At 36.1% G+C, this 144,179-nt stretch overlaps 13 protein-coding genes and 1 non-coding gene across 16 annotated transcripts in view; 7 read left to right on the forward strand and 7 right to left on the reverse strand.

Moving 5' to 3' along the window:
- Nucleotides 1-3,111: 3,111 nt before the first annotated feature.
- On the forward strand, nucleotides 3,112-21,613 carry LOC144448973 (short-chain specific acyl-CoA dehydrogenase, mitochondrial-like). The gene is made up of 10 exons (XM_078139362.1): nucleotides 3,112-3,171; nucleotides 10,940-11,068; nucleotides 11,929-12,078; nucleotides 13,035-13,146; nucleotides 16,090-16,241; nucleotides 17,057-17,227; nucleotides 17,871-17,927; nucleotides 18,325-18,501; nucleotides 19,459-19,515; nucleotides 20,238-21,613. Exons 1-10 carry the CDS (start codon nucleotides 3,112-3,114, stop codon nucleotides 20,397-20,399), a joined length of 1,227 nt encoding a protein of 408 aa, XP_077995488.1. The 3' UTR covers nucleotides 20,400-21,613.
- Nucleotides 21,614-27,776: 6,163 nt separating this feature from the next.
- LOC144449662 (galactosylceramide sulfotransferase-like) lies at nucleotides 27,777-32,496 on the reverse strand. The gene is made up of 3 exons (XM_078140235.1): nucleotides 32,489-32,496; nucleotides 30,902-31,594; nucleotides 27,777-28,170 (listed from the first exon to the last, which is right to left on the reverse strand). Exons 1-3 carry the CDS (start codon nucleotides 32,494-32,496, stop codon nucleotides 27,777-27,779), a joined length of 1,095 nt encoding a protein of 364 aa, XP_077996361.1.
- Nucleotides 32,497-33,823: 1,327 nt separating this feature from the next.
- On the reverse strand, nucleotides 33,824-35,822 carry LOC144449663 (galactosylceramide sulfotransferase-like). The gene is made up of 2 exons (XM_078140236.1): nucleotides 35,815-35,822; nucleotides 33,824-34,904 (listed from the first exon to the last, which is right to left on the reverse strand). The coding sequence occupies exons 1-2, from the start codon at nucleotides 35,820-35,822 to the stop codon at nucleotides 33,824-33,826; spliced, it is 1,089 nt and encodes a 362-aa protein (XP_077996362.1).
- A 1,328-nt stretch (nucleotides 35,823-37,150) lies between these two features.
- On the reverse strand, nucleotides 37,151-43,240 carry LOC144449664 (galactosylceramide sulfotransferase-like). Its single transcript, XM_078140237.1, has 3 exons — nucleotides 43,152-43,240; nucleotides 42,551-42,697; nucleotides 37,151-38,234 (listed from the first exon to the last, which is right to left on the reverse strand). Exons 1-3 carry the CDS (start codon nucleotides 43,238-43,240, stop codon nucleotides 37,151-37,153), a joined length of 1,320 nt encoding a protein of 439 aa, XP_077996363.1.
- A 6,374-nt stretch (nucleotides 43,241-49,614) lies between these two features.
- On the forward strand, nucleotides 49,615-65,250 carry LOC144449382 (SEC14-like protein 2). The gene is made up of 12 exons (XM_078139910.1): nucleotides 49,615-49,754; nucleotides 55,785-55,857; nucleotides 56,771-56,814; nucleotides 57,643-57,705; nucleotides 58,542-58,635; nucleotides 59,237-59,334; nucleotides 59,623-59,718; nucleotides 60,532-60,676; nucleotides 61,060-61,169; nucleotides 61,749-61,894; nucleotides 62,120-62,271; nucleotides 64,164-65,250. The coding sequence occupies exons 1-12, from the start codon at nucleotides 49,701-49,703 to the stop codon at nucleotides 64,271-64,273; spliced, it is 1,185 nt and encodes a 394-aa protein (XP_077996036.1). The 5' UTR covers nucleotides 49,615-49,700; the 3' UTR covers nucleotides 64,274-65,250.
- A 595-nt stretch (nucleotides 65,251-65,845) lies between these two features.
- LOC144449665 (carbonic anhydrase 13-like) lies at nucleotides 65,846-71,966 on the reverse strand. Its single transcript, XM_078140239.1, has 8 exons — nucleotides 71,945-71,966; nucleotides 69,268-69,456; nucleotides 68,938-69,083; nucleotides 68,527-68,622; nucleotides 67,777-67,843; nucleotides 67,234-67,394; nucleotides 66,086-66,232; nucleotides 65,846-65,980 (listed from the first exon to the last, which is right to left on the reverse strand). The coding sequence occupies exons 1-8, from the start codon at nucleotides 71,964-71,966 to the stop codon at nucleotides 65,846-65,848; spliced, it is 963 nt and encodes a 320-aa protein (XP_077996365.1).
- A 995-nt stretch (nucleotides 71,967-72,961) lies between these two features.
- LOC144449379 (serine/threonine-protein phosphatase PGAM5, mitochondrial-like) lies at nucleotides 72,962-79,186 on the forward strand. Of its 2 annotated transcripts, none has more exons than XM_078139907.1 (5): nucleotides 72,962-73,194; nucleotides 74,623-74,804; nucleotides 75,462-75,676; nucleotides 76,932-77,065; nucleotides 77,941-79,186. In XM_078139907.1, the coding sequence occupies exons 1-5, from the start codon at nucleotides 73,025-73,027 to the stop codon at nucleotides 78,089-78,091; spliced, it is 852 nt and encodes a 283-aa protein (XP_077996033.1). In that variant the 5' UTR covers nucleotides 72,962-73,024; the 3' UTR covers nucleotides 78,092-79,186. The 2 variants fall into 2 exon arrangements, with proteins under 2 accessions (XP_077996033.1, XP_077996034.1); XM_078139908.1 differs by having other exon boundaries at nucleotides 76,935-77,065.
- Nucleotides 79,187-80,354: 1,168 nt separating this feature from the next.
- On the reverse strand, nucleotides 80,355-87,266 carry LOC144449166 (mediator of RNA polymerase II transcription subunit 19-B-like). Of its 2 annotated transcripts, none has more exons than XM_078139653.1 (6): nucleotides 87,096-87,266; nucleotides 85,703-85,825; nucleotides 84,162-84,295; nucleotides 83,505-83,607; nucleotides 82,879-82,985; nucleotides 80,355-81,292 (listed from the first exon to the last, which is right to left on the reverse strand). In XM_078139653.1, the coding sequence occupies exons 1-6, from the start codon at nucleotides 87,253-87,255 to the stop codon at nucleotides 81,221-81,223; spliced, it is 699 nt and encodes a 232-aa protein (XP_077995779.1). In that variant the 5' UTR covers nucleotides 87,256-87,266; the 3' UTR covers nucleotides 80,355-81,220. The 2 variants fall into 2 exon arrangements, with proteins under 2 accessions (XP_077995779.1, XP_077995778.1); XM_078139652.1 differs by having other exon boundaries at nucleotides 82,879-82,988.
- Nucleotides 87,267-88,836: 1,570 nt separating this feature from the next.
- LOC144449666 (ultra-long-chain fatty acid omega-hydroxylase-like) lies at nucleotides 88,837-95,016 on the forward strand. Its single transcript, XM_078140240.1, has 10 exons — nucleotides 88,837-89,058; nucleotides 90,105-90,252; nucleotides 90,673-90,848; nucleotides 91,154-91,281; nucleotides 91,590-91,652; nucleotides 91,904-92,027; nucleotides 92,206-92,474; nucleotides 93,119-93,314; nucleotides 94,206-94,288; nucleotides 94,848-95,016. The coding sequence occupies exons 1-10, from the start codon at nucleotides 88,885-88,887 to the stop codon at nucleotides 95,014-95,016; spliced, it is 1,530 nt and encodes a 509-aa protein (XP_077996366.1). The 5' UTR covers nucleotides 88,837-88,884.
- A 4,051-nt stretch (nucleotides 95,017-99,067) lies between these two features.
- On the forward strand, nucleotides 99,068-99,184 carry Trnai-uau (transfer RNA isoleucine (anticodon UAU)). Its single transcript has 2 exons — nucleotides 99,068-99,105; nucleotides 99,149-99,184. It is a non-coding gene; the product is annotated as a tRNA-Ile (tRNA).
- A 6,131-nt stretch (nucleotides 99,185-105,315) lies between these two features.
- LOC144449667 (neuropeptides B/W receptor type 2-like) lies at nucleotides 105,316-106,512 on the forward strand. Its single transcript, XM_078140241.1, has one exon. The coding sequence runs from the start codon at nucleotides 105,316-105,318 to the stop codon at nucleotides 106,510-106,512; it is 1,197 nt and encodes a 398-aa protein (XP_077996367.1).
- A 3,964-nt stretch (nucleotides 106,513-110,476) lies between these two features.
- On the reverse strand, nucleotides 110,477-124,916 carry LOC144449432 (GPI-anchor transamidase component PIGS-like). The gene is made up of 14 exons (XM_078139964.1): nucleotides 124,886-124,916; nucleotides 123,544-123,686; nucleotides 123,045-123,147; nucleotides 122,089-122,193; nucleotides 121,138-121,281; nucleotides 120,744-120,853; nucleotides 119,932-120,052; nucleotides 119,392-119,568; nucleotides 118,930-119,019; nucleotides 114,142-114,317; nucleotides 113,657-113,713; nucleotides 113,001-113,129; nucleotides 112,441-112,601; nucleotides 110,477-111,074 (listed from the first exon to the last, which is right to left on the reverse strand). Exons 1-14 carry the CDS (start codon nucleotides 124,914-124,916, stop codon nucleotides 110,960-110,962), a joined length of 1,662 nt encoding a protein of 553 aa, XP_077996090.1. The 3' UTR covers nucleotides 110,477-110,959.
- A 427-nt stretch (nucleotides 124,917-125,343) lies between these two features.
- LOC144449516 (carbohydrate deacetylase-like) lies at nucleotides 125,344-134,492 on the forward strand. The gene is made up of 6 exons (XM_078140061.1): nucleotides 125,344-125,436; nucleotides 129,048-129,319; nucleotides 130,763-130,905; nucleotides 132,649-132,748; nucleotides 133,666-133,843; nucleotides 134,129-134,492. Exons 2-6 carry the CDS (start codon nucleotides 129,088-129,090, stop codon nucleotides 134,457-134,459), a joined length of 984 nt encoding a protein of 327 aa, XP_077996187.1. The 5' UTR covers nucleotides 125,344-125,436; nucleotides 129,048-129,087; the 3' UTR covers nucleotides 134,460-134,492.
- Nucleotides 134,493-141,632: 7,140 nt separating this feature from the next.
- The window catches only part of LOC144448823 (cilia- and flagella-associated protein 251-like), a 13,276-nt gene continuing 10,729 nt past the window's right edge, over nucleotides 141,633-144,179 (reverse strand). The window contains exons 19-22 of the mRNA XM_078139131.1: nucleotides 144,033-144,161; nucleotides 143,340-143,536; nucleotides 142,581-142,718; nucleotides 141,633-142,300 (exon numbers count right to left, since the gene is read on the reverse strand). Coding sequence (XP_077995257.1) covers nucleotides 142,044-142,300; nucleotides 142,581-142,718; nucleotides 143,340-143,536; nucleotides 144,033-144,161 — 721 coding nt within the window. The 3' untranslated portion in view covers nucleotides 141,633-142,043. The remainder of the gene's footprint in view (nucleotides 142,301-142,580; nucleotides 142,719-143,339; nucleotides 143,537-144,032; nucleotides 144,162-144,179) is intronic.

Raw genomic sequence — 144,179 nt, forward strand, 5'->3', positions numbered from 1 at the left:
GCTTACTGTATAGGAACTAGAGTGTGTGTGAGTGGAGGTGTTGATATTATATCACTCTCCTTTTTACACGCCAATGTACCGAGGGGGGGGGGGGAGATAGCGGCTCGCACGAAGTATTCAATCAACGATACTTTATTTCAAAACTGGACCATAAATCGTGCCCTTCAGATAGACTGGTCGTTCTGTCTATCAGCCTGTAAAATGTTGTTGTGCTTAGCCCGTTAGATCAACTCTTTTTATCCCTAACCACTAAGAAGGACCACTATCTCCTAGGGCACATACATAACAAACGTACAAAATTAAAACTCCTGTGTTACGTGTACTGACAGATATCTAATAAATACATGTAATTGAAAGACTTCTGTGATACGTATAGTGACAGATATATGTATTAGACTACGTAGGGTGTTGAATGACAACCTCCTTCATAACAGTGTAAATGGTAACGATACTGTATAGGAACTAGACTGTGTGTGTAGAGGTGTAAATGGTAACGATACTGTATAGGAACTAGACTGTGTGAGTGGAGGTGTAAATGGTAACGATACTGTATAGGAACTAGACTGTGTGAGTGGAGGTGTAAATATATTGAGAAGAGCTCTATCTGTCTGTCTGTCTGTCTGTCTGTCTGTCTGTCTGTCTGTCTGTCTGTCTATCTGTCTGTCTGTCTATCTATCCATCTATCTATCTATCTATCTATCTATCTATCTATCTATCTACCTACCTACCTACCTACCTACCTACCTACCTACCTACCTACTAACCCAACCAACCACCGACCTACCTACCTATGTTTTCGTTCATGAAGAGACACCGTGCACCCATAAGCTACACATTTTTTTACACATTTATTTTTATATTTTACGTTGTGATGCATTTAGATCGCCGATTCTTATGATCTACTTGCATTTATTCAAAACTCGCCCACGACTATACAAAACAACAAATATTAATAACGAAAATAATAACAATTTACGACAAAACAATATTTTAATGATTGGTGTAACCGCCGAGACTGCTTTGCATTTGACAAACGCTCTGTAGACACGTTTACTGATGAGTTATTGCGCCCCAACCTCCCCCTCCATTGTCACACTAACGTTTATTAATATCAATAAAGTATAGCTAGCAATATGGTATTATTTCAGTTGTTGAAAACCAAATTATTACAGATTATGGCTCATCTTCAGTGTAAAGGCTATATCAGTACATGGAATACAGAACCACATAACCAGTATAGAACACACTACTCGCACCAATAAAACACGCGCTCACAGGCAAGAAGGTTATAGTATAACTAGGTGGAGAATGATTGTGTGTTGATTCCATAGTATCCCGAGGCAGAAAATGACTTCCTCCTCTCTCAACCTAAGATGGCGTTCATTAAAGGATATTCTGCAAATGCCTGAAGTAGCTATACATACCAGAGAGACTATGAACATTAATGACCACTATAACTATAGACTATAAGTGTTGAAATTGCTCAAACACAGGTCCAAAGTTCGTCAAGGTAATTCTTAATTTCGCTCTTTCAGTTCACCGTTGTATCGTGGACTAACCATGCCATGTTATTTAAGTGCAAAATCAAGAGTGATAAATTTACACATTCCAACTTCGATTGAAGTGACTAATATAACATAATTGATTTTATGAAATTATGGATTACATCTTTGAGCGATCATGCATATTCACAGTCGAGTCAGGAGCAAAATGTAATAATTTCTTTACATTCCCCCCCCCCTTACCTACCCCCTTCCCCCAACATTCCTTGATTCTAAAGCATACCTGTATGTACTTCCTTTGATAACGAACCATAGATGAACTCATCTTGATTTTTTCCATCCAAATGACAGTTTTGAAGACAATTACCATTGCTAGGGATGGCGTCAAACAAGAAGATGTTGGCTATCATACTGGTTATGGCATTCTCCTATGTTATATTATACGGGTTCGTTATAAAAGGAAAGTTAGATATAAAGACTTTGGTTCCAAGGCAAGTATCGTTATTCAAAGTATAGCATTGTTGGTAGTGTTACTACTAGGTCAAAAATGATGTGATCAATCCAATAAGCACCAGTACTCGGAATTGTGTAAAGGTTGCAGTTGGGGGGGGGGGGGGCAGTTGGCTGTGTACGTATAGGCTTTGGCGTACTCTGGCGAAATCGAATTACAAACATAAATGCTACAAAAAAATCAAAAACTAATAACACGTCTAAAATGTAACAGTAGCCGCATCTACACGTAGGTCGTCCTACCTGAGGCAGTCCCAAATCCTACCTGAGGTAGGATAAATTTGTGTCTACACGTAGGAAGGTTACAGCGGAGATGTCGCGCCTTCCGTCCTGACAGTACATAGGACGAATTCAGGAGGGTTTCAGGAAACCTCTCAAAGGTGTTCTAAGTCAGGACGGTTTCAGGACAGGTTCAGGACGCGTTTGCGTCTACACGGGCTTCAAACTATCCTGAATAGTAGGTAGGATTTTTAGTGCCGTGTAGACGGGGCTACTGTTAGCGACGTCCTCTCGCGCAATGCATATTGGAACCTGAAAATAGCGGACTTGCAACCGGATCTTTCTGATTTTTCAGACTGAAATGTACAAGTTGTATAACACATTCCAGTATACAGTTTCTCTGTTTTTCGTCTATTTGTTCGCCTTTTTGTTTTCTTACTGTATATATATTGATTGCTTCCTACCACATGAATAACACGAATAATGATTTTAAATTATTGCTTTCATCTTAGACATGCCATTTCAAAACCAAGTGTGACAGAAAGGGATATTTTGCCAACTCGTAGCCAAGATTTAAAGGTGACGAAAATCGACCAGGAAGGTATATTGTCTAATGTGACACAGTCAAATAGAAGACAACGAACCGACGCGGAACTTGAACGACATGGTTTGGTAAACGAAACGGGACGAGATGTTTTGTTAACTAACACAACATTAAAATCAAATGTAGTTCCAGATTCACCATCTTGTAAACCTTCTACGCAAATTATCTTCATTAAAACCCACAAGACAGCAAGTACCACTACAAATACTGTTATACAGGGATATGGACTAAAACATGAGTTAACCTTTGCGCTGCCAAGGGGAAACCATATTTTCAATGAAAAAGCGTACTTCTCGCGTGATATGTTATTCAAGACGAAACCTCCAAGGAAAAGAGGAAAAGTCTTCAATATTTTAGCCAACCACTTAATATATAATCGAGCTGAACTTGAAAAGGTTGTACCAAATGCTAACTACATAACGATTATTCGAGAACCAGTAAGCAAATTCGAGTCTACTTTCGGCTACTATAACGTTCCAAAATTTCTGCATCTCACATCCACAAGGAATCAGAATCCTCTTGAACTCTTCATGGCGAATCCAGACTCATACTTCAGGAGATACAGAGTCGCTATGAGAAACCAACTGAGAAATGGCATGATGTTCACTTTGGGATTCAACCACAAATATGACAACGATAAGGAAATGATTGATAGAACAATACAGAAATTGGATAACGAATTAGATTTGGTTATGTTGACCGAATACTACGATGAATCTTTACTTCTGATGAAAAAATTATTGTGCTGGGATTTTGACGATATTTTGTATATCCCCAAAGGTCATCGAAGTTTTAATAGACGTTATAAAGTATCAAAGACTCTGGCTGAGCGTATCTCCAAGTGGAATGATGCTGACGTACAACTGTATAAACATTTTAATGAAACGTTTTGGAAGAAAGTGGAAGACTATGGTCCAGATTTTGACAAAGATCTGAAGAAATTTCGTGAACTGCAAAAGAAATTTTATAACGAATGTGTTGATCAAACCAAAACGAGACGTTATCAAGGTCGTGAAGATGCTCTGATCATGAGAAAAAACGCGCCAATACAGTGTGAACTAGCTTTCTTTAGAGTTTCCAATTTTCACTATATGTTACATAAAGTCTACGATGGTCGAAAGAAGTACCCAACCAAGTTTCTTGTGGGCTCGTCTAAGCCAACAAATACCGGTACCACCGTTGGCGGCGTACATTGACTGAGTGATGAGAACTTGAAGATTGATAACGTTAGTTGATTATTTGAAGAAAGACATCCTATAAACCGGAAAAAAAGAAACAACAAAGAGAATACACAACTTTATGAAACTGCCTGGGATTCCATGCCAAGGAGTTATTACTTCGTTTTCGCGAGACACTGAATAGAGAATGGCTCTAAACAAAGCAGCTCTAGAAATTGTATATAAAGGGTGCAACGGGGTTATATGTCTATGGAATGCTAAACATATATCTCGAGGTAATAGACTGTTCCACTCTCACATAACAACGATGTGTGCCAATATATTGACAATATGCAGATAAATTCTGAGAACCTAAATTGGCCATTGCAAACGTCATTTGTGTGTGTGTGTGTGTGTGTGTGTGTGTGTGTGTGTGTTTATGTATGTGTGTATGTGTTTGTTTGTGTGTGAGTGAGTGAGTGAGTGAGTGAGTGAGTGAGTGAATGAATGAATGAATGAATGAATGAATGAATGAATGAATGAATGAATGAATGAATGAATGAATGAATGAATGAATTTACCATAATTTCAAAAGCATGTCAGAACCAGAAAAATATCTGAATGAAATTACGAGTTGAAATATAGGCATGTATTGGTAAAAATGATATGTTCATGTCTAGAGGCTTGGTCTTGATTATGCTAATAAGTTTATAAGTCAGTATTTTGCAGCCTTTCAGATTGTATTCTGTATTCTTTTAAATTATGTAAAGTCACATTTGCCTATGGCCTCAGATGACAATAAACTATTCTACTAAAGTATTTTGAAGTTGTTATAAATTTGTCATTTTTAAAGTATGCATAGCTTTGTTGGTATGTCTAATTTGAAAATCTTACACAACATGGAAGTACAGCGCTATACATGGCCGTGATACTCACTATATGGGAAAGGGGAATTAATGAAAGAACTATGTTAAATAAATAAATAAATAAATAAATAAATAATTAAATAAATAAATAAATAAATAAATAAATAAATAAATAAACAGACGGACGGACGGACGGACGGACGGACGGACGGACGGACGGACGGACAGACAGACAGACAGACAGACAGACAGACAGACAGACAGACAGACAGACAGACAGACAGACAGACAGACAGACAGATTTACTAGGCTTGCCTAGGTAATGTACATGTATTTTGTTTGACATATATGCCCGATATTTATCAATAATATTTGCATGTTCATTCTATTTTATTCCCGTTGGACGATTCACCTTTAAAATACCAGTCAACCATATCTCTGAGTCAAATCAAACAAAAATCATTTGCTAATCTTGTGCGATAATTTTTTTGCAAAAGGGAAAAAAGGATAGGGTATAGTAGCACTCTGTTGTCTCTTTTCTCTGTATTCTATGCCATGATGTCCATCCCCGTTGTCTACTATACCATGGAGGTATACCCCATTCCATACATCACACAAATCGTGATAATGTATAAACATTGCAAACAGAGTAAATTTATTCGAATATTTTGTCTTGGTGGGGGAGTAATCAATGACATCGATACATATGCCCGTTTTGTCAGCATTCTGATACTTCAAGGTTTTTTTTACATGTATTTGGTACTTCCCTGACTATACCACTGCATTCACTACCGGAATAATTTCACCTTTTCATTATCGTTACAAAAAAATTCAGGTTCCAAGAGCCATCTTATAAATTTCATATAACTTATCTCCCAATACAAAGTTTAGTAATGATGCTATTTAATTTTTTCAAGTCGTATTTTACGACTTTACGCCGGCCTTTACTCATTCGTTCGTAACTTCAAACGTTTCAAAGGCTACAGTCTGCAAAGGCTAGCTTCGGGTTTCACGACAGCGCCACCTTGCAGCAGGCACTGGTCATGATACGTAACTCCCCAAAAAATCAATCCCAAGTCAGAGATATTGGGCGTATGACAACTGATTGAAATCGTGGCTGTGGAATATTGTAATTGCCCCTTTGATTATCACAAAGATATAATACTTTACACTTTAATATAACTATTTTGATATCGTTTAATATCGTGTTATCATTCTTTGAACTTTGAACTTTGACTCCAACGTTACGCAAATTCACAATGGCGGCCCTCTGGAGAAAAACGGGATCTCTGTACCGGTGCCTTGCTTCGGTAGCTAGACGCAGTGCAGGTAAGGGAGACAGTTTAATATAGACACAGACGTTAAGTTTATTCTGAGAACATTAACATTACGTAAATGTAATGCACTAATTTATATGACCATCTATACAAATAAATCATACTCGTCGCGTCGTACACGTCGCCACCCGCACCGGTGATTCCAATCACTCCATGTTTACACGTTGTCGTCAACTTAAGGTAGGAGGTGTCAAATTCGAATTACGTCAACGACGCAACTTTCGGCGCAGACTGAAACGGGCGCTGTTGTCAACATTCGAACGCGAAACAAACCCGTGTCTGGAAGTGAAGTGAAGTGTTATAATTATGTTTTCCGATCGCTGTACGTACTCTTGAATTGAAGATTTAGGGTGAACGGAAGGTAATTTCGTATGAGTTTCAGAAGTCCTTATGAAGAAAATCAGCTTTACTACCATGACTTAAAGAGGAACTGTCTTATAAAATTATACTTGATGAAATGTATGAACAACCACGCTCCCTATATTGCCGGTCAAGCAAAACATTGACGTGCGAAACAGAAAAGTTGGAGTCGGCCATATTAAAAAGATAACACCACGCCCGGTGTCTGACGCTAGAATTACACGAGTTCGCGAACTATTGCACGATTAACCGTAACGTCTGAATACATCCAAGATATTTTACGTGAGATACCCCCAGGTCATAAATGTTTGCTTCTACACAAGTCATCCAAGTTGACTCTGAGTACCCCCCCCCCCCGTACAAACAAGCAAAAACATTTTCTTTTAATCTTCTCCTTATTAGTTGCTTTGATTTCGACTGCTCGAAATGAAATTAACATGACATGACACTTGGAAACTTAAATTGCATTATTCCAAAACAATGACTTGTATGGTATTCACATGAAATTTACATACTGGCCATAATTCCATATCGCCATTAAATGGAGTACTTTGTTTGGGTTTTGCTTTGTTACTATGGTAACCAGATTTGCTATACAGATTGATTCTATGTCGTTTTGGAAGTATATCGCTCGATAGGTCAGCAGTGTCACCAGAGCTAGAAGGCGATTGATGGGGTCAAAGTAGCCCTAGGTCAATCATTTGATTGTTTGTGCGCGTTTTCTCAAACCATTGATGTCCCATCGGTGCTAAAACCATATTTGTCATTACAAGAAAAACAACAATGATAATTATTAGAAACCGTACGACCGATCGTGGAGAAAAAAAAGTGAAAAAGCTACTTCTCGTATGACCAATTGTTGACAATCGACAGTGAAAACAAAAATACTTCTTCTTCACTGGGCCATGACCGTGCGACCGGTCGTGGACAGCAATGGAACCCCCGGCCATTACACATCCCTGTATCAGTATAGTAACGTCCTGCCAATTTAAAATTACTGAATTTATAGTTTGTTTTTCAGTAGATGTATTCGACCAAATATAGATTATTTTTCAGTTGTCTCGCCAACTATAGTATGTCACTAGTCACACTAACTCTATTGAGTGTTTACATATCATACATAAAGCCTACAGTTCAAATTGCAACAAATCATACAAGTTGTATAAAAACTATCTACATTTCTACATTGTCTCCCCATGAAAGAAGTACCCATGGTAAAATTAATAAGATTTCAATGAGGGGTTCTACCCAAAATCAATAAATACATCTAGTAGTGTAGCTTTTGGGCCTCACAGTGTGTGCAATGCCACTTTATCATGTGACTAGGTACGTATACTGCATGCCGGGTTCAGTGGATCAACAGGTACTGATGTGGTTATTTCTATTTCATAGTGACCACACTCCGGAATATAACACTAGCAATTTCCTTACATGAAATCAACATTTAACTGTTTCAACAATGTGAGAATGAGATATATGGTGCAAGATCAATATATATTTCAAATCAATGTAGGATGAAAAATTAAATTCTTTTACTTTTGGGGTGTTTTTTTTTAGTTGTCTAGTTCTCATCCTACAGAAACGATTTTACTTTTTAATGGGTCTGTTTGTACCCCTAAACATGCAATTATTTCTTTTTTAAAAATATCCCCTAAATTGAGAAATGGAAGAATTTTCACTATAGCACAGCACTAAAATGAAGTGTCAACAAAAGATCTATTTTTCCTCACTACATACAGGCTTTGTATTCATAGTACGTGTATTACTACATACTGATTTGAAATTGGATGGACATTTTTAATTTTGGCCAATTAAGTTGGGGGGGACTAAATGTTTTTAGCTTTTTATCCTACATTGAACTATTGACACCCCTAATGTGTTGATTTATCATACATAATTATGTACTGACAGAACTTTCCCTTGGCACCCATGTGTTCCAGTATTATGAAATTTCATGTGAATTGTGTCCAAAAATGTTGAAATTTGGAAGGGGGAGGGGTCATAATTATGAATATTATGGCCACTTTGGCTTTGGGAGAAATACCTAAACTCTACACATGAATAGTTCAGTTGATTTATCATACATATGAACTGACAGAAATATACCTTGGTGCTTGTGTGTTCCAATATTATACAATGTCAAGTGATTTTTGTTCAAAATGTTGAAATTTTGATGGGGTGGGGGTTAACATCTTTTACTGGCATTTTAAAGTTAGCATACACACAATGATTTTTGTTGTATAATTATGAAGAGGCATTGGTACATTATACACATGTGCAAAGTTAAACAAGCTCATTTTAATTTTTGTCAAAATTCAACAATATTTCATTAAAAAATTCTGTCAAAAATGTCTAAATTTAGATGGGGTGTGGGGTTACAATTTCAATTCTAGAATTTAAACGGATGTGGTGACCCACTATTATTTTGTCATTGATAAATAGCTGGAATAATACATTGTACACATACAGCATATAAAAATAATCTATCACAGACTTTTATCCTTTTTTGCAGTTTTCTTACATTTTTCTTTAAAAATCGTAAAGCAGCTGGGGATAAAATAACATAGCATTTTATGAAATAATGAAAAGAAATTACAAACAAATATGTCTGGACATAATACACATTGCACTAAAATATGTAAGTTCATTAAGTGCTCCAGGGATAATCTTTAATGGTCAAAAATTGTGATGTAGTTAATTGTTGTATATCTACTTATTTTGACCCAAAACAATATGTGTAGATACAAGAAACGGTCATTATCTTGAAAACAAAGGTGGTGACATAGTATTTTCTTTGCATTTTTTACATATTCAGATATCACTGCTTAGGTATGCAAAGTATAAGAAAAATCTATCGACTTTTTGAATTTGACACCTCCCCCCTTAACTCGGCATCATTTTTTTACGTAACGTTTCTGTTGGCTTGTTCTTAAAATTTGCTCCACAAGTTGGAAATCATTATATCCATATCAGTTTAATAAATATTGGAATAATGACGAACTGACGGAACTCACTACACAGTTAGGGCGTAACATGTCTACAAGTTCGTCACAAGTCGTTCACTGTTCAGACAGTTGGCCGAGTTGCAGGTTTTCCACCCGTTACATGCATTTAGACAATAGAAATGATTTGCGGTTTTATTTTCTTTTTGCCACAACTGGTCGACATGGTCATCCCACTTAAATGGGTTTTTTTCTGGTCACAACTCCAACCAGCAGACTACCAACATAACATATCAATATCTTCATCTTTTTTGAATTATCATCAGTGTCAAGAAGTGTCAAGAAGACAGCTCTTTCTTGTTAAACAATGTGTAAAATGTTGTTATTGTACGTACAATAACAAACTTTTTAATCCTTTTGCATCTTTTTGCAGTGTATTGAGTTATGAACATGGACTTAGTATATGTTCTTTTGCATTATTTTTTCAAGTAGAAAAACATAGTGAAGCAGTTTTATCAAATAAAAATCCAAAATAAATACAAAATTCTCATCCATATGGCCACTTTAATACCACTTGATATGAATTGTGTTGGTAGTGACTCAAGGAACCAAAAAGAAAAACAAAGGCTAACAAACAACATTTTAAGTATCAAAACATTAATATGACAACTTTAATTAAAGTGTCCCATGTATACTATAGTCAGAAAGAATACATTTTAAGTTTTTACCATGTCAAGCTATCAAATGATACTAATTTTTTTATTTACCAAATTTTGTAATACTTTAAATTTAACAGTTATAGAGTAAATGAGGTGAATATTATTTTTAACTGTTGATCCCTTCTATGTATTGATTGTTGCAATAAGGAATTAAACTAATTCTTTCATATGCCATCTTTGATTGTTCACAGGTGGATCTACATGTGTGTAGATGTAATTTTTGTTCACAAAATACCATTCTATATCACACAAGCATGACTTTACAATGTAGGTTCATATGGATGTTTGTAACATCTGTAACTTTACACACCCTGTAAGAGTATGCCTCCAAATGGAAATTTTTCATTTTGTCAATATACAGCAGTGACAATTCTCGGTACCTGCAATAGTATTTTAACCCATGCCAATAGGTCAAAATAGAACAGGAAGGTTGACTAATTCTCAGTGCGCCTATAGTAATGTATGTGAAGCGCTTGGAGGATATGGTATGGTGTCGACCAAGAAATCGAATGTTCATTATTTTTATGATGCACCTAGGCAGTAATATTCTATTTCAGGTACTGAGAATTAAAAACTAAAACATAAATAAACCGTACAGTTATAAATAGTTACAAACAAATTTCATGATCACTTTTTCATGATCATAGTCTCACTGATATACCATAGGATGTTACGACACCTTTTTTTTTCTTTTTTTCCGCAGTATGTCAGACTCAGTGCTCTGTGCATTCACTGATAGATCTTCCAGAAACACATGATATGCTTCGGAAGACATGCCGAGACTTTGCAGACAATGAATTGAAGCCAATTGCAGGAATGTTGGACAAGGAACACAAATATCCAGTTGAACAAGTAAGATATACTCGCTATAAGAACACAATTATCCAGTTGAACAAGTATGTTTTACTCTCTATAAGAACACAAATATCCAGTTGAACAAGTACGTTTTACTCTTAATAAGAACAAAGATATCCAGTTGAACAAGTACGTTTTACTCTCTATAAGAACACAAATATCCAGTTGAACAAGTACGTTTTACTCTCTATAAGAACACAAATATCCAGTTGAACAAGTACGTTTTACTCTATAAGAATACAAATATCCAGTTGAACAAGTACGTTTTACTCTCTATAAGAACACAAATATCCCGTTGAACAAGTACGTTTTACTCTCTATAAGAACACAAATATCCAGTTGAACAAGTACGTTTTACTCTCTATAAGAACACAAATATCCAGTTGAACAAGTACGTTTTACTCTCTATAAGAACACAAATATCCAGTTGAACAAGTAAGATATACTCTCTATAAGAACACAAATATCCAGTTGAACAAGTACGTTTTACTCTCTATAAGAACAAAGATATCCAGTTGAACAAGTACGTTTTACTCTCTATAAGAACACAAATATCCCGTTGAACAAGTACGTTTTACTCTCTATAAGAACAAAGATATCCTGCTGAACAAGTTTTATTCTCTATAAGAAATATCCATGCCTTTACATGTAAGTGACCACAACTTGAAAGATGGACATTTTGTGGACTTCAACCTTTACTAGTCTATATGGTGTGTGTTCAGTGTCACTCTGGTTTTCCTATGCAAAACACATACTATACTAGTACAGTTGTACACTTATAAGTTTTGTCTGGCAGCCCAAATTGCTGGTAATAGAACTAACACCACTATTTTTCTCTCTCTTTATTTTTTTCACAGGTGAAGAAAATGGGAGAGCTTGGTTTAATGTCAATCATTGTACCTGAGAAGTATGGTGGTACTGGACTGGATTACTTAGCCTATGCTATAGCAATGGAAGAAATCAGTAGAGGTTGTGCTTCATGTGGATGTATCATGAGTGTAAATAATGTAAGGTTAACTGTTATGTGGTTTACTCTGTAAAATAATAGGTCATATCAAGGTGGTTAAACAGTGTGTATAGTATAGTGTCTTCCGTCGCTATGGTTTCCGATCTCAAGTACTGTACTAGAAGGTGGGGGGGGACATCTGGTAACATTGACATACTTCAGAAACACTGGTATACACTGAGACACACACACACACACACACACACACACACACACACACACACACACACACACACATATGCATGCATGCATGCGCACACACACACAAACGTACAAACAAAGACACAAACACTGTCACATGTGCGTGTGCGTGTGTGCGCATGTGTGTGTGTGTGTGTGTGTGTGTGTGTGTGTGTGTGTGTGTGTGTGTGTGTGCGTGTGTCTATACTGTACGTGATGTTTTTTTATTTAATTTCGAATAATTGGAAGATTAGCCAGTCTGGCTGAAATTATCTCAAATAAAAATAAAGTGAATAATGATAATAATAATGATAACATAATTTGTATTGTAAGACTAAAACCCTTCAGATTGGACAACACAGCCATTACTCAAACTAAATATAGCATGTAAACATTGTAACAGCCCTCATTAAAGAGTAAATTAATGTGGAATATGGTAATGTTACATAAAAATGTCAGTATTTCCCAGTTTCATAATATCCAATTATATATCTGTACATGTAGTGTTACAATCTGATATCATAACTAGGCAAAGCCTGTAAGCTCGCGCAGGGTAGATTCATTTGTGACCGGCTGCCACACAGTGATATTGAAGATAGTGCCCTCCGCCTGAAGAATGCGCATAGCATATAGAATGCACATGCGCAGTCATTGTAAAACCACCAAAAAACTTTGCATAGTATATAGGACATACATGTGTACTAGTCACTGAGTGAATCTGCTGCATGAGCTGTCAAAGCTTCCTGCTGTAATTTGAGGTTACTTTTGATTTTACAGAGTCTTTATCTAGCTCCTATCCTACAGTTTGGTAATGAAGCACAGAAGGAGCAGTATATCACACCATTTGTAAACGGAGACAGAGTAGGTTGTTTTGGACTCAGTGAACCCGGTATGTCAACTGTTCTTCATATGTTTAAAATAAGGCAAATATAAAATAAATTGTGTGTTTCCAATAACCTGACCGACCCTAGTTTAAGCTGCTGACTCTAAAAACTTTTTTCGTGTGTATACTGGTATCAAAATGATTATGTGACTAATCATAATGCAAAGCTTTTATTACTACTGTCGAGGTACACAAAACATTTTAAACATTCAGAACAAAAAGAAAAGAAATTCTTTGTCTTTTTGACCTTTATGCAAGTGTTTTCTTACCCCAGTGATGTCTGTATATATTTCATCAAACTATCAGTATCACAGAAGGGTATTCTTAGACTAAGATACGTCGTGACATTTCACCCTCACCGGCCTCCTCTCACTAGGGCCTGATGTGTGAGGGCACCCCATAACGGCGTACCTTACAGACTAGGGTATTCTAACCAACATTTCATTTGGTTTTTGGGTTGAAACAATATTTTTCAAAACTAAAAACATTTAAAAAGAACCTACCTACCGTATTTTCTGAGGCCATGTTATCAGGAACACAAAAATTATTTTTTTATGCCCATTATGATGAAAATGTTTCTTTGAGCCATCAGTAGATATTATTGTTCTCCAAAAGTTTTTTTTTCTTTTTTAGCTGAGGAAAATATGGGTTTTGTTGCTATAAGTCAAAGATGTGTAATGACAAAAAAAACCTTAGGTTACAAGTATTTGTGAATGAATGAAGAAAAACTTTAGGGAATAGCAAAGTTATACTTGTACAAGCATAATACTAGTCTGGAATCCAATGTGATCTCTAACAAAACCACAAGTCCCTCAATCAGCACAAAAAGTTGTTCATACAATCAACTATTGTAATGACATAAACAGTGTATAAGTAGCATCCTGAGCTGACAAATATACCATATTTGGATATTACATATTACTGCCCCAATAAACACTAACTTTATGAGGGACTGTGTTATTGGTTCAAAATTTGTGATTGATTTAACAAAGACATGATGTTAATGACTGTGTGGGTGGCTGTGGATGAATTTTAAATTGCATCTCATGCATCTCAGGACTTGTAGAGTAAGGACTTTGGCTATACTGTGAATGAAGGTGTAACTAGACTAGGAACTAGACTAGCATAATACATACACTGAGTTGGCTTATGTCTATCTTATCAGCAGCAAGTCAAAAAGATGTTATATAATCAAGCATGTATATTTGGTTTTAAAAATGATTCACCTTCTTGATAACATCAGGCACTGATTCAATACCTGCACATCACGTATGATATATACACTGGAAAATAAAGTTTGTATGCTGACATAAAATTAAGCAAGTATGATTCAATACTGATATTTTGTATTGCTTAAAGAGACAAAAGTGGATTATGACCACAAGACAGAACAAACAAGATTTTTACCAGTATTTGTATTTGTAAACCAACCCCAGACCTCAAGTTGTGTGCGAGTCCCTTTCTGTCTTCATGCTATCCATAGCATACATACTGAAGTAGTCTAGTTCCTATACGATATCCTTACGATTTACTCCGCTACTACATGATTTAATCACACTCTACTCGAGACCACATTGGCATCCAAACTAAATACATGTACTGAAGATACATTATGCTGTTACATTACATGTCACATTTAATGCCTTTAAACTCCAAAATTCGAGGCCTTACAGAATTCACATTTTTGAATCCTTATGGTATATCATCAGATATGTAGAAATCTATTTTCAAGTTCATGAGTTCCTCAAACATGACCATTTAAATTTTGGAAGGTTTGGTATTACATAATGTTATTGCCGTTTGATCTTCGGTCATTTGTACTCACTTGCCTTCCTTAACATTGACTTGTTGATTAAGACTAACATCCAATTGCTGTCATCCAACATGTACTATTTACTTCAATTACTATAAAATGAATTGCATATACTGGTAGGTATTAAGCCAAACTAAGCCACATTATGTAAACGATGCTCACTCTTACGATATGATAAGCACACAGAGTTCACTCTCAGGTTAGAACTCGCACCCTTAAAAGCAACCTTCTGTCACTTGTTGTATCAGAAGAACACCCGAGGTCGAGCAGCTAGACTAGAGCAGTGTCTACTACAGTTAGTTTGAATGCTAACAATGTGGTTCTTATATTCTAGGTAACAGTAGTGATGCAGGAGCTGTGTCTACTACAGTTAGTTTGAATGCTAACAATTTGGTTCTTATATTCTAGGTAACGGTAGTGATGCAGGAGCTGTGTCTACTACAGTTAGTATGAAGGCTAACAATGTGGTTTTTATTAGTCCCTGCCGGACGGGGACATGTGGATTGGGTTCCGTCTGTCCGTGCGTGCGTGCGTGCGTCCGTCCGTCCAGAGCTGTTTCTTGGAGATGCTGAGATCGATTTTTTTCAAACTTGGTACAGGGGCAACATACTATGGCATACATATGCATGTCGATTTGTTTCGTGATACGATCCAATATGGCTGCCTTGCAGCCATTTTGTTTGCGAATTTTCCCTGTCTAAAGCCATAACTCAGACATGCTTGAACAGATCTCACTCAAAGTTGGTATTAGGACAGTGTTCTATCACATACATGTGCATATTCATTGTTGTCATGATACAATCCAATATAGCTGCCTGGCAGCCATTTTGTTTGCAAATTTTCCATGTCCAAAGCCAAAAAAAAAAACTCAGACATGCTTGAACAGATCTCATTCAAAGTTGGTATTAGGACAGTGTTTTATGACATACATGTGCATATCCATTTTCCTCATGTTACAATCTGATATGGCTGCCTGGCAGCCATTTTGTTTGCGCAGTTTTCATGTTCCTTAAAACCCAATCATAGCGGGTACTATGTCATTCTCAATGACTTGTATTCTAGGTAACGGTAGTGATGCAGGAGCAGCATCTACTACAGGTAGTTTGAATGCTAATAATTTGGTTTTTATATTGTAGGTAACGGTAGTGATGCAGGAGCAGCATCTACTACAGCTAATTTGAATGGAAGTAGTTGGATACTGAATGGAACCAAAGCTTGGATTACCAATGGTTATGAGTCAGAAGCAGCTGTAGTCTTTGCCACTACAGACAAGTCATTAAAACACAAGGTAATAGATAAAGCCCTCTCACTTTTCAGTCAGTGTTTGCTAAATTTTGAAAAAAAAAGTATGTACACAAAATTTTGACTGGTAACATTTCTATTCATCTTATTAGTTGAATAATGACTAACCCCTTCACTCATTTTTAACACCAGTTTTATGTCCATATGTATGTTATGATTCATTTCTGGACCTGTTTACTTGTCTTTCAACAAAAATGTTTGATTTATGGGATATTGATAGGAGTTGGTCTTTAGATGGTCAGCAAGTAATAACTAAGATAAGTTGAAGAATGACTACCTTGTAAGGATGTACCACTACCATATAAGGATGAACTCCTATTATGTAAAGATAAAGTACTACCATATAAGGATATACCACTACCATATTAGGATATACCATACCATATAAAGTTATACAACTCATATAATGAACTGCTATAATAATATATAAAGATATATCACTACCATATAAAGATATACCACTACCATATTAGGATATACCACTACCATATTAGGATATACCTCTACCATATTAGGATATACCACTACCATATTAGGAGATACCTCTACCATATAAAGTTATGCCACTCGTATTAGGATTAACTACTATTATGTAAAGATATATCACTACCATATAAAGATATACCACTACCATATTAGGATATACCACTACCATATTAGGATATACCACTATCATATAAGGATATACTGGTAATCTACAGCATCCATAAACATCATCATCATCATCATCATCATCATCATCATCATTGTACCAAATCCTACTAAGGGGCTTAGACTATCTCTTGTTATTTTTCGTTATAGGGTATAAGTTCATTTATCATACCAAAGCCTACAGAAGGACTATCTCTCGGCAAGAAAGAAGATAAACTTGGAATTAGAGCTACCTCAACTACATATCTGATATTTGAAGATGCAGAAATCCCCAGGGAAAACTTACTTGGTCAACCAGGATTTGGATTCAAAATTGCAATGGTGAGTTACAGTGATGACTGTGGGTAAGCACAAGATGTAGCAGAAATTATTAACCAATAGGGAATACAAAATGGTGTGATGTGATGTATGTGACTTGACCTGACTTTGACCTGACCTGACCTGACCTGACCTGACCTGACCTGACGTGATGTGATATAATGTAAGGTAACAAGCATGATACAATGTTGTCTGATTCAATTTTGTTTTCAATGTATATGCATGTGCCGTCAGTATGTCATCTGTGTGATATGAATAATATTTTACAAACTAAATTTGTCATCAGTGGTGATGTTACTGTGGTGGTGGTGGTGGTGGTGGTGGTGGTGGTAGTGGTGGTGGTGGTGGTGGTGGTGGTGGTGGTGGTGGTGGTGGTGGTGGTACTGGTGGTGGTGGTGGTGGTGGTGGTGGTACTGGTTGTGTTGGTATTGGGGTTGTTTTGGTGGTACTGGTGGTGGTGGTAGGGGTGGTTGTGATAGCATTGGCAGTGGCGGCAAAGATGATGATGATGATGATGATGATGATGATGATGATGATGATGATGATGATGATGATGATGATGATAACTACATGTATACTATGGTAAATTCTTTATCACAAAACATAACTAAAATCTAAATAAATTTCCTCTGTATTTACCCACTAGATGACTTTAGATGCTGGCAGGATAGGAATTGCAGGTCAGGCTCTAGGTATTGCACAGGTAAGTAGATATTGTATATATAGAAGTCACAATATTATTTGCACTTTCTGCAACTGTTTTGCTAGATGTAATGATTCTTTATTTATATTCACATACACCCTGAACAGTATTGAATTCCCCTTTGGAATAAACATACTTGTATAGTAGCACAGTATGTTGCAATATATCCGATCAAATTGATTTCTGTGTCAGAACCCAAAAAAATGATGCGCCCAAAAAATCACAATTTCCACTTAATACTACTTCTATAATAGCTAAAATAGACCTCCAATTCACATTTACAATGTCTAATTATTGGTATTTTAACAATTTTCGGTAAATATCTTGTTCGTTGTCAAGTTTGAAAAAAGTAAGATTTCACCAAAGCATATTATCTGTTTGGTTTGACACTGTACAGGCAGCTCTAGATTGTGCAGCAGAGTATTCATTGAAACGAGAGGCATTTGGTAGACCCATCGCTAAGTTACAAGCAATACAGTTGAAACTAGCTGAGATGGAAGTCCAAATAGAAAGTGCCAGATTACTAACATGGAAATCAGCTATGCTGAAAGATGCGGATAGACCCTTTAGTAAGGTATGTATTCCTGATGGCCAACATCTAGGCTTTACGCCTTCAGTGTTATTAGTTGTTTGTGAGGCAGAAGTGGGGCAGAAGTCAATCACCATCAATTCTTGGTGACTGGTGCTTGTTTGAGGCTTGTCGTTTGCTCATAGGCAAGGTATGCTTGTGACATCAAAGCAGAATGATGAAGGCTTGAATTCCACTCTTGAGTTTTCCTCTAGATTTGCCATCATTTTCTATTTTCTCAGCCATAATGACTCTGGCATGTTTGCCAGTGAAAGTGCACATAACAAAGTCAATAGGTAGTATATACATTTGTAAATGACTACAGACCAATATAGTAAGCTATGAGTGGTATATACATACTATGTAACATATGAAGGGGACTGACTACCATAGATATAAATTTGTATTCAGGTTAGAGTTAGGTCTATTGTGTTAGGGTGAGAAATAAGGATGGCCCACTACCTTGAACCTAATTTCAAGCATCTGCAATATAGGCCTCCCAAGGGCATGATTTATTAGCTTAGAAATCACTCAAAAGCCAATGCTCAACAGGACAGTATGGATCACATCTTTCAATAACAGTGTCTAATTAGTTGTATCAGTGTCAGATTCTAGTATTAATTAATAGTTATAAAGACTGCATTTCACAATAATTTCAGGAACAAGTCCTCAGATATCCTTATTTTCCGTCTGTTTGATTCTATTTAGAGATTACGATTTCCCCAAACATAATTAATAACCTAAATTTAATAGAACTAAGAGAAAATAGGAAAGAATCAGACAGTCGACTCAATATATATTTTGTGTGATAAGGTGTAAGGCACAGGAGCCAAAGGTATCTCTAGAGGGCGCCATTTTAATAACCTAGATGCATAGATGGATATATAGATTGTGGAGGAAGCAGCCCACACCTCCATGTGTATAGATATCCTGTTTTATCAATGTATACATCTTTCTTAACAGGAAGCTGCCATGGCTAAGTTAGCAGCATCAGAAGCAGCAACAAGAGTTGCTCATCAGGTAAGCGACATGTGTTGTGTTGTGTTGGGTTGTGTTGTGTAGTGTTGTGTTGGGTTGGGTTGGGTTGGGTTTTGTTGGGTTGGGTTGAGTTGGGTTGAGTTGGGTTGTGTTGTATTGAGTTGAGTTGGGTTTCGTTGGGTTGTGTTGGGCTGTGTAGTGTTGGGCTGTGCTGTGTTGTGTCATGTTGTGTCATTTCATGTCGTGTCGTGTCATATTGTGTTGTGTTGTGTCGTTCGTGTTTTCACTAGTGTATAAATATTAAGTGTACACTTACAAACACTAGAACTAGTAGAAGTACCATAGTGAAGGACATGACACATAGCTCTAATAGTAAATCATACCCCACCTCTTGAATAAACATTACCTCCATACAGTTGTAAGTTCAAATGTCGTATACAATTTTAACAAAAAGAAATAGTCTATATATCTGTTGTCAACCAGTTCTGTTGTCTTTCATTGTATACAATTGTATGCAGTTTTTAAAACAATCTGACCAGTCTGTACATAGACTTGTAAGAGAAGTCAATCACACATAATTTGTTCCCGTTGGAGTATATCAGAAAATATGTTGTTTTAGGTATCAACCTCTGGAAGTGGACACTCACAGTTGTTACTGGTATATTGTCCTTGACCACATGTGTTGTCTTAAACTAAGTGTAACACAGAAAACATAACATAGGAATAAGGAACCTTGATTATAAGTGTTTGGTTTATCCCTCTAGGCCATGCAGGTCCTTGGTGGAATGGGATATGTAACTGACATGCCAGCTGAAAGGCACTATAGGGATGCAAGGATAACTGAAATCTATGAAGGAACAAGTGAAATACAGAAATTGGTCATCGCTGGACAAACTATCAAAGAATATCAACAAATGATGCACTAGATTGAGACAGGCAGACAGACAGGTAGACAGACAGGCAGATGGACAGACAGGTGAGGCAGGCAGGCAGATGAGACAGACAAGCAGACAGACAGACAGACGGACAGATATACAAACAAACAGACACTGACAGGTAGAGACAGACATATTGATATTAAATGGTGCATAAACACACATGGTGACTTTCATAACTGCTGTATTTGACAAAATATTGAAAGAACAGCATTCATAGAAATAGCATTCCATAGAAATAAGAAAGTTTTGATCTAAGGCCAACTTCACAAGCAACAAACCAAGACAACATTTGGTGTAAACAAACTTAACAAAACCAATGTGAGCAAATATCTCTATTTCCAAAATACATTTGAGAGAAAGACTACTCACTAAGTACAACTATTTACCTCAATATGATGGTAACAACAGCCTTGCTATGCTTGGTTTCATTTTTTTTTGTCCAGACAAGATTTATATGTACAACCATAAACCCTCCACCAACCTAAGCTATGGTACAGCAAGTGACAGGCAAGCATTTACAAGCAAAACTTGTTACGAACAGGGAAAGTAAATAAACTGGTTGCCCGTCGCTGGTTGTATTATGTGTATGACAACAGTGAAAGATATTCCTGCCTAGTATTTAGTCATTGACTTTTGTTCCCATCATAACTAGTATTTCCCGTAACGATATGTATTCAAACTTAAAATTAGATTACAATTTCTCTCAGTATCATTTAACCCACCACCACAGATAGGTTTAAGTCCATCATGATATCTTTGATGAATGAATTAATTTTTAAGTTTTGATTTTTTTATAATTTGGTAAGGGTCTGTCTAATGGGATATACAAGGTGTATACTACTATTCACCATATAATCTGGTAATATGGATTTCCTGTCTTCAATGTCAGTATTCAGAATTCACCATATGCATATACCCCCCTAATTAGTGTGCCCTCTAAGCCAATTTGACTCACCACAGATGCACACAATTTCTAGTGATGCACCGAAATTCGGTGTTCCCCTATCTCTTATACTATGTGGTGACTCACAAGAAATGCCATTTTCTCATTTTGACTCACAACAACAAAATTTGGCTGTCATTAGAGGGCACACTGGCCCAAATAAAATATACATAGTGTATTATAGAATCGTCATCTATATACCATGCGATGCAATGTACTATTAACTTGAGACAGATTGTACAATATTTTATCATTTTATCCTGCAATAATCAATGCAAGGTTTGCAGTTTACTGACATTATTTTCTGGTGTTATTGTGATTTGTTTATTTCAAAAGAAAATAAAGTTTTAAGTATACTGTAGTCTTGCTGTGATAAAATCAGGGGAGAGAGAGAGAGAGAGAGAGAGAGAGAGAGAGAGAGAGAGAGAGAGAGAGAGAGAGAGAGAGAGAGAGAGAGAGAGAGAGAGAGAGAGAGAGAGAGAGAGAGAGAGAGAGAGAGAGAGAGAGAGAGAGAGAGAGAGAGAGAGAGGGGGGGGGAAGGGAGGGAGGGAGAGGGGGGAGGGAGAGAGGGCGAGAGAGCACAGGAGGGCAAAAGATCAACTCATCTAGAATATCAAGATGTAGATTATATATCAGTCAGTAAAAGCATACCAGATACTGGGATAATATGGTGAAAATCTCTGGAAGGTGTCATTGCATAGATATTTATAACTGGTAAATGCTAATTATAAATATTAAATACATTTTAAAAACAAAGAATATGGTAATATATAACTAACTTTTCATTACACAGATACTAGTACTTGGCGTTCTGTTACATGAAATGAATATATAAGAATACTGTAATTCTTCCTAAATTTAAATGGTAAAGCATGCAACTATGCTTTGAGAATTTTTCTAGTGTTGGCTATTATTCTGAATTAAAATTACAATTGTGATCAGGAGAGGGTATTGTTATCACCTTCATGTGTTAAAATAACACCAGATAGCTCTCTTAGTTTTAACCCCCTCCCAAAATTCAGGGTTTTTTTTTGTTTCTTTGTTTCTTTGTGTGTGTGTGTGTATGTATGTATGTATGTATGTATGTATGTATGTATGTATGTACCGGGGTATGTATGTACGTACGGATGGATGGATGGATGGATGTCTCAATGGAACACTCAACCTCAATTTGTGTATTTGTTGTGGAATGCCATGACTGTAAAATGGTGGGGGGGGGGGGTTTACGGTAAAAATTTGAGTCAGGAGGGGGGGGGGGGTTATGAAAAATTTTCAAGCCAAGCAGAGGGGTTTCTCAAATTTTCTGGATTTTCGAAGCAATTCCTCCGAAACCCCCCCCCCCCCCGGTCATAAATAATAGTCTAACACTATCGTGGTGAAGCATAGCTGAATCACATCGACGTCACACAAACCTACTGCTCAGTATTTCTCTTTTTTTTCACTTATTGATTTCACCAGGAAATTAAAAAAAAACATACATAACAAATAAATAAAAAGTCAAAGAATATTCAATCAAATACATCAGTAATTCCATGGACCTGGTGGGGGTTGTAGAAATAGTTCAACAGAACTAGTCTAGCCCACAAAATACTGAGTGTAACTCGGGTAGTGGAAAAATAAAAAAAAATGTGATAACAATAATTGTCAAAATATCGCTTTGCATGAACGAATAAATAAGATTTACAACAACAACAACAACAACAACAACAACAACAACATCATCATCATCATCATCATCATCCGCCATATTGGAAGGACGTGTGTTGGTGACGCTCCGCCAGTGCTCTGGTTTACGCCTTTCAAGAAGCCGTAAGTTTTACAGAGAGACACAAGCTGTCGTGAGTACATTTCTGTAACGCCACTCAGCTAAGTTTTAATCTCGTTCTGTGGTCGCTACAGTGTATTTTGTCAGTTCTCGTTTCGTTCCCTGCCACGGCCGGAACCCGTAGGTGGACAAGATGGCCACCTGCGGAAACCCCCGGTTCCGTGGCTTGACCCGAAAACATGCAATACGATGCAGTAACATTGATGGTATACCCGTTGAACGCTATGTTCAGGAAGTAGCAAGCATCATAGGTGGTGGAAACATTGCTGCTGCCTCTAGAATGAACAAGGCCGTAGTAGTTTTTCTTTCAAAACTAGAGGATGTTGAACAAATGGTCTCAAGCAGCTTCGCCATTGACGACGAAATGGTCGAGGTGGAGCACATGATAAAACCGGCAGTGAAACTCGTTCTTTCAAATGTACCCCCATTTATACCAAACGAATCTATAGAACAAGAATTGAGAAGGTTTGACAGAGTTGTCGGTGAAACTAAAGCCATTCCTCTAGGGTGTAAAGATGCTTCCCTCAAGCATGTCATGTCTTTTAGACGACAAGTCTACATTTTATTGAATAATGATGTCCCCATTAACGGAGTTATACATGTAAAATATGAAGAACGAGTATATCCTATTTACGTATCCATGGACGAATTACGGTGCTTTGGGTGCGGCAACAAAGGTCACATACGAAAAAATTGTCCGTACAAAACAAATTCGTCAAATAAAGAAAATAACGATAATACTGATAAATATACTGTAACAGAAAACATGCAACTTGTCAATGAATCAATAGATGCTGAACTTGAACATGCAAATAACGATAAAACAGTCCCAGATAAAACAAACGAATCAACAAGAAACAACAATGAAAATGCAAATACCGATGACACCGAAGCAATGCAAGGCGTCACTGAAATACCTAAGCCAAATAGTTATGTAAATGAAAATAGCACATATGTAAATTCTGAATTACAAACAAATGCTACATCGCACACCAATACCACAACCAAAAGAAAACGAGTCAGACAACACAGTGAACCAACAACGACAGATGACGTGGACACAATTCAACGAAACAATGACAAAATAAATGAAAATAACGAACTTTCTGTAAGTCGAAATGAAGACATTGTTACGAACAGCACAAAACATTCAAACGAACAAACAGACAATATACAAGATCCCAAAGACAGCAACGACGAAGAGAGGGTACGAACCCCTCCTTCCCCATCCCTCTCTTCTATACCTAAAGTCTCCTTTGACTATCCTTCATCCTCTTCCTCCTCCTCTGCCTCCCCTCTCTCCCTTGTTATTTCCGAGACGCCTTTCTCGAAACTAGGCTCGTCGCAAGACATTTTCTTTGATACGCAAACTTCAATGGAAGACATTCAAGTGCAAACACAAAATTCGTTTGAAATTCTAAGCTACAATTCTGATGATCAAGACAGCGAATCAATAGCATCAAAGCTGTCAGACATATCAGAAATATCAGAATACAAACTAATAAAACCAACCGCCCTTGTAGAATTTCTTGAGGAAATAAAAGGGTCCAAAAAAGTTATAGAAAGATGCCAAGAATACTGCGAAGATACAAAACTTCTTGCGAAATCATTTCAAAATTTACGCCGATCCTCACTCCTCTCCAATCAACAAAAAATGCGTGTTCAAAGAGTTCTTGTAAAACTTCATATGTTCTTAAAGACTCAACGGTCAACCCAAGTCAAACCATAGTTAATGGATCACAAACTCAATAGAACACTTCTTAACCTAGCTGTTACACTACTCGTGATGAGCTCTATATCTGCAATCACATGGAATGTTAACGGCTGTCTTGATCCACTGAAACGCTACAATATCTTCTCACACCTGAAATCAAATCACAACAACGTCGACTTTTACTTTCTTCAAGAAACACATTCAACTTTAGTAAATCAAGCTCAGTGGCAACTCGTTTGGCGCGCACCGATTTACTTCTCACATGGAACAAGTAGCTCTGCTGGTGTGGCAATAATGCTAGCACCAAATAAACAGTACAATTTGATCGCTTGTAATAACGTAATCGATGGTCGCCTACTACACTTACACTTAAACATCAATAATCAGACTTGTCATCTTATCAATGTCTACGCTCCAAACGATGGAGAGGAACGTTTACACTTTTTCACACCTTAAAAAACTCGTTAGTAGCATTGAAAACGACACAATCATCATTGGTGGAGACTTTAATTGCACTCTGAAACCAGACTTAGACAGAACCTCAGAAACCGAAACTCACCTAAAATCATCACACTTGCTATCATCAATAAATCACCGCTTCAAATTGTCCGACGCCTGGCGTTACTTTCATAAAAACAAACGCAACTACACTTGGAAACGGGGGGAACACAAATCTCGAATCGACACCTTCTATATAAACAAAGCCTTGACAACAAAAATAAAAAATGTGTCCATAGCTACATTAAACAACCTCTCAGATCACTGTATAGTTACACTCAACCTCTCCTCACAACATGTATGCAACAAAAACCCCGTGTGGTGCCTCAATACAAGCATACTTGATGACGAAGACATATCTTAAAAAGATATCAATTCATTCTACCAGAATACTCGAACAATACATAAATACTTTAAAGTCTTCAATTCCAGCTAAATGGACAGAAAAAATAAAAATGTCTTTCCAACAAGACGTTGACCTTAACGTAAAACAAAACGTATCTCCAGACTACTTCGAAATAGTGTTCGACAATCCTGAACAAGACATCCTTCTAAACTGCCCGTTATATAAAACTGCAAAAGGATCAATATACAAATGTCTCATTATGATTAACTTCTACACTAAGAACCGAAGTCGCATTGACACGGTCTGGAGAGACATCCTCTCCATACCAAAAAACGTTAAACCAGATTTCAAATCCTGCTATACAAATCTTACGACGAAACGTGAAGGCGATCTACAATGGAGAGTGTTACATGGGGCGTATGCAACAGGTAGTTTCATGCATAGATTAGGCGTCACCAATACTGCAAACTGCGTATTCTGTAATGATAAAGACGATCTTCTTCACATATTCCTCGAGTGCCCTTGTCTGATACCTCTTTTCAAACTTCTCCGTAACATCTGGCACAAACTTATGGGAAGTGAAGGCAAAAATATTCACTGGTGGTTCGTTTTAGGCCCACCCTTTCACAAAGGTCGCACTGATAAAAACACTCATGCATTACTGAGCTACATCCTCACTACAGCTAAAACCAGCATTCATATCTCGAGAAGGAGGGTAATCAATGAAGAAACCAAAGCTTCGAATATCGACGTAAACAAACTATTCAAAACACGCGTGAAACACCGAATTTCAAATGACTACGTGTACCACAAAATTTACACCAGTATCAATACCTTTGAAACTAATTGGTGCATAAATAATGCAATCGTTTCGATCGAAGACGAAACACTTGTATTCGCCGATATCATTAAATAATATCACTATGTTCGTTATTTCTCTGCTCGTCAGTACTGCTTCCCGGCAACCGTGTACGTGTACCTCCGTGTATTTTGTTTACTTTTATGCCTTGTTTATTATTATTACTTTTATTCAGAGAACATTCACACACACTCTGCGCAATTGCGTGAGTGGCCTGTACATTTGCATTTTAACCTACTCTTCTGGTAAAAAACAAGCTATCACAACCAACTCAGCTGTTGTCTCGAATCAACACAACAAATGTATAACTTTCACCTGCTGTCAAGTACAGGCCACTCGCTATTGCGGCCTTGACCAGAAAAAGCTCTGGGCATCGTACTCCTCACGAGGCTGTGCCGACACGTTGAGATTTGTTCCCCCCTCCCACCTCGCCCTACCCATGGAACTAATCGTAACTGTCACTGCAGTCAGCCTAATGGTCGGCAGGGACACACATACTTACCATTCTGCTTTCTTACAGCTCAAGTCAAATATTTGGTTGTATATATATATAGAAGAATCGTTGGATGTACATTGGAATACACAATGCCGACAACTACAATAAACCTGTCCTTTTTCAACACGACATGACTTGAAGTCATGCCCCCATATAATTAAAAGCTGAAGATTACAGAGCCAGCTGTATATACAAGAAGATTCCTTAGATGTACATTCGAAATAATGACAAGTTTCATGAACACTTTCTTCACAATTGTCAATTTGTTTTGACTTGAACCCAAGACTTTGAACATTTCTTTCCATGCCATTGAAACGGGCACTTTGTTTATTCTTTTGTAAAGTATTTTTAACCAAGTAAATAAAGGTTTTTGTGAAAAGTCAAAGTCATCATCATCATCATCATCATCATCATCATCATCATCACCATCATCATCATCAACAACAACAGCAAGATAAACACACACACACACACACACACACACTATTTCTAGGCAGTAAGTAATGTATGTATTCCATTTTAAGCAGGGAGGGATAATTATCAGAATCGAATCCCGAATTATTCCGTCTGCAAGCAGGACTATCTCACATCCATGCTCGGGCCTAGGTGCAGTGTTGATTCGGAGATCTCGGACAGACCATGGATGTGATTGGACCTTCGTTTTAGGCACACATACATTTAAATTTAATTAACAGGAGCATGAGTTGTTGTTGTTGTTGTCTCGCTAGACGAACCCAAAAGGAACTCGCCTGGAATGGTCGTTTTACCAAGTGAAGCCTTCTTTAGCATTGTGTGAAACTTATCAACTCTAAAGAAAGCTAGTTCACATCGCACTGTTACATTTTTTCTCATGATCAGAGCATCTTCACGATTTTGATAACGTCTCGTTTCGGTTGGATCAACACATTCGTTATAAAATTTATTTTGCCGTTCACGAAATTTCTTCAGATCTTTGTCAAAATCTGGACCATAGTCTTCCATTTTCTTCCAAAACGTTTCATTAAAATGTTTATACAGTTGTACGTCAGCATTATTCCACTTGGAGATACGCTCAGCCAGAGTCTTTGATACTTTATAAGGGTGAGGTTTTGTTTTTTTTTGTTTCTCATCTCCAATGGAATAGTCAGGCGGGTCGGGCGGGCGAAATAAAAAAAAAGGGGGGGCAAGAAAAAAAAATGTATTTTTTCAGTTCTATTCTCTGTCCTTTCTGTCCTGTTAGTCTCTATACAACTTCATTTCTCTTCTCTTTATTGAATTCCTTGTTACAAGTCTCTTTCCTTCATTTTAGCAAGGTTGACAAGTCTGTAGAACAACTTTGTAAGAAGATGATTAAATACTTATCATCCTGATGGGTGTATATCTGTAGCCATGAACTATTGTGTGATTTTATCAGGAGTACTAATACATTCGTCCTATTAATCAAAGTGGCATTGCCATCGCTAACAATGTTTTCAAGTTATCCAATTTGAACTTTAGTATGTAACTTTTTGAAACACGTACGTGATTTTCATCAGTGTGCTAGATGAATTTTCATTTATATAAACCATTACTTCTATGAAACATTTTTCTTCAGTGTGAACTTGTCAAAATAATCCACCAGATAACATTTCAAACATTTCTAGAACTCAGAACCCCTTTGGGATTTACTGTTTAAAAGTAATTAAAAGTAATAATGTAAACATCGGAATGTCTTCAAAGGTCATGCATGTCATGGGTCATGAAACGCTATGGAGTCGGTCATTTCCCTGATAATACAACTGATTTAAAGCTAAAAACTGGTCAAGAAATTAGGAATGCAGTATGACTTTTACCAATTTTAAGCATAATTTTGAAAATGATGGAAATATTCTGAGCTATTATTGCATTGCAGCAAAATGTACCGCGTGACAGTATTAATTTTGAGCCCTGTCCCTCATCAAACCTCAACGGCTTCTGCCATGATGAAAGACACATGCTGCTCTGACGTAACAAAGGGGTTGGGTGGGTGGGTGGGTGAGAGGGGGGGGGGGTTAGACGGCGGTGTTCTGCCAAGGTTTCCAACAAGTGGGGACACAGGCCCCTTGGTTCCAAAAAGTGGTGTCATTTGACAGGGAGTGGGGTCAATTATTATTGTTTATGAAATATTCATATAAATTATCTCAGACCACTATAGAGATACTGTGGTCTGAGATATTCCATTACGTATAGACCATTACCTAACAACATAAAAAAATTCCATTCATAATAACAGTTCCCAGTAAGCATGGTAAGCTATTTTTTGAAAACTGTGTACTACACACTACACCTTAGAAAAAGAAGGCAATTAAGATATATATATATATATATATATATATATATATATATATATATATATATATATATATATATATATATATATATATATATATATATGAATGATATATTGTTTAGAAAGATTGGACAGCCAGGTAGTCACAATTTTTAATCTGAATATCAATGAATAGCAGTGCTAAAATTTATAATTCCCTTTTTTCAGACAAGGACAATGACCAACTTCAAAATAAGTCACAGTGAACATATGATTGAATAAAAACTTTGAGAAATCCTAAACTTGTAACCACTTGTTTCATTTTTAAAATTGTTAGTACACTGCTGTGTTTATCATTCCCTCTTCAAATTCATGACATTTTGAAGAAAAAAAATCCCTGACTTTAAAAAGTACCAAATGTGAACGAAAAACTTACAAATAATAGTCAAACAAACTTTAAAATAATTTATTTTTTATTAATTAACCGTTACTGGCTGTGTATCATGATTTGGTCCTGCTATATCAAATGACAGCATAGTTACGTACCGTAAACTTGCAATGATACGGAAAGCTGACATTAGGTGTCCTGGAAACTCAGAACTTGAATCTTTAACTAAAACTATCAACAAAGTCAAAGTTGGGATGCTCTGTAAATATTACATTATTTTTTTTCTGATTTGCACAACAAGTTCGTTCTTCATGTCTGACCGGGCGCACATGCATCGGCCGTCTATAGTGGCCATGCCAGTGATTACGCATTGATTCAGTGCCCAACATTCACATGTGTCACTAGCACTGTCAACATCATGCAACACGATCCCCTAACACAGCTTTTTCGGAATCAAAATACACATGTACTCATTTAATTTAACCCATCAACAAATGAAAATCACAACCTGTCCCATAAATTTGGTTCACGAAGGCTTCTGAGCTGTGGCATGGCATGGCAGATAGATGTTCCGGTAGCAAGTTCAGTGTTTCGCACACGTCAGTGAGTAGGTCAGAGGTCACGACAGTGACAGTAGACAAAACATGTGACGAGAGACGTCCATTTCGATGTCTCATCTAATCATCTAATCCCTCTAATGTTTTAATTTGTAGATTAAGTTTATCAAAGTTGATCTTTTTGTGGCATTTTTTATGTTAACAATAGAACTGCGCGTTGTCACTGTATCTTATATGATGTCAACAAAACTTTCCCTTACGCAGTCAGTATACTTCTTGTGGGATTCACGTCGAGTCAGAGCCTGACCTGGTCCGGCCGTGGACTTAGATAATTTTGATGTCTGCCGTAAAATGAATGCGCCAAAGCGACGCAAAGTGGGGAAATTATTGCTTCATTTGTAATTTTATAATTAGGGGGCCAATGTCGCAAGGTCGTGGCCTCGGCAGAACTGGCCTAAGACGCCATGGGGAACCTTACAATTTTGCTGTGCTCAGGGGTCGGTCGGAAATAAAAAAACTTTTTTTTTTCTGATGTCGGAGCTGCAAATTAGGGTCGGTCGGGAGATGAGAAACAGAAAAATAAAAAGGGCCGCCCTAACGTCTATTAAAACTTCGATGACCTTTGGGGATATACAAAATATCGTCAAAATCCCAGCACAATAATTTTTTCATCAGAAGTAAAGATTCATCGTAGTAATCGGTCAACATAACCAAATCTAATTCGTCTTCCAATTTCTGTATTGTTCTATCAATCATTTCCTTATCGTTGTCATATTTGTGGTTGAATCCCAAAGTGAACATCATGCCATTTCTTAGTTGGTTCTTCATGATTGACGTGTATCTCTTGAAGTAGAGATCGGGATTCGACATGAAGGTTTCCAGTTGGTTTACACCTGGGCGAAGATGCAGCCCTCTTGGAACGTCATAATATCCGAAAGTAGACTCGAACTTGCTTACTGGTTCTCGAATAATCGTTATGTATTTAGCATTAGGTACAACCTTTTCAAGTTCAATTCGATTATATATTAAATGGTTAGCTAACATATTGAAGACGCTACCGTTTTCCTTTGGAGTTTTCTCGAATAACATGTCCCGTGAGAAGTATTTATTTTCATTAAATTTTTGATTTCCACTTGGCAGGGCAAAGATTAACTGATGTCTTAGTCCGTATCTCTGTATAATAGTATTTGTAGTGGTACTTGCTGTCTTATGAGTTTTGAGAAAGACGATTTGATGAAAAGGCTTGCAAGTTGGTAACCCCTCTTGTTTCCTCAATGCTGAGATGTCATTTCTGAAAAGGAAAGAGAATATTACCCATTTTCAGTGTTGACGATACTTGGTTAAAAGCAAACGCAATATTTACATACACTCCGTCACGTAGATTCAACCCGGCGGATGGGGGAGGCACTTGGCTAGGTAGTAGGTACAGGTGTACCCTGGCGGATTCAAATTACAAGAACAAACTGTCAAATGGTGGGGGTTTACGGTAAAAATTTAAGTCAAGGGGGGGAGTTATGAAAAATTTTCAAGCCAAGCAGAGGGGTTTCTCAAATTTTCTGGATTTTCGAAGCAATTCCTCCGAACCCCCCACCCCGGTCATAAATAATAGTGTAACACTATCGTGGTGAAGCATAGCTGAATCACATCGACGTCACACAAACCTACTGCTCAATATTTCTCTTTTTTTCACTTATTGATTTCACCAGGAAATTAAAAAAAAACATACATAACAAATAAATTAACAAAATATATCAATTAAATTAAGTCAAAGACTATTCAATCAAATACATCAGTAATTCCATGGACCTGGTGGGGGTTGTAGAAATAGTTCTACAGAACTAGTCTAGCCCACAAAATACTGAGTGAAACTCGGGTAGTGGAAAAATAAAAAAAATGTGATAACAATAATTGTCAAAATATCGCTTTGCATGAACGAATAAATAAGATTAACAACAACAACAACAACAACAACAACATCATCATCATCATCAACAACAACAGCAGGATAAATACACACACACACACTTATTGAAGTAAGTAGGATTTTAAGGCAGTTGCATAGGTATTACCCCATATTTCTAGGCAGTAAGTAATGTGTGGTAAAATGAGTGTGTTATATTGTTGCGAGTCATAGAGTTGAACGATATAAATACGGATAGCTCTAACGTTGCACTCTAACACTCACACTCTCATACTCTCGTACGGGATCGTTCAGGTCCAAGTCGGGAATTAGTCACGACTGAGAGGAGATTTCGGCTTGCCAGAATCACCTACCCGAGAGCTTCTGGATGTTTTTATTCTCATCTTAAGTATACTTCGAATACAATGGAGTTTACACAAAGACTAAAAATAGAAAATCACACCATAAGATCATGCCATCATAAAAGTTATATACTTTTCTCTGACCAATCATGTGAATTTCAGTTACATCATGTTTGCCCAGATTCGTCATCGCCAGTCTATTTCTGACCTGTGGCCTACAATGCCGAAAAAAATGTAGAATTTATTCCCATAATTCCGAAATACGATATTTTGGATCGTAACAATATAATGACAAGAGAATGGCTTTCGGTATATATATGTAGTGTCGCAACTGTGCAATAAGTCCAACTTTTGGGGTGATAGCTTTAACAACATTTTGGATATGTGATTTCCAGGTAAGATTGCGATCAAGAGTAACTCCTTGCTAGGTTGATGACATGACACACTGTATTTCATTCCCGTCTATTCCTATATTACCCTCAACTGAGATTTTCCTGTGGGGTGTATTAATAATCATGTAATTTGTTTTTTCAGCATTGATCATAAGTTTATTTGCTTGACACCAATCATAGACCTTTTGAAAGTCAGAATTGGTTTGGGTAAGGTTCATATTATTATCTTTGATAAATTTAAATAAATTCGTGTCATCTGCGAAAAGACGGAATATTCGAATTATCTTTCACTATCTACGCCCTCAGCACCATTGGCAAGAATTGTTTTGACCCATCTTTCGTCAGTCAGCACTGTCGTAAAAATGACAATAGTTTACGACGATGTTCTTCAGTAGAGATGTGCTCCATCACCGCCGTAAAGAGGCATGGTTTACGACGATGTTGTCCACTTGTGGTGTACTCCATCGTTCAACAATATATGCCCCGCGTTCCTATAATAGTAGTTTTCAGAACGTGTATTTATGTTACCATGGTAACACAGTAATCATTGCTAGTAGGCAATTAACATGATGTACTCTCTTGTACTGAGCTCTGGATACACCTGTAAACTCTTGTCGGTACATCTACGTTGTTATTTACTAGTTTGAAAATATATTTGCTTATCCCAGGTCAACTTTAAATGCGAAACTAAATGGATGTATTCCATTGTAAGCAGGGGGGGATAATTGTCAGAATCGAATCCCGAATTATTCCGTCTGCAAGCAGGACTATCTCACATCCATGCTCGGGCCTAGGTGCAGTGTTGATTCGGAGATCTCGGACAGACCATGGATGTGATTGGACCTTCGTTTTAGGCACACATACATTTAATTAACAGGAGCATGAGTTGTTGTTGTCTCGCTAGACGAACCCAAAAGGAACTCGCCTGGAATGGTCGTTTTACCAAGTGAAGCCTTCTTTAGCATTGTGTGAAACTTATGAACTCTAAAGAAAGCTAGTTCACATCGCACTGTTACATTTTTTCTCATGATCAGAGCATCTTCACGATTTTGATAACGTCTCGTTTCGGTTGGATCAACACATTCGTTATAAAATTTATTTTGCCGTTCACGAAATTTCTTCAGATCTTTGTCAAAATCTGGACCATAGTCTTCCACTTTCTTCCAAAACGTTTCATTAAAATGTTTATACAGTTGTACGTCAGCATTATTCCACTTGGAGATACGCTCAGCCAGAGTCTTTGATACTTTATAACGTCTATTAAAACTTCGATGACCTTTGGGTATATACAAAATATCGTCAAAATCCCAGCACAATAATTTTTTCATCAGAAGTAAAGATTCATCGTAGTATTCGGTCAACATAACCAAATCTAATTCGTTATCCAATTTCTGTATTGTTCTATCAATCATTTCCTTATTGTTGTCATATTTGTGGTTGAATCCCAAAGTGAACATCATGCCATTTCTTAGTTGGTTCTTCATGCTTGACGTGTATCTCTTGAAGTAGAGATCGGGATTCGACATGAAGGTTTCCAGTTGGTTTACATCTGGGCGAAGATGCAACAGTCTTGGAACGTCATAATATCCGAAAGTAGACTCGAACTTGCTTACTGGTTCTCGAATAATCGTTATGTATTTAGCATTAGGTACAACCTTTTCAAGTTCAATTCGATTATATATTAAATGGTTAGCTAACATATTGAAGACGCTACCGTTTTCCTTTGGAGTTTTCTCGAATAACATGTCCCGTGAGAAGTATTTATTTTCATTAAATTTTTGATTTCCACTTGGCAGGGCAAAGATTAACTGATGTCTTAGTCCGTATCTCTGTATAATAGTATTTGTAGTGGTACTTGCTGTCTTATGAGTTTTGAGAAAGACGATTTGATGAAAAGGCTTGCAAGTTGGTAACCCCTCTTGTTTCCTCAATGCTGAGATGTCATTTCTGAAAAGGAAAGAGAATATTACCCATTTTCAGTGTTGACGATACTTGGTTAAAAGCAAACGCAATATTTACATACACTCCGTCACGTAGATTCAACCCGGCGGATGGGGGAGGCACTTGGCTAGGTAGTAGGTACAGGTGTACCCTGGCGGATTCAAATTACAAGAACAAACTGTCAAATGGTGGGGGTTTACGGTAAAAATTTAAGTCAAGGGGGGGGGAGTTATGAAAAAGTTTCAAGCCAAGCAGAGGGGTTTCTCAAATTTTCTGGATTTTCGAAGCAATTCCTCCGAACCCCCCACCCCGGTCATAAATAATAGTGTAACACTATCGTGGTGAAGCATAGCTGAATCACATCGACGTCACACAAACCTACTGCTCAATATTTCTCTTTTTTTCACTTATTGATTTCACCAGGAAATTAAAAAAAAACATACATAACAAATAAATTAACAAAATATATCAATTAAATTAAGTCAAAGACTATTCAATCAAATACATCAGTAATTCCATGGACCTGGTGGGGGTTGTAGAAATAGTTCTACAGAACTAGTCTAGCCCACAAAATACTGAGTGAAACTCGGGTAGTGGAAAAATAAAAAAAATGTGATAACAATAATTGTCAAAATATCGCTTTGCATGAACGAATAAATAAGATTAACAACAACAACAACAACAACAACAACAACAACAACATCATCATCATCATCATCAACAACAACAGCAGGATAAATACACACACACACACACTTATTGAAGTAAGTAGGATTTTAAGGCAGTTGCATAGGTATTACCCCATATTTCTAGGCAGTAAGTAATGTGTGGTAAAATGAGTGTGTTATATTGTTGCGAGTCATAGAATTGAACAATATAAATATGGATAGTTCTAACGTTGCACTCTAACACTCACACTCTCATACTCTCGTACGGGATCGTTCAGGTCCAAGTCGAGAATTAGTCACGACTGAGAGGAGATTTCGGCTTGCCAGAATCACCTACCCAAGAGCTTCTGGATGTTTTTATTCTCATCTTAAGTATACTTCGAATACAATGGAGTTTACACAAAGACTAAAAATAGAAAATCACACCATAAGATCATGCCATCATAAAAGTTATATACTTTTCTCTGACCAATCATGTGAATTTCAGTTACATCATGTTTGCCCAGATTCGTCATCGCCAGTCTATTTCTGACCTGTGGCCTACAATGCCGAAAACAAATGTAGAATTTATTCCCATAATTCCGAAATACGATATTTTGGATCGTAACAATATAATGACAAAAGAATGGCTTTCGGTATATATATGTAGTGTCGAAACTGTGCAATAAGTCCAACTTTTGGGGTGATAGCTTTAACAACATTTTGGATATGTGATTTCCAGGTAAGATTGCGATCAAGAGTAACTCCTAGCTAGGTTAATGGCATGACACACTGTATTTCCTTTCCGTCTATTCCTATATTACCCTCAACTGAGATTTTCCTGTGGGGTGTATTAATAATCATGTAATTTGTTTTTTCAGCATTGATCATAAGTTTATTTGCTTGACACCAATCATAGACCTTTTGAAAGTCAGAATTGGTTTGGGTAAGGTTCATATTATTATCTTTGATAAATTTAAATAAATTCGTGTCATCTGCGAAAAGACGGAATATTCGAATTATCTTTCACTATCTACGCCCTCAGCACCATTGGCAAGAATTGTTTTGACCCATCTTTCGTCAGTCAGCACTGTCGTAAAAATGACAATAGTTTACGACGATGTTCTTCAGTAGAGATGTGCTCCATCACCGCCGTAAAGAGGCATGGTTTACGACGATGTTGTCCACTTGTGGTGTACTCCATCGTTCAACAATATATGCCCCGCGTTCCTATAATAGTAGTTTTCAGAACGTGTATTTATGTTACCATGGTAACACAGTAATCATTGCTAGTAGGCAATTAACATGATGTACTCTCTTGTACTGAGCTCTGGATACACCTGTAAACTCTTGTCGGTACATCTACGTTGTTATTTACTAGTTTGAAAATATATTTGCTTATCCCAGGTCAACTTTAACTGCGAAACTAAATGGATGTATTCCATTGTAAGCAGGGAGGGATAATTGTCAGAATCGAATCCCGAATTATTCCGTCTGCAAGCAGGACTATCTCACATCCATGCTCGGGCCTAGGTGCAGTGTTGATTCGGAGATCTCGGACAGACCATGGATGTGATTGGACCTTCGTTTTAGGCACACATACATTTAATTAACAGGAGCATGAGTTGTTGTTGTTGTCTCGCTAGACGAACCCAAAAGGAACTCGCCTGGAATGGTCGTTTTACCAAGTGAAGCCTTCTTTAGCATTGTGTGAAACTTATGAACTCTAAAGAAAGCTAGTTCACATCGCACTGTTACATTTTTTCTCATGATCAGAGCATCTTCACGATTTTGATAACGTCTCGTTTCGGTTGGATCAACACATTCGTTATAAAATTTATTTTGCCGTTCACGAAATTTCTTCAGATCTTTGTCAAAATCTGGACCATAGTCTTCCACTTTCTTCCAAAACGTTTCATTAAAATGTTTATACAGTTGTACGTCAGCATTATTCCACTTGGAGATACGCTCAGCCAGAGTCTTTGATACTTTATAACGTCTATTAAAACTTCGATGACCTTTGGGGATATACAAAATATCGTCAAAATCCCAGCACAATAATTTTTTCATCAGAAGTAAAGATTCATCGTAGTATTCGGTCAACATAACCAAATCTAATTCGTTATCCAATTTCTGTATTGTTCTATCAATCATTTCCTTATTGTTGTCATATTTGTGGTTGAATCCCAAAGTGAACATCATGCCATTTCTTAGTTGGTTCTTCATGCTTGACGTGTATCTCTTGAAGTAGAGATCGGGATTCGACATGAAGGTTTCCAGTTGGTTTACATCTGGGCGAAGATGCAACAGTCTTGGAACGTCATAATATCCGAAAGTAGACTCGAACTTGCTTACTGGTTCTCGAATAATCGTTATGTATTTAGCATTAGGTACAACCTTTTCAAGTTCAATTCGATTATATATTAAATGGTTAGCTAACATATTGAAGACGCTACCGTTTTCCTTTGGAGTTTTCTCGAATAACATGTCCCGTGAGAAGTATTTATTTTCATTAAATATTTGATTTCCACTTGGCAGGGCAAAGATTAACTGATGTCTTAGTCCGTATCTTTGTATAATAGTATTTGTAGTGGTACTTGCTGTCTTATGAGTTTTGAGAAAGACGATTTGATGAAAAGGCTTGCAAGTTGGTAACCCCTCTTGTTTCCTCAATGCTGAGATGTCATTTCTGAAAAGGAAAGAGAATATTACCCATTTTCAGTGTTGACGATACTTGGTTAAAAGTGTAACAAATAGTGGGGGGTTACCTCTACTGTTAACGTAACCCTCCTTCAATGTTACTCTCTCTCTCGCCACTCTGTACACGGGATCGACTTGGACTTTTAGGGAATTAGCTCAGACTACACACAATGTTCATGGTTAACCTGGATCATTTGGAAGTGGCCACGGAGCAGATCGAAGCTCCTGACCTCGGACCGTCTCTTCCAAAGACTGAATCCATCATTTTTATTATTCCATTAAATTCTTATAAACATAAAATATACAATACTCAAATGATTGGGTGATAAAGTTATCAGTACCATAAATGACTAAAACGGAAGTATTGCCATCGCCTTAATTCAATGCAAATGATATTGACAAATATGAAAACTAGCCAAACAATGTGATCACGTCATTGTTCTTCCAACTGTCTGTAATCAGTCATTATTTGACACTGTTGATCTTTTAATAACTTAATGTTGTCATCTTGGAAGAATACTATTCGCGCAATGCAAACATTTGTTCTAAGTGTTAATTCATGACAGCTGAGAGTTCACGGTGACCTCGCAAAACATCAAAACTTAGCGAATATTAAAAAGTTGTATTCTGTCATCCGTAACACTATCACCTTTTCCCAAAGTGTGGCGTCCCCGCCACACATTAAAATATTCAAAATAATTGCCTTTCATAAATGAAACACTTTTTATGATTTTGCAAATCGATAGAAAAGGAGAAAAGTACAAACAATTAAAGAAATTAATCTTGGAATATTATGGATGTGTGCCCATTACTTGAACAGCAGTCTGATTTCGAGACAGGCAGTTTACTTTCAAAGATTGGAATTGCAGCGATTATCTTTTTCACATTGACGATAATGCGAGAGGTTATTCAAGAAGTACCTTTAGAGTCATACAGCTCCTCTACCATACAACGTCTGGCCAGACTATACAATCACTCACACAGCCGTGCCTATCTTTTACCCAGATAAAAATGAAACCCTTTTGAATTTTGACTTGTAAAATCTATCATACAGGTACTCTTCAATGACAACTCAAAAATCGAGAAATAGATGATATTTTCATTAAACAAGTGATGTCATTCTTTTTTTGTGAAAAAACAAAAACTTTACGTCGTGTACGATTGAAAAAAGTTGGACTAGCAGTTATCATACGGGTTTTTAGCATTTGAGGCATTTCAGAAATTCTTGCGGAATTTGAAAGGAATCTTTGCATAGACAATAATACAGCTCATTTCGGTCGGATCTCTGTTTTACACTCGAATTTGAAATCAAATATTTATCTTGTACAGCAGATTCAATAAAATACTATATCAACATGGTTCCTTCCTTTACTGTGTAGGAACTTTACATCACAAAATCAGACTCAACTTGTGAGCAACGCATTTATCTGTAGCGTATTCGGCTCACTACAACTCAGAGTCAATAAAACTTCGAGGAGTTTCCAATACTCCATACTTCAATTAATATTCTTATTAAAACTAAAATTTTCTCTAAAAAATCATCATTAGTATTCTTTCTGCTTGTACGCGACTGTTGAGGTGTAAAACAGCATCACTGAAATGGTTGTGTTAAGAAAATAGATTTCAAGAAAATTCTCATCGTCAAGCTAAATCGAGCATACAATTAATATTTCTTACACATTTCTCTGTACACACAGTAAAAAAATTGCTGATCATGAATAGAAATGAGTTTGAGGAATAAAATAATGTCAATCTTTAGCAAAAATCTACTACCGTATGATTAATGAGTTGTTTGTCCTTCAAAAGTCTTAGACACGTAGTTCACATGCATGCGAACTGCTTCGGTCTGCATCAGCGTCCGATACGCGATATCTCCAATGGTAATCGCCTGTCAGCTGTTCGGTCCCCGTTGAAGGTTTCACTGCTGCAACGTTTGTCAAAGTCTCTAGCGTTGTCTGTTTATTCAGAATTCCACGTTTTGAAACACAATCTCTCCTTCTGAGATGTCTTTAGTCCATCACTGCAATATTTTACGAGTTCTAGTTCGAGTTGAATTCCAACCATTGCAACATAATCATTAAAGTTTCCTTTCGAAAAGTTATCGAGTCATCGATTTCTCACTCACCCAGCGGAGTGGTTTTTTCTTCATAAGTTTAGATTTGTCTCATTACGCGTACAATGGTCCTTCGAGTCCAAGGCCGGTTTTTCCACCAATGTAACGAATTGAGGGGGGTTACCTCTACTGTTAACGTAACCCTCCTTCAATGTTACTCTCTCTCTCGCCACTCTGTACACGGGATCGACTTGGACTTTTAGGGAATTAGCTCAGACTACACACAATGTTCATGGTTAACCTGGATCATTTGGAAGTGGCCACGGAGCAGATCGAAGCTCCTGACCTCGGACCGTCTCTTCCAAAGACTGAATCCATCATTTTTATTATTCCATTAAATTCTTATAAACATAAAATATACAATACTCAAATGATTGGGTGATAAAGTTATCAGTACCATAAATGACTAAAACGGAAGTATTGCCATCGCCTTAATTCAATGCAAATGATATTGACAAATATGAAAACTAGCCAAACAATGTGATCACGTCATTGTTCTTCCAACTGTCTGTAATCAGTCATTATTTGACACTGTTGATCTTTTAATAACTTAATGTTGTCATCTTGGAAGAATACTATTCGCGCAATGCAAACATTTGTTCTAAGTGTTAATTCATGACAGCTGAGAGTTCACGGTGACCTCGCAAAACATCAAAACTTAGCGAATATTAAAAAGTTGTATTCTGTCATCCGTAACAAAAGCAAACGCAATATTTACATACACTCCGTCACGTAGATTCAACCCGGCGGATGGGGGAGGCACTTGGCTAGGTAGTAGGTACAGGTGTACCCTGGCGGATTCAAATTACAAGCACAAACTCTACAAAAATTCAAAAACTTTCTGCCAGAAAACATGAATCAAAAATCTGAATATCGACAACCGGACTACTACGTGAGAACACACACACACACACACACACACACACACACACACACACACACACACACACACACACACACACTCACACACATACTCAAACACACACACACACACACACACACACAATCATATCCTCACCGTGTGAAGTACATCCCCCGTTTTATTTCGTTACGATGTTACTCAGATGTAATTTATCCCAAGATTTGCTGAACATGAGCCAAACATTGAATTCATGTCTGTTCTTTTCCTTTGTAATTATGTGGACTTCATAGTATGAAATGGAGTTGAAGGTACGTGTAAATGCACCTTCGATTCCGATGCACATCAAAGTCCCCTCCCCTTAGAAATATTAAGTTGAAGGTAACATACGTCAATATCAAAACTGACGTCTTATGGTCGATGGAAACAGCAAGCTTTATATAACATAATGGTAATCACAATTATTCATTTACAAAGAACATCGCGTAAACCACAACTTCTTTCACCACCGTCCAACATAGACAGTAAGATACGTCGTGACGTTCCGCCCTCACCGGTGGTGGGGTCGGCCGATGTGTGAGGGCGCCCCGTCACGGCCAACTGTTGTTTTTTTCGATCTGTTATTATAGTATAAAAATAAGCCTGGTTGACGAGAATAAATATTATGATATACGATAACATTTAAACATATTCTGAAACTATATTCACTAAGGAAATGGTAGACGAAAATTAGTTGAACTTATAACTATATACAAAAGTTAGTTAAGTTTATTTCAAATGCTAAGGCCTCGGCCCATCGCACAAAACATTTTACATAACAGTAGAGAAGAAAAGGAACAAAGAACTGAATATCATTCTACTAATAATTGACGGAAAAATACTTAAAGGTAAAAATATGACAGATAACTATATAATATTATGTATTATTTACATCTATTGGACTAATTTGTGTATCTCGTATTTCATCATTTCGCCAAGTAAAACATTCATTGTAATTGATTTTTCAATCGACTCGTTATCTTTAACAAATCAAGTTCATCTGACCAACCACGGGACCTGTAATTATTGAGATGTTTGCGTACTGATTTATACTCCCCTCTCCTGAGAATGTCGTGGAGGGCTCCCTACTGTCACCGCCAAGGATGGACGTAGTTCTATAACGCAGTGATATCGGTGTCCTCTGTAGATAGAGGCAATATTTATACCAGTTATTGAATTCAATGTTCCTATGTTGTCGTTAGGCCCGCCATCTCATTCTGAGAATTGCGACGTCGCAACCTCCTGTTCTTGAACCGTGTTTGACGAACTATTAAAATTAAAGTGAATTACTAACCTGGATGAAGAGAAGACATATTTTATGTCCATATTGAGATCCATCCAGAATAGCAGTACGTAACCCACAGGTGAAGTTACTAGCAAGATTCCCAACATCAATTTGTATTTGTCCATTTCAGCAAAGTCGGCTTGTGTAACATTAACACTGGAACGACAGGATAAAATTACATAAATATGATGAAAGTCGACAAGTGTATCTAGCCTACATGTAGACGTGTGGGACTGACTCTACTATTTCTGCTATCCTAACTGATATTTTCGCTCGTCCATCTCTGACCGAAAATCAAAATGCCAGTCTAATATGATACATGTAGCAGAAATCGTGTAGTTGTGTTAAGTCCTTGAAGTCTACAGATAGGCTAAAGTGTATCACAAGCGTGTTGGGTAGTAATTTAGCTTAAATCTGCGACCAGTTTCGTATCATGAGATGGCCTTTTTTCAATAAGTTTAAAGTAGGTTAGGTATTACAATAACCACAGATAATCCCATAGTACTTTGCGTCTGAGCGTGCTCAGTCTGGATTGCAAGTTCCCTGCTGTTCCAATAGCCAAAATGCGAATCGTAAGTTCGTGTCATTCTACAGACTGATCATGCATCACGGTACCATGGCAGAACTTATGATATCTGTAGGAATTACTTTGTATTGTGTTTTCATGTTGTGTTTTGTCCACTGTTTTGATTCATCCATTGTTGATATACACAAAAATTGTTGCCTCGTGTGAATGGTTGAATGGTTAGTAGTTGAAAAATCCAGTAACTTTCTTTCTTGTGTCATTCCTAATCTGTATAATTAGCAGAAAAAATTCCATGTCTTCAATATTATGGTTGGCAGAACACGTGTTGATACATTTCAGTGACACTGTATTTTCTTCAAATTTGTGATATGAACATATAATTAGCATGTCAGTTTTCACATTCTCTGAATTGATTAATTAATTTTTTAAAAATGGGCTCCAGAATGAGACTGGGCCAAGAAAAGGGAAATAGCATGGTTATCCCTTAATACCACAATATTCCATTGTCGTACCGGGTAACCTAGTTAACATTTCCAGTGGAGTATTCATAATGGTAATGCATAGAACTCCAAAAAAAAAACCTCTTCAATATTGAGATGGAGTTTTACTGCACTAACTAATTGGTTCTGAATAACATATTTTATCAAATCTTTATAACTTTAGATCAGCCAGTGTTGTAGTAAAAGAACAAACTGCATACGAGACTATGTTGTATAACGGGAACACAGACTTTATAAAGCCTAGAGCTACGAGATACAGGTCCCCCCCCCCTCCAGCTCCGTGGTCAAAACCCAAGTCCCTACTCTGCGACGCTATGGTCGTTGCGGCGCGTTGCAGTATAAGTCATGCATAAGTCATGTATAGTATAAGTCATGTAGTATAAGTCATGGTTTCAATGTTGTTCCCGGATGGAATGAGCATGTGCGTAACTTTCATAATGCTGCTCGGGATGCTTTCAAAATGTGAGTGGTAAATGGCAGAGATGAAATGGCAGACCCAAATCAGGCCCATTGTTTGGATTCATGTGGAAAACCCGTACTAAATTTAAACAGGCCCTTAGATCATGTAAAAGAGATGAGGGTAAAGTTAGGGCTGATGCCATGGCCAATAACTTAACACTTGGGGGTTCACGTTTTGGAATTCAGGGCATATTACGATGGGTGGCCATTCCACTCTTCCAACCAGTGTGGGTGGTAGTAATGGTCATGGAAATATAGCAAACATGTGGAAAAAACATTATGAGAGTCTACTTAATTCGGTCAAAAACAGTTGTGATAAAGCATTTGTTTTGTCCTCGTTTGACAGAGTTGATTTTCATGGTTACTACCAATGAGATTAAAGAGTGTGTAAACAAACTTGAAAAGGGAAAAGCATGTGGTAATGATGGCATCGCCTCGGAGCACCTGATTTATGCTGACCCTATTCTTACTGTTATTTTGAGCTTGTGTTTTACTAGCTTTTTCATCCATGGTTTTTTTTACCAGAGATGTTTATGCATGCAGTTATTTGTCCCATTGTGAAAGACAAGTTTAAGGACCTTACATCAGCGGATAATTATAGGCCTATCGCATTGGTAACGGCCATTTTGAAATTGTTGGAATTGTGTATTTTATCACGTATTGTAACTTTAATTGAAACCAGCGATCTACAATTTGGATTTAAAAGTAATCACTCTACAGATATGTGTATTTTTGTACTCAAAGAAATTATGGATTTTTACAAGAGACATAATACACCTGTATTTTTGTGTTTCATGGACGCTACAAAGGCTTTTGATAGGATTAATCATTGGACATTATTTAGAAAATTGATTTGTAGGGGCATTCCATCATTTATAGCCCGCATTTTACATTATTGGTATAGTAAACAATTATTTTTTGTACGTTGGGCTTCTGCAGTGTCAAACCCCTTCGATGTTAGTAATGGTGTGCGACAAGGTAGCATTATTTCACCTAAGCTTTTTGCTGTATATGTCGATGATCTTAGTACGAAGCTTCAGTCGGCCCGCGCTGGATGTTACTGTAACTTGGTAAACACTGTCATAAACCACTTATTCTATGCAGATGATCTAGTTTTTATCTGTCCTTCAGCGAAAGCATTGCGTAAATTGATAGGTATTTGCGAGCATTATGGAAATGACCACGATATTCTCTTTCATACTACCAAAACAGAATGTATGGCTATTTTCCCGAAGTCTTGGAAACCGGGTAGAATTCCCCGCGTATTGCTATATGGCAAACCTCTGCAGTTTGTGAGTACTAAAAAGTACCGAGGTTATATTGTGTCTTCATCAGGGGAGGACAACGCAGATATACAAAGGCGGCTTCGTTGTGTATATGCTCGAGCCAATTTGATCGTACGTAACTTCCGTCATTGCTCTCAAAATGTGAAATGTACCCTTTTTAACAGTTTTCTGTATAGTATGTATTGTATTGACGTAGAAACCACGCAGAAACCAACAAGAAAATGTATAATATGCCACTTCAATAGCAAGATCGCATTTTTTGGTAAATGAAATAAACCATTTAAATTTATTGCAACTCCATGCAGACATTCCGGCGTCAATGTTTTTCTTAGTATCAAACACCCGATGAAGAGCGCATGAAATGTTCTTTGCGGTGTTCATTTGATGTCTGTATGGTGATATGTGTAGTTCATTTCCTTTAGACAAAATGTAGCAAGAAATTGTACTCATTCAATCTTGCTATTATAAAGTGTAACATGTCCAGTTTCTTGTTTGTTTCTGCGTGGTTGTATCAAACAGAAAAGCTGAACGGTATTGTTAAATTCGCTGTAGTATATCTTAGCTGTCTATCTAGAATTAATAATTTCATTATTGTATCCTCTATTTTCTGATCAATAGCGATGGTGTTCACGTCCGGTTCGGAGGCAGACACAAATCTGTGTAAGTTTGCTTTTCTGGTCAGATGTCAGTTTAATATGACCTACGTAGTTATGAGTTTACTTTTAAAATGTTTCATAGAAGTGTATAATTATCCAGTGGTAACGTTTAAAATATCAGATACCTTCGATATATTAGTAAACATCAAGATCGATTATGTTTACCTACTGAAAGTAGTTGAAGTGTTGTTTAATTGTTTACAGAATACCTAACTAATTTGCATAGTTATTTGATAGATTTCGACTACTTTGCATAGCTATTTGATACTTCAGAATTTACTATGGTCAAGACGAAAAAAAATTGAAATACTGCAATTTTCAAAAATTGTGTAACAACCTGAAAGACGCGCATGTGTTTAAAAACAAATGAATTTATTTGTTTATTTTCATCAGGGATTGGTTTTGCATTAGGATCTATTCCAAGTCAATTTATCTCATTTGCATAGCCAACAGTGAAAATACAGGTTTTTATTTCTGACGGTATATCAACGTACGCAGTGGTAGATATGTACACACGAAATAAACACTTCTTCAGCAGTAGGCAGTATGTATTTATTAAAGGCAGATCCACAACTACTGGACATGATTGATCATTGGACACAAACAATACATGATTGGGTGTGGTGTCAATACAGTATACATGGGTTCCGTGAAGGCTTTTTGACACTGTGCCACATAGGCGATTGATCGGTAATAAATTGTCAACATATAATGTAACCAATGCAATGCTTTGCTGGGAAAAAAAGGCCTTTTTATCTGAGCGAAATCAACAATCAGACTGTCTTCCAATAACCAGTGGTATCCACAGGGGCACGTATTATTGCTTAGATTATACTTTTCTGAAGGAAAACAAATGTATCAATCTCTATACTAGTAGATTCCTCACAGGTAGGAATATATAGTCAAAACATTGTTATATTTAGCCTATAGACCAGGAAAACAACAATCTAAGAAATACGACACGCTCCTATGGTGGTATCCCACAAGGTAGTGTAGGCCCAGTACTATTTGTGATGTACATCAATGATTTGCCTGATACCGTGGATTCAGAAGTTTTTCTCTTTGCTGACGACACTAAGAGCTTTAGAAGTATTAACAATGAGAATGATAACCAAGTATTACTACAAAACTTAGATAACCCCATAGACTGGTCAAATACATGGCTCCTCCGCTTCCATCCCGACAAATGTAAATATATGACTCTGGGGAGTAATACTTTGCATAAAAGTGCACGGTCAAAGAAGAGAACTCTCACAAACTGATGAAGAAAAAGACATACAACGCTTGTAGGGGTAACCACTGACTCCCAACTTGAATTTGACAAGCATATTAATAAGCTAATAACATAATTGCACTTTTGACGTGCGTACATCTTCCTGGATACAGAGATGTTTTTGTCATTGTACAAGTCACTAGTCAGAAGCCATTTAGACTCTGCATGCCCTGTTTGGAGTCCTTATATTACCAACAGAATTATCACCATTTTTTTAAATTGAAGTCAGACTGTATGTCAAGAACGGGACTAAGAGGCCGTGGGAAGCAACTGCTTCAACAACATGCAAGACTCAATCTGATGAAGCACTCTTTTTCACAACGTGTCATCACTCAGGCTACTTGGAATAACCTGCCAGAAATAGTCATCAATGCAGCAACAGTTACGTAACTCCTTCAAAAACCGACTTGATGAACTTGAATTCGGAATATTCAAGAACTAGTGTACTTGTTACAAAGGAATAATTTCAACTGGATTTAATGAGAACAGTTAGACAATAATGACAATGATGAGCTGACCATAGAGAGGTTGTTTAGCCTGTGGTCAGAAAAAGATCTAAAGGTTACGTAAGGTTTCCATACTGTGTACGTACGTTCGGTACGGGTGTGGTGCTTCGGAAACACAATTTCCCACGTCAAGAGAGAGTTACAATGTCTATCAAACAACATAAAATCACCAGTTATTGAATTATGTGATACTGATACTAACACAAGATATACTCTGGAATCATCTATCCCAGTGGGATTAAACATCGTGTGACTACATACTAGTAACATGATAAGTTTTCCTCCTCACCTTCTCCCCGCTTCCAACAGGTTTCTCGACTCAAGGATGGTGCATCGATTGACTGACATCAGACGCTGCAAAACAGGTGTTACGCAACTCTAGTCAGACAACAAAAGTAGAAATTGTCACTGTCATCCCTCATTCTAAAACCCACGTCACTTCTATTGTTTGTATAGATTAATTGCAACGACTCTGTGATGTTAGTATTGTTAATATTTGACAATCAATCACTAATTTTCTGAACTGTCGCTATAATTCAAAGGGAGAGTTAACCTTTCTCTCTGTCTCTCTGTCTCTCTCTCTCCCCCTCTCTCTCTCTCTCTCTCTCGATTGTATCACAGCAAGACTACAGTATACCTAAAACTTTATTTTCTTTTGAACTAAACAAATCAGCCCCCCCCCCTTTCAGACCATCAGAATTTTCATGGCCCCCCCCCCCTTTGAACCCTCGTTTGTTTTCATGCCCCCCCCCCGCCTTAAATTCTGACCCCATACCCAGCCTTAAATTAATTTAATGTCATACCCATAAACATGATAAAGTTACCAAATGATGAGTCAGGTAAGGATCTGGCATGACGATAGCTAGAGAGACGTGTTGAAAAGTTAAAGGGACATTTTATTTTATGCATTTGTGTGTGTGTGTGTGTGTGTGTGTGTGTGTGTGTGTGTGTGTGTAGTCTGCATGATATACATTTTTGGTCTTTTCTTCAAGAATGTGTACTCGTTATTACACTTTTGATGTGATGGATTTTATTTAGTTGCTGAATAATGTCAAAAAAGTAAAATAACGACCGTGTCTTGTCCATAGCTCACCTATTGTAGCATTCTCTCTTATTACTTATTATTCTTTGACGATTGACAAAAACACATAGCCCTAAGTGTTCTCACCTACTGAAAATGTACGAATATCTACAGGTGGCCATGTACACGAAGTTCAGTAACTTTTTGCACGAACGGCATCCTCTATAGTATTGCCATAACTTGTTAGCATATTATGCACAAACATCACAGAGAAGTCGAATTCAATTGCTTTGAATGTCTCATTGGATGAGCACTATACAGATATAAACAAAACACACGTGTCAGGACGTATATCATGTATATATATACAGATAAATAATTATGATACCCCGTATGGAGGCGCTGTTTATTATGACGTCACAAGATGTAATTACGCTGAGTTGAGATAGGACGTACGTGCGAAAAACAATGTAAATGAATACCATAGTAGGAAGAAAGAATGGTGTCGAAGTGGCTGCTAGATGTCTCATATTTATTCTAGTTTAGTACATTGCGACGAGAGCGGAAGGGGTATGTTCTAGACGCAGTACTAGCGAGTCGAGAGTTTAATATTTAACAGCATTTATCTATTGCAGATCGATGATCAGCGGATAAACAAATACTACGGCGCTACAACAAGTTTTACGTAGACTTTGGTACCATCGGACCCCGGGTATCGGACCTTTACCACGCTTAATTATTGAGCCCTGGCAGAGCGTCCAAAGTTTTGTTTGGGATATATATATATACATATATAAAGACAGATAGCAGGTGATCGCACTTATTAGTTCTGCAGGTTCACTGGTACAACAGCAGCCGGCCATATCATAACCATACCGGTTTTCAACTTAGAAGACATTTGATTGATCGTTTGTTTGTTTGTTTCCCCAACCATGAGTGGTTTTATTGGCGATCTCAGTCCAAAGCAGGAGGAAAAACTACAGAAGGTAATTTTGTTTTTAAGTGTGAAACTAACGGAACATGAACAGTAATGAACAGGCTAGGGCTTTTCAAAAAGAGGAAGACGGGAAGGGGGGGGGGGGGGTATTACCTTATTTATAATACAAGTTGATGGGCCTAGAACATGTAGAAGTACATCATTGTAATAATATTTGAGGAAGTATATCATAAATGCACTCTTTTGGTAATGTGTTTCGTTTACTGCCATATCTACATTAGTCATTTTAACACGGTATGTACAAGTAAGGCAATGCTATCTAAAGAGATCATACTGATAATCATGTCCATACAACATTTAGGCATGTACCCATCAGTGCATCAATTGTGACAATCGCATGTTCATCCATCCATTGTAAGTATATTCATCAGATATGATCCAGTCATTAATATTGTTTCCATGATGTAGCCCCACGCTCCACAACACACTGGGAATGTGTTTGTAGTTTAGGGTATTATGTGTCTTCTTCCACAGTGTTCAAGGTCTCCGTATATGTATGTGTATGTTGTAGCTGACAGTACGGTACACTGGTACACTTGTTCCCTAACAGGGGGCGTGGCAACCAGTGGCAATCAGTGAGCAGAGCTATCCAAATACCAATACACTTGTCGCATGTATCTGGAATAAACCAGACATTTAATTTTACATATGGCTGAACTTTAAAATCACTTCAATGCTGAGAGCTATGAAGTATAGTCTCAATATAAATTTTGACAGTTTTATAGTTTAAAAGGTAATCTGCATTGTTGATTTATAATTAGCATAAATGGTAAAAAATAAAATCAGGGGACCCCCAACCACTCCAACTCTGTGTCAAAATAATATATATAAGGCCTAATACAAAAAAATCTGTGGTTCCGATTACACTCAATTTTAGAATAGGTGGGTAGGTAGATTTTTTTTTTTTTTTTTTATTATATTTTTTTTTTCATGTGCGAGTGTCTAGTTCAGGTTTTCCATTGTTTTCCAAATGGTCTCTGTGTTATTTATTTCCTCCTATCAGATGTACAGCCATTACAGATGGAAGAATAATTTTATATTGTCTTTTTAAGTTGATGTCAGTTTCCGTTTGCGACTTTATTATTTTTTTCTCGAATATGTAAAAAAAAAAGTTTAGGGTCAGCAGTGAAAAGCTAGGTGGGGTCGGGTAACCAGAATCAAACGATTATTTGTTTAGACCTAAGATGGCTGTGACTGTATTCTCAAATTAAATTCATTCCAAAATATAGCTGTAGACTAGTATCTCCACTGTTGATGAATTGGCCATTCCAGACTACAAACAGGAAATTGAGAAAATAGCGCCCTCGTTCAGATTGGGGGTATCATCACCTCATAGTAACATGTCACGAGAGCTAAAATGTCTATTGTATCTGTGGAAGTGTAAATCAGAGATGTTTTTCGTATTGTTCAGACATCGAGGAAAGCAGCAGTACTCTATGATTAACTGAGTAACCTATACAATGTATACCCCAAAGTACAGACAGACAGGAAGTAGAGCGCCACCATGGCAAATTTTGGAAAGGTGTTTCATACCGAGCTTTCCATGCAATGGAATATGTACTTAGTCTGGATATCAACGTGGTCTGTAAAGATCAAGAGATCTGCCAGATTCGATGAAGGATAAAACTAGACTAGGAATATACTGTAGTTGCCGCTCCTGTGCAGGAATCATTAATAGCTATAGGGAGGGGTATAGATCTACTATCACCTAGTCAAAAGACACAGTTTTCTATTTAGAACTGTTAAAGCCTCACTGCAAAGTATAGATTACCCACATTCCATCATCAAATCTCTGTTTCTGTGTTACAGTCAAGTCTGTTAGGTAATTAAGCAACAGAGATCTTTATCTGTAGAATGAGACCCAGTTTCAGGATACATAATCATCTGAAACTGTAGGACTCAAAATTAACTACTACTCTGAGTAGCCTCATGTCCACAGACTACCAATTCTTGCTATGGGGGCTACCATAATTTGTAGTTGATAGCCCACTCAGGCTACCACTGATTATGCGATGATTTCAAGGATGGAAGATTTACAAACGTAAAAGTATTTTAATATCAAACATATTTCCAATAGAGGAACTCGAGCTGGTTTCAGTTCAGGAATATAGAACTATTGGTCACCATCCGTGGGTTACCAATTTCTAAAATTGGTAACCCACTACCGTACAAGTACAATACTACCAAAGAAAAATGTTAATTTTGAGACGTGAACTGTAACTAATTATTATTTGAAATGAACTATATTCATACTTACTAAACCAACAGACAGTAAAATTTATAGGATGAGTATAATATAGGAGAATAAAAAAATATATAACATGCTTTCTTTTTGTTCTCCCAGCTGGCTGCAAATTCATGTAGCCATTGTTTCGATTGGTGTGAAGCTCCTAAACATTGTTCATTTCCCATAATGCACTGCCCCAGTGTACACCAGACCGTTCTCAGCCAGGTTTGCCAATTTGTACAACTTGTAGGGAGGTTACACAATACATGTTGATGCAATGAATTTTCTGGGTTCCCTAAAAACATATGCAGCTCAGATAAACCAACCTTACTGTTAAATCTGCAGGACTTGGATTCTTGCAGTTTTCAATATTTTCACTGTGTTTATGACATTTTTACTAAAGGGGACATTATAAAGTATCTACATGTCTGTTGAAAGGAAAGATTTCATTGAAAGAAAAAAAAACAGTATGAATTGATAATAAATATTTGACAATATATACAAACTAATGTCTACACATGTACAATGTAGTCTAGTGGCTGACTAAAATTGAAATATTCAGAGATACTGTTTTTGGGTGTACTGAGAAATTGTCATTGCCTTGGCATTAGAATCATGATAGAGAAACTGTACATATATAAACCTAGGAATTTAGGTATAAGGTGATTAATTACACGTCAAGGCATGATTCAACATGACTGAGTTTTGTATATCGTACGGATTTAGATTTTTAGACTGGTTTCATGTCAGCATTTTTTTTTCTAAGGTTGGGGAACCCCAGTAAAAGAAGGGAGAAGGGGTAAAAAAAAAAATGGCAGTGTTTGCCCTTAGATTCTATGGTAATTTTGTTTGGAAACCCAGGTAAAATGACATGTCAACCCCAGTAGGTTTTTTACCTACTTACCACCCTTATCAAAAACACTGCATATATGATCTTAATGTTGAAAGAAATAAGTGTGCTTTAGTGCAGTAAGTAGAATAACATGAAACCATTTGCAAAAAACTGAGAAATTGAGGCTATTGTCCTTCAAACATAACAGAACACTGTGTTTCAGCTTTATGCCCCAGGTTAAAACAAAACATGTATTGACAAGTACTTGGCTTATCATAGTACTCCTACAATTAATCTTACTCACTTCAGGCAATAGACAAAAGAGTTTTAGGTTATTTCCGACCCAGATTGGGACACTATCATAGTGTTGTATCTTCAAGCTAATCCAAAGGTTGTTTCTATGAATGAGATGACCAGACTGTATCAATGGAAAAGTCAAATAAATGGTACATCTTTATCTAATTTATTTCAGGCACCTGATAAATCCTGTCTCATTATCTCTCACTCCATCCTCTCATCTCACTTTATCTTCACAGTCTCACACGACTAGCTTTATGTGTAGTTTGCCTTATGATCCACTGATCAAGGACCAAACCATAATACCATCTTCACTGGGCAACAAACTTTACATTTATGTAATTTGCATATATTTGCATACCTATATATATTTGCATATTTTGCATAAATTCACATACAGTCATATATATTTGCATATATGTTCACCTCTCTGAGCATGTTTATGTCACTGTTGCCTAATTCATTTTAAAGTTTGTGGTCGTAAAACTCTCAAATGTCATAGGCTTTGTTGTCAAGTTATCAAAAAGTATTTATGGCATATACCACTATTACAATTCAACATTGTATGTTTCGCACGATTCAGTGAACACTACATACTACATAATTGCTGTACAGTTTGAGCCAATCAGTTACCAAGCAAGTCCAGTGAAGTTAACACTACATTGCATACATTTTACATATTATTGAATTGGTTTTTTTTTTTAATTGAATTGAATTAAATTGAATCGTTTATTCACCAGATACAAAGCAGGATAACATTTTTATGTACATTTCAAAAAGGAGGTTGATTTGATAATATATCTGTTGAGGGCCACAGAAATAGTTCGATCTGAACTAGTCTAGTCTGTGACCCTGACAAAATAAATATAGAAGAAGAAAAAATACAAGTGTGTAACTGGGCAACAAAAAGTAAGAAAAGAAAGAAAAGGGATATCTACAAATGAGCCAATTGAGCCAATGAGTTACCAAGCAAGTCCAGTTAACACTACATTGCATACATTTTACATATTATGAGCCAATCAGTTACCAAGCAAGTCCAGTGAAGTTAACACTACATTGCATACATTTTGAGCCAATCTGAGTTACCAAGTCCAGTAAAGTCAACAACACTACATTGCGTACATTTCACACATTTTGAACCAATCAGTTACCAAGTAAGTGCAGTGAACTTTACATGTACATTGTGTACATTTCACATAGTATGAAACCATCAGTTACCAAGCAAGTAGTGTTACAGAACTTTAAGGTAGTCAAAAGATATATCAGTAAAAGAGTCAGACATGAAAACATTGAATTCTATAAACAGATATTGCACAACAATTGTATAAGTTATCATGCTACTATAGGTGGTTTGAAGTGGTTGCCAGACTGGATCTTAGATTGACTGTTTACATGCAAATACTACATTATGTGCTTTTGGGGATGTCATAAAAAAAACACACTCAAAACGTTATTCTCCATGTTCTGGTATTGATGACAATTTTACATTTTGTGTGTGATTGGTAATATGCACATTAGACTGTAAGATACGTCATGACGTTACGCCCTCACCGGCCTCCTCTCACTGTTAGGGGTTGGCCGATGGTTGAGGGCGCCCCGTCACGGCGTACCTTACAGACTATATGCACATTTGCTCACAAAGATTTTTAAAAAATGTTAAAAATTAAAAAAAAAATCAGTTCCAACAAAGCTAACCAAAAAGGTATTGTTGCATTTTGATACAGAATGTCAGAGATCAAGGGGTCAGGGGTCAGGGATTGTTCATCTTTTGAGATATACCGTTTGAGATATTGCTGGGTCAGTGTGACTTTCATACTTTGACCTTTTTGTATTAGATTAATTATTAAATTGTCTTTTATCAATTAGTTATTATTACATATCTACCAATGATTATGTAAACCAGTACCCATATATATATTGAATACTAGTGGTATTTGTACTGAAGTATAATACTGAAAACATTATTGCATAAATGTATGCAAATGATATGCAAATAAGAGCATGACTGTTCATTGCATAAAATTGCACGAGTGCATTAAAAGGTATAATTTTTATGATATGTGCTGTTTCCGATAAACGTGTAATAATATTAAACAGAACTCCATGCTATGTAAGCTACTGTGCCAATGTTAGGACTCGGGGTATTTGCGCTCATGCTTGTAGTGGTACATGTTTTCTGTGGCACTTTACTACGTATGTGAAAATGTGACCTCAGAGAATACTGCAAGCAAGCACGTGTGCAAATACAGCATGTCCTGCACTCCTGTGTACATGTCATGGTAGACTGTTAACAGTCGTCTTGACTTTTTTGTAATTTAACTTTTAATACTATTATTGTGACTGAAATTAATAGAATTAAAACATGGTGTGTGCGCAGGACGTTTTATAAGGTCAAGACTATTTTAGGTGTTCGAATCCTCAGTGAGTGAGTAGCGCGAGTTCTGTATAGTATACTCTACATGCTTATACTATTGTATGTTATAGGTTATGTATTTGCACACAACTAGTATTTAAATAAAACATATTTCAGAAGGTTTTTGAGGAATACGACAAACTATAATCTGTGTCTGAATACAGACTAAAGTCATGGGAGTTGTTCAGTGATGTTATTAAACTGTCGTTCAATCATTTTACAAATTGTGGTGTAATTTTATTTTTTTCAGTTCAAGGAGAGAGTGAAGGATGTATGTACCAAACCAGAACATGATGACTACTTCCATACCAGATGGTTAAGAGGTAAATAAATACGATATTCGCATGATAAAAATTTTCCATTTCAGATGTGGAGTCTGTTTTCAAAGATATAAAATGTCACCAGATACTGTTTTCCCAATTCCTATGTATGATTTACAGTTTTTGAACATTTAGATGTTATTCCACAATATTTTCGTTAAGCCAAGGAAAATATGGGTGACCTAAGGGGCCTTGTCAGTACAAGTTGATAGACGAGTATAGTGACAACCCTTAGGTCATGAGTGTTTTCCTGCTGAATGAAGAAAAATATTGGAGAATAACATGATTATACCAGAGTGGGAAAGTAATGTCAATTTTGAACTTTTTGACTCGTATTTCAAACAGAGCAGAACCAGTAACGTAGACACGCATTGTCGCAACATAGATGCGTGTTGTCGTGATGTAGAACGACCAGAGTATATATTCCGTATTTTATGTTCAACTTGGCTCGTGCATGGTATAAAAAAATTGTCACCCGATATAGTTATCATAATTCCTATGTATGATTTGCATATTGAACATAGCATAAACACCAGTATATCTTTATATATTAAATCAGTTGTATTCCATCCTTATGATGTATATAGTATCAAAACCAAAATAGTTTTCCACAAAATGTTTTTGTGTGATTTTACAGTCTTCAGCTTGTTTTCAAAAACTAATTTTTACTATGAATTATCAGACTGATAAATTGTGTTCATGTACAAGTCACTACTTTGATGCATATTTGTTTTCCACTCCAGTGGCATATAAACAAAGTTAAGTCTTGAGCAGATATGTCCAGGTTTACTGTATATAGCATTTTGGGTGAAAAGTCCCTCAGAGAAGTACATCTATTAGGTGTCTTTTTCACAGAATGTGCATCAGGTGGACGGTCTTATTTAATATTGATTTTGTTGTGTTTGTTTGCTTACAGCTAGAGCCTATGATGTTGACAAAGCAGAAACAATGCTACGTAATGTAAGTATTGATTTTACTCTCTTAGACTTAATTACTGTGTCAGTATCACTTGTCCAGTGTTTTTAATAGTTTCTATTGATTCATTCATTCATTCATAGATCTAAGTCCATTTACGGATATCTATTTGTGTCTTAGGTTATTCATTGCTTTCCAAACAATGTCACATTCACTTTTTTTTCCTCAAGATTAGATACTTGAAAATAAGTGTTTAATTGAATTATGTTTAAATAAATGGGTTCAAAAGATCACACACATACACATACACACAGTGACACACACACAGTGACACACACACAGTGACACACACATACACACACATACATACACATACACACAGTGACACACACATACACAGTGCACACACATATACGTACATACACACACAGTGACACACATACACATACACACAGTGACACACATACATACATACATACATACATACATACATACATACATACATACACATACATACATACATACATACATACATACATACATACATACACACACACACAGTGACACACACATACACAGTGACACACACAGTGACACACACACATATATACATACATACACACACAGTGACACACACATACATATATACACACACAGTGACACACACATACACATACACACAGTGACACACATACATACATACATACATACATACATACATACATACATACATACATACATACATACATACATACATACATACACACAGTGACACACACATGCACGCATGCACACACACAGACAAACACACACACACACACACTTGATGTATTTTTTTTTAAATGGCTGCCATATTCTACCTTTTTTTTTCAGCATTTTGAGACAAGGAAAAAGATGAAACTCGATACCATTATTGAGGATTTCGTGGATCCAGAGGTTTGTATTTCCTCACACAAGGAAAAGCAAAATTGACACTCTGAATATACAGAATTTAGGTTTATGAATCTGTGTATTTTGTGTGAGAGGAAACTTTATACTGTAAACACTCACAGAAAAAAGTGGTCAAGAAATGACTAAAAGGGTGATCCTGTGTAACCCTTATGTCTCAACTAATAAGATCGGCACAAGATAACGCTAATACGGAAACCTGGAATAATTATAGATTTCCTGAATTGCAGCTTCTCTTATTATTTAAAGATGAAAGCCATTCCAGCAAAATAAAGGTATTTTCATAAACTCAGGGTTCTAGCCGAGAGTCATTTCATAATTTTCAATGTGGTATTTCTTGTCAATCACACAAAATTTATTTGATGTGAAATTATGAAATAATTATGCCTCGCTCCAGAACCTTAAGTTTATGAAAATAGCTTTATTTCCTGGAATGGTCCTAAGAAGCGCATCAAGACTTATCTGTTTAGCAGAGCCTACTGACATCTCTATATACCCACATTTTTGTAAAGTGCCATTGAACATTGTTACGTAGTGGAGTTTGGCGCTATATAAATCTCTTTGATTGATTGATTGATTGAATGGCATATCTTAATATTTGTTTAGCTGTATGCATGGTTACTTTTATTTCACATCATGACAGGACAGCTTTATTCTATGTACACTGTACTGTATTTAAAAAACACATCACATTTTTTGTAACTCAGAGTGTAAATGATTTACTGGGAATGTTTCAGCTGAATCACTACAAATATGATTCTAGTGCAAGGAAAAATTTTTAGTCATACTTCATATTTTTTGCAATTTTTATTTTTGTAAACTAGGTACTCTTGAAATATTATCCCGGTGGAATGGTTGGAGAAGACAGAGAAGGCGCCCCAGTTTGGATTGATAATATTGGTCAAATCGATCCAAAAGGTAAAACATATACTTACTTTTTCCTCCTTTTTGTCAATATTTAAGTGATCCACCGACCTATCGTTTTTGAGGTACTGCAATGTATGATGGGAAACATATGTATAAAAAGGGTCACTCTAATCAAGTGTTCATCTTACTGATATCCATAACAACCCTCTGTTGTAGTAGTGGTTTGACCCATTGTGTAGATAACAATAGCTTTGGACCACACTATTGTCATATTAGGAATGATGAAAATCAAACTCGACAAAGATCCTGACAGCCAAATCTTGTTATCTCTCTGGCATATCCATATACACCCATCTATAACAACTCCTATATTCATTAGGTTCATGTCAGCTATATCATAGCTACTCAACTCGTACGATATTAAGTATCCCTAGATATTAATGATATTAATAATAATAACTTTATTGCCACTTATAAACACAAAAGCCTACAATGGAAAGTAATGTAGTTTCGCAGATAAAAGTCAAGTAGAATGAAAACCGCATAAAATAGGTAAGAATATAAACTAAAATAAATTGCAATGGTAGACATGAATTAAAAGCATTGACTTAATATTGTGAAATATAAAGACCTCTCTCTCTCTTTTCAACAGGTTTATTCAGGTCAGCTAGATCCAAAGACATCATAGGTAGTCGTATACGTAACATTGAGTATCTATGGAGAGACGTCTGTCCTGAAATGTCTAAAAAGGTGAGTCATCTTAAAATCAACAAACACATGTCCAGAATTTCACACAGCCGACTGAGATGCAAAATCAGTCAAAGATGCAAAACTTAGTTATATTTTTACTCGTTTACAATGACGTCAACTTTTTTCTACATTTCTTGGTGAGATTTAAATTTTATGTGTACAAGGATCACACAGTCAAAAACATAAATGTTAATATTTAGTTAAGCAACCACACAAAATAAATATTTTGTGTGATTTTTCTAAGTGATCTGAGATTGTCACATGACATATGTGTGATTTTGTTGACAGTATGGACATAGAGTTGAAGGTATGGTTATGATTATGGACCTGGAAGGACTTGGAACTAAACATTTATGGAAGCCTGGTGTAGATCTCTTTAACAAGGTGGGTTTATATGTATATCTTCTGTTCTGTAATTACCAAGTGTTATAGCTTCTTATTGGCAAACCGAGTCATTGATACATTCAGCTCTGTATAAATATCACCACATTATGTGTTACATCATGAAGTTTGTATGTTTAGATTTCCAAATAACACAACAGTGGTTAAACAGTAAAAATAATTTCACAAATGTTTTAAAGAATATTTTAGTTGCTGGCACCCATTATTTCTGAATGAGAGATTTTTCTCCAATTCATTGTATTTATTGATACATAATTTTTTTTGTCAAATGTTTGTTATGACAATTAGAATTATGCCGAGAATAATGTATAATTAAAATAATAATATTGTCACAGCTATCACTTATTATGTTATTAAGGATGGTGGCTGATTTGCATATTAATTTACATATAAATAACATGGTAATTTGCATATTAGTTTGCATAGTGATCAGCATATAATGTCTTCAACACTGGAATATACTGTGACATGTATATATTTAACACATACACACATGGACATTGGGATCAGCCATTTCTCTTCATGGGAAACTATTATTGTAATATTGTCATTCAAAAGCTCAAGGATGGTAGAACACTTTTGACGCACGGTAGAAACCTGCCAAGCATGGCAGCCTGGCCATGGTGGTAAGGATGGTGTTTGCACCATGCTATCTCTATATTGGGGAGAACATTGACACGTATAAAGAAGGTCCATACACGAACCTCAGCAAAGACACATTTGACAGACCAGTATGTCTATCAGTTTCCATATTATAATTATAATTTACTGTAATTTCTATTACACTGTCCTTAGTTTGTTACTCTGTTCCAAGACAACTACCCAGAGACAGCAAAAGCCATCTTCGTTGTGAGAGCACCCAGGATCTTCCCTGCCATCTTCTCACTCATCAAACCATTCCTAGACGAGAGAACTAGAAAGAAGATTCATGTACTTGGCAGTAAGTACTCAAGAAAAAAAAGAACTATATCATTCCAGATATTTTTTTATGGAAAGTGTACAGCTTCTTTACCGGAGCCCCAAACTACAAAATGATCTTTTTTTCACAACTGATTGTCACCAAACAACTTATGATTTTGTTGTTAATTAATTTTGTATATCTTCAAAATTTTACTTACAACTGGTAAAAGAGTTTGGCTTGGTTTTTTGTTGTGTTTTTTTTTTTATTTGCTTTTTTTGAGAAAATCTTTATTTTTTATCCTAGATCTAACTCAATACAAAAGGCTACAATAAAAAAAGCATATAAATGGCACACAATAAGGCTATAAACTTATGGTGTTGTTGTAAGCAATCATAGCTACAATATATTTTTTTCATTTGTAGAAAATTTCAAGGAGTACTTGAATAAATACATTGCTCCTGAAAATCTACCTGTCCACTGGGGTGGTACAATGACAGATCCAGAGACTGGTGATCCAAAATGCCCTAGTATTGTAAGTATATAATTGCCTTCAAAGTATACATTACTACAGTTTCAGATACATCTTCAAGACAGAGGGATTGTACCAGAATCCTACTTAGTAACAACCAAGAACCAGTTATTCCAGACGATGCCAATCTTACGAAGCAAGTTGTCAAACATGGCCAAAATTTGACCTAAACTATACTGTTCGTGTACAATATTAGCCCCTACGCCAGTAACTGTGTAACTGTATAAGTTACTGCTTTTGTTAATTTCGTGGGCTGCAAAATACACAACCCAACCCCCACCCCCCCCACCCCCCCCCCCCCCACCCCCCAGTACACACAAGTATAAATAGTTAACCAATATATAAGTAGCATATGTCTGAGTAACCCAATTCTGCTTTGGATAACTCAGTAACCCATCCCCACAATCCCCATGCAAATTTAAATCACTAGTGGTCCCATCTCCTCAATGCCCGTACATATTTGAATCACCCGATGAGCACCATAGTACCCCCACCCCACCCCCACTCCCCAGTGATCCCTGCCCCCTCAGTACCCCTCACCTCACACTACCCATACTGATGTTTATTCATAATTTGTTTTAGGTCAAACCAGGAGGAATTGTACCAGAATCCTACTACAACCAAGAACCAGTTATTCCAGACGATGCCAATCTTACAAAGCAAGTTGTCAAACATGGCCAAAAATTTGACCTAAACTATACTGTTGATATACCTGGAAGTGCCATCAGGTAAGGGGTTCTTTGTAATTAGAGATACACAAACAAGTCGGCCTACTTATGGTGATCTTGTTGCATATATATACAAATTTTGTGTTTCAAACAAAATGCTTAAATGAAGTTGCCAGGAAATCTAGTTGAGGCTGAAAGAAAATAATAGAAATGGAGAGTGTTATGTATGTTTTTGAGTTGTTCATTTGAATAATTTACTAAAATTTGCAAAAATCTATAATTCAGATACATCTTCAAGACAGAGGAAGGAGACATTGGTTTACAAGTGATGGTTCAGACCGGTACCATGGCGATGAAAACCGTCCAAGCACTAGAGAAACACAACTCTCATTTAGTCTATGAAGATGGAAGTTTCACCTGTGATGAACCTGGAAAATGTAAGTGATAAAAGAAAAATCAACTAAGCACTGAATACACTTTGAAAAAATACTGCAGAAATGAAGTATAAAAATACTGGCGTGTTTTGTATCGTGAAAGTAAACGATTACCATGGAAACCACCTCGGTTTCATGCTGAAACCCCATTTGTATAGTTTCATTTGTATTGAAGGGTACAAAATGACATTCTTCCATCTACAGATAATTCAGGAAAAATATTTCTAAATATCTTTCATAAGGCAAAATAAAAAAAAATAGTGTGTTTCCAATAACCCGACTGACCCTAGTTTAAAACTGCCAACCCTAAACATTTTTTAAAACATTTAAAACAAAAATATATTGACCTTCATGTATGTCTGTTTTCTTTCCCCAGCGATATCTGTACATATTTCATCAAACTATCACAGCAGGGGTAATTTGTCCAACAGTTCATTTGGTTTTGGGTCGAAGCAATTTTTTTCAAAAATAAAAATAATTTATAAGAAGATGAAATAAAATAATATAATCCTGACCTATCAACCCTATTTTCTGAGGCTATGTTATCGGAAACACATAATTACATTTTTTTTCCACCATATGATTTGCACAAATATATGTATATTTAATTTCATAGAATAATTCATCTAAACCTAATAGTACTAAGACACTCCAATGCAAGTAAGAGAGGCTTTTGTTTAGTAGTGACACGGATGTCAAACCATTCGTGAATGATAAATTAAATATTTTAAATTTCAATTGTAATTTTCATGATTGCTTTACACTAATGTACATTACAATCCCTTTCATAGTATAATTAGATGTTATTCCTCGATATTTTTCTTCATTCAGCTGGAAAATACTCTAACTAAGGGCCGAATCACTAGACAAGTAGTGACAAAAGCCTTAGGTCACGTGTGTTTTTTAGCTGAATGAAGAAAAATATTGGGAATAAAATACTAGTAATTAAAACCAGGGCCTGTAACATCAAAGGAAAATTGGACAAAATACTGGCAATTTTGAACATTTTTGACAAAAAATTGGAACAACGCAGGACCGAATGATGTAAACACATGTTGTCATGGCATGGACACACATGCCGTGACTTAAATAAACCAGGTATAAATTCCCACATTTCTTGTTCAACTTGACTTGTGCGTGGAATAATACCGGTATACAATAGTCCTGATATGCTCAATACACGTATGAAATGTGTTTATTTGATATCGGCGTGGATGTTAAACATTTAATGAAAGACAATTTAAATGTTTTAAATTTAAATTCGTGGCTGTATCTTGATTTGTGCAAATTTACATCATATTTCATTTTATTAAGTGTTATACCCGATGGTACTTAACAAGATCAGTCAGGAATAAAGTGTTTGTACTTTTAGTCATTTAGTGAAAGTAGAATTCATCACAGATGAAATGCTGTATTTTTAAATCTAAGTGGAATATTCATCATTATATTTCAATTTACGCTAACTAAATGTACATCATATTTAATGTCATCAAATGATATACTTAATGGTACCAAACACAATCAGACAGGTACAAAATGTGTTTTAGTCATGTAGATATGAAATAATTAAGTGCTTAAAATATAACTTTTTGTTCAAAAAACGTGTTTGCCTATGGTTGAACCAGTGACATTAAAATACCAGTAAAAGAATTAATTACCATTTTCATTTTTTCACCCCATATATTTTGTCACTTGTGGGTAGTGTATGTACCGCTCACCACAACTTGATCACAAGAGGGCAGTGTTTATTACATAGGTTTGTTGAGCACCACAGTGGTATTGACAGATTTCCTCAATAGGAAAGTGCCTCAAGGTTGTGACAATTTGTCATTCAATTACTAAGTTCTTCTTTTGAGTTTAATGTTACTGATTATTTTGGTGGTATTTATTTTCAGATATCCTGAGATTTGATAACAGTCACTCCTGGACCAAAAACAAAACTCTGCATTACTTCTGTGAGGTGATTAACCCTGATGACATCAAGGAGGAAGAAACACACCTGTAGTTTCCCCCGACGATGACCTTGTGTGAAAGCAGTGCTGCTTAAATGCTACAATGACCCAACGCGGTGTATCCTCTTGAAGTGCATTCTAGTTATAGTTTCACTTTTTAGTCCTTCACTCTGCCATGCTGCAAATATCAGTTGTTTGTTTTCATTTTGCCTCATAACCTCTTCAAGTTCTGTCCAAATAAGGAGAAGTTCAGTCCATATAAGGAGAGAACCAATCAAATACTTACACTTAACATTCAATCAAATGAATGGATAGTAAACAATAATCAAAACTGTGTTACTATGGAAACAATTAAAACTTGCACACCTTTCCAGTGCAATATCATATAACTATAATTTGTCTTTATCTTATCCATAATTCATATTTCATAAAGCTGTCTGAGATTTGACTATCAATATCATTAATCTCCAGTGATATTGGACAGTATCATTCAAGTTGGCAGTTTTTTTCAGTAAAACTTCTGCAAAGTTCTTATCACTTCTGTCAAGGTGTTCAAGCTTTGTTTCTGCTGTAAGTGTTTTTGATATAGAATCTAATCCATCCTCAAAATTAGGATTGCCTCGTTATTAAAAACAAACATTTTTTGTATGACAAATTTTCTTCCACTTTTCTTCCTTCGATGTGCCTTCCTTCAATGTATATTGGGATCAGTGACATAAAATATAGGCCCTGTTTGATTAATACAGTAAAGTAACAGAGGGCAGTATCCTGATTTGCAGTAATTCACTCACATAACTGAAATAATTCAACATTGTTATTCATAACTTTGTAAAAACCAGTGCAATGAATGTTCTCAACACATGAAATAACTCACAAGTATTTTTTTTTTTGTAGTTCCACTGAAAATGTGTGACCTGAAATTTCTAGTTGTAAACATTCAATGCAGAAACAATGCATTTTGTTGTAGAACTGTTTATTCAAAAAAAACCTTCAAAGTTACATCTTACACTTCAAAATTTTAAAAACTGTATACTGGGAAAAGCAATTTCATGAATTTTTGTGTGATATTGAAGTTTAAAAGCTTTATATGATCATTGATATCAGTATTGCATGTTTTTTTTTTGAAAGGTAAATAAAATGCATACTTGTAATCTTGACTTGTGACAGGTTTCATATTTGATGAATTTTACATGATGGTTGACAAGATGATGGAAATAATTGCAACATTTATGCAAATTTCACACCTTTACCACCTAAGTGAGGCATAAAAATCACAACTTCTGGTTGGTTCTCTGGGTTGGTTGACAAGATGGTGGACAAGATTTATGCATATTTCACACCTTTACCACCTAAGTGGGGCATAAAAATCACAACTTCTTGTGGTTGACACTAAAGATGGTGGAAATGACTGCAACATATATGCAAATTTTACACCTTTACCATCGATGAAGGGCATGATAATGACAACTTCGTACTTGTCAAGAAACTTGTCCAATGTTCATGTAACAGTTCATGTAATAAACATGTTAGCCAATTCAACAAGAAATCATATGAACCCTGATATGAATGATGACATGTGCTTCAAGTTACAGATAACAAGGCCTTGTGAAAACTTCCCAAAGACATCAAGAGTACTGTAGGTCAGCTAGCAGACTAAATGCAAGGCCACAATACAATTTCACAACATAGGCCACAACTTGAATGTTAGTTTCTGCCGATTGTTTCGTTGATCGCTGTAAAACTTCACTCCTGGCTATACTCTGTGAGTACAGAGTTAACATTGCAGACTACGAAAAAACATGAAGTAGTGATTTGATGACAATACAGACAGCGATAACATTATTAACAAATAAAGTTCTGCAAACTGTAGCACTACTGGACTCTGGTGAAGGGTCGTCAGTTTGTCGATAAACTCGTCTACTGTTCAAGGCCTGTATTGGTCTGTAGTTGTCTCCCAAAGGAATGTTCGTTTCTCCAAACTCATTTGTATACAACTTTAAGAAATTGTCATACTGTAAATAGAATGAAAAATTGAAACTTCTCATGTTAGAGTTCGATCTATCACAGAATAGGTACATCGATTGAAAACAACACTAGATACAACTGGAACATTCATTAAAAAAAATTGTTAGGTACAATAACATACCCCCTTACATATCATACACCACTAACAGTACTGAATAACCTGTGGCTAAACATAATTTTTATAGATGTATACATGAAAAAAAAATCAAATCAAAATGATTTTTGGGTCCGTACCCAAAACAGCGCCCTCAACGGCGATCACGATTTCTACCCATTCCTGTACTGCTTATAGATAATATCGACCACTAATTAACATGTGCAATGTCAAATTATTGGTATTTTAACAGTTGTCAATGAATATATTGTAGTTGTCTGATCAAAAAATGATACTCCAGTTACAACTAATACAGTTACAACATAGCGACAGATTCAAAACTGAACTTTTGCTCAAGATTTAACTTGTCACTACACAACCTACATATAATATTGGTCACTAATTAACAGATACAATGTCTTTTTATAAGTGATTCCCCAATTTTTAGTGAATGTATCTTTGGTTATTTGCATGACAAAAAAAAAACCCCAATTGCAGCTAGTGCAGGTCCCATGAGATGGTTTGACTACATTCACGTATATAAAACTAGGAAAAATGTATATAAGTGAAACAGATATGGAGAGTACACTACACTATAAAGGAGACAATGGTATAGATGGGCGAAAACACCAGACAATTTAACAGAGAGAAGCACGAAGTCAGACATGACTGTGTTTCACTATTGCGCTGTTGACCTGCTTGAAAAGAATATACTATTTCAGTTGATGTTATCTTACTATATCCAAAAACATTGTTTTCATCCATGTATGAGTTATGAATGTGCTTTTTACCATGCATGTCACTTTCGATTGTTTTTTGACTTTTTTAGTAAACATTGATAAGTATATACATAAATAAGACACGTGCTTTGCAGAATCATGGTAAAATACTGACCTGTTGCTGTGAGATCTCTACGTGATTTTCAAACATTGTCCATACAACGGCCTCGTCGCAGTTTGGTGTAGTAAGAGAGCCAGAGTAACGATAAAACTGCCATGTGTCATGGGGCAACATTGATAGTACAGGTAAAGGAGATGTAAAAGTATACTTCTGACCTGAAGAGAATGAATGTGAAGCGGAAATGAGTTTCAATGTTTGGAGCAACATTAAAAAATGTGCGACCTACAAATCTTTGGTGGTTTGTTTGTAATATAGATATATGTGCATGCATGCATGCATACATACATACATACATACATACATACATACATACATACATACATACATACATACATACATACACATACATACATACATACATACATACATGCATGCATGCATGCATGCATGCATGCATGCATACATACATACATACATACATACATACATACATACATACATACATACATACATACATACATACATACATACATACATACATACATACATACATACATACATAAATCACACATGTCGATGAAACTCATGGAACCTTACCTTTGTATAAGATGCTATCAAAACCTGAGAATAACTCGCTGAAATGTTCATTGTCTTGTCCTTCAACCTGTAAAAGATAATTTCCACAACTCCTTTGTCCTGACACATCAAACCGAACTTCACAAGTGCATTCATTTTATTGGCAATATCCAGTGTTGGACACATAAAACAAAAGTGGCAATGTATCATTTCGTCAAATTTAACAATCTATAGAACTAATGGGTCATTTAGTTTCTTTGGCGGGGTGGGGGGGGGGTGATGAATTGATAGAGAATCACTAAACTGTTGTGTTTATTCTGTTCCAATTCCGTAGTACATCTTTTACTATTACTTTACAGTGATGTTGAGACATGTACATGTAACTTTGATATCAACCACAAATACGTACGTGCATTCCAAGTTTACCTACCACCTGTACATGCCCAGGACCCCAACCCCCAACCCCACGACAGGGGTCACATCCCCTCCTGCCGAGCTCTCCCCGTATTCGTGGCATCAGCTATCAGATACTAGCTAGATGTCCCAACCTTTTGAACATTTCAGCCGTGTGTTTAAAGATGAATTGTTACTATGTGATGGTTTTGACTAAGTACAATACTTTATATGTACAATTTAGAATCAAAAGGTCAACTTGCTTAGTGACAGTAATTTACCTGGTTTTACAGGAACGAGTCGGAGACGTTTTTAGTGTGGTCCACTGACCTCACTAATTAGCTGGACGACACTGACCAGTTAAAACGCATAACTTACCTTAATAAACGTTCCCAGCACCATTATTCCTTGAGAGTCCGATTTGGCCTCATTTATGTCAGCAAATTTCTCCGAATTGTATCCAACAAGATGCATCTGGAGAAAGACAGACAGACAGACAGACAGACAGACAGACAGACAGACGGACGGACGGACGGACGGACGGACGGACGGACGGACGGACGGACAGACAGACAGACAGACAGACAGACAGACAGACAGACAGACAGACAGACAGACAGACAGACAGACAGACAGACAGAAAATAAAATGAGAAACGACAGGAAAAAGAAGAAGCGTAAATTGGTAGAACATTGTATAAACTTTATATTCATTGAACGTCAAATAAATTCTTCTATGAGAAATACTTGATAGAGATTGAAAAATGATGTACATTGAAAGTTTGCATACCTCAGCAGGATGCCTGTAGCCGTTGAGGGAGTGTTCAGATCCCCTGAATCCTTGCAAAGCCCAATGAAAATGAAGCTCAACGAGTTTATATTTAGCGGGCAATCCACCTCCAGATACATAAAAGTCACTTGTAAAACTGACTTGAACTGAAAGAAAACAACATTTACGTTTATACAATGAAGGAATGAAAACACACGTTCCTCATATAGTCCGATTAGTCGATGCATAGGAATGATCTGACTTGTCACGATAAACGCACACTATATATATAGATCACAGCGATGTCAAAATAAGTCCTGGGTATTATGCAAATTAAAACGGTTTTCTTACCTGTGTATCCTTTATTTTCTAAAATCATTATGCCACCTGGGCGTGTAGTGTTCTCTACTTTTTCACCACCATCAGCATTCCAAACTAATTTCCCCATCGACTTGGGGAGAGCATCGTATGTGACAATGTTAATTGGTGATTGATTATCACCTCCACATGTTGGGTACTTCTCAGGCCAGTAGTTTGGACCTATCGGGAAATGTAGACATTGCACCATATATGGATGAGTGAATTAACGTTATGGCTATAATGGATGGGGGGGGGGGTCTTTACACAATCCTACGGTAATATTACATGAACAGTCCATTAATTTACACCAGCCTATAGGCAGTACTATGTATTATGGTAATCGAGCTTTTCAATCTGTGCCCCTCGTCCTCGTCTAAGGAATTCGAATGCCTTGCCATCAGAGATCCGAGCTGCTTCTTCATGCGACGTACAATTTTAAAAGCAGTTTCAAAACTTACCGTTTCAGGTCGTTCTTTCATTAGATATTGTATATATTTTACCTTTATGCATGACTTGTGTACCTTTTTACTAGTATTTTCCTAGTATCTGGACATTTTTAACAGTTTTTAAAATCGTGTATTTTTGTTGTCTTTTAGGGATTTTTTCTCTCAGTTCTACAGCATTGTGATTATTTTTGTTATAATGCGCTTTATAAGAAATGAAGATTAGGATATTAAGGATTAGCATAATTAAAAATGTGTGCATGTCTGTGTCTGTCTATGTGTGTGTGTGTGTGTGTGTGTGTGTCTGTCTCTGTCCGTCTGTGTATGTGTATGTCTGTCTGTGTATGTATGTATGTATGTATGTATGTATGTATGTATGTATGTATGTATGTATGTATGTATGTATGTATGTGTGTGTCTGTCTGTCTCTGTCCGTCTGTGTATGTGTATGTATGTATGTATGTATGTATGTATGTATGTATGTATGTATGTATGTATGTATGTATGTATGTATGTATGTATGTATGTATGTATGAATGTGTGTCTGTCTGTCCGTCTGGTCTGTGTCTGTGTCTGTGTCTGTGTCTGTGTCTGTGTCTGTGTCTGTGTCTGTGTCTACATGTGTCTGTGTCTGTGCTCGTTTGTTCACTTTGTGTTATAGTTTGCGTAGTTGTACAGCCCAACACCGAAATATCGATGTAGGGATCATTTAACTTGTTTTATCTGAGTTCATTTTTGTGTTACTAATTACACATTCAAGTTTTTGCGTTCATTCTTTTGTTACTAATTATTTACCTTCGATTTTTTTACAATATTAACCATACCTATAACAATCGTACACTCAGTCTGGGAGATAGAAATTGTAAAAAATACAATATATATATATATTTGTAATCACACGTGTCAAATTATTCTAATATTTTAGTGTCATCTGAACTAGACACGGTGGTTGATATCGCTAGGTAATTACAGCTATGTGTAAATGTTCGGTACCTAGTACTTCTCATCACAAAACTAATTAACCAAGTCTGTTTGGTTGGCTAGTACCAAGTTGTACCAAGTAACGATTCCAATATGACCTGAACGCATGTGAACAGAATACGATAGTCGGCAACTGACGTCATCAACGACACTGTGTTATTTATAATTATCTATGGTAAGTATGGTACGATTTGGACTGATTTGATCGATATCTTAAACATTAACACGGTACATACACTCCAATGCCATGAATGTCCTTTCATACTCATATACCATACCCTAATAAATCTCTCATTGCCGATATTACATCGACTTCCATCGACGTCTACCTAGTATAATATCTAGGTTGTCAATCCGGGTTAGCTATGACACGCTGAAACATATTGGTTATATATATGTAATCATATACTTCAGATATTATGTTGAATCCTCACCTGTATCTCCCTTATAACTCCAGCCTAGATAGAACGAGAGAGAGAGAGAGAGAGAGAGAGAGAGAGAGAGAGAGAGAGAGAGAGAGAGAGAGAGAGAGAGAGAGAGAGAGAGAGAGAGAGAGAGAGAGAGAGAGATTACATCAAAGCTCTAAATAAGGGAGCATATAGAACTCCGTTGCAGTGTTTAAAGTAACATACTAAGATGACCCATGGAAAAAATCGTTCCATCTATTCATGTGTTATGGTTTTGCTGATTGATATACAGGAACCTAAATTACTATATGATGATTTGAGCCGGGATAGAAATTAAGAAAGCAAACCACACATAAAAAAAACTCAAATAAAATCTCAATCTCCAATACTATAATTACAAACCTTTATCCGACTCGGAGTTTGAGTCTGCGAACACTGATATCGTAGCCACAGGGTTGGTCCCCACAATAATAACGAATGGAACAATGATGAAGTAGTTGCTGACCATCATTTTGTGCATGTTGCTCTGTGAAATAAAGAGGCAGATGTGTAACAACATTTTATAAAGGGTGAGAGTTAAATTTTATACAGCTTGTCCGGTATTTATTAATAAAGGTTAAATTTATCCCTTTGAACATATATGGTAGTGATGAACGGCTTCCGTAATGAAGGGGTAATATTCTAACTGTAAAGTTAATCATTAGGTCATCGTAGGCGCATATCTATGCTAGACTGTACCGTTGTTCCTATACAGAGTGTGATGCTGTACTGTAGCGATGAATGCGTCACCTGTTTGGGAACGGGGATGTGCACATGTGACACACCTGGGGCACATACCTGAGTCACCAGGTGACGTCATTATGAACACAACTGGTGGTTTGAGAGATTTGTGTCCATACACCACGTCCTCTGATGTGTTGACACAGTATTGATTTGTAGAAGTTCAAGACTCACCCATTTTCCGGTGCATCCTTCATAGTTGACGTGGAAGTGTATTTTTAGATTCTCCCAACTTGATGAGCACCCCACCCAATCCCCATCCTGTGGCCCTCCACACCTAAGCTCACATTGCCTCTAAACTTCAAAAGAAGTTGATCACCAACAATACAGTATATACATGTAATAAACTATTCGAGTGACTTACAATATTATATCTTGTTTACGATGACCTGCTGTTACCACGATAAATATGACGATACTTTCGTCTGTGTATGAACCTGTGGATTGGAAGCAACGAAACCATCATGTGCACGTGGTGCACAGGCACTCAAATCAATGTGTAGAAAAAAAATATGTATTGTATGTAAATAAGACTTATTTACACTCATATTTTTTTTAAATCATACACATTGATTCGAGTGCCTGTCACAGTGACGTGATGTATGTAATACAGTTTTAGCAATTATTTACAATAACCCCCCCCCCCCCATGATATATTATTGAAATATGGTTGTATATTACTCCTAGCCTTGGAATAATACCGTTAGACCAACAACACACATGACCCTATTCATTTCCTCTAGACCGTTACCATGGTTATAGTCTGATAAGCGTAACTGTCTAGAAAAGTATATAAAATAGTTAACCACCTAACATTATATCTATGTGTTATGAGATAGAACGAAACACCGCAAGTTGCACCGTCACCCTTGATTTTGAAGGAGACAGCATCACCTACTAGTGGGAGGGAAGAAACTTTTTTTTAATTAAGTCATGTGAGAGGTAGTAGATGGTAACCTATTCAACCCTGTTACTGTTGAGCCTGAGACCTACTGACCTACTACTTCAATGACGCGATCGCTGGAGGGAGCCACCAACGGTGAATAGAAATGAAAATGGCTGCCCCCATGTAAATTTACATGCACGCACCCTCCGGTGTAATCTTTGTCGCTATTCACTATAAGGAATTGGTGTAAAATGAGTTCTTTCCGCATTGGAAGCAAGCTATTACGACTAGCATCTGGTATTGGTGTTGGTGTTACCGCTGTTGTATGTGCATACAAGCTCGATAAAGATGGCAAGGTTGCCCTGTCATCATGGACCACCAATCACACACCCAGTGTGCCATGGGACCATAACTGGGATAAGTAAGTGTGGATGTATTGGGATTTCTCATGTTTTAATCAACACCAATATTGCTATATCATTTCATGGAAGTCTTGAATCACATTAGTTCATGAAGCCTAACCTGTTTACGTCACAATCTGTGATATCAATGAATTTTGCTAAGCTTCATAGGGACACATAATATTTCTAAGATTGTTGTTTTCCTTGTCTACTTACAAGCTACTGTATATAAAATATGATAACACGGTAACCCAAGCCTACTTGTATTTATACATTTGTAGTATCAGGATTCGTAAACATTTTCTTTAGGGAAACAACAATCTATGACATAATATGTGCCCCTGTGGTCATGAAATGCACCTTGATGGGCCTACGGGAATATTGTTTAAAAACATGATTTTACGGATTAGGGGGACCATATTTTTTTTAATGTTTCTCATTACCTTTTCATGGCAACTATTGGTTGGTCGGTCAGTCAGTTTTTTTTTTAAAGTTAAAAAATACAAAATCATCATCTTCATGTTTCCATGCCTCGAGCTCCTTTTCCTCCTCTCTATCTTCTTTTTATTGGATTTCTGGTAACAAGTCCTTTCCCAACTTCTCTACATTTGTCATGTTCTCTACTTGAATAATTTCTATCATGAAAGAAATGCTCTGTTAACTTCATGAACAAATGTTGTAGTCACTGCCATGACTGTAGATAACGTCAATAGTCCAGACACTTGCTTATTCTTGCCAGAGAGGGCGATGTTCCGCAAAATATTAAGAGTGGGCGAAAAAAAAATTTAATTTGTCCAAGCTGAAAATTTGGGTCAGTTGGGTAATGAGAAAATGAAATAGGGTCACCCTAATATATATTATATCTACCTATAGGTGTTAATATTGAATAGCCATATAATAAAATGTATCTTTGTTTTCATCAACACTTTGTAATCCCACTCATACATAAAAAAGATAGCACCAGTTACAAAATGAAAGCATGTACATTTTTTTAAAGATCATAAGAACAAAAGATTTTGATGAGGGAAATTGTTAGTAAGATAATAACAATGGTTGAGTGTCACTTGTTAAAGGGGCACAAGCTGAGTTTATACATATTTGGGTGTAGTTTTTACTACATATTTAAAAGATACTCACAGTATTGTACCTACTGACACACACTTAACCATCACTTGCAATTAAATGAACTCATACTGGTATTATGATAACACCCATAAACGATCTGATGACGTTATATTTGTTACATATAAAAATAATATTCAGGAAATCCCTACCATGCATTCAACTAACCATGCCAGAAGACAATCGTAATGGTATAGGAGACATGCCTAAACATTAACGTTATATTGGAATGTAGTTTTATCTAAGTATTTTCACCTGAGTAAAAAGCTTACAAACTCAGCTTGTGCCACTTTAATATTATCATATGTATTAATTTTGTGTTACAGACGGGATCCTGGTAGCCTTGTTAAACCAGTAACTAAGGTGACTGAGTTAGATACCGGAGAAACTCACAAAGAAAAACTAGAAAACGCTAAGTCAACAGCAACTAGGCATTTGTTCTTAATAAGACATGGTCAGTATGATATGTCATCACATATAGATGAAGATCGCAAGTTAACAGAATTAGGTAAGTTGAGGACTGATCTCAACCAAGTCTACAGACAGAAAGTTTAACAATTTTACAGGTATACAGGTCTACAGGTACCAGCTTTACAGCTGTTTTCACTAAGTTTCAGGAAAGAGAGCAGATTATTTAAATAAGCTATAATAGGACTGATTTCAGCCAAGTTTGTAGACAGAAATTTTAGCAGATTGAGTATAAGTAAGGAAGGTTAGAGCTGTGTCTGGCCAAGAAAGTTAACAGATTAAGGTAATTTAGGTCAAGATGGATTCCAGACAAGTGTGCAGACAGAAAGTGAAAGTTAACATATTGAGGTAAGTTAAGAACTGTTTTTAGCTAAGTCTACAGTCTAGAATGGAATATTGGAAAAAATGAATCAAACTGAACAACATCCTCTTACTTACAGCTATCGAATGGACGTTGGTTTAATTAACTGTACTCACAGAAGGGTGACACTATTGGTGATAGATTCATACTGCCATAGACAGTGGAGAAGTTCTCCTCATGTCTGTGATTCTACAGAGGAACTGCTATCACCCACTTTTGTAATCTACCACATTGAACAACAATAGATTTAGTTTTTGCATCTATCTTAATAAACTGAGACCTCGTTGGCCAGAGTAGTACATTTTTGTGTATATTTTGGTGACTTGTTATTTCTAGGAAAGCTTCAAGCAGACAAGACTGGCCAAAGACTTAAAAACCTAAACCATCCCTATGACATAATAACTATTTCTACCATGCAACGTGCCAGAGAAACTGGTGATATCATCAGGAAACACTTACCAGATGCAAATGTTGGCTTTTGTGATTTTATAAGAGAAGGTGCACCAATTCCACCAGAACCACCAGTTGGTCACTGGAAACCTGAAGTCAAAGTAAAGTCATGTCTTTTCATTTGTTGTTATAGTTAGTACATTGTATTGTGATTTGTGGTTGTACATGGTACATTCAATCTACAACCAGTGACAAGCTAGTATTTACAAGTGAAACTTGTTACAGAGATGGAAATTAATTACAGTGCTCCCAATCAAAGTAAGAATAATGAAGTACTGCAATATATTGATACATTACAGAACTTGTCCTGATATAATGACATAGATTTTGCTATAATAGTCACTACATTGCCTACATAGTAGCAAAGTTTTATAACAGTGTACTTTATATGCCACCCAAAAAGGCCAACTGGTGTGCAATATTCATAGTTGCAAATAAACACCTGTCTATTGGTAGATATCATCATGGCTAGATGTACAGAGTGATGTATTAGACAACAAACCTTGGTAACTGTAAGAGGTGCCAAATTTGAAATTTGTTGTGATTGAAATTATCAGTAATGATGTGCACAATTGTGGCATATCATTGATCTAAATTCTGTACAAAGACACAGACCCATTTTAGTAATGTATGAAAATGTTGCAGTAGTTTGTCATTCACACTTTTATTAGAAGCACTGTAATGAATTGGATTAATAACACTTGGCACAGCATGTTGGAACTACAGAGACACATATTTTATGGTTTGATAAGAATAGTTTATGATATGTCAGCGGAACTTGATATTCATTAGTGAATGTGAGCTTTTATATAAAGAAGCAATAAACTGTTCTTGAAATGTATCACAAGTTTCGGTAGTTGCAACATGCTGAGGCGAGTGTCATTAATCCAATTCATTTATTAACTTTCCCAGTTTGTAACAAATTACACTTCTAAATAGTCTAGTTCCCGTAAGTGCGCATTATAATTGCTACTATCATCTCTACTCGCATCATCATGTTTATATGAATGTTGTCGGGGGTGAGCACAGATTTCTATGCAAGAGTAATGACTTTGACCATATGTGAGTGGAGATGATCATAGTAATCGTAGCGCACATAGGAACTAGACTAGTTTGCAAATGATTGCCTGTCACTGGTTGTTTTCTGTGTATTGATCATTTTGCTTCTGGGTCAAACCATTTGGTTCATCCTTTTTAAATGATATACAGGCATGTAAACATTGACAATAACTCTTCGCTCAAAAAAGTCAATTTAACTATTATAACAAGGACTGTTTAAACAACTTAAAACTTCCATAATTTATTATGCATGTGATAATTATGATTTCAATATCAATTTTTCATCTTTTTTTGCAGCAGTTCTTTGAAGAAGGAGCCAGGATAGAGGCAGCTTTCAGAAAGTATTTCTACAGAGCAGACCCAGAACAAACTAAAGACAGCTATGAAATACTTGTGTGTCATGCCAATGTTATTAGATATTTTGTTTGTAGGTAAGTTATTTGTCTTTTATTATATACATGTACACATGATTTTATGTAATACAGACAGAGAGTGTCATCAGGGACTTCAAAATACTGTAAACCGTAATACTGATGACCAAGCTGTCATGACAGCCGAGTTTTTCTAAAGTACAGGATGGGTGAGGGACCACAGTCACAGGAGAAATAAGACAGACACAGACACAGACACAGACACACACACACACACACACACACACACACACACACACACACACACACACACACACACACACACACACACACAGAGATGTCACAGGTGTTGAAAGTATTTTCCATCAATTTTCCCCATGGTTACCCATCTATCAAAATAGTGCTCTAACATAACAGCAAATTGACTGGTGGTCTCACTTACTTCCTGTTGACAACTATGAGATGGTAACGTTTCAACAGCAATTTATCATAATCTACTGCTTCATTGTTAGCCATAACACCTTTCCTCTCAATAAGGCACTCAAAGTGGTAGCCCAACAAGTTACTTTTGGCCACTTAACTCTGCAAAATGCTCAAATCTACACAAGGTATGCTTCCATATCACTGCAACATGGACTCACATGCACATTAGTTGAAACATTTAGACTTACGGCAAGAATAAATAAACAGATGAAGAAATTCACTCACAGTAAAGACAGTCCCATAAATTCAATTGCCACACTTTATTTATGTGAGTCCAGCAAACATTCACTCTCCATTTTCTCTTTTACAATACACCAAGAAAGTAGACACCATTGTAATGGCAAATGCTATCAGTGAATTTTCATGATCTTTACAAAGGTTCACGTTTGTTGGTATGTGTACTCTCTTCTCCAAGGGAAATGACTAAAAGTTTTTTTTTTTCATTTTTACAGAGCACTGCAGTTTGCACCTGAAGCCTGGCTAAGAATTAGTCTGTATAACGGTAGTATAACATGGCTTGCCATTAGACCGTCTGGGAGAGTATCACTTAAACTTCTAGGTGATTCCGGTCACCTTGCCCCAAATGAACTCACCACCAATTAAATCATTACAATTCTTTCAATCCAGCCTTGAACAAAAATGTTTAAATAGATGTTGCTTTATAGCGTAACGAGTAAATGTGTTAGATGTGAATTTTTGACCAAGAACAGTAACAGACTACAAGTGAGATTATCCATTTATATACTGGACTAATATGGAGTACATCCAAAATTCTGGACATTCATAGGACTTTTGTGTCACTTCCTATGGTATTAACATAATATAGGTATAAAGTGTGTAATGTATTCACAAAATTGACAGTGGTGTAAAATTGTAGTATGTCCATGTTGATACATATTAATGTAATGATATGAATTGAACTCCTGAGATCATTCAAATATCCACAACTTCCCGATATTTTTAACAGTGTGGGTAAACATTTGCTGACATATAAAAATGCTAAGTTTTAAAAACTTATCAGATATTCCTGTACTTATCATGATATATGCAGTATGTGCTAATGTGGTTAACATATTTTGGGGTGAGCTGTAATACAATGAAAATTGCAAATCCTAAAACAAAAACATCATTTTGCTAAAAAAAAATCGTATCAGCATTGCTAAATGTTATTGTCTGGCTCGACGAAAAAAAATCTAATTAACATTTCTACATGCTTTCATCTTTCATGACAAGAATTAAAGTTCAGTTGTTACATTGTAGTCAATTGACTGTCTCAAAAATATCAGAATGAACACACCAACATTAGGTTTACCTTCATGTGTTGTCATTGTGCATTTAAAAACTGATAATGGTAACTCACTGTCGGCACAAAGAAAATGTAGCAATGGTGGTTAAGACTTATCACATAGCAGATGATGAAAAAAGCAATGTTAGTAAGATTTTGTTCAGCCACGCAAAATTTTGTTACAGGTTTCATGACAATGTCTTTGGAACATAGCCAGTCTGTGTACACTGAGTGTCTTGCACTAGTCACCATACAGCTCACAACTTCATCTCAGGAACTCTGACAGATATGAATTACTTTCAATCAACCACAAATGTACAATCCACTTGGAACCATGCAATTTCTGGAGAATGTTTCAGTCTTAAAAATCGTTACGCTCATCTATTTGGAAAAGTGGAAATTTAACTGTCAGAGTTAAGAGAACAGATTCTCTCACAGACAAGTATTTGTATTTATCATTAAAAATGTGACATGTGATCTGCTGTGAAAAAGTTGTCTTTTTTTGAAAGTGACCGCTGCATTTGACAAGGATAAATGGAGTGGACAGGGATGAAATTGGCAGGAGTGAATGGAGGACAGCGATGAAATTGGCATTGATGATTGGAGTAAATGGATGAATGGAGTGAACAGGGATGAAATTGGCAGGAGTGAATGGCATGGACGACACACACACACTCATACATATAGAAGCCAGCTTTTTTTTTCCTTTTTTTTTAGGGGGGGGGGGGGGGGGGGGGGGTTATTTTTTTACAACTGGGGGCTAAAAACCCGGCGTTTTAGATCCCCATTTTGGACACCATGTTCATAATGACCATTGACTCCAATTTCTTTGCTGTTTTTCGCTTGGTCACAAATATACATCATCCCTCCTAGTCTGATCAGTGCTTACAACAAGTATCGTAAAATAATGTAGATATAAACTCAGATTTACCTATGGGCAAATATTGATACTAATTACCCCTAATCCCAAAGTGTGTTTGTGTGTGTACACTGTCCAATCAGTGATACCCTTGTAATTACTTCATATTACAACCCATGCACTAGTTGTCTAGAATGCTGTTGATCAGAATGTTGTTTTTATCAGTAGTAGCCAGTGGCTTTGTAGGTGCTGAAAACTTGAGTCGTCTCCCCATCAAAATATCAAACAGACATATATTGATACCAAATAACATTGGGTGTCTGATCTAAGTTTACGCCATAGTCTTATCAGTTTGTTTATGTCTGTGAAATTTACGTCATATTGCCATATATACAATATTCCCAACTTTCACAGACATAAACAAACTGATAAAAGCATATATCTGATCATGTATGACAGTTTGATAGTGTGATAAGGAGAAGACTTTTCGGCACCTACAAAGCCAGTTTGAATATTTCACCAGTGATAAAATGATGTTCTGATCAGCAGCATTTCTAGACAACTAGTGCAAAGGTAGTACCGTCAAAATGTGCGATAAATGACCACAGTATATCTAATGAATAGTTAAACTTGACAACATGTGTTTATTTCATTTGTACTATAAGTATATCTAAATCTATATCAAGATTTACAAAAGAAAGGAGTACAAACAAACAAAGCATACTTGTACAGCAAACTTCCCTGGAAATCTATGAAGCATGTGCAGCAAATGGCTATTAAAAATCTGACTCTGATCTCACCTACATTACATCTACAGAAGTTGCTGTTATTGAAAACTAAAGCAAAGTAAGCTATACAAAGAACAGAAAGAATTTTTTTTTTTTTTATGTTGACATGTGGACTATCAATAGTTTATATCCGAAATTATATCGATGAATAATCTGATCCTGAACTAAAAATACTTCAGTTGCTCTCTTGAACTTAGAAACAAGCAGTTCACTCCTCCTGTCTAGAAAAGTACTATTTTTGGGCTTTTAGATTGTTGTGATTATGTATATGAGTCTATCTTCATACAGTGTGATTGGAATCACACAACTGATGACGTACCACAGTGGTACAACGTTAACTTGTGGACTACGATAACCATATGTTATGTGACTCAGTCACTCTGTCAAAGTATACATACCATAACAAGTCAAGTTATCAACCCAAAAAGGCATTTGTAATTTTTATGTGCCACATACCAAATCTCTTTTGTCAGTGAATCACATCACTCTAGTAAAAGTGAAAATGAACAAAACAGTCTAATCCACATTTCAACTTTATAGGAAGACACTACACGCATCCTACATTTTAGAATTAAAGGTCTCATTAAAAAAAAATCACAGACAAAACTTCAAAAGTGACGTTTGATAATACACAATTTCTTTGGGTTTTTTATCTCTTAGAATACTGTTGATTGATACAAAGAGATGATGAAATTTCACGTCTGTCTGTCAATATATCATCAAAATATCCATGATGACAATAAATAGGAAAATTCTCTTATATACAGATGGTATTTAAAAACAAAAGGTGGTACTACTAGCTACGTTGGTCTGCCTGGTCCATTGGTTTCCATTAAGCCGGCAATACCTTGATGTTCTGGACTGTGTCGAGACTGAAATGACAATATAGATGGTATGTTACAGCAAAGATGGGACAGATATCATTTTCATTTCAAATGATGACATTTTATTTTGTTGTGTTAGCACCTATTGTTTATTTGCAAAACACCAACAAAGTCACATCAAAATATAACAATTTGAAAAACATTGCTAAAAGTGAATTGTTTTTGAAAATGATCCATTTACATTCAAACACAGTCTGTGTAAATGGGGGACAATGGATGGGAAGGTTCGAAAACAGAGTCATGTAAATATGACCAAAACTCAAATGATTCAAAACACACATATTTGACCCCATGAATGACCCCATTCACATGTCACATGTTTCTATTTGTTCTACAAGTTCATGACTCAAATATAGAGTCCATCTACGGTTAATTCACAGCAGGAGTTCAGCAAGGTATATGGGAACAAATCCATACAATATGCCATATTCTGGTTACCAAAGTTACTGCCACTTTGTAGGTAAGCATCACAAGAGGGCATGTGAGGGAAGTTACGTGAGGGCTACAATTTTCGTCATGGCCACTAATCATACAACTATGAATGAAGTCATGAACAAAATGTGTGTTCAAAAACTTTGTGTGCCCGTTAGAAGAGCATTGCATGCAGTAGTGGTTTATAGACATGTTTTAATTATTCAATTTATTGGCAGTCACATTTAAACTGTACTTTATCATTTATGCTACAATACTCAACCACTCTGGCCCAAAACAGCTTGTGAACAGCACTTCTAGTGGCCAAACCATGAAATCTTTTGTCTTTCCTATAACTGGAGTATGGCATATCGTGTGATAACATGGGGTTAATTTTAATATGATACTTTCACTTCATGTTACTTCTATGGATTTCATACATACTCAACCAGATTTGCAATAAGTGTAATGATGTAAATAATAGTGTGTATTATTTAAACAATAATGTACGCCCTCCCAGCCCATAATGGACGAAAGCAAACTTTGAACGACATAATAGGCGAGGCGACAGCCGAGCCCATTATGGAGTGCAAAGTTTGCTTGAGTCCATTATGGACAGGGAGGACGTACATTATTGTTATTATTTTATAGTTTTGCCAATTCCAGTGAATTTGTAGACCGAGAAACGCAAAACAACGTATACTATACACAGCGCTGAACATCGTCTGCCATGTTCGGCCCGGAAGCTGAATACTAATCATAGCGACACACGTACGTACACGTACACACACATATACACTTCAGTGAACTGCTGTGAACACAAATTTGTTTCATGAATGCGTTGTATTTTTAAACAGTGGAAATGACAATCATAAGTAACAACATACATTTCGAAAAAATACCTAGTCGTATGAAGAAACAGAACAATAAGCTTGTATTATTATGCTCGTTCCAGGGCCTCGATGCCCAATAACGGAGTACATTATCAGTAATAATGTACAGCGATGACGTCACAAAATTCACTGGAATTGGTAATGCTATAATATAATTCCTAACAATCGCACTTAGCGTTTAGATAGTATTTTATGTATAAAATAATATGACAGACAGGTACTTGGAATTCAGAATATACTGACATTATATCATAGTAAAAGTAAACTCACTTTTTTCTTTTTCTTGTCCTTCTTTTTCTTCCTCTTCTCACCGTCACCTTCATGTTTCTTTTGTTTTTTATGTTTCTTGTCGTGACTAGCATCTACTGTGGTTTCAGCTACTGTTAATAGTCAGAGAGGGATTGTACTGAATTATAATTACAATGTTTCATACAAAATAATTTGCACTGAAAATTCATAAACCACAGTCACGATTTCAGACTACAAAAACTGAAGAAAAAAAATCATAATCATAGTATAACCTACATAAGTACATATGGTTTCCTCAGCAAAAATACTGTACAGGATTAGGTATTGTGACACAGATGGACACATAAACACACAAACATAAATGCATGCACAAACACACACAATGTACATACATATGCACACATACATGCATGCATGCACGCACGCACACACACACACACACACACACACACACACACACACACACACAAACATACATACACACACACACACAAACATACATACATACATACATACATACATGCATGCAAATGCACGCATGCACACACACACAGACACACACATTATCACACTAGTACTTGTACATATACATAAAGTTATCCTAAATATGAAATGTCAAAATAGAATTCATTCATCATTTTATCTACCTGGATTTTCTATTGGATCACTTCTATGCTCCTTTTTATGTTTTTTATGTTTATGTTTTCTTTTCTGTGGTTGTTGATGCATAAGTCGATATTGCTCTGGGATCTGAAAAGTATGTATGAATACATTGTCAAAAATCTTCTATTTATGGAGTACTTCTAAAGAAAATAGTGCCAGCACTAAAGTGCAGCAGAAAACACTACAAGCTCCAGTGCTAATACATGTATCCCTGAGTACCCACACTGGCACTCGCACAGCATGGAGTTCTGTTATTACTACATATGTTTATCCGAAACAACAAATTTATGTAAAAATGGCACTTGCAATCACACACTTTCTGTAGAACGAACAATAGCATCCTCATTTGCATGCAGGTAGGCAATAATGCTCTCGGTATTGCACTGCAGTGCAAATACTGCTAGTATGCACAGTATAAAATAATACAGAAAATATCATCTTCTTCTTTTCCCTCAAAAAGGTAGTTTGACAGTCATCAGAAATAAAATGACACAAATGCATGACAATATAATACACAAACACAGTGTTTTGATTCTTATGCCTTCACCTGTAAAACTGAAACAAAGTGAAAACAGCTGGCATCTCAAATGTTCACATAAGTGAACTTAGATCTTAACCCAAATCACAGTTTACAAACTTACTGGCCCTGGATGTAGTCGGAATCCGGCTAGTGCTGGTCCTGATAACGGAATGTATTCTTTCCCCAAAATTGGCTGTTTTTCAATTAATGATCTTAGGCTACTGTTGTCTTGACTCCCTACAGTATCAATCATACCTAAAACAAAACAAAAGGTACATTGTCATATTATATATGACGTCATTTGAATTGTGTTTACGTTAAGCTGGTTTGAATGCTACCAAAAGCAAAGCAATGCTTCAGGAAGTAGCACATCATATATTAGTAATACAGTGTGCTGCAGGTTGCTATCCACTCTCTGTTTAATACAATCGCATAGAAACAATATTACTGTGGTAATTGAGCCTTCAGTTTACTATGATAGACACAAACTAAAACTATTATCGCAACATGTTGATAGAACCGTGATATGCCACTGAATGGAATTTAATTAAAATCTCAGTGGGAAGGCGTGGCAGAGTTTTATGACAGAGTTTAACAAACTTACAGTGTACTGTTTTGGGACTTCCTATGTTTACACTATCTTGATCACAGGGTGATTAGAATTGCACAACAGAGGAAACACTATCACCCCCTTGTGTAATCTACCACATTAAAGAACAATAGATTTAGTTTGCATCTATCTCAGTAAACCAAAGCTTTGATTACCAGAGTCATACGAAACTCCACATTCTACATTCTAAATTCATCTGATCATCACATGGTTTAGTGTCCTTATCATATGATATCTTAAAACTCATTACTATACCACAAAGACAGACAGACAGACAGACAGACAGACAGACAGACAGACAGACAGACAGACAGACTGATAAATAAATACAGGCACTGTTGACATCAGCATATGTGAGCTGCTCAATCATTGCATACCAGAACACTCCACCTATTACCAGTCTGTTCTACTATTAGAAAGTTGAACCACATCATGACTAAACATCCACGACTCATTTCAAAATTTGTTTCAAGGGCCTTCAACAGCAGGCGTTATATATTGTACGTAACCTAAAATATTATGTCATACTATGCAAAGTTATGTATAATTCTACTATATTGTAATGGATGTAGTCTGCTTTATTTTCTTTTTTCAGTGTTACCTATATATACTGTACACTGACTGTAGTGACTTACAAGTCCATTCAGCTGGGTAAATACTTGTTTCGACTTGTGTTTTTGTTACTACTATGTTACATGATTACATGTTACTGTAATAAATATACTACTACTACTACATGACTGACTCTCTTATCTTAAAAGAGTTGAGCAATACCGAGGTGGTGAAAGTGACATTTCATGACTTACTAGAGATCAACTGAATCAGCTGTTCAGGTTGGTTCATGGCTGATTTGAGTATTTTTATTTCTAGAGAAGTCACGCGATGTACAGGTGGTAAAAGTGACTGACTAGAAATTTTGGGTCATAAATCAGTACCTCGCCTCGGTAACCGTAAATGTACTCAAGTTTTGACCCTTGACCTATTTCAGGTTTTCTCACTCAACTCAAGATACGCAGTACGAACATTGAATATCGGTATTTCTATTTTCTTACCTGGCAACGTTGGAAGGAAGGCACTCAATTGTTCTTTCACCTTTTTACTGCAGAACTTGTTATAAGTATGTTCCAGTCCATGGTGACTTACTAGATTAGTTTCACCAGTAATTCCATGTAATTCTACAAAGAAAATATAATCAAGTAATAATAATAATTTAATCCCAAAAATATATAATAATTACAAATTACAAATACATTTACTAGATAAATATGTATATCCATGTAGCTATGGGGAAAGGGGAATGGAAATAGCTGTTTTGCAATTAATCTAGTCCAACCACTATAAATACAACTGACATTAAATATTATCTGGGCATGTCCTATATGATACCATAAATCTGGAATCCTCAAAAACTTACAAATACATACAATAAACACAGCAAAAACAGATGTATATTCAAGTCTTGCATGACTTACATTCCTACAATAGATTAATTCAAGGACGTTACGACAGATCTTCTAGTCTGATGGCAATGTTTTGGGGGGTTTTTTATTTATTTTTTCATCAATATGGTCATGACATGGTCAATAATAACAATTATTTTGTTTAAATGAATTGATAGCATTTATTTATTGTTTTTCATGATCAACATATAATTACCAATTCTATCATGATTACAACATAGTCAATATTTCAGAATAAACAAACTACAATTACCCCTCAATGTCATAGATATAGAGAACAGTGTACATGAATCTTCTCGGGGCAGCTTGAGATATCTTAAAGTATATACCTGATGAGATGCATACAGTGCCATACTCAAAATGTGCCTCTACCTATTACTATTACCTAACATAGTTTCACTTTTCTTTACTGTTATCTGATATTAGACTTGGGAATGACCTTTATTATATCACTTTCCTTTTAAAACTTTCGTCTTCAATTTACAACGTATTTAAATCAAACCCAGCTGAGCCCGGTGGGGGGGGGGGGGGGGGGGCTTTGAACAGCCTGTTCTTGACATTACATAATGTTTATCATATTAGTGGGTTTTAACACTATCTCAGTACAAATACATTTTTTCCAGTTACGGATATAAATAACACCAGTCCCTAACCTAATCCCAACTCCCTAACTTGCATGCAATTGTATGTTTATATTGTACAGTCGGTCCACTATTCTTCTCGAGTTCTTGGTTCATGGACATCATTATTTGTTACGTGGAAAACGTAATGACCTTACCTTAAAAAATCTACTATTAATACACACAAAATGTGCAACTTCCGATGTTGTCGTCAGTTTTACATTCACACTAGTAACTCTGTAGGAAACGCGGAGAAACTACACGTTTGCAGCGTGTACTTACAAGGTACAGCATTTTCAAATTTCAGAGGGCTTCTCGAATCTCAAGCCCTATAACATAGCGTGCGACCAAAACAGAACACTTACCTGACATATCTCGCATTAAATAGAACGAATCTGGATCCCCAGATGATACTGTTGATGGCTTAATTGGCAGTGGTGATTTCTGTCTCATAGTCTGTAGTTTTGGTGATCTCACGCCCAATTTTTGACTCGATGGATCCGGAGGTCTTTTCATACCCTCCATTCTGCCGCCATCTTGGATATCGACTCCTATCCCAGAAATCTTTGTAAAGGTCAAAGGGTCACAGAAAAACTCTTTTACGTACGATTCCGGATTCCGAGGAAAATGGAAACTTTCATTTAAAACGGTACCACTTTTAAAATTAGGAAAAGACACACAATTCGTAATTAGTGGAATATATGTGTAATGCATTGCCAATGTTTACCTTTAGCTGTTATCAGCTAGTTTACCGACCCCACATATTCTAAAATTGAGCGTAATCCGAACCACACAATTATCATTCTAAGCCTAAGTTTGAGCCAAGTTGTGTGGCATTTTGAGCTACCTTACAGGTCTATTTTTATTTGTTTCTAAGTAATATATTGATTTGCAATATGTTAACACGGACTTGGTCTACGGTTGTTTGACATTGAAAAAAAGAAAGAAAGTAGGGTTGTCAGACTAGCTAGTCCACAACTTACACTCCTGGTAGTGTTATTCGGCCCTTTCTTCAATAAGTGTTCAATGTAAGTATAATAGCTAACTGGTCATAAGGTATAGTAGCTTTAGTTTTTCACTTGGATCGCACTGTCTCTAAGTGTCCTGTCTTTCAAAGATCGATTGTCACTTTATAACAAATACCCGACCAAGAATTCTACACACCGACTTACATTAATTATTGGCCAAAACAGTCCCATGCCGCAATTGCAAACATGCACCCAAAAAGCTTAAAATACGGATACGGTAGAATTTATTGTGAAACATGAACAAATGTTTCACAATGTACATTGATTCAAATATAATGACTTCAACTTTCCCAAAATGAAATTCAAATTTTCTTAAAGTGGCCATATGGGTATTTATTTTGGATTTTTATAAAACAATTTTATTAATATTATGGTTTCCTACTTAAAAAATCAACGTGAACCAACATATGCCAAGTCCTTTTTTGTAACTCAATACATTGTTAAAAGATTACTAAAATGTGTAAAATCTTTGTTATTGTACGCACAAAAACAAACTTTTTACACATTTTTTTTTAGCTTTTTGCAGTGTATTGAGTTGCAAGCACAGACTTTGTCAATGTTGTTTCATGTTGATTTTTCAAGTAAGAAGCCATATGATAAAATTATTATATAAAATTAGAAAATCCACAATAAATACCTGATCTTCATCCATATGGCCACTGATAGAGTCAACATGACAAAAATCTCAAACTCTGTTTATCCCTTCTCTCGTTTTCCCACCATTACGGTACAAGTAGTTTTCCTTCCTATAACTTGTGCCGTGCGAATGTATGCCACAAACATAAACATGGACAAGGCTGACTGCAGCTGCAGATAGTGGTCAGGTGGAATGTTGTTGAAGAATGTATGTAACTAAACTTGTACGTTCGCACACGATGGGGATTTCTTTTCTACTTGTTTTCGAAACGATCACTACATAATCTGAAGAGATTTACTAGGTCGATTACCTCGACCAACCTTTGCCCATTCCTAAATACATTGACGAGAATGACCCTTACGCTCTGCCATGACCTTTTATACGTCCACCGTTTTAGGCCAACGTATTGTACCCAATGTAGATAACCGTGAACAGTGATTGCCGTAAGGTCGACACGGGAGTTGTCGTGTTCTTTACGTCGTAGACGAAATGGTTACTCTACTGTCTGCAGTCAGCGTGATCATTGCTGTTGTCGTGCTGATCACAGTAGCTAACACACTATTCACGCTGTTCGTATTTTTTAGAGACTTGCGTCAGAGATCTAAATGTGTTCAGCAGTGGCCTGGTCCTAAAACATCATGGCTGGCTGGTTCACTCAAAGATGTGAGTATATATTACGTAGAAATTACTTAGTAGTACAGCTGTTATTTTGGGACAAAGATTCAAATATTGCAGGATTTTTTTGTGAACCGGATGATGACAACGATGAAGTGGTTGTCAAGGATTGAACAAGACTTCAGACTACCATTGCCGAGGGCCTGACGAGGCTAGATTTACCACGCCCATGGCGGGATCATGTGACATTAAATACATACACTATGCGCACGATCTATGTACCGATGGATTGTTGATTACATGCGAACTTCGAAAAAAAGCAATGATGAGCAATGGTGTGTTCGGTATGATGTGAACCCTTGGAACAGTGCCTTAAGAAAGTCGCAAATGACAAATTGTCAATTGTCAAACTACAAGTTGGGAAAAAACAATTTAGATTAATTAAACAAAGTCTTGTGAAAAGGGTATGCCTCTCACAAAGAAAATTGTCGGTGTGGAACAAAATTTCTTTCATTGATAATGTTCCGCGGGATAAAGTTGATGACGTACAGTGAAAGCTTGATAGAGGGCAATTTCTTGCAGTTATTGGTTCTATCTCAGACCACTAAACTCGAGGTTCTGTCGTTTGCAACCCGGGTTTGCAATGTCTACTGTAATAATTTCCGTTGAAAAGATACAGTACGTCATCAACGTAGATTGACCCATTTCATAGTGTGTAGTCGCAAATGACAAATTTGATTTCAAGTATATTTTAAAACAAAATTTTAGGTAAATCAATTTTGTACCCGGCCATCGACAATAATGTGATATAATGTAATGTATAGGTATTTCAGATGTTTATGGGTTTTTCCGTTCGTAATTTTGATCAAAATACTGTAAATAGAAGAAAAGGTCGACTGGTTACAGCTCTTTAAAAGAAAGAGCGCAATGGCTCAAGGGACTACTTCCTCAATTGTAGTGTTTTTTCTGATTCATATCAAGTGATGATGTTTCTAATACAGTTTATATATAAGGTAATCCTAGCGCTATACGATGGTCGGCTAGATAGCCATATTCAAAAATTGATATTTCACTAACGTTAATAACTCTTCCAGCATCCTCCTCTTGGAGAAGAATCTGTAAGATGGCGCCATGCCTTGTCGGCAAAGTTCACGGAGGGATACTCGTTTTGGTACGGTCCATTTATACCGTGTGTCGTCATGAATAATCCGAGACTGATGAAATTAGCTCTCAAAAGTTGTGGTAAGTATCGTAGGTATTTATTTGGTATTTTCGATTTTAATGACTGCAATGGATCACATTTATAGACTCGACTTTTGACCACAGTAATAAATGTACGATTTACAATGCTTAGTTCTGTAGTCTATACTATTTTAACTATTACACACTGCCAGGTCAAAACTATAATTGCTTTTAATACCAAGTGAACCACCTGCAAACAGTCAAAATCTGAACAATAACAACACACAAAAGTTAACAGTCATGGTACTGACACGTTTCCTTCATTTTTCTGTTGCCACTCAAAACAACTGTAATGCCTGTAGGACAGACTGGGGCTGTACTGTAATTATTGCATATCAACTTCAAATTATGCAGGCCATATACATTTTAATCTTAGCACTATATACGTTGCATACATCATATGCTTTATACATTCTACAGATCACAAACCACGGTTCGGTGGTTACGGTCTTCTTGTACCCTGGTTAGGATTAGGGTTACTCATAAGTAATGGTGACCGTTGGACACGAAGTCGAAAACTACTCACTCCAGCTTTTCACTTTGAGATTCTCAAACCTTACTTTAAAGTGTACAATCAAACAACTGATATATTCCTGGTAAGTTTTCTTAAATCTTTGACGCAACACTGCTTTGGTACATGATATATATATATATTGGGGTGACTTCAAGGAAGATGTGTAAACCTCTGTTTTGTTCATTTGTCTTACATTTATCAATTTTGTGTGTCAAGTTGTTTATTAATTTGTTGATTGATAGATTAATTGACCAGCTGACTGACTGACTAGGTTATTTTGTGAGTGAATAATCAAAGTGACAAACGTATGTATGTATGTATGTATGTATGTATGTATGTATGTATGTCCATCTATTTACATATCTCTGTCTCTCTGTATATCAACAGGACAAGCTACATAAATACAGTAAGAGTGGTGAAAGTTTCGAGGCATTCCAGCTGGTTAGTCTTTTGACTCTGGATATATTACTTCGTTGTGCATTCACATGGCAGGACAACAATTGTCAAGTACAAGGGTGAGGTAATATTATGTATTCCATGCCATAATCATATCATCATTTAAAAGTACGGACATTGTAGACATTGCGAACCCGGCTTGCAAACTATAGAACCGGTAACCGAGGAATGAATTGCTCTCCGTCAAGTCTTCACTCACTTTTAACCTCATCAACTTTAGCCCTGAAAGTCAGTTCATTTCATTCCGAAATTTTTCTTGGTACCATACTCTCAACTTTAGCCGTTCTCTGTCCAAATCTTGGTGTTTCGTGCAAATGGTTCGCTTTCGCAGATGACTAGACAATAATTGACATCAATTATATTACAGGGTCGATCATCCATACGTTGTAGCAGTGCGTGAATTGGCTGAACTTACCCAGAATAGACTAGTGTAAGTCACTCAGTACTTTACAATTTATGTGTGTGTGTGTGTGTGTGTGTGTGTGTGTGTGTGTATGTATGTATGTATGTATGTATGTATGTATGTATGTATGTATGTATGTATGTATGTATGTACACACGCACATCATCTCTATCTATCTATCTATCTATCTATCTATCTATCTATCTATCTATCTATCTATCTATCTGTCTATCTATCTATCTATCTATCTATCTACCTTAGTTTTCTCTTCTGCTCAGGAATCCCTGGATGATGATAGACAGATTATTCTTCTTGTCAAAACCTGGAAGACGTTATAAAGAAATGTGTGAATATGTACACAAGACATCAGAAGATCTCATTCAGAAAAGACGACAAGAACTGGTAAAGTATTCGATCATGCAATTCTGATACTGTTTGCTTTTTGCTGTAGACAAAAAAAAGCATCTTGAAATAGTGGCGAATCGTCATATGGTGTCGGTATGTATGCCGTCTGAATTTGTCCTCGATTAGAGGTACTCTTCCATGCATGCTGAAATTTAATTTGTTATATTTTAAACAGAAGGGGAAGTCGCCTACCGAATCGAGTGGAAGGAAATACATGGACTTTCTAGATGTATTGTTGACTGCACGTGATAGTGATGGTAATGGTATGACAGATTCTGAAATACGAGCAGAATGCGACACATTTCTGTTTGAAGGCCACGATACTACGGCTAGTGGGATATCGTGGACACTGTACTCATTAGCCAAACATCCCGAACATCAGGAAAAGTGTCAACTAGAAATCGATCAGGTACTTCAAGATAAAAACACCGATGACATCGAATGGTGAGTAAATAGGCGTAAATATAAAGACGCGGGTTTCAGTCCCATGTCATTGCTTGAGTGTTATCTTATCAAGTGAGCCTTAAGGGTGTGTATATGGAATTAGTCTGCAACAACCTGTCAATAATCAAACAGGTCTAGATCTAGACATGTTTTTTCACACCAAACTTGTAATCATATCTGAACTTGCGCTGTTTAGAAAGTACGTAAGTGTAGTGACCTGCTGTGTACAAATATACAACGCGTTTGAAAAAACGGAATTAACACCCAACGATGTTCCTTTATCATGGATGTCAAATCGAAATGGTTGCTAGAACTCGTGAGTGGATGGGTATGAATTGACTGATAGATTGAGTCTTTGGTTTACGATTGAAACATTGAACACTTAGTTACTGGTCAACAGATCACATATATTACTGTTTATATTGATAAGTTGTGTTATATATTCTTTTTCTGTCTTTCCTTTATAACGATCAACATTAAGATTATTCGATTGATTTTTGTGATTGGCCTATTTTTGAGATGTTGGAAATAGAAGTCACGCCAACACACACGCGCGCCCGACCGCATGAACACATAGTTACACGCACAATTGCTCATCGTGACATTCTCATATATATACTATTATGTACCTTGTCTTTCCATAGGGACGATCTTCCTAAACTTCAATACTTAACACAGTGTATTAAGGAGTCACTCAGGATGTATCCACCAGTGCCAGGTGTTCATAGAAGTGCTGAGAAGGAAATTAACATTGATGGCAAAGTTATTAAGCCTGGAACAGTCGTGGAATGTAATGTGTTTGGTATGCATCACAACCCAGATGTGTGGCCAGAGCACAACGTACGTATTACGGTTCTATAAAGGGTGAAAACGGTACCTCCAATGTTGATGCTCCATACTGCAATTTCAATTTCCCGCATCTGCAGAGATTAACCACGATGCGCTTTACATAGTACTAACCGACATAGACCATAGGGGCACGTAATATTTCTTAGAGTGTTGTTTTCCTTGGCTATAGGCTAAATACTAGTATAACGTTTTGATGACTTTAATATATTTCCCCTACCTTTATGGTCGAAAGTAGTTATCTTATAGTGTAGAGCGTATATTGATACATTTGTAGTAGCAGGATTCGTGTGATAATTTCTCAGGGGAACAACAATCTAAGCATAATACGTGTCCCTGTGCGTGCATGTATAGGACGTTGACCAATGGCCAATGTGTGCAAACAGGCCACGTTTCTCCAACGTCTATGGTTGAGGGAAATATGAACTGAAAGTGTAAATTTGCTGTCACAGTATAATTACGCCTCAGTTTTACTCAGCTTTGTTGTCTGAATTGGGGAGGGGGGTTTATTTCGTTGTGTCCCGGGATGTTTAATGTCATAGTTCAGAACTTTATACCATCAAATAATTGTTGTACTGTATAGTATATGTAGTCTGTAAGGTACGCCGTGACAGGGCGCCCTCATACATCGGGCAACCCATATCACGAAGAGAAGATACCGGTGAGGGCGGAGCGAAGCGACGTACCTTACAGTCTTTACATATAGTATATGTATATAGTATATGAAGCATTTCTTTTTCTATACCTGCTACTTACAAACCAAACCATACCATATGCTTGATTATAGAAGTCAGTGGCTCATCTAACAATCTTTGCTGTTATCTGATTACATCTCTGTCTCTGATCACTTGTTTACACTTTGTTTATTTTATCTTAAATACCCAGGTATACAAACCTGAACGTTTCAGTCCTGAAAATGTTGCCAACATGGACCCATTTCAGTTCCTTCCATTTGTGGCCGGACCAAGGTAATGTATTGATACATGCACTGTGTTATTTTAGTTGTCAATCCTAATTAGATGATAGATGATCAAAATTTAAACTATCACAGATGAACAAACAATTTCAGTTTCTCTGAGGGTACATACGTAGGTATAAATAAAGTACAAATGGGAAAAATTACCCTCAGAATGTTCAGATTAACATGGAGGAAGCCATTTACACAAATCTGCTTACTTTTTCTTGGCCAGGTAAAACTTATCTCGGTAAAGGCTAACTAACATGGAGTAGGCTAATTAAAATGTCGTCCCTTTACAGCTATCGAGATTTCCCTTTTCAGCTATCGAGATTTCAACCGTCACAGCAGTACAAAAGAAACGTAGAATGGAAAAGACGTTGGGGGCGCTCTTTTCCACTTTCAATTTGACTGAAAGATCAGCCGTTGGGGGCGCTCATATCATCCCTTTAAGAACTCTCCCTGCGAAATATTTTACAGTATAGCTTTCAATATATATGAATTAGTTCTGTCGATATCGCAATGATTTCATGTGCATTATACAGCAATTATGTTTTCATGTTTTCTTTCAGAAATTGCATTGGACAAAATTTTGCACTGAATGAAGAAAAGGTTGTTGTGTCAAGAATTCTTCACAAGTATTGGATAGAAGTCGACCCTAATCACAGTGTAGAACGGATCCCATTGTTGGTGTTAAAGGCAAAACATGGCATCAAACTCACTATACGACCACGACAATGAAAACATGAAATCAAATTCACTATACAACCGCGTAACTAAAATAATGATATCAAACTCACTATTTCACCACTGACGAAAATAAACTCACGATAACAACCATGAAAATAAAATTGCGGTACAAGTCAGCAAAGAGCACGACTTTACCGTCCATTACAGTATTTCGTTTTGAATACAATAAATCACATATACTTGAATATCATACCTAAAGAATGGGTAAATATTATTGTTTTTTTTTAACCAATTGGAGAGTATGGTGTTTGTTTGTTTTGTTTTTTGTTTTTTGGGGTTTTTTTTGGGGGGGAAACAATCGATTTTCGTTGTTACCTATTCCATATGCATCTTGGTAGTTTTGGATAATAACGAAATACCAACCATCACAGCAGAATGAATACCCCGTTTTGATAATTTTCTATGTTTTGTATGTACTTTATATTACCGAAGCTATTATTCCACTGTACTCGGTTCCTGTAGTTAGTTTTTGTAAAGCATGAATAAATCTTGACGTACACAGAAAGAGTTAGATTTCTGACCATTCAACATTCGATACATTACAATTATTTAATATAATTTTTATTATTAAAAATAGCAAATGTGACGATATGATTTTTGTGTTGGTTTATTTTGAGTATATGGAACACGGCAAGCCATGTGGTAATACCATATTGCATAAAGCTAATTTTCCTGATCATTTCAACAAGCTTAATTTCACAACACCTGTTTCTAAACTCGTAGGAAAGTTACCGGCTGGTAGTGTCAGGTTAGACGTTGCATTTATCACAGAGATTTAATGTGTCTGCAAATTCATGTTGAGTAGTGGGACTTTTGATCAGCTGTATAAAATTCTATCTAGTATGAGTTCAAGTAAACTGAAGGATTGAATAACCTCTCCTAGTTTTTTTTAAGGATGGCGTCTGTTGTCACGTACTCCCTGTATGTCGCATGGCCAATTTTGTCATCGTGTACTTGTAGTGTTGCTGAGTCCCTCCAATCAAGGAAAACAGCAAAACTGAAGTCGGGATGGACAGACCTGGAGCTGTTCTTAATGTTGTGTTTAAAACCCTCTTCGGGGTCAAGACAGTGATCATGGCAGGATTAATTATTAAAGCTAGCAACACATTATTTACGAATGATTATTCCGTTGGAAACAAGCTACTGCATGAATTGCAGTCCGGATTCCGCCCTAACTAACACCTATTTGATTCATCTTTTCAATGTTAAAGTGAAAGTGAAATTACACGGGTATGCTTATGCTTGACATAGAGAGGACGTTTGATACTGTTAACCTAGAGGGTCTGTTAAGGCTATCACAAATAATCAAACTATACGGTATGGTTATACAGGGAAGCAACAGATAAATGTACAGACTGGACGTGATGTAGTGATCAATTGTGTCTTGAGTAATCAACTTGAAGTTGAAGTTAAACCAATTGAAATCTGACCATTTATTTATCATCTATGACGTCACTGCTCAACAGTACATTTTGAAATCAAATACAAATATACATGCTTAATATATGTAGCAATACCAATCTCAACATTGTTAAAGGGACTGTTCACGTTCTAACAGGAAGCAAATGGTTGAATGATTCATAATAAGTAGATGCAACAATGCGTTGCCAAGGATCTAAATCAGTACAGTTTTAATACAGTCAGTGAATCCGTTACAACATGTGTCACTTTCCTCTTCAAAACACAAAGCAACAAGGATGTAAAAGGGTGTTATTGCTTATGACTTATGCAGTGTTGGATTTGCAGAAGGGGTGGACGCAAGTTGTCACGGATTACAGTGGGCCCCTTCAATGTCTATGGTTTTAACTCTAATTATAGTATAAGGAGACATGTTTCCGTAACGCTTAGCTTTCACCTTTATAGTTAGTTTATTTAGGTACATGTATATTAATAGAAATAAAAATATTGACCAATCCATCAGGATATCAAAGTAAACACTTATTAATATTGTCAACAAATAGATCGCGTCATTCTAAGTTGAATATTTGTTAGATGAAATCAATAAAAATACTTCAAGGAAAACAATTGACAAGTTTGAAAAAATGCTTAATTGATAAGGCACCCCTGAAACGTACCCACCAAGAGGTACACATTTCGCTGCTTCTGTAGAAATATGTCCTCCGACTTGTGAGAATGATGAGCGGCTGATGAAGTTTTCTTAGCAATGAATATATTTTGACATAGAATTGACATGTATTCTGAGACTGCTGAGAGCAAGTTTGGCAATTAGGAAGGGAAACATCGTTAGTTCAATCTATAGTATATACATCACGACGAACGCAAACAGAATCGTGATAAGTGAAGTGCAAACATACAAAGTTGGTTAATGCAATGATTAACAAAAACAATGTACCCTCATTTTCAAGAAAAAAAAAGCTCCATAGTGAAAAAATAATTAAAACATCAAATCTACGGATGCGGATGTACTCTCATATATACATATATATTTGTACAGTTACTGTAATACAAACGTATTCATTATATATTACAATTCACAGACTGACATCTGAAGTGAATTTCCCATACATCATCTAAAGGTCGCGTCGATAAACCATGGTATGATTCCATGTGAACACTGAGTCGTAGATGACCAAATAATGAATGTTGTCAAATTGTCCATCAAATCGATTGTAATGTATGTAATGTATGTATTAGGTAGCACTGTATACACACGTCTGTAGGTTACATAAGTCATCAATTAATGAACGGTAGAAAGTACACACGGCCGGCTACTCTATCATGAATTAATAAACAGTAGAACGTACACACTGTACACTATGTTGATTCAACATCACTTCCGCACTTCTTTAGCCTGGAGTAAATATTTATATCTGTCAATTGAAGTCTAGAAATATTGTATTGATTAATCTATTCATTGCTACATAGCTTACTAAGCAGAATATGATTATGTTTTTATAATAAATCATTCTCGCAAATCAGAGCTTATTTTTTCCTTCTCTGATACGTCGTCATCTCTTCACGGCGCGCCCGCCTTGGACGGTGCCTTAAAAGAGGCTGTGGTTTACGAAAAAAGACGGTTCATGGACTTTCATCAAAGTCACCATACGACAGACGTACACTGTTAGGTAATGGTGACTCAGATATTGATCAATTTTATGCGACTAAAAAATATAAGAGCTTCAAGCTTTAACTTATTGAAAAAAAATATTTGTATTATATGTACGGAATTACTTACGTTGCTATGGTAATTATTACTCATTGACAACCAGTTTCAAAACATATAGCGTTAACTTCATCCTACGGTACATATCTCAGCAAATTGAAAATAAACATGTCATTTGTATTCTTCATCACTACGCTAGGCATTCGTTAATTTTCATTCTCGTAAGGCATTTTTACCGCTGTGTGTCTTGGACGGTGTAGTGAAAAGTTTCGATCTCACGAAGGTGTTCTTTTTTCTTTACTGTGGTAAGGCAAAGGAGATATATTCACCAATGACATCTAATTCTTGTCTCCTAGGTAACGGTTCTGGCTTTGTTACAGCTAGTCTACTAACGTAGCTGGTTTTCTTTGGATACAGCTCAGAGGAAGCTCGAGTTGTAGTGCCTTGAGATTTTTGAAACAAGAATCTTGAGATTTTTGGAAGTCAATAGGTTGGTTCTTGAAATAGAAAATGAAGAGTGTACATTCCATTATTTACCACTTTCTACCTGCTGTATGGTGGCCTACCGTCGATGTCTAATGAGGTTCAGCTTTTGCTCATTTTTCTTTCTCAGTCCTGGGGTGTAAAGCACAGTGGCATTACTTTTAAAGTAGATTGTACCGTGCCACTGATTGTGTTCATCGAATTTTTCATGTCACTAGTTGTGTTACAAAGTGTTGCGTTGCCGAGAGGTGCATGTACGATGGCTGACAATACAGTGACCTTCACCTTTGATGTTGCTGGAATTAGAGGCATCGGCCATGCTGATGCTAACTACAACTACGTGTATCCTATGTAACACATTATGACGTGGGATGCAAGTTGTATTAAAGTACCATCGCATTGTTCATCAAATCCGGTGCCTAGTCGCAGTCGTGATCCCCAGTGGCACAATCGGTTAGCGCGCCGTACTTATATGACAGTGATAGAGCGTGCATTGACATCGGCTGTTATTGAGTTATGCGGAGGTTGTGAGTTCGAGCCTCACCTGGGGAACCTACTTTTTCAGAAATAATGAGTTTTTAAAATAACCTTTATAAAAAAAACCGAAGCCAAGCGTTAGCTTCCTCAGACCATTATACCGAACAGTCAGTTTCAGTCAGTCAGGGTACGTAGAATCATGTACGGAGAAATTTGTGTTGCGACTGCAAGCTTAGAAGCTTTCTTAGCCAATTTTGACAATGCAAAACACACTATTATTTTTAAGCGAACATGAATCTATAACTCCTCCCTAGCTAATAACATGTCTTTGGTTGGATAACATTTGTCACGTGGTCACTGTAAGCATTATGATTGGGTCCGTATATGAAATTATGTAAATTGTGCATCCTAGTTGATAATGATACCTCTACCATTGGGTATATGTTTGTGGGGAACTCAACCCGTATATGCTACTATGCATCACATAACATCATACCATATATCACTTATAACTTAAGATATATTACGTTTGACATCAGTTCTCTTTACTCAATTTTCACTTTCTCATCTGCCATGTTGTCTGATTAAAAAGTTATCTGTAGTTTTCTTCCTTTGGTATAGATCCATTTCAGGTCTAAACATAAACATCAAACTCAAGATATCGAGAGAGAAAAATATGGTTTCCCAGGTGAGGCGCGAACTCACAATATCTGGATTTACTCAATAACCCACAGCCGATGTCAATGCACAACCGTTTACTGACATGTAAGTATGGCGCCATTGTGTCACTGGATGGAGAGCACATCTGTGTTTTGAAATTGACTATATCTATAGCCCTTGTTATATCATAATACTATTTGACATCTGATAACTTTCGTGTGGGGTAAAACGCAAATTAAGATGTCTTCATGTCACAATTCAAGTCTTAGACTAATATTCAGTATATAAAACATACACAGAAATTCGTCTTAAGAATATAAGATTAGTCAAACTATTATACACGGTACATTAAACTTACATACATCGGTGAAAACAGAGAATAGTTCATTACATACCGTTAGAATGGTGAAATAAACTGTTACACACAGCATTCAAAGAAGCCCTGCTGGTGGTAAGAATGAGGTTTAAAAATTGCAAATTGGACCATTACATAGATCTTGGAAGGGAAGATCGATGATTGAACCTTGTAACGACGCCCAGAGGGAAGCTTCTGGAAGTGAGTGTGTAATGGATGAGTCTGGTCACCTATATTATTCAATGTATTACTTCTTACTATACTGTTCAATTGACTGATTAGAAATAGGTCAGCCACAGAAGATTGCTGGCAACCTAGAACTTTCTCACTGAGCTGTGTCGACGATGTGAGAAAGCTTACTTCTGTTCTTTACTGTCAGATTGCCGTACGAAAGTACACTGTCAATGAACGACCTGTACAGCAATTAATAATTTAGTATAATATTTTACCCTGTCCGCTGTCAACTTAAATTTTAGCCGTAATTTGTAATATTTGTATTTACGTGTTTAAACTCTTCAAAGTTATTGGTGAAATTGTGACGGTCGGGTGTGTATAGTATATACTTACATGTATATGTAAACTTTGAGATTTTTATTCTCTTTTTATATGTTGTTAATACATAATGTAATGTGTTGGTGTTGATCAAAGGTGTATTTTCGTGTGTTCATAATGATGACAAAGAAATGTTATATAACACATTCAACGAAGCAATGGCAAGCACTTCCCTATGTTTTTATTACGGGAGTTTGATGGCTTTCGTGTGTATATCCTTAATAATTGATGACGTGTTTTTTTCCAGTAATTTGATAGACTTTAAAGACTTGTCATTTGATCAATAAGCAGAAAAAATGTCAATATTTGTTCATAACCTCATAACTTCGTATATGCTAATTATCCATATACTGATGAATGGTGCACTTTTTCGTGTAGGGTCTATAACTTTAACCATGCACTTGTTGAAGTGTTGTAATCTTCACACTACGGTTCCTGACATTGTAAACACGGATGGAAAGACAGTGCGCTGTTAACAACTTGTAGACTACCAATTCAGTCTATTAGAAGGACTGAACTCTTTCAAATGAAGGATTGCTTGGTGTATTTTCAAAAAGGAGAAAGATTAACGAAAACTTCTATTGGCAGAATGTTACAGCTATGGTGATTAAATACAATCTTGGTTTAATATGTAATAAGTATGTATTTGTCGAACGACATGCAATCAGTATACATTACGTATGTACGTTTCATTATCAACTTATGTAAATATATCATTAATGACAAGACACATGAAATATGGAAATAAGACATTGAAGTATAGAAAAAAATAGAAACATGAAATTATGTCACGGGGAATTTGAGGTGTATCATTCGCTAGACTATTACACTTTGTGCATGACCAGATACTCTGTTCAACCCTACCTAATAATGGTCTGGTCCGGTGAAAAGCGATATACTGATCTATACCTGGAAATGTTGTACTGGGCCCATTCATTTACAAGGAAACCTTGTGTAGTGGTCCATTTATCATATTGGTCAGTTTCAATGCGCCACGTCCACATATAGTACACATGCTGTGAACTTTGAGAAGAAAATCAGTCATAGCAGAATTGAATATTGTCCTGCAACGATTTTTAAAAAGTCTAAATGTAAGGTGAGTCGATTTTAAACGTTAAGATTTGCTTTGAGCTATTAATGAGGTGTGATCCTGGGGTGTGACAAAGTGCTAATCGACCGATACATTGAATTCTGAAAAAGATCGGGGATTTTTGGAGCGCTGCTGATCAGGTGGGTATGACGAGAGAGAGTGATCAAGTGGGTATGACGAGAGAGAGAGAGAGAGAGAGAGAGAGAGAGAGAGAGAGAGAGAGAGAGAGAGAGAGAGAGAGAGAGAGAGAGAGAGAAAATGAATGAATTACGGATATGACCATTGTAATGAAAAATTCCAGTTATGATGTTTCTTTATTTACTTTTATGAATTTGAATTAATCTAAAATTGAATGTACGGGCCATGGACACGACTAGTTCTGTTGAACTATTTTCATGGTCCCCGTTAGATAACACATGTATATTTCCTTTTGTCCAATTTGTTTGAAAGTGTAATGTATTATTTATTTATTTATTTATTGTTTTGTTTTTTGTTATCTGATGAAATAAATTTCAATTCATTCAATTCAATTCAATTCAATTCAATCCTATATTTTTTTCCGTTGGCGGTAAAAGTGACATTTGATAAAAGGTAACTATGTCAGCTGTTGTTGACTAATCAAAACACAAATAGAAGTCGAAAGCTAAAACCACTTAAAAAGCATCATGGCAACAAACACCGCAGCCTCACCTACTGTATTACAATTAAAAAAAACTTAATATATATGCACGTATAATTCCCTTAAAGACTAACTCTTGTCAATTCTAATACTTCACTTGTATGACTTCCCATAGTACGATGTCATTATGGCTTTCAGTAGCATTACAACAACTGTGATATTAGAATCTTATTCTGTTATTCATGTGCTTATTTCAATTCAGTAACTGTTGCATTATCCTACCTAAAACAACGAAAACGGTGACAGCTGATCTCAGTAAAGCAAATCACATGAATACACATCATGATAATTAACGATTTTATAACGTCCTATAAAATGTATTTGTCAAATAAATTTTGTGATCATTTAGGATGAATCATGATTCACTTTCAGATCCATCGTCTGGTAGTAGTGCGTAACTTCAACAAGTATGTTGTCAGAAACATGGCTAACTCGATGGTACTGTACATACTCTATGCTATGCCATGGCCAGTACGCATACACTATCAATGAAAGCTCATATGTTCAAATCAGCGCTCCATGATTTCAAATACGGCATTGTTGAAATAACATTGAAAATACATACGTAGAAATAATTACATGAAATAGATAATTAAACTACATGTTCTATCTCATTATTTATTTAAATTACTCAACATTAGAAGTGTGATGACCAAATTAATTTTTAATTTAGTAGTTATATTCTACTAATCATAAATTAATTAGCAATACAGATTAAATTTATTCTACACACATCTACAACAAAACTTCATTATATTTTTTTTTCGTCGGCAATAACTTTACCCTGTTTGTTATCTTACAGTAATGTAATCAAAGAATATGACAATAACGATTTTATAAAGCTTATAATAATAATAATAATAATAATAATAATAATAATAATAATAATAATAATAATAAAGCTTTTTTAGATTCGATAGCCTCATAGGTATAATGCCTCTTTCTCGTGAGGGTCGAGTGATTATTATCCTTAGCAAAGACGTAAATCTATACCAGGTACCCGATTATACAGCTGGGTGATCTAGGCAAATAATCGTGGTTCAAACCTTGCCCAGGGATTGTAGCCATTCAGAAAGAAACGGCAGCGACGAGGCTACAACCTGTAGATTCCAAGCCGACAACTCTAACCATTCGTCAATCGGGACTCCACAAAAATGTTCATAATGTGCTACAGTCATGTTGCGTACAGCATGGATGTATTAGGAGACCCATGCGTACAGTAACAGTCTATGGTCAGATTGAATACAGGTGTGGAAACGTGTAAATCCCTTTACAATTGGCCCAAGCCAAACAGGGCATTCTTTTGTTTAGTAAATGCATACAGGTGTGGAAACGTGCAAATCCCTTTACACTTGGCCCACGCCAAACAGGGCATTACTTTAGTCTATTGTTTAGTAAATGCATACAGGTGTGGAAACATGTAAATCTCTTTACACTTGGCCCAAGCCAAACAGGGCATTAATTTAGTAGTGGATTTGCATAACCCCATATCTTTGGCCAATTTAATTCATGACTGCTTTTACCCAATGACATGTAGAGGGCTGGAACACAGATGATTTATGGGAAATGGGGTAGGATATAATTGACTTGTTTTCTGTAAGTTTTTGGCAGATTTGGTTTGAGAGCTAAGAGAGCTCAATAAAGCTACATCTCCTTCTCTCAGAAGTTCTGTGTAAGTGTCTATGTATAGTTGGGCTGTGTCGAGAGTGTTGGAGATAGTAAGATCAAAGTAGCATTCTAGTGAGAATCTACGGAAGAGTAGAAGGCGACATCGTTACAGCATCACACACCCTGAATATTCGTGGAAAGAGGTAGAAATCGTAGATACGTTTAACCTCAGACCACTAACTTTCTCGGGTCACTTATCTCAGTCGATTTAAAGTGGGAGAAAAATGATGATCACACTGTAAAAAAAAGCTCAACAACGCATTTTCTTTCTACGCCGTTTAAAGAGCTTTGGTGTCAGTCAAGCTATTTTAAAGAAATTCTACTGGGCTGTGGTTGAGAGTGTTCTGACATTTTCAGTCACAGTCTGGTATGGAAACACTACTCATAAGGATCGTGAGTATTATTGGTATAGGCCTTCCATCACTTGAGTCCTGAGCCCTGTCGCCGCTGCCTGCTGTTTGTTTCTGAGTGGCTAAAGTCCTTGGGCAAGATTTGAACCACGACTGTGCCTTAGTTAACCCAGCTGTGTAATTGGGGACCTGGTAGGATGTAGGTTGCAATGTGAAGACTTTAATCCTATGCGCTGAAATGGCTGCAATGGATTATATATATATATATATATATATGTGTGTGTGTGTGTGTGTGTGTGTGTGTGTGTGTGTGTATTTTACATATAACAATATTTCGACTTATGAGATGGCAAGTTCCTTTGACTTGAAAATTATCGTCTTACAGACAAAATGTTTGTAGATTATGATAAGTGTTGTTTTTTTCCCTTTACAGGTCAGGAGACACTCACAAAACGCAGTACATTGACTGAAAGACACAAGACACAGGCTTACGCAATCACTTCTTCGAGTTACCATACAGTCCCACTTGTCATTGTTGCCTATTGTAGTTATAACAGTCCGAACAATAAAGGTTTGTTTGTTTAGAAGTCTGTTCTTACCTTGAATTTAGAGTCCAAAATGATGTGACGGACACAGCGACTACGTGTGTGGACAAGTATCATCAGGTGCCATCTGGAGCCATCTGGATAACGACCTTTCGGACGAAACGTCTGCCGAGTTCCTTGGATTTGAAAATTCTAAAGGACACTATATCTGTTATTACCTGGAAAGGAATACTATACTTTGAATATGAATCTAACTGAGTCAACCACAATCCTAAACACCACCTTGAGCACTATCAACACTACAATGATGTCACCCTTCAACGGAAACGACAGTCTGGACAGCATGGCTACCTTTGAAACATTCCATAATTCTACTTCATCTTCGGTTATCACAGAAACTGTTACGGACATCATTTCAACGCTTTCAAGTTCATTGCCAGTGTCAACTTTGTTTGAGTCTTTTAACAACACTAACTTGACTGCAGACGTCAATGCAACTGAATCTGTTCCCCTGACAAATGATAACGATAAACTGCTTACCACTCAACAGACCTTGATTTTGAATGCCATCACCGGCAGCATTGGTGTTTTAGGCAATCTCTTTGTTTGTTGCGTTTTTATCAGAGCAAAGAGTCTAAGAACTCTAACAAACTTTTTTATTATCAATCAATCAATAATCGATTTGCTCACATCCATCACATTTCTAGCCAACAAATGTGGCCCTTCGTCTATTTGGGTACCACCAGGCATTGCCGGAGAAATTTTATGCAAATTGTGGTTATCTGGCTATATTATGTGGTCGTTTATAATGGCATCGTCTGTAAACCTGACAGTGATGACGTTGGAGAGATATGTCGCAATGTTACACCCTATGAAACATCGATGTGGCTATACATGGACGAAGGCCAGAATAATCGCTGCCTTTGTATGGATCTTTCCTTTCTTAGCAGAGTTGCTTTGGGCCTTTGCGAACTACAACACGGATAATGGGTACTGCTCTGTACAATGGTACAGCGAAGTCGCATCCAAAGTCTCTGGTGTCCTCTTTTTCTGCCTTGAGTGGGTTTTCCCAGTTACTGCAATGAGCTTCACTTACGTCAGCATATTGATACTTTTAAAGCGACGTTCAAAATCCAAATTAAACGAAGGCATAGTGCAAAATACACACGGTAATCGGTCGCAAGCAGATAAAGCTCGCCACAACGTCACCAAGACGCTATTTATTGTTTCCATAGTCTATTTGCTGTGTTGGTCTCTTCAAGCATGGGAATATTTCCTATACAGTGTGGTCGAAGTGATACCCCTGTTCAGCAAATTCCACGATTTTGCAGTAATACTAGCCTTCACCAACATGTGTGTCAATCCTTTTATTTACTCCATTCAATATGAATCTTTCAGGAAAGGTATCGTCGTGGCGTTTTGTGGAACGAAAAAGAAATATGTTAAGAGCGGTGCTCCTAAAAGTGGGATAGTAAATATCTCTATGACTGTAAGCAAAGAGTAATAATGTAATAATTGTCATCTTATTTCTATATCATCAAGCCGTGACATGACATTCAAGATTTTAGTACGCTTCCGTCATCTGGACGATGTGTTTAACCTTGTTATTTCTTTCGACTTGCTTCTAATTTATCTATATGTTTGCGACCTTCCCGCCAAAAATATCACAGTCAATTCAACTATCCCGGTATCCAGCGGATTTCTTTGTATTATCAAGAAGCCATTCGCACCCGATTGGCGTCCTAGAATTACATGTATTATATGTAGCAAAAGGTCGCAACAAGCTTGTCTAGACCAATCTGATTAAAATCCGATGTAGCGTACAAGTCATGATTTCTTTTTGGCTGTTACATTTACTGTCGTTTGTTATTTGCGGACAGTCTTTACATACGCCTACACTCGCAAAAGAACAAACGACAGTAAACGTAACAGCCAAAAAGAAATCGCAGTGTGTACACTACTTCGGATTTTAATCAGATTGGTCTAAGACACATGAACAATTGTCTATTGTCCTTACAGTCATGCCAATTATCATAAAAACAATTGAAGTGATAACAGAAGAGACTCACAGCAATTATCTGGTAAAACATGTAACGAACTTGGAAGCAAGTTGAGACAAATAGAATTATTTTTAAGATAAAACCAAATGTGTCGAGTTTACCGTAATAAACCTAAGTTACTAAAAATGTTAAATTTCACATCCTGGTGAGACAGAAATAATGGGGTTATGGCATAATACTGGACTGCACTGTAGAAACAATGATTTGTTTACATAGAAATGAATTGAAAACAGTGATATGTTCAATATTTAGATTGTTTGAAGATGACAAGGCAAAAATTAGATTATTGTACATAGACTCCACTAGTACGTAGAGTCTATGATTATCAATTATATAATTCCTATCTGTTTTATCTATACACGGGTAAATGTAAATGAGTATGCATTAACTGGAGTATCATTTTTTTTGATCAGACAACCAACAATATATTCACTGAAAAATTGTTACATACCAATAATTAAACATTACACATGTCAATTAATGGTCTATTTTATCTATAATAGTACATAATATAGTAATAAGTTAATTAATTGGGGGGGGGGATGATTATTTGGGTGCGGACCCAATAATAAATTTGATTGGATATATTGCGTCATACTATGTGTACTGTTACGCAAATAGGTTTACCCACAGATGATTCAAGACTGTGTAGGGTTTACTATATTACGGTGACGTTATTATATCTTTACATTGAAATATTTAAAATATCTGTATTATATAATACATTTACTGTTTTTCAGTTTCTGTAAAGTGTTATTGCATGTAACTCAATTATGATACTATAAACAAAGGTTTCATCAAAATAGCAAAGCATCGTTTACCATGATTCCAACATCCATACCCTCAGAGTGTATTTTAACGGCGTTTACACACCTTCACCCGTAATTTTGCAGTATTATTGTAATTCTACTTGTAAGTAACGGTTGTCTAAATATTCTCCATTTTGAAAAATTATGATGTACGTTTTGTATTTGTTTTCTACTACATCTTGTCTCTCCCCAATGATAAACGAAACCAGCTAGTATCTGACCACCCGTCACAAGGTATTACCGACCCAAAGCTTAGAGAGAAAGTCACTATATTGAACCCTTAGAACCAGTCAGTACTTTATTTGATGTACCCAAAGACCCTCCACCAATGGGTGGAGGATCTATGATGTACCACAACCATGACAAACGCAACCTGGTATCTGACCACCTGTCACAAGGTATTACCGACCAAAGCTTCGAGATAGAAAGTCACACTGGCATACTGAACATGTACACTTAGAACCAGTAAACAATTTATTTGATATGCTAATTCCCAATCGGTATATAATCTCTTATTTATCTGTAAACCTGATTAAAATATAAATGTAATTGCCATAGAATTTCCAGTTAATTTCCAATTTCCAATTTTGTACATTTATCATTAAGGACGGAGTTATTAATTATTTTTTGCAAAACAGAGTTGTTTTGTCATCGAATTTACTGCCAGCTTGAAATGATAACTATGATCATTTATCATAATACGTGTATATTAGAATGATTACAGGATTTTACGTCCGAAATAAGTAAATTCATTTGACCACTTGGAGTGTTGAGGACTCCCCGGACTGTACCTGTGGGTATGGCGCCCTCAACGACTTAATATTTATTTTCATAAAGTGGAAGTGGATTTTCTATTTTACCTTGAAATTACTTTGTCAAAATTGTAGTTTGATGTACTGTTCGCCTTCTTATCATACAATGTTTTCGGTCACGGTTTCTTACATGTGGCCTTGACATGTTTATCATAAACTATATTTTTAATTTGATATTAATTGAAATTCTAATAATTTCTTCTCCTACCCAAGGCCAAGGTAGGTAATTTAATTGTCATTAGTAATCAAGCATACCCACTGCGAATGATTTATTAATAATGTACAGCTGTAATATCAATATCTTAATATGTTGATGCCTATTTAATATTGCAACATAGTCTTTTCAAGTTCCTTTGGAGAGATATTGTGGATGTATGTCATTACACATGTATTTGTCGACAATGCAATGTAATAAACACAGTTCTCTTTATTGCTGTCTTGTGTTCTTGTTTGATATTGTTGTGATATCAAAGTGACTGCATAGAGAAGAGTGAGTGAGTGAGGGAGGGAGGGAGGGATATATATATATATATCAAATTCCAAACTTGAAGGAAAGGAACCAGCCATATTATATCAAGTGGGATATCATCACCCAAGCAGCTGCTTATACAAGTGAGACAAAACGTTGTAACCTCTGTTTAACTGAGAAACTTTGTATAATCAATGCTGAAAAGAGTATGCTACTCAACAAAAAATCCGAGCTCGTCTCGAAATGTCGCCATGAAGGCAAATACTTGCTCGCCAACTATAGAAGTAAACCCCCGTAAAGGAATAGTTTAGTCCAACCATCTTGTTACGCAATGTATACATACAAACAATAAGTGTATCCACCTTGACAATCCCAATTTAATCATCTGATGATCACTCGAAGCATGAAACTCTCTCACTAATACATCCATGCTCTGAGTAACAACTTATTACATTCTTATTCTTTTGAATTAAAACTATATATATATGGGGGAGGGAGGGGAGAGACTTTAGAAAAGGGCCAATTGAAAAGGCTCTTCAAAAGAAACAACAATTTTACTTTGTTGACATTTTCCTACATTTTATTAAAAAAACGAAATTCCACTTCAATTTGAAATTTACAACACTTTTCAGGAAACATTTCAATTAATTTGATTATGATTGCATAGTAAAATTCTTTATTTATTCCTATTGCATGAATACACTACAAATGTCTTACAAGTGTCTGCTGTTTACCTATTGCCTGGCTGTGAACATTTTTCATTAATCAGAGCATTGTATTTATTACTGCAGAAGAAGTACTGCTGCCACAAAAAGGTCACATGGTTTTACAACAATGAGGAGAACAAAGTTATCTGTTCTCTCTGAATTTTAAATTATGCTTGACAGTATCAATCAGTGCATCCATAGCTAATTCTATGTTTCTTATCCTAACACCTTAATTAAAAGTGATGAGTTGGTCAGTCAATTTTTTTTAAGCGTACGTGTACATACAAACACAAGTTTCTTACTTGTCTGTGGTACATATTGGTGATTTTAATGATGCTCAAGTTCATTGAGGGGTGGGGGGGGGGGGGGCTTTTGTAAATCATGTATATTTATGCTCAGAAATAAAGTTTTGTGTCGTTAGTTATAGAATAGGTTTTTGTACTGTGAAACCCCAAGGCACATGTATGAGTCGGATATGGATGATTGCTGTGCTGTAACTCTGGACTAAAAGATCAGTTATTGTGGATGATATCATCTCTTGCCACAAAAAAAAACTGGAGGCTATCTGTGTGATTGCCATTCTGCAACAAAATGTTGTTGCACCCAATCAGATCACTCAGTTCATTGACAGTTACATCCTGCAATGTTCACATCCAATACTGGACATGGTGTGTGTGGTCAAAATCAGATAAGATGGCAGATAGCTTCCAGAAATGTGTGATGTATATATTTGACGACATAAATATGAGATTAAGTAATATAGGCCTATACCAGCAATATATTTACATAATATCAGATATCTGTTAGCAACAGTAGGCGAGATTCTTTACTTTGGTTTCCACACACAATTCTACAGTGAGCCTTCAGTCTTAACGGGAGGGATGATAAGGACACTCCAAGCTATGTATTCCAGAGGCTATGCTTTACAAATGTAACACATACTGAGTAGTTAGTACAAGTATGCCAGGCAAAGAAGACATGATACAGGACATGAAACAAGACAAATCTTACAATGAATTCCATAAAAAAAAGATATACTAGTACATAGAAATGCTAAATTTTAAATTATAATACTAGAAAATAGTTCTACTATTTCAGTCTTTCTTCGTCTTCTTCTTTCTCTGCGCTTTAACCCATTTAATGGCTTTGACTAGGGTGATCAGTACTGGTATACTAATTGGTAGGAATAATGGTATATAAATAGCGAATCTGAAAAATACAAATATACAATAGTTTTCAGCTCAAATACCTTACAAGCGAAATACTCTATATTATTAAACATGTACAAATCTTCACCTGTGTGACGTCAAATAGGACAGATCAAAACCTTGAATCACCCCTATTCTACCAAACTTTTTTCCCTCAACTGTTCTTGCCATTTTATGCTACAATCAGATTATCATAATAAATTATGTAATTTCAAAACTGGTAAATGCTCATATTATGAGTCTGATATGCAGAGGTACTTTTATTCATATTTAATTCTATCTCAAAATCATGTCGATGATCAATGACGGTTTGTGTATGTAGCAGCTTACTTCCGTCAAGCTCAGAGCTCTAGAATTTCCCAGAACGAATATTAAAACGAATGTAATCAAAATGATAAAACCAATGTTATATTCATACAAGGTTTACTTACATTTTAAAACTACATTTGATAATACATGTACATCTCAAGTTTACAACTGCTAATTTTGGTAGATTGTAAGCTTGACCTTGCGACAGGTCATGTGATTACGTAAATTACATAGCAGTTGGACGCAATTTTTTTATACGCGATGAAGAATTTAGTGTGATGAAATGTTAGTATTTATAAAACTTGATCCAAAATTTTAGAAAAAATATATAGATTGTATTAATTATGAATTATATGATAAATATATAATCTCACGAAATCAATGTTAGTTTCATGTCATAATGCTCCTCATATGATTCCCAAGGACTACAAATTCTTACCTCCAGCTCGAATTTGTTTTAGTCCAAGGAATCATACTCATTTCATGGCATTATATATAATTACAGGCCATGTATTTTAATGTATTGAATATTATTATTCACTTCAAAGAGGAATATATCTCAAGATGTTTAATTTGGGAGAGAGAAAAAAGCCATTTGCGAAATTATCAACCCATAAAATGAATTGTTTTATAAAAATCTTTCATTTATGATAATGCTAATACCTTTTTACATTATGAAATATGTGCATAGAAGTTTTATGTATGTATACGTGACGTACAGGTGATTATTGTTTATGAACTCTGATTTTAGACTAGCACTTGTTTTCCGTCGATTTCTTTCTATAAATACTTTAAACACAAGTTATGCATTTCTAAAACATGTCCAACTAAATGAAGGTTCTTTTGTTCCATTAGCTTGCATCAATTATTTAGATTTCCTGAGAACAGTTATTGAATTCTCTGAGATTTCTCAACAACGTCAATAATTTCACACCTGTGGTTATCCCACAAAAGACAAAAGAGAGTGCGTACATTTCATCAATTTAGTTGATCGGCAAATAAGATTTAAAAGGAATCAAATCGACTTGAACATGTTACTTGATATTATGACCACTTACTTTTGATCCTCTGGAAAGTACAGTAGCTCCAATAATGACGGATCAAAGAATGCTTTTTCCGATGCCTGTATGGCTCTCTTTGACGAGTGAAAGGCTCTGTATAGATTGCTGTCTTTGAGATAGCTATGTGTCATCTGTATAGCTTCTACAGCAGTATAGACCTAGTGTATAACATACAGAACACAGTTTGACAAGTGAAAGACTACTTATAGATTATAGATTACTTCCAAAGTACGCTACAGTACTGAAAGTTTCTGGTCAACACTTCTAGCCAATGGGAGAGTTCACAATAAAACACTGTGTTAGTTAGCATATCCATATCACTGACACTGTGACTGCACAAGCTCTTGTCTACTATGAGAGCCAGTGTAGTACAGTGCCAGTGGCATGGACATTCTTAGGATTGTAAACCGTTTTTATCTTGACCTTGCTCAATATCTCCTATCGAATAGCACCCCTAGTGGCCAAACTATACAATCTTTTGTTTTTTCCAAAAACTGAAATATGATATATTGATTGCATATGTACAGGGTATAAGTAGAACATGAAACAGCACTTACTTGTTCAGCAATGGCATCTCTAATTACCATATTGCTAATCTGACCCAGTAACTGTGACAATGATGCAAGAGTAGATGTTGCCGTAGCAACATTCTCTATCGTTCGAGACCTTATAAGGGAATCAAATTCCTGTTAACAAAAGTAAAATTACTGTTATGAATGTTTAATTTTTGTCAGTGTTCTTACAGATTTTACTGATCACAATTATTTCAGTATGTTTTGTCATTTTGGAAATTTACAAATATTTTGGAAATAGATGTTTGGAAAAATATCAAATTATTAGTGCATAACTCTTCTTAAATTTTTGCGATTTTATTTTATTTTCAGGACGTTATTTGCTTCTGATTGTAGAAGATGCTTAATGACCTTTGACCTCCAAATATTGACTTTCTGAGTTGGATGCAAAAAAAACCATACAGACTGTATGTATCGTTTTGTTTTCTAATAGTGACTGAGGGACATATGCACACAAACACCCCCACACAGACTGGGATATATACATAAACCGCCTTCCCCCTCCCACCACACACACACACCATTCATTGTTCCTTTTGAAATCAGTCTTGTCTTTGTAAAACGGTAAAATCTACACAGGAGACAATCGTAATCGGCATTCTTCTAAAACTGTTATTTAGTATTGCTTTAGCATTACCTACCCAATCAGTAATACCTGTGTTATCAGGTAGAGATACAGTGAATGGTGAATCTGCTCTCTGTATAAATCAAATAAAATACAGCCATAGTTAGAGGATTCGGTATTATTTATACTCAAAGACATAACTTTCTCATTGTGAGATCAAGGTGATCATTAAACATACCAGTATGTTCTAGAAAATTGAACATTTCTATATCTATATTTCAAAAAGAGGACTCACTGTTGAAAAGATTACTGTTCAAGGTCACGTGGAGGGCAGCTGTAGATGTAGTAGTCAGAAACTACGATGGACCAATCAAATTAAAGACGAGACAGACATGTCTCCAAATTAACCTACTGCTCTGCTCAAGATAGGCAGATGTGGAACTCTGTCATCAAAAGGGTGACAAAGGGTCAGACATGACTACTACGATGATATTTCTATCAGCCAATAAGATGGCCCCAGCCTACCTTGCCTCTCCTCCTTGATATCCTAAATCTACATACCTGTTTTGGTACACCAACGAGAAGTCGTAGCTGGGACAGAAAGACTTCCATCACTTCTTTGATATCAACCTCCACTAATTCTGGTAAGGTTACATTGCCTTCAGGTTGTGCTGAGTTGTAGATCATAATACCACCCCATCGTGGACTTAGAAATGCATTACTATTTACAGACTCACCTGTTAACACAAATTCAAATTTTTGAGTCTGTTTTGACTTGCACACATACAAATGTACTTCACTTCATGTATATATACATAGTGGTATTTCAGTGATGAAAACAATTGTTATTTTCATTTCTTTATTTGTTTGGATGACACACCTTCTCAACATTGTTTGATTTTTGGTGTTGTTTTGCCATTTTGTACAGCCTTATTTTTCTGTATTAAAGACTGTTTATAAATATTGCACATAAATTGGATCGAGTGGTTTAGAGAATTTTCTATAATAGCAAATATGATGATGATGATGATGACGATGATGATGATGATGACGATGATGTGTGTGACACTAAATACACGTGGATGTCGCGACTCAATGAAACGATACAAAATATTCGAACACTTGAAACAGTCCAATCAAGCAGATTTCTACCTTTTGCAAGAAACGCACACCAGTGTAAATGAAGAAACCACCTGGCCCCTAGTATGGCGTGGAAAATGTTTTCTATCCCATGGCACCAACAACAGTGGAGGCGTCGCAATTCTATTTCATCCGAACACAAAAATAGACATTATCAAAAAAACAGAAATTATCCCAGGCCACCTACTACACATCCATGTCAAAGTCAACGATACAGTTATCAATATAATAAACGTATATGCTCATACAAACGCCAAAGAACGATTACATTGCTTTGCTCGCCTTAACACAGTATTATCAAGTCTAAATGAAGATCTAATTATTCTAGGAGGCGATTTCAACTGCACCCTCAAGCCAGAACTCGATAGACTTCATTGCGCAGATTCAGACCGCCATACAGTCCGTGCCCTCAGTAACATCGTAAATAAATACAAACTTATTGACAGTTGGCGTTACTACCATGGAAACGATCGAAACTACACTTGGCACAAAAATGAATCAAAAGCACGATTAGATCGGATCTATATAAACAAGTGGATGAAAACCCGAATCAAAACAGTCTCTATCCAGAACTCTACACTCGCCTTCTCCGACCACTCTCTTGTAAAAGTGACAATATCACAGAAACAAATAAACAAACGAAGCCCACTCTGGTGTCTCAATACCGAAATCCTAACACATGAACAGTACCATGAAATCATTACGTATTTCTGGGTGAACTGGCAAAAGGAAAAGGTCAACTATAAGGATATACTCACCTGGTGGGAAATTGGAAAACTGAAAATAAAATTGCTGACTCAACAATATTGCATATCAAAACGCAATGTACATAAACAGAAAATAGCTCAGCTGGAACGTGATACACAACACCTTGAACAAAGATTGCATAATGACAATAGCCTAATCAATGAATATAATGAAAAGAAAAAAGTGCTGATTGAACTTGTCAATTACGAAAGTCGAGGAGCAGCTGTCCGGGCCCGGCATACAATTCTCAATGACAGTCAAGTTTCTAACAAATTCATGTTTGCCCTTGAACGAGAAAGAGGAAAAACTAGACCAATTGTACACCTCAAACGTAACGACAATACAATCACTGAAGATCCAAAAGAAATCCGTGACATTATTTACAATTTCTACCAGGAACTATATACACCCGAACCAGTCGACCTAACATCACAGAACACAATTCTCAATGATTTACCACAAATAAACGAAGAAGATCGCGAGTATCTGGATAGCGAAATAACTTTTGCAGAATTCACCCATGCAGTTACTTTACTCTCAACAGATCGTTCCCCAGGAATAGATGGATTACCAAACGAATTCTACAAAACATTCTGGTCGCTAATAGGAAAAGACGTGCACTCTGTACTCACCAAATCACTCAAAAACGGCCAACTGCCACTTTCATGCCGTAGAGCCATTATAAGTCTGCATCCAAAAAAGGGGGACAATACCAGAGTTAAAAACTGGAGACCCATAAGCCTGTTATGCAGTGATTATAAAATTCTTGTAAAAACACTCTCACTACGACTCCGTTCAGTCATCTCAACAATCATACACAAAGACCAAACTTGTGGCATTCCAGGTCGACTGATCTTCGACAACATCCATTTACTTCGAGACAGCATTTCTCTTGCCAACGAAAACAATACCTCGCTTGGAATCCTCGCCCTTGACCAAGAAAAGGCATTCGATCGCGTCCACCACGGCTACCTGCAAAAAACACTTGAATCATTCGGATTTGGACCTCGTTTCACAAATTTCATCAAAGTCATATATACAGACATTCAATCTCTCATTCGCATCAACAGTACACTAACAGCCCCTTTAAACATTAAACGGGGAATTAGACAAGGATGCTCTCTCTCAGGACAACTCTACATAATTGCCCTCGAACCACTCCTACACAAAATAAGAAACGCAAGCGGTATCACAGGACTATCAATACCCGTCATTCCAAATCACACTTCATATCTGTCAGCCTACGCGGATGACGTTGAAATCTTGCAAACCAAAGACGAAGACTTCCACAGATTAAAAACATGTCTCTCCGAATACGAAAAGGCCTCTAATGCCAAAGTAAACTATGAAAAATCTGAAGGACTGTGGGTAGGGAACTGGCGCCAACGAATTGATAACCCACTTGGAATAAAGTGGAACCCAAATGGACTTAAACTTCTAGGTGTATACCTAGGAAACAGCGAACAATATAATCAAAAGAACTGGACCGATCTAATCGACATCACAGAAAGTAAAATTAAGAAATGGTCGGCGTATGCCCCATGCATGTCATACCAGAAAAGAGTGCTCATCATAAACCAGATCATCTCATCCAAACTTCTCCACAGACTTAACTGCACTACTCCAAGTAAAGACACTGTTTCATATATTCAAACTCAGTTCTTACGCTTTGTCTGGCAAGGTCGTCACTGGATTCCGATCGAAACAATGTGCTTACCACTTTCCAAGGGCGGACAAGGACTTACCCACCTTTCAACCCGCCTAACCTCACTACGCCTCGGACACATCCAACGATACCTCTACCACGATCATCTTCACCCATGCTTTTCATTCATGGACTACTTCCTCAACAAAGTTGGCAACCTACACTACAAAAAGCAACTATTCCTCACAACCGGCGTAACTCTTAACAAAACACGTATACCAAAATTCTATATCGAATTGCTACATTGTTGAAACGCAATAGACAAGATCCGAAAAGGAGAACCAGAAACCTTTTCAGATATTCTAAACGAGCCGCTGTTCTATAACCCACTTATACTACACCCATTACGTTCGTCGCCATTCTCATTGACCCACTTCATAGACGCAGGCATTACAACAATAAAAGACCTCATCAATACAGAAGAAAAACGTTGGCTAACCTCACACGACCTCAAGGACACTGTAAACATTAGATCCGAACGCATCTTAAATCTCACAATCAAAACTGTTCAACAGGCAATACCAATCAAACTGAAAACAATAATTCACAACCACTTGGAAGACTCCCTACATGTAAATGTTGTAAATACACAGTATTCAATTGAACTCCATCATTCACCGGAACTCAACCTGGCACTGTATAAACTGGAAAAAGGTGCCATTTATAAATACCTGATCTTGGCACAACACGCATTAAAGCTACCGACCAGATTAGATACCGTATGGAGAGATATCCTCAGTCTACCAGATTCCATAAAACCCAATTTCAAAGCTTGCTATTACCCACCAACAATACAAAGAGAGGGAGACCTACAATGGCGTATCATGCACGGTGCATACACAACTGGTACATTCTTGCACAACGCGGGCTTCCGACCAGACTCAAACTGCCCACTTTGTGAAGAACAAGATTCCCTATCTCACATTTTCCTGGATTGCTTACATATTCAACAGCTTCTAGACTTTATAACTACAATCTCATCACATCTTACCAACGACAATCAAACTACACCAGCGTCATGGTTCTTCATAAACCCACCCAAGAAAAACAGCACCTTTATCAGCAAAAATGCCCTTCTTCTATTCGTCCACATCACATCTACAGCGAAGCTATCGATCCATCTTGCCAGAAGAAATAAAACCAACGACGTAACACCCATTGACCCACTAGAAATATTCAAAACACGAATTCGCACCAGACTACTGATTGAATTTGAACATTACAAACTTAAGGAACAATTAACGATATTCAACTCAACTTGGAGCATCAACAACGCCATCTGCAGCGTATCAAATGGACAATTACATTTAGAATTTTAGCACTGATTTACTTAACTTAAACATGTCACAGTAACCCCAACAACATCTATTTTGAACCCATATATAAACTACGTACGTTATGAATAATGAAAACATGTAAATAGTGTATTTGTACATTGACAAGATTCGTACTTTGCTGAACTGTATAATTGTAAATATTTTAACACTTCACTGTAAATAGGGCAAATACGAATAAATGTCCCATTGAAAAGATGATGACGATGATGACGACGACGACGATGGCGACAGCGATGGCGACGGTGGTGATGATGATGATGATGATGATGATGATGATGATGATGATGATGATGATGATGATGATGATAATCGTGATGACACTGATGATGGCACTTTTCTTTTGTATATTTGAATTACAAATTCTTAACCCTACTTTACAACCAAACATACAGACAAGATTGAGATAAAGTGTATAGTTACCTTTCTCATTTAGTATATACAATGGGGAGTGATATCTAGTCGGTACATACACCAAGAAATTCAATGTTGGATTGGTAGAAACATGGGAACCTGAAAACAAAAAATAGCATTGATGGCATTGTAGCACAACTGCACAGTTTGGGGCAAAGATTGGCTTGTAGTAGCTCTGAACTCGGAGCATAAATAATTTACTAAAGTATATTTCAGCTGAATCACTCAACCTTCTTCTGCTATTATTGTACACGACTTTGGACTTAGTAAATGGTGTCTCACATTGTCATCACAAGGTTGTTTTATCAAATTTAAAAATCCAATATAAATACCTAATTCTCATCCATATGGCCACTTCAACCTTGTAAAACTTTGGTTACTACTAGGAAGTCTATATAATAATACAGTAAACACTGGGTATTTGGTTTTGTAGCAGGGTTATATATGGTCAATTGATTGTGATATAGTTACCTAGCTTAGCTTCCACTGGGTTGATTAAATGTGGTAGTACATCAGATTTCAGTACAAATCTGTCTGTGTTTTCATCTCTGACAGGACTCACTGCCAATTGCATGTAATATAGAACTTGGGAATTTACGGTGAATTCTGCAAACTCTGACAGTTGCTTCAGGAATGGGTCTAGAAAACCTAGTAGAAAATAGACATACGGGATTAGTTAACGAGGTTAATTGATATAAATTGTAACACAATTGTTGCATGTGTCTGTCTGTGATCTATTGAATAAGGACTACCAGGTACATTACAGACACCATGCATCCCTGTAAAAATTTGACAAAACAAAACAAAAACATGCATCACATCAGACTGATATAAGCGTTGTGTCAAAGTCCATCAGAGGCACCCTCTGTTGTCTTTGTATCCATTACCCTGTTTGCCTTTACCTTATTTGTCTTTGCATGAAGCTCACTTCGTTTGAGTAAAATGCATTAGTTATAGTATTTCATTAGTCATATTTCAAGAAATATAAACAATGCAATTATATAGACTTACTTTTAATACCATCAGCAATATCCCAGCTAGCGATCACTAATTCAGGATTAGGGTTTAGTAATGTAAACGTTAATTCATACCCTGGTGTTGACCTTAATGACCTCATACTCTCAACGTCAGCCTGTAAGTTAAAATTTAAAAAAAAAACATTACTGTACATTATGTTTACAAAAAATGTGTTAATGAAAATGTTCGCTGATATATTTCAAATCTGAAATGAATCATGTGATAACTTTGGTAATAGTCACACTTTCACTCCCCATTGCTGTTGACATGCTAATCCTCACCATAAATGGTAGCCAGACAGACAGACAGACAGACAGCCAGCCAGCCAGCCAGCCAGCCAGCCAGCCAGCCAGACAGACAGACAGACAGACAGACAGACAGTGAGACAGACAGAAAGAAAGACTTGCCCTGTATACTCTATTCCACATGACCTAAAACTATTCTCTTCATTAATGTTATTTTTGTATTGAAAGATGTCAAATTGCCCACAAGAGGGCAGTATATATAAATGCATTCTGAGGGTCACTATACTGTCTGAATTTCAAGTGAATTAAGACAGTGTATTTTCATTCCCCTCTTACCCTCCCAACTATCAATCAATGACACATTTCATTAAAAATGAAAGCATTCCAAATACTGAACTAATATCTCAAGTCTCAGGAATATCGTGCATGTATTCCCTACAATTCTTCACAGACAATCCTTGTCTGCGAGTTTATGGGTTACATCTTATTATGCGACAACACTTTCCGTTCAATTCTCTTTTTTTTTTTTGCTTTCATTGATCAATAATATCATATACTTACATCTGTATGTTTAACACCAGTAGCTGTACCATGAGTTTTAGCTAACAGAGCTTCATGTACAAACTGTTCTTTCACCACCTGGCTAGTCAGCAGTGCTGCTGCTCTCAAATCTGAAACAAAGAAAGAATTGGTTCGTAAGTTTAAGAGAAAGATCACAGTTTGTTTTCAAACGATTGTTGATTCTTGTAAACTAATGTAGTGTTTTACCAACTAAAGGGAATGAACTGTGCTAGCACTGTCTTGCCACCCAGGCCGCTGTGCTTGGCTGGGTTCTGACATAGCTCAAAGGTGATCTACCATCATTGTAATTTATTATACAGTAATATTTCTACATGAAGAGAAATGCTTCATCCCAAAGTTCATTCTACAACTGAATATCAGTAAAGTTACCTACCTTCACCAGAGACAAACGCATGTCTATGTTTTCCCACATAAACCTTAGACGAAGTAAATAAGTGGTCACGATTTGAAACTATATAGACAAGTATAGACCCAACTGTAGATCCTTGATCAAGACTTTTGATATCCGAGTCTAAATCTGTTGAAATCAAAACAAAACAAACTAGGGTTTGAGGCAAAGCAGACTGGAAGGAGGTTGTCAATGAAAACTCACACAAATTCCTGATACATGTAATCACAAACAACAGGAATTGCATTTTATATGGCTGACATGGTGATGCTCTAGGGACAAAGATAGTCAGATAGTCAGAAGTTTTGGAACCTTTTTAGTTGAGTTTGTTGAAACCTTTCATTTTGTTTTTTTTAATGAATAAAATACATACAGTGGGTCACAGTTAACCAATTTTTGGAGTAAGTTTGTAAAATTTTTAATAGGGAGGGCAAAAATATCATCCTAGTTGACAAAAAGTCACTTTATATCATGAAGTATAGCCGATTTTTTTTCATCAAGTGTAGAATTCACAATATGACAGTGGCAAGCAAGGTTTCTGCTTACTAAGATAGGCACAAACTAACCTTTTGTTACAACAGTGGAAACCAAGCTATTGGCTTACTAAGATAGGCACAAACTAACCTTTTGTTACAATAGTGGAACCAAGCTTACTGAGATAGACACAAACTAAAACTTTTGTTGTGATATGTTGATATAAACTATTGGTCAAATTATACTCTCAGTAGGCTGGCATTTCTGATAGCTAGTTTTTCTAGAGTGGCCACACACTGTCTTGATTACGTGGTGATTATATCCACATAACAGAGGTGCTAGGCACTGTTATCACCCACTTGTGTAATCTACCACATACAACAACAACAGCTTTAGTTTGTGTCTATCTTAGTTAGTCAAAACCTTGTTTGCCACTGTAGTATCCAATATTCAAATTCTCACCTCTCAATGTTGATTTGATTTGAAATACATCTTTTTCTCTTTTGTTTGCATCTCTGACTTCAAAATCATAGTGTACAGATAACTTAGAGTAGCGTCCACTATAGTCTGTTAACAAAACAAATCATCAACCATGTCAAATAATAGCATATATAAATTTTTCGTATGAGTCACATTTTGGCAAGCTCCTACGCTTTGTTACTCGTAACTATCAGCCTTCATCAGTTCTGCTTCTGGTTGAATGCTTCAAGGTAACATTGCAATCAGTGGTGACCATATTGGATTCGTTATGGCTGTCAACAAATAAATGTATAGTCATGTACATTTTACTGTAATTCTACTTTGAACATGATTGTGTAATCTGTCATAGTTTATTTGAATTTGCGAAGTATTCACATGGATGCATTCAAATCTAAACAGACGAACATGTATCTCTGAAAAATTCGAAAATCAAGGAAACACAGACAACTTGTCTCTGTTCATTCTGGCAAATGTATGGATGGTCACAGTTGACTTATAAATATCCCATAGAGACTAATCATGAATGTTTCATCCACTATCCTGTAAATACTTCAACTAAGCAAAGTAAGCTAGGATGAGACTGTATAACCATTTTTCTTCAGTTCAGTTGTGAAATCACTTGTAGCAAAGACCAACTTATCAAAAAGAAAAACAGAACAAGGTCAAGGGCAAAATTGGATCAAAGCAAGTCCTCGGTTGAATACAATTAAAACTGGTTGATGATTCAGAACAAGGTCCAACAAAGGGCAAAATTGGATCAAAACAAGTCCTCGGTTGAATACAATTAAAATCGGTTGATGTTTCAGTGTTAACCCTTCAAAGACCGGATGTGAGTCCCTCCCACTATTGAAAGTGTAGGATTTGATTTTGAATGCACAATTCATATTATATGATTCCAAATTAGTTTTGTTTAAAATCTTTGTTTGTTATTTTCATACCTGACACAAGTGAGTAGTCTAAATGTGCCTCTAGAAGATTCACATGACTTTGTGTTGTACTGTCACCAACAAGTACTACTGTTACAGGAATCTTACAAGATGTCTGGAGAAAAAAACAAACAAGAACGGTTACAGGAATCTTACAAGATGTCTGGAGAAAAAAACAAACAAGAACGGTTACAGGAATCTTACAAGATGTCTGGAGAAAAAAACAAACAAGAACGGTTACAGGAATCTTACAAGATGCCTGGAGAGAAAAAAACAAACAAGAACGGTTACAGGAATCTTACAAGATGTCTGGAGAAAGAAGAAAGAAAACGAGAACAAGAATCTTACAAGATATCTGGAAAGTAAACACGAAAGGTTAAAGGAATCTTACAAGATGTCTGGAGAAAAAGAACAAGAAAGCGAGAACAGTTACAAAAATATAAGTTATCTTACAAGGTGTTTTGAGAAATAAGAAGACAATATGACACACATATACAGTTGAATGACTTACCTGTAAGTTTTCAAGGTCTGTTATATGACCATAAGGCAGAGTAGCTCTGTATGTTGTTGTTGTTCTCCACCATACAGGTATACCAATAAATAAACACACAAATGCTATACTTAAAGCTGCATAGGCTTGTACTCGGGATTGCTCTGTAGATGACAGGGACATACAAACATATAAGATCAATTAAAAAAAAAATAGTGTGTTTCCGATAACCTGACCGACCCTAGTTTTTTAAGCCACGACATTGACCTTGAACATCTTTTAACATGCAAAAATGTAAACTTATGACAATTTACTTCCATTTCCCCTGTAAATTTTCGTTCAAAAGTATCTTTGGTTATTTTTTCAAAAAACACATTCCAGAGAGAAACAATGTCATTTCAATCTATAACAACACAGTCTGCATATTGTGTTTGTCTACTTCTGAATCACATAATTGTCTTCATTTACTTCTTTTACACCTCATAAACTGTAATATAAGTATTGTAACCAACAACTATCTTGTCTTTGGGTTGAGTAATTAACAAAAATAAAATGTAAAATAAAAATAAAATAACGACATACCTACCCTAATTTCTGAAGTCATGTTTAATATCGTAAACAAATATATCTTTTATTTTTGCCTTATATTAATTACAGTGAGCTGTAAACTGGGTTTTCATAACTGTTTGGAAGTGTTTTAGCTGTTATTAATATGGTCTACGTCCATCATATCGCATATATTCAGGTATGTAGCTAATTTAAATGTAGCTGATAAAACTGGCAAAATAGCTGGTAATACCTATTAGGGAAACCCATGAATTGGCCCAATTATGAATATTTAATGGTTGAAATAAACAATTCCACAAAAAAGTATCCGGCTAGTAATTGTGGAGTACTGTAGTACAGTTGTTTTTGCCGGCCTACGTCATATCTCTGTGTAAGTTATTGAGCTCGAGGAATAACAACAAATTTTGAGAATGAAAAAATACAGAGTAAAGTATACCCGGACTCTATGTAGCAGTTGGGAGCTAATTTGTGTTTTCAGTCAATACTAGTTATCGACTTGGAGCAGTAGTTGAGGCCTAATTTTATATTGGGCAACCTAGTCTTGTTTTTCGGCAGTAGTACTAATACTATAGTAGTAGTACTAATATAGTACTATTAGTAGTACATGCATTTTGCTTTTCCATGGTTAGCCGGGGATCCTAAAAAGAAGACATCGCGATTGCGCACGAATATTTTCGGCCGAGTGAAGTAAAGCAATGGGAAAATTGAAAGAGCAGTTGATTGCGAAAAATAAATCAATGGCTGACTTTTGATTTGAATTCAGAAGCATCTGTAGTTTACATGCAGAGACACCAACCTTCTTTTTCTTGTTCATCCATCGCCGCCATCACTACAGCCTTTGACCTTTAACACCTGACCTACAATTTAAGACCCCGTGAGATTAAAACTGGACGATGTTGTTCGCAGTGTGTACAAGTATTAAGTAGGCTAGGGTGACACCGCAAACAAGCTCGAGCCAGGCATTTGAGGTTCTCTTGGGCTGGGGTGGGGTGGGGTTCTGTAGTCTCTAATAATAATTTTCAACGTAAGTTCTGATATATCTAAGTCATTGAAAAGTAAATTTGCCTAATTGTCATGCCACTCATAGACCCTCCATCGTTGGTGACGGGTCTATGTGTGGCATGACATGGTCTATGTGTACGTACACGTGCACGTGTCCGACTTTGGACTGCTGGGTGTGCGCATTCCTTGGGGAAAATGACATGGTGTATTAGTTATCTAGGGTCTGCTGACGCATGTAAGTGCCGGTTGATTGTTCACACTGTGTGCATATAGTATCAAATGTGTGGGAAGCAAGATCATTAGATCATTAGCTGTTAGCCGTGGCACCGGTACGTTTTATTTCTGGTAAGTACACGGAGAGTTGTTGTATGATTTTCTATGTTTACTGAGTTCTAGATGTGATGATTTCAATGTCATTTGTAACGAGGATCTCAACAAAAGTAGCGAATACTCTTCCGTGCCTCAGAAGGATGTTGATTGTAATTGGTTATTCAAATTATACATACGATCGAATTGGAAGGATATGTTACTGTATATGAGCATGGGGGTGTGATGGAAGAGTAAATATACTTTGTATGGAGTCAGTGTGATTATTTTTAGCAACTGTATTCGTATAAATGCAGTGGTAAAAGTTCTGTAACTTCTCTGTATACCCATGTGCACGTCACCAAGCCTGTATTTTGATGACATGGCATCCGTATCGCAACAGACGATAACTGGTTAGACTTTAAACATATGGTTAAAGGTTATATTGAAGACAATGTGGTATTCTTTTTCTTCTTTCTAAGAATCAACTTTAACCGGCTGATATGCTGTGTTTGTATGTCTACTTTTATACATGTAATTGTTATCAATTTTGACATATGTTGAATTTTCCAAAAGTGTCTGATATTTCCCACGCTTTATGTTGAGGTATTTCATCATATCATTGCTATTCAACACCGAAGTAGTAGTTATAATTTGCATTTACAAGTATTTTTTATATCTAAAAAAGTAAGAAAAACTTCACTCCTGATAAAAATGCAAAATCCCTATTTCTATATACAAAATGATTGTATTATTATTATTACTATCACTTATAAGCGTATTATAATATTAATATAATAATATAATAGCATTGTAACATAAGGTTATTATTTGTGAGAACACATCTCTTATGAAATTAAGAAATGAATAAAAATGTGAAATTAGATTTTGAATTTGATTCTATTTGTGGTTTTGAAAATAAAAAGTGTTGTACATTTGTCATGAATGTGTTCCTGAGTTAAAGTATCAATTTACAATTGTAACGTAAGCCAAATGTCATGTGCAGAAATGTTTAATTGATTGACCATCGTGTTATGGAGAGTGGGTACTGACTTTCAGAGAATCCAGTCCTGTTTGTTTTGTTTTATCTGTCAAATTGATTAGTGTATCATTTTTTATTCAGTAGATACTTTCTCCTTTTGGTAACAGTTAGTATTAAATGCTAAGGCTCATTCTTGCAAACCAGAGCTAGTATTTCTTTCACTACACTTCAAAAGAAATGTAGGGACCGACTCATTAAGAACGGTACCGTAAAACGGTCGTGGTTTGCGACGATGGCTAAGGCCTAAAAAAAATAATTGTTTGGTTCCAGTTACCGACCCCACCTAGCTTTTCACTGCCGACCCTAAACTTTTTTTTTTACATATTCGAGAAAAAAAATAATTCTTCCAATATGTAATGGCTGTACATCTGATAGGAAGAAATAAACAACACAGAGACCATTGGAAAACAATGAGAAACCTGAACTAGACACTCACACAGAAAAAAAATGTAATAAAATAAAATAGAAAAGCTACCTACCCCCACCTATTCTAAAATTGAACATAACTGGAACCACACGATTTTTGTTCTTTAGGCCTAACCGCAATATGGTCAATAAATTGCACACAAAGGCTATCAAAACTGTTAATAGCTAATAACTATGTAGAGTTACTGTTGAATGAAATGTTACAATATGGTCTCATGAAATGAAATATTATGGAACATGGCCAGGAACATAGAATTTAATAATACAGTAAAGATACACAATATGATAAAAAATATGGATTATAGAATTACATATTTTATGAGGATCACTTGACTGGTTTTTAAATGGGTAAATTTATCTTGTATAATGAACTACCATATTGCATAGGACTGGATATTGAGCTGACTGCCACGTCTGTGCCTTGGCGGCTGATGATTGATGACGGGTTGCTGATGGCTGCCTAGCACTTCTTTGATTTGGCTGTTCAATTTGTGATCTTACCTCCCTTCCTTTTGATAACACTTGAACTAGAACTAGTGCAACCTTTGCAAATGTTACTCAGCGATGACATTGTGTACAACACTTTAAACAGCACATCTCTGATATGTTTCAGAATGTAATAAATTATACTTAATGTTGACATTTACAACTTAAAATGGGAAGTAAACTTAAAATGGGACAGATAGAGTGATGCATTTCAAGGACTAATTCCACTGATGAGAGTTTGTGGTAATTTCCTACAGAAAACTACCCATACCCGATTATAATGTGTGCGTACAGTCATATGATGTTTTAAGACCTCCAAAATTATCACTCTCAAAATGGTAAATTTAACTTTAGCTTCTTTTACATTTCATATTTTAATCATCTTCCATTCATGAATATTATCATCTCCACTAAACTCTGGATTTTATCCTAAAATCATTCAGGGTGTCTGAATGACATGTTTATCAAAGTAATTAATCTTCGTAACCCTGGGTTCAAATAAAGTCATTTCAAGAGTTCGCACTGTATTAAGCGGCCACATTGGATTCTGAAATGGATTAATTTTGATATCAATTTGACCTATATTTCTATATTTCTACCATGACCTCTCATTTTTTCTTGAGAATTGAGAATGGGTTGGACTTTTCTTGAGCAAAGTAACAGCACAATTTTAAACAGTTTATTTCTGAGGCACATTTCACTTTAAGTTCAAGAATTTAAGGACTATATTTTAGATCAGGTAATGTGATTGATATGTTTTCAGATGTATATCATAAGTGTCCTGTTTATGAGGGGAACATCGCCTTTACCAGCAAAGTGCAATTCTTGCACTTTCTTATCAATCCTTATCAGCTCATTACCATAACTAAGTGTTTGCTTTTTGTAATTACATCTGATAAGCCTGAGTCATCGCTGACATTGATAGCTATCGTATCTCCTAGCCCTTGAAACCAACCCTTGTTTTGAAAACATGAATAAGTTGGTAATTATGATTTGAAAATATGCACCTAATAACCTGATGACAGCCATGATCTTATTCAAATGAAGTCATTATGTAAATGTAGATCTTATTCAAATGAAGTCATTATGTAAGTGTACATGTTATTCAAATGAAGTCATTATGTAAATGTACATGCAAGGTAGAGATGAAAACAACACATAAAGCATGTGATAATTTACATGTAATTTATGTAAATTATCACATTCAAGTGTTTGATAACAACTTTTGGGGCGTACAGAATCAGAATCAGTTCTAATAGTTCTCAAGACAAACTAGTTGGTTTGGAGAGCTAGGAGGTACATAGTCCTGCTTGGATACGGAGTAAGTCGTCTGGGGGGGGGGGGGTGTACTGGGAATTTATAAGTAGGGGTGCCTACTTCCGATAAAGATGACTGAAAACAACCCATGGAAACAACCTTACCTTGTTCAAAATATGGGGTCAAAAGTCATACGTGCATTCAAAGAGGTGGGTCAAACCTGTACATAATACTTTAAAAATCAATTTAGTCTACATGAGTCGAAAAAGGAGGGTCAAAACTGTGGTACATATTATTGTATATACCCTTTCTATGGGAGTTCAATACTATGAGTATGAGAAAAATGCTAAGTTGCCATTTTTCTCTTTTGAAATTTTTGTTTTGAAATAATTTTTTGAAATTTTTTTTTTTTAATTTTTTTTTTTAATTTCATTTTCAGTGATACTTACAGCCTGGTAACCAGCCATTCAATTGATCTAATGCACAAAACCTTACTACATAAGACACGGGCTTTCATCATCACTATGAGTTCTCAACGGAGAATACACAAACTAGTAATTAATGCTGATGACTTTGGATACTGTCCTCAGAGAAATAAAGGCATCGTGGACTGTTTTGAAGCAAAAGCTATCACCAGTTCTTCACTCATAATTAATGGTGCATTTACCAAAGAAGCAGTCACACTGGCTAAAACACACAAACTACCATTAGGTAAGATATTACAACAATATGTTACACTTTTTACTTGTTAAGCAAATGTGATGAATACTAAACAGCAACAAATTAACCACAAATGGACACAGATGGAGTTGTTCACTCATTGTGTCAGGGGATATTTTGTTGCAAATCATGTAATAAGTGTTACTGTGAGTCTTTTTTAGGCAAGTCTATAAAATGATGTAGTTGTAATAATGTCAAACTATATAATTGTATTCTATAAAAATAGGTAGGATTGATATTGAAATAATTATTACATTTTGGGATGGGGGGGGGGGGGGGTATATTTCTAAGGCCTAATAAAAAAAATTATGTGGTTCCGGTTATGCTCAATTTTAGAATAGGCGGGTAGGTAGATTTATTTTTAATTTTATTTTTTTTCACTGTCTTAGTGCCTAGTTCAAGTTTTCCATTGTTTTCCAAATGGTCTCTGTGTTATTTATTTCATCCTATCAGATGTAAAGCCATTACAGATTGGGTGAACAGTTTTAGAGTATCTTGTTAAGTTGATGACAGTTTCTGCAGCCATTATTTCTCGTAAGACTTCACAATTTTTGCAATTTTAATATTTTTTTCTCGAATATGTAAAAAAAAGTTTAGTTTAGGGTTGGCAGTGAAAAGCTAGGTGGGGTTGGGTAACCGGAACCAAACAATTATCTTTTTAGGCCTAATTTTCATGCTATTTTCGAATTTTTTTTTTCAAGATAAAAAGTGAAGGCTTGACAGCAGTCTAGCTCTAGTCCTCAGAGGGGATTTATTATATAATATTAAAGTTTTGCATTTGTAGTACAGGTCTGTAAATTGTTGGGTTTTTTCTTTCCAATCCATTAAAACCAATCATTATGTATCATGGTGGTTTTTACAATGGTTGAACACATGTGGTTATCTCACAAAAGAGAAAAAATTCATGTTAAATAATTTAGTACATTGGATACATAATTGTAGAGGAATCTCATCAACTCTTAACAAGTCTGGGTCATTTAGAGAAATTCTAGACTAAAGGTAATTAGGACTACTCAATATTGGTCAATAAATATACTTGCTATTAGGAGTGCATAATTTAGTGGGGCACAAGCTGAGTTAATAATATCTTTTTTGGTGTAATTTTTTTCTGCATATTTAAAATGTATTCAACAGTATTCTACTTACTGAAGCATACTTAATTCCCTTTGTACCAGTGGGGTTATTTCTTTTATATAAAAATTAGGCCTAAAGATATAATTGTTTGATTCCGGTTACCCGACCCTACCTAGCTTTTCACTGCCGACCCTAAACTTTTATTTCACGTATTCAAGAAACAAATAATAAAATCGCAAAAATTGTGAAGTCTCACGAGAAATTGTGGGTGCGGAAACTGAAATTATTCCAACAAGAATCAAATTATTTTGTAACATATATGATGCACTTTGACCTTTTACCTTTGAACTTCTCTTAAAGGACTACACCTGAATTTGACAGAAGGCAACCCAGTACATATAATTGACCAAGGTGCTTCATCATTGGTGGATACAAATGGGTATTTTCTTGGAAAGTTTGGATTCAGGGAAGCAATAAAGAGAGGAACAATAAATATGGAAGAGGTAAAGATGAAATACTTTTGAGTTAAAAACTAATATTGCAGTCATCATCATGGGAAATATATGAGGGAAAACGACCACATGAATTTAACCTACAGAATATATAGCAAACTGACTAGTCCAGATGCTATCCATGGCTTCGATCTCTCTCTCACCCAAGACTATAAAGTAAATTGGATGTACATAGAATGACATTCCCTGCTTAATTAAAAATTCCCACCAACAGCTGCAGTATATAATCCAATTGGCGCTCAATAACATAATCACATCCACACATGATTTACATTCAAACTTGAAAGTGTTAATATGATGTTAAGTACATAATTTGCATATTAGGATAGTGTTGTTATGATGTAAAGTACATAATTTGCATATCAGGATAGTGTTGATATAATGTAAAGTACATAATTTGCATATCATATGATGATATTGCTGTTATTTTTCTTGAATGTATTACCAAATTGCAAGCACTTGTCAATGTGTGTGATAGCTTGACTATGGTATTCTCACAAACCAGAGCTGTTATTTCTTCTGTGACAATGTGAAATACCAAGATTGACGGAGCGTTTTGGACGGTGCCGTAAAGGAGGCTTAGTTTGCGATGATGGACTACTGGCATGATTTTCATCAGCATGTGGTCAAGCTAAATATTCACTTGATTAGATTCATTTTACTAGACATGAGAGAGAAAAAGACCAAAGCCATGGATAGTACTAGTATCTAGACTACAAACTGACAGACAGTAACTGTTACCAATACTACTGGCTGACTTTACACAATACATACACTACCAACCAGCAACTTAAAACTAATTATATTGAGATAACTTTAACTAAGGTGAAGCCTGCAACATATGCTTATATGTGTAGATAGTACATACGATGTAATTCAACAATAGGGTGGCACACAACTGAATGGCAATGTTTGTGTTAGGCAACAGATTAATTTAATATTTAGAAATCTGTTTACATATTTGAAGTATAAAATTCCATATTGAGTTCAAATTTGATACAAGATTACAAAATAGGATAGTTCCTTTTACGACTCCAGTCTAAAATACAAATTACATTCGGCAAAAAAAAAGGTACATTGTAAAATGGAGGTATAGCCAATACCAAAAGGGCTTCTGAAATTACTGCAGTGTTAAAAGTTATTGTGATATTGTAAGTGATGTTGGCTCTATAATGTATGCACCCAAAAGATCAACAGATGCAGTACTTGTCAGTGAAGTTACAGCACGTATATTCATTCATTCGCTGTCTATTATTAGTCAAGGTGGTTGTGGTATTATTTGCATAACAAAGACAGAACTCATTGAACATGCCTGCATGTACAACATAGAACACATACAGATGACTGTGGACTATTTTCATAAAAATATTTTTCTGCAGGTCATTTTTTTCCAGCATGAAGAATTGTGATATTGTAAATAGATTATTTTAATTATTATATTACTATATGACTATTGCTTACATATACATAACAATATTTGAATGTGACTTTTATTACTTACCTAGGTGGTATAGCTGTATTTGTTGCTATCGCAGTTACAGTTGTACCACCTAGGTAAGTGATATTGATAACTACATTCATTTACAATACCAGAATTGATCAAATACTATTAAAGTGTGAGAAATGACCATGTTCGCCCCAGTTGTGAAAATATTAGCATGGATGAAATTTTCTTGAATGTTTTTATTTTATTAAAACTATGTTAACATGAATGTCTTTATATACTTTGTCCAGGTGAGACATGAAATGCAGGCACAAATTGATAATTTTAGAGAATTGGTTGGTCACCTCCCATTGTATGTAGATGGACATCACCATTGTCATGTTATATCAGGTGTGTACCATATACTGTGTTGTTTTATATTTTATTTACAAATCCTCAGTAGGTGAAGCAATGATTTCCATAATGTTTAGGGGTACATCATTTGATTTCTGTGGGTGGGGTGGGGGTGGGGGTGGGTGTGAATGGGGAGGATTTTTTGGAAAAAAAATGTCTTGGCTTATATATTTTGTTGTATTTATTGAAAGATGTATGATCACCAAGTGATCAAATCGAACAAATTTACAGTTTATTGCTGAATGATCACCACTAAGTGACTGGAACTGTTTGTTTGTACTGTTTATATCCAGACATTAAGCTGGTATACATATTTACCATCAATGACAGCGTGTACTTAAATTTGTACTGTAGAGGGCCCAGTCATTTCAAATATAGGGTTGGTGTGAAATGGGAAACATTAACTAATTGTGAATAGTTTCAGCCACTTGACCATTAAAACCTGTACTCTTGCAGTAATTATGTAGTAGTTAGAAAAATCACATTTTATCACTATTAACTGAAAATCAGTGTGTTTTTTGAATATTTGTATACATCATGAGTCGGTAAGATACCCTGCGACAGGTCGCCCTCACAGGATAGAACAGGACAGCGAGGTCGGAGTGACACAATGTATACAGACTAGATATGGCCTAATTAAAAATAAAACTACCGGGTATATTTTGACTACCCAGTTTTATGCTGCCCATCCTCAATTTGTATGTATTTTGAGAAAAATGATCATTCACATTTTTTTTCAACTTTCAAAAAAAATAAACAGAGAAATGAAATGACCACTAAAGATTAGAATTCTAATCTTTTAGTGGTAAATGTATCTAATCATAGAATGTATGTAATAATCAAATTCACAACATTATTTTTGTCTAAGAAATGGAAATTGTGAAAATATCAATTTTTTCCCCCATTTTTTCAAGGTGTGGCTAAGGTGTTTGCTGAGTTGTTGAGTAAGAATGGAATTCGTGTTACTAGACTACCAGTACAGTATGGGTTAGACAAATGTAGCTGGGTTGAAAAAGCCAGTATGTCGTTCTATCAAGGTGTCAAAGAAGATGCAATAACAGCATTGAAAATCTTTAAATCTCACGGAATAAGGTACCTGCATGTACTATAGTATTGTTGTCATTTAAATCACTTTCAAATGCTTATATAAAACATAGATAATAGAAAAGGTAAAGGTGAATTTTGTACAAATGATGTGTCTGTAACATGTATGTTTCTATGTTTTATGTGGATGGAATTTCTGCTTCCTCTACTGGGTACCAAATCCAAATGTATATGTATTAAGATACACTAACTAAACCTTGAATATGGAGTACATTAAAAAATTGTAATGTTCTTTTCATACTAACTGACTATTTTTCTGCTCTATATCTACAGCCATCCACATGGCTATATTGGACTGAGTACAATGGGTGCAAACATGTCTGTGGAAAGAATCCAAACAGCTCTGGATACATCCATCAAAACAGTGGAAGAGACCATGTCATGCAGTGATTCAACTCTGACCTTTGAACTCATGACCCATCCAGGTTACCAAAGCATTGCTGGCTGTGGTGGTTTCGATGGTGGACCTGATACTTTTGCATTATCAAAAGATCGTGAACACGAGATAATGGTACTAAACGATGAAAAACTAAAACAATACTTTGTAGATCATAATATACAACTTTGTTCCTTTGATGAAATGACCAATGATTATATGAAGTAGCTGACTTTTTTTTCAAAATTTGAAAAGCTGTAATTGTGGTGTACAATGTACAATGTACCCATATGGTCTATTTTTGTATTCATTTATTGACTAAACATATAAATTCCCCCAGGAATTGTCAAAGATAGAAATGACAAAAGATAAGAAAAAACACCTAAAAGATATAGGAGAGAACTCTTTAACAAGAATTTTATCAAAAGTTAAAATATATATGTACTATGAAAATATTATCAAGAAAGAAATCATAATAATCAGGAAAATTTGACGCGTATTTGATGAATTTGTGATGTATTTATGTCCACAGTTCCATATTTGATAGAGGAATTATGATTTATGTAAATACTGTATAAGTTAACCACATCTCAGAGGAAATTCTGGTTTCACAAACACAACTGTTGTCACTAAAAGGTCACAATTATATGCTTTATGACAATCATAGCGACACCATTCAATTGTGTGGCCCTCCCTTCTACAGATGCCTAGTCTGAATGAGGAGCTGGTGAAATTAAGAAAGATTTAACACCAAACAAACCTGGACATCTGATGTCATATTTCGCATTATGAAATATTGTATAAAAGAGAAGACTATATATATATATATATATATATATATATATATATATATATATATATATATATATATATATATATATATATATATAGACAGATACAGATATATACACACACATACATACATACAAACACATACATACATACATACATACATACATACATACACACACACACACACACACACACACACACACACACACATACATGTATATGCAATTTTACTCAACTTTACATAAACCTTTGCATATTTAGTCATTAGATATTATGATATATATGTATACTCAGTGAGAATGATAATACACATTTTATAATTCAAAATAGTACTCAAAGTGCTGTGCAGTTACTGTCCCTGGGACAGACTTATAATGGTTCAACTCTTCATAATTCCTGAACTCCCTGGGGAGGATATGAGCATATGATTAACTCCCTCAGGATCACTACATGTAGGAACAACTCCCTAGGGACCCTTAGGCTCTTGCAACTCTGTGGGGAGCATACAATTCATAAACGTGGATGATTAAAGTCATTCATGTAAAGATTGAATCGTACTGAGATGTTTATTTGTAAATATAATGATATAACTTAAATGTGTAGTAGTTAGTGAAAGTGGTCATATGGATGCAGATTGGATATTTATTTTGGATTTTTAATTTATAGAACAATTTTATTGTGGCTTTCTACTTGAAAAATGAATGTGAAACAACATATGGTAAGTCCTTGTTTGTGACTCGATACATTGTAAAAGATTAAAATAAATGTGTAAAAAGTTCGTTATTATATGCACAATAGCACATTTTTTACATATTGTTTAGCTTTTTGCAATGTATTGAGTTACCAACACAGACTTTGCCAATGTTGTTTCACATTGATTTTTCAAGTAAGGATGCCATGATAAAATTGTTTTATGAATTAAAAAACAAATAAATACCAAATCCTCATCCATATGGCCATTTTAAAACTATGTTATTTCTTTCATCCTTTTAGATGTTTTAGTGAATTCTACAGTATGTATTTTCATAAATGTTGCTTACTAAAGTGAAAAACCAACCAGAGACACTTTTACATGGTACTCTGGTTTACAAAGTTCAATATGATTTCATGCAAGAATTCTCTCATAATAATCAGAGTTTATTAAACGTCAGCAAATTTCAACCTGTTGCCAGTTTACCTCAGACAAGATATCAGGGGATTTTTACATTGTAATGACAGAAAACAAACCTCAGAACCGAGAGATATCTATTTTTTGCTATAGTGTAATTTACAAGGTTTAATATACGAAACTTCTCAAGGTAAATGGGCACAGTCTGTAACTTTATGGTCTGGTGGTTATTTTGAAGTATGAATTCAACTCTAAATTATGTTGCCCCATGTCTATCAACTGGTGTTTACTCCCATGAAGTGTTGGGAATAAGATGTAAGGTTGAAAACTGCCACAGTTTGTTACAGAACCTCTTTGTGCATACATTCATAACCATCTTTATCATGATGTGCTGATACAAATGTACTCCTAAATATATTCCATGCCATTTTACAATCACTTAATTGAACTGTTCACCCTTGAACATTTAGATTTTATTCCTTAATGGGTTTTTTTCGTTCAACCAAGGAAAATACGAGTAACCTAAGGTTTTTTGTCACAACAAGTCGCTAGACAAGTATTAACAAAACCCTTAGGTCACAAATATTTTCCGACTGAATGAAGAAACGTAATTGAGAATAACATAATTATACCACTACCAGTAATATCAAAGTAAAATCGGGGAAATTAATAGCAATTTTGAACGTTTTGACTCATGTTTGGAACACAGCAGAACCAGTGACATAGACATGTGTTGCTGTGATGTAGAATGACCATGGCATAAATCCATATTTTTGGCTTTAATGCATGGTATAATAGGGAAGTATCATCCAATACAGCTTTTATGCAATACTTACAAACCCTAGATGTCATGTCAATTGTTCAACATACTCATTATTACTAAGTTGCTACCAGCCTCAGTATTTACATATCTGTGTATGTCATAATCCATATTTGGATGTTTACACAGCTTCTACAAATACAGATATTTTTTAGAGAGAAAAAAGGGTTATAGTTACAGACTGTGTCACTATTATAAAATTCAGAATGCATTTATTTACAAAGTAATACGACTTAGCAGTTTAAGTTACAAATACCAAGAATGCATTGCACAAATATGAATTTTACTTGATGCAATTTTCAAATTTTTTACTCAACTTTGATTTGAATATTTGCAGAGCTATATGTACACACTGTATTTTTTGAACTATATTTATTAAATTGAAAGTATATATCTCATAATAATATACAGCTTCAAAATGTAAGTATACAAATAAAAAAGTTTGGATATATTCTTGATACCATTTCTGTTATGCACATTATTTCAACATAGCTAGTTTGATAAGAACAGTTTATGGCCTCTATACATGTACATGATATGCCCTGAGAGCTTGAAATATGTTTGTGATTGTGAGTTACTTAGTATATACTATAGAGAGGCCATAAAACTGTTCTAATCAAATGATGGCATGTAATGTAAGTCTCTGTCCTTCCAACATACTATGCCAAGTGTTATTAATCCATTCTCACAAACCAGAGCTATTATTTTTTCGAAAATGGCCGTGGTTTGCGACGATGTATTAATCTAATTCATTTGGGTTTTTTTAGCAGAACTGAACTGAGGTTCAGTAGTGCTATAGGGATCGCCTGGTGTCTGTGTGTGTGTGTGTGTGTGTGTGTGTGTGTGTGTGTGTATGTGTGGATGTGTGTGTGTGTTTGTTTGTGTGTGTGTGTGTGTGTGTGTGTGTGTGCATTTGTTTACTTTTCCTGTTTATAACAAGTCCTGCCACAGACAAGGATTTCCTTGTTTGTGGTTCTACTTAATGTTTTCCTGTCGCTGCTTGTATATAAAACACCTCCATAGCTTCACAATTGTTGTACATGTAATTCATGGAAAATAAGATGCAAAATCAATTTGACTCGAAGTCAGTAATCATCATCATGTGAAAGAGTCAGAAAGAAGGGACAGAATCAAAATAAGAGAATAGTAGGGTTTCAGACTGCATGTAGTCCTCGGATATATTTACCATGTTATAGGTCATTTGGTCTGTCTCAACTGTATACAGTTGAATGTGTAATAATGTATTGCCTTGAGTGAAATTGGGGTACTGAAGACAATTTTTAATACTCTATGGCTTTCAATAATGTGTATGGTTTGAATTTTTATGCAATTAGATGGCCTCTTACATGTCCTATATATATGCGTATCCACATTTGCGTGTGAGAAGACATTAACACAGCTTCAAGTTTGTTGAAGAACTCCTGAACAATGTATATTTCTTGTGAGCGACCCATTAGATGGCCTCCTACATGTCCTTATTTTTTAAAGTGCTTATATTACTGTGGGAGGGGGAAACACCATCCCCACTAGCTATCATGGGGGATGCTGTTTCTGCCCAGAACCAAGATTCAATTTGAAAGATAAAACCCTGCAGTACGGTCCTTCAGGAACGAGACTAGGAAGGGGCATTAAATATTTTGACAGCGTAAAGGGGAGGGGGGAAGGGCTGCGGCTGCGATTTTTTTGACCGAAGTAACTTCTCCCCAGGCCCCCCTGTCGTAAATTGTGACCCCAGCCTAAAACAGAAAAATGTTCAGATCTGGCCCCTGTCTATCTAATAACAATGCTATGGATTATGCCTACTGAGGTAGCTTAGCTAAGTCTGAGCGAAACATCTTGGCTAGAAACACTTCTCTAATATAATATATTTATAAATATTTTAAATATATGTGCAACATTGATATATTAAAATACCGACTTTGAACGCCTGGGTTGTACGCATTCCGATAGCCTTGGTCATGGCAAATTAGTTAGCTAGGGTCTACTGACGCATGTTGAGCATTCACGTAAGTTACGGGGCGGGGAGCAGCTCAAGGTAGTATAGGAGGAGCAGTCGCTGTCAGCCGTGGCACGTACCGGTACATTTAGGGTAAGTACACAGAGTTGCATATATTACTAATTTCGACGTTTGTGTAGTTATGATTATCGTTTGTAAAAAGTACTACTTGTATATCGAAAATGTAGAGAATTCAACTTTTTCCTTCTTTGCCTCTTACGCATGATAAAGGAAACTTCTTAAAGTCGATAATAGCTGCAATAATTATAGCGTTAGTTTTGATTTTGAGGGTTTTGTTGTTGGTGGTGGTTGTTTGAGATTTTTTTCGCAAACTAACACAGGAACGATAAAAAAAACTAAATAAAAAACGCTCAAAGGAAAAAAAACAATAGACTGCAATTATTAGAGCTATAAGTGTCCAGTGGCAGTAATCTTGATTTTTATTCAAACCATCCATACGATTAGTCTGTAAGGTACGCCGTGACGGTGCGCACTAAAATATCGGCCAACCCCTAACTCCTGTGAGAGGAGGCCGGTGAGGGCGAAACGTCACGACGTATCTTACAGTCTAACATACGATCGAATTGGAATGATATGTTACTATGAGTAAATATACTTTGAATGGAGTGAATAGGATTATTTGTAGCAACTACTGGATGTATATTTGCATAAATGGACTAGTTACGTAGTCTTAACTTTTCTATCGATATGATCTACCAGTTATATAGGATGTATACGTCACCTTGTATGTATGACATTCATGTCGTGACAGACAATACAACAGATCCGTCATCAAACATATGGTTACGATTATCTTGAAGGCAAAGTGGATTTTTCTTTCCTAAGAATCAATATTAATAAAATAAGTTTGTCAAAGCAAGATGGTCACAATAATGATAATAATAATTAATAATAATTATTCTCCCTCTTACAACATTATCGTCCCATGGGTCCAAATATTGTTCCACGGGGTTCACAATGTTAGTGACTCAGCAATATATTTTCAGTTTAGATATATTGCTGTATTTTGATGTCAGACCAACAATGAGGGTCAGTGGAAGGCATGATAAACAACAAAGAAATAGTTTGACTGTTGACTGCTGAGGTGACATGAACTAACAGACAAAGTCTACATACATTATCCATAGTGTCATTGATCAAAGTACACACTTACATGTATAAGTATGCAGTTTTGTGTCAGTAAACTTTTCAAGTGTGTCAAATATTACAAATAAAAACTATTCAAGTTTGTAAAATTATTTGAATAACAATAGTGATCATTTACATATTATTTATAATTTGCTTGAGTTGTAAATGTTAATCCAATAAACAACTTATTTGAAATCAAATTCAAATGCTATTAATGGCATTTTTTCTCTTTTTAAAATTTCATTTTCAGTGATATTTACAGCCTGGTAACCAGCCACACATTCAATTGATCTATGCAGCAAGCCTTACTACATAAGACACAGACTTTCATCATCACTATGAGTTCTCAACGGAGAATACACAAACTAGTCATTAATGCTGATGACTTTGGATACTGTCCTCAGAGAAATAGAGGCATCATGGAATGTTTTGAAGCAAATGCTATCACCAGTTCTTCACTCATAATTAATGGTGCATTTACCAAAGAAGCGGTCACACTGGCTAAAACACACAAACTACCATTAGGTAAGATGTTACAACATGTGTTTACAAGTCTCAGATGTTACAGAGATAATGGTACTAAACGATGAAAAACTAAAACAATACTTTGTAGATCATAATATACAACTTTGTTCCTTTGATGAAATGACCAATGATTATGTAAAGTAGATGAATTATTTTCAGTTTAAAACTACATTTGTGGAGTGGATGTACCCCTAGAGTCTTTTTTTTGTGATCATTTGAATCGTGACAGTCATTTACATTTCCCTGGGGAAATGCCCAAGGTATAAATTACAAAAGAGAATAAAAAATGAACAAAATATACTGCAGATTTATTCCCAAATATTTGTCTGGCCAAGGAAAAATAAGTGCCCTAAAGGATCATTGTTGCTAGACTTGTGGTGACAAACCCTTAGGTCATGAGTATATTCTGGTTGAATGAAGTAAAATGTTGGGAATAATATAATTATATCTCCTCAAGAATAATGTATGAAAAAATGGGAAAAATAATGGTGATTTTGAACATTTTAATTTTGAATTCGAACACTGCAAAAATAGTGATGTAGACAAGGGTTGTCGTGGTGTAGAATGACCAGGGTATATTATCTATATTATCTGTTCAAAGACAATAAATTGGCTTGAGTATGGGATACTTCATATCTTGATATCATTTTCTTTACTCTTACTTTTTGACTTTTACAAGCACACATACATCCACACACACACACACACACACACACACACACACACACACACACACACACACACACATTTCACCATGCCTATAGCACCACTATTGTAGTGAATGTATTGTTGGATATTTTGGAAAGAATGTTCCACAGTTATAGCTATTGAAGCTTTCAATGTAAAAATTCTGATTAAAATTACCTACAGTACTTGAGATTATCATTTTAAGTACTACATGCCAGGGAAAAACTATAACTATGGAGAATTTGTGTACCTAGGATTGTATCTAATAAACTGTGTCCTAGCTATTTAAGAAAGAAAACACAGTTATAAAATTCAGAATGCATTTATTTACAAATAAAAAGTGACCAGTACAATCCAAGAAAGCAATGCACAATATGTATTTTACATGATGCAATTTTCAAATTCAATTTATTTTTTACTCAATTTTGATTTGAATAATTGCAGAGCTATATGTACACACTGTATTTTTGAACTATAAGTATTAAATTAAAAGTATATATCATAATAATATACAGCTTTGAAATGTAAGTATACAAATAAAAAAGAGTCCTCAAGATATTCTCGATACCATTTCTGTTATGCACATTATTTCAACATTCCATCATAATTGAGGGGAGGGGTCAAAGGTCATATATAGTGACAAATTAAATCATATGTCACAATTATACTTTTTTGTATTCCTGCTTCTTTCCAACTTTTCCATTATTTAGTTCATTTCCATTACTGATTTTTTTTTCAAGGCATTGCCATAATTTGTGCCTTGGAAGCATTGCCGGCACTTTGTGGTGCTGGACTTTCCTCAGGAGCATATCCAAATCCCAGGACTTCATCAGCAAACATATCAGCTGTAATGTTCTCTGGTAGTTCATCCTCGATGACGTCACCAGCATGATCCGGGTCGTACCTTCCAAGCTCTGAACTGCCTCCCTCTGGATTGCAGCCAAGTAGAGTGGTTAAATATTCAGCTAGCTCAGTCTCTGTCATGTGTTCACCTAAAAAAAAAACAGAGGGAGGGATGTCTTACCAAGTAACACTAGATTGAAATCTTACACTGAAAATTATATATAAGGCCCCAAAAAACTGTTTGGTTCCAGTTACCCAACCCTACATAGTTTTTCACGCTGACCCTAATTTTTTTTATGTATTGGAGAAAATAATAAATAAAATTGTGAAAATTCTGAAGTCTCGCACAAAATAGTGGATGTGGAAACATGATCGCAGACTTTGACAGGTACCAACTTTTCACATCTTTGTAATCAAGACATTACTTACCTTTGCTTTGAAGTAAATCCAAAAGTTCACCTCTATCGATAGCTGGAGTACCATTATTATCGAGGACACCCAGAATCTCAAATGCCCTCTGGAGTTGGTCAGTGGAAAGGCCAAATGCAGGCCTATGGTTGACATATACTGAATGGAGAGAGAGAGAATAGAGAGATGGTTTAATTTATAGTATGCCCTCTGGAGATGATCAGTGGAAAGGCCTGCAGTTGACTAGTCTCAGTAATACCCAGACTCTTGCCGCTGGGGGCTCTGCCTATGAGACCTCCCCAAGCGAGAGTCTTGGGAAACCAAATCCCAACTCACCTGTGCAAGAACTAGTGCCTAGAGCAGTGCATGCTGGGGAATACTTCATGTCCAACATTGCAGACTAGATACCTTCCTGACAGGTTATCACTTTTCGAATGACTGATATATCATAATTACAATGAACAGGCCTTGTAAGCCCATTTTTCATGACTTTAAAGAAATGCACTGTGTGACTTTCGAGGGCAGGGTAGTTGGAATGTGGTTTCCCCTGACTCTTGTCTGGGTGGTCTCATAGAAGAGCCCTCAGTGGTGAGAGTCTGGGTAACCAAGACTAACAGTTGACATACACTGAATAAGCAGAGGTAGGAATGCAGTTAGGGTCTAGCCTATTAGGATATATTGAAAAGTGCTAAGCTAAAGAACTGTACCTGCTTTATTCTGTGATTCATAGTATAAGTTTATTATGTTCTATATACGGTGAATAATTTACTGTAAACTTACATCTAATGAATTCTCCTAAGTCGATCTCGGTAACATATTTTCCTGTCTCCACGTAATTGCTAAATTTGACTTCGTTTAGCATGTCTTCTATCTCCTGTTCTGATGGGTAAAATCCAAGCGCTCTCATCACAAAAGGAACTTCTGATAGGATAATTTTTGTGGACACCTTACGTGAGTCCATCGTATCAACACCTTGGCTGGAAATAAGAAAAATATCAAATATGTATGGTTAGTTTTGATAATGAATTTAGATGAGATGGCTAAATTTTTGCTACCGCACATAAAAATACAGCTGCAGGATACACTCTATCACTTGTGAAAATAACTCTGGACACCCTACCATCCATTGTGGGGTTGTGTCATATTACATTGTATTACATGTGTACCACTGATAACTTGCATTGTTGTGAGGGTGCAGTATTGGTATTGAAAACAGTATTGCATACCTGTACAGAAAATTACCTCACACAAAGGTTGTTTTTTTTAAAATGTTTACAGTATTTCATTAATAATAACAGAAACAAATGGTGCAAGGTGTGGGCACACACAGCATTTACATTTGCATTTGCGGTGTTTTCTGCTTCACTTTCATATGACTGCAGACAGCACCACAAGCACTTGGGAAAGTAGCCAAAGTATACCACATTTGTACTTGCATGTCATAGGGTTCAGACATATTATGAAAATACCCACCTTCTGATTTGTGCATAATAGAAATAGTCTTCAAGTTCAGCAAACAATTCTCCCTGTCTACCGCCCTCTAACAGTCCATAAAATGGTATCAAATCTTCACCCCCTAGTTTAGCTCCAGCTTCTAGTACTCTGATAACGATAAAATAC

The sequence above is a fragment of the Glandiceps talaboti genome, chromosome 18 (genome assembly GCF_964340395.1).
Source record: "Glandiceps talaboti chromosome 18, keGlaTala1.1, whole genome shotgun sequence".
Taxonomy (NCBI): Eukaryota; Metazoa; Hemichordata; class Enteropneusta; family Spengelidae; genus Glandiceps; species Glandiceps talaboti.

Excerpts from the sequence above, each read along its gene's own strand:
- LOC144448973 (XM_078139362.1), top strand. The coding sequence starts at position 3,112 with ATGAAAAAGCGTACTTCTCGCGTGATATGTTATTCAAGACGAAACCTC. Across the intron at positions 12,079-13,034 it reads GTATCATGAGTGTAAATAAT|AGTCTTTATCTAGCTCCTAT; the intron begins GTAAGGTTAACT and ends TTGATTTTACAG. Across the intron at positions 18,502-19,458 it reads CGGATAGACCCTTTAGTAAG|GAAGCTGCCATGGCTAAGTT; the intron begins GTATGTATTCCT and ends CTTTCTTAACAG.
- LOC144449662 (XM_078140235.1), bottom strand. Across the intron at positions 28,171-30,901 it reads CATCGAAGTTTTAATAGACG|TTATAAAGTATCAAAGACTC; the intron begins TTAGGGCGGCCC and ends AAAACCTCACCC.
- LOC144449664 (XM_078140237.1), bottom strand. The coding sequence starts at position 43,240 with ATGGATGAATCAAAACAGTGGACAAAACACAACATGAAAACACAATAC. Across the intron at positions 42,698-43,151 it reads ATAAGTTCTGCCATGGTACC|TGTTAATGTTACACAAGCCG; the intron begins GTGATGCATGAT and ends CTGTCGTTCCAG. Across the intron at positions 38,235-42,550 it reads TATGTCTTCTCTTCATCCAG|AAATGACATCTCAGCATTGA; the intron begins GTTAGTAATTCA and ends TTTCCTTTTCAG.
- LOC144449382 (XM_078139910.1), top strand. The coding sequence starts at position 49,701 with ATGAGTGGTTTTATTGGCGATCTCAGTCCAAAGCAGGAGGAAAAACTA. Across the intron at positions 59,335-59,622 it reads GTCCTGAAATGTCTAAAAAG|TATGGACATAGAGTTGAAGG; the intron begins GTGAGTCATCTT and ends TTTTGTTGACAG. Across the intron at positions 60,677-61,059 it reads GAAGATTCATGTACTTGGCA|AAAATTTCAAGGAGTACTTG; the intron begins GTAAGTACTCAA and ends TTTCATTTGTAG.
- LOC144449665 (XM_078140239.1), bottom strand. The coding sequence starts at position 71,966 with ATGACGTCACCTGGTGACTCAG. Across the intron at positions 68,623-68,937 it reads GCTACAGGCATCCTGCTGAG|ATGCATCTTGTTGGATACAA; the intron begins GTATGCAAACTT and ends GTCTTTCTCCAG. Across the intron at positions 65,981-66,085 it reads CAGAGTCCAGTAGTGCTACA|AGTATAGCCAGGAGTGAAGT; the intron begins GTTTGCAGAACT and ends CTGTACTCACAG.
- LOC144449379 (XM_078139907.1), top strand. The coding sequence starts at position 73,025 with ATGAGTTCTTTCCGCATTGGAAGCAAGCTATTACGACTAGCATCTGGT. Across the intron at positions 74,805-75,461 it reads TCGCAAGTTAACAGAATTAG|GAAAGCTTCAAGCAGACAAG; the intron begins GTAAGTTGAGGA and ends TGTTATTTCTAG. Across the intron at positions 77,066-77,940 it reads ATTAGATATTTTGTTTGTAG|AGCACTGCAGTTTGCACCTG; the intron begins GTAAGTTATTTG and ends TCATTTTTACAG.
- LOC144449166 (XM_078139652.1), bottom strand. The coding sequence starts at position 87,255 with ATGGAGGGTATGAAAAGACCTCCGGATCCATCGAGTCAAAAATTGGGC. Across the intron at positions 85,826-87,095 it reads TTTAATGCGAGATATGTCAG|AATTACATGGAATTACTGGT; the intron begins GTAAGTGTTCTG and ends TTTTCTTTGTAG. Across the intron at positions 84,296-85,702 it reads CTTCCTTCCAACGTTGCCAG|GTATGATTGATACTGTAGGG; the intron begins GTAAGAAAATAG and ends GTTTTGTTTTAG.
- LOC144449666 (XM_078140240.1), top strand. The coding sequence starts at position 88,885 with ATGGTTACTCTACTGTCTGCAGTCAGCGTGATCATTGCTGTTGTCGTG. Across the intron at positions 90,253-90,672 it reads ATTAGCTCTCAAAAGTTGTG|ATCACAAACCACGGTTCGGT; the intron begins GTAAGTATCGTA and ends TACATTCTACAG. Across the intron at positions 91,282-91,589 it reads AACAATTGTCAAGTACAAGG|GGTCGATCATCCATACGTTG; the intron begins GTGAGGTAATAT and ends ATTATATTACAG.
- LOC144449667 (XM_078140241.1), top strand. The coding sequence starts at position 105,316 with ATGTCACCCTTCAACGGAAACGACAGTCTGGACAGCATGGCTACCTTT.
- LOC144449432 (XM_078139964.1), bottom strand. The coding sequence starts at position 124,916 with ATGGCGGCGATGGATGAACAAGAAAAAGAAG. Across the intron at positions 122,194-123,044 it reads AGACTACTCACTTGTGTCAG|ACTATAGTGGACGCTACTCT; the intron begins GTATGAAAATAA and ends TTTTGTTAACAG. Across the intron at positions 120,854-121,137 it reads TGCGTTTGTCTCTGGTGAAG|ATTTGAGAGCAGCAGCACTG; the intron begins GTAGGTAACTTT and ends TCTTTGTTTCAG.
- LOC144449516 (XM_078140061.1), top strand. The coding sequence starts at position 129,088 with ATGCACAAAACCTTACTACATAAGACACGGGCTTTCATCATCACTATG. Across the intron at positions 130,906-132,648 it reads GAACAATAAATATGGAAGAG|GTGAGACATGAAATGCAGGC; the intron begins GTAAAGATGAAA and ends TACTTTGTCCAG. Across the intron at positions 133,844-134,128 it reads TTTAAATCTCACGGAATAAG|CCATCCACATGGCTATATTG; the intron begins GTACCTGCATGT and ends CTATATCTACAG.